The sequence below is a fragment of the Saccopteryx leptura genome, chromosome 9, assembly GCF_036850995.1.
Source record: "Saccopteryx leptura isolate mSacLep1 chromosome 9, mSacLep1_pri_phased_curated, whole genome shotgun sequence".
NCBI classification, from domain to species: Eukaryota; Metazoa; Chordata; class Mammalia; order Chiroptera; family Emballonuridae; genus Saccopteryx; species Saccopteryx leptura.
This window is the reverse complement of record NC_089511.1, coordinates 19091406-19213301: the sequence shown is the minus strand read 5'-3', so window position 1 is coordinate 19213301 and position 121896 is coordinate 19091406. Positions and strand designations below refer to the sequence as shown.

At 44.9% G+C, this 121896-nt stretch overlaps 1 protein-coding gene across 1 annotated transcript; it reads right to left on the bottom strand.

Annotated features, from left to right (window-relative positions):
- Window positions 1–2683: 2683 nt before the first annotated feature.
- Window positions 2684–101732, bottom strand: CDH1 (cadherin 1). Its single transcript, XM_066348131.1, has 16 exons — window positions 101566–101732; window positions 100535–100649; window positions 36235–36506; window positions 28189–28332; window positions 27916–28071; window positions 27015–27159; window positions 24662–24837; window positions 24267–24395; window positions 21454–21633; window positions 20116–20360; window positions 14143–14288; window positions 12912–13136; window positions 12366–12596; window positions 8583–8713; window positions 6438–6581; window positions 2684–4384 (listed from the first exon to the last, which is right to left on the bottom strand). The coding sequence occupies exons 1-16, from the start codon at window positions 101617–101619 to the stop codon at window positions 4175–4177; spliced, it is 2703 nt and encodes a 900-aa protein (XP_066204228.1). The 5' UTR covers window positions 101620–101732; the 3' UTR covers window positions 2684–4174.
- Between the last annotated feature and the right edge of the window lie 20164 nt (window positions 101733–121896).

The window sequence follows — 121896 nt, the reverse complement described above, 5'->3', positions numbered from 1 at the left end:
TCCTTGTCAGAGGGGATCAGATCCTTGTCAGAGGGGAACATTTCTGAGTATGGAGTCCTATGAATTAAACTGACAAAGACAGATTGGCAAGAGAAAAAAACAGATTTTTATTCACATCCTAGAGAATTCAGAGAAAAATGTGACTCAAAGAAGTGGTTAGAATTTGGGGCTTATATGCTGTCTTAACAGGGAACAGGAGAGAGAGAAAGGGCAGTGAAGGGAAAACAAGTGACTTTGAAAGATGAATGGAATGAGCCCCTAGGAGAATGGATGGGAGATAAAATAGTTTTGTGTCAATATTTGTTCAGGTGATTTCTTATCCCAGTGGTGCCAACTTCCAGTCTCTGGTGATAGCAGTCAATCCTCCCTGGTTGTAAAACTCCTGGGGAGATTTACGACTGTTGAGTTCTTTTGGGAGGCTCTGCTTTGGGGCAGATAAAGGGGAGTTCAGGGGAAAAACTTCTTTATTAGTAGCATATTCTGGATCCCTTCATCCTTATTGCACCTCAAACTTCAGAGACTTTTTGCTGTCTCTGGTCCCTTCCCCAGGCCATTTCATCAACCCTGTAAACAGATGCACCTTCACAGAACACCACTTTGGGTCACATAGTTCTGCTCAAAACACTGTTTTTCTTTTTACAGTGACAGAGAGAGTCAGAGAGAGGGATAGATAGGGACAGACAGACAGGAAGGAGAGAGATGAGAAGCATCAATCATCAGTTTTTCGTTGTGACACCTTAGTTGTTCATTGATTGCTCCCTCATATGTGCCTTGACCGCAGGCCCTCAACAGACTGAGTAACCCCCTGCTCGAGTCAGCGGCCTTGGGTCCAAGCTGGTGAACTTTTGCTCAAACCAGAGGAGCCCATGCTCAAGCTGGTGACCTCGGGGTCTTGAACCTGGGTCCTCCGCATCCCAGTCCGACGCTCTATCCACTGTGCCACCGCCTGATCAGGCTAAGATCCATATTTAAATTTCCCCAAAATGTCTTTCATCCATTTTTCATTTTTACTCCAAGATCCAAGGTTTGTACATTGGCAGTTTCTCAAAAAGCCAAACATAGAAATACCGTATGTCCCAGCAATTTCACTCCTCAGAATTGAAAATAGACTCAGAACGGTTTTGAACACCGATGTTCATTGCAGCATTTTTCACAATAGCCAAAAGGTGGAAACAACCCTGTGGATAAACAATTTGTGTAGCTACACACAACCGGAATATTATTAAGCCATAAGAAAGAACGAAGTTCTAATAAATGCCACAATATTGATATACCTTGAAAATATTATGCTAGGTGAAATAAGCCAAATTTAAAAAATATTAAATCATTTTACTTCTATGAAATATCTAGAATAGTCTAATTAATAGAGACAGGAAGTAGAAGTTACCAAGGCCTGGGGAGAAGGAATGGTTATTGCCTATGGGTACAGTATTTGTGTGGGATGATGAAAAAGTTCCAGAGACAGAGGTGATTGTTGTATACTTTCAATGTACTCACTACCACAAAATTGTAAACTTAAAAATGGCTAAAATAAGTCGGTATGAGTTTCAGTGTGGAATGATGGTTGCACAACCATGTTACTGTACCATTTAACACATAAAATAATAAAATGTTATATATATAAATACTTTACAATTTAGAATTTTCTTTTTAAGTGAGAGGAGGGGACATAGTGAGACAGACTCCCACATGCACCCCTGACCAGGATCCACCCCACAACCCCCCTCTGGGGCCTATGCTCAATCAACTGAACTATTTTTAGCACCTGAGGCTGACATGCTTAGACCAACCAAGCTATCCTTAGTGCCCGGGGCCATACTCAAACCAATCAAGCCACTGGCTGCAGGAGGGGAAGAGGGAGAGAAGGGGGCGAGGGAAGGGGAAAAAAGCAGATGGTCACTTTTCTTGTGTGCCCTGACCGGAAATCAAACCCAGGACGTCCATACCCCGGGCCAATGCTTTATCCACTGAACCAACCAGCCAGGGCCTTTTTAAATTTTTTTAATTTATTGATTTTAGAGAGAGGAACATCAGTATGTCCCTGTATGTGCCCTGATGGGGGATCGAACAAACAAGCTATGTGCGTTGATGATGATGCTCTAAACAACTAAGCCATCTGGCCAGGGCTTTAAAATTTTCTTAAGTATTTTTAAAAGTTATACCCCTCCAGCAGAGAAAAGTCGAGGGCCTAAATACCAGGGTTTCTCAGGGGCATTATTGCCATTTGGAGCCTGATAACTCTTTCTTCTTTGTGCCGTCCCATGCATTGTAGGACATTTAACAGCATCCCTGGCCTCAACCTGATATGAGCAGCACCTCCCCAGTCATGATAATAGAACCTGTATCCAGAAAGTGCCCGATTCCCTGGTGAGGAACCACTGGGGTATACTAACCTTGCTGACTGACTGAATGTTGTCTGAAGCTCTGCTTCTGACCCTCAGCTCAGCCCACAGTTGTCTCCCATTGCCAAGGGGATTTTATAGGTTTCACCATATGCACACAGATAGATGTTTTTCAAATTAAGTGACCCTGAAAAGGCAGTTTCTCCCCATTTTGTCCACAGCAGCACAAAGTTCTAGAGACACCATGTGAATATGAAGCTTGTTTCTCCTTGTTTAGACTAAGCCCATCTATCATTTGTCTTGCCTGGAATTATGATATAATCAAATAAAACCAGTTTGACAATGGTTTAACAAAATTCTTTAATAAAATTTATAAAAATGAGTATTTAGAAACATGTTTACCAGCTTGAACTGTTTTCCTTTTCCACCCCCCAAAGAAAAAAGAAATGATCAGCACCCACACACATATACACTCAAAACTATAGTGGCAGTCTACACAGAACCACATTAGAGTAAATGGCTGAAAAAATCAAGACAATTCCAAGAAGTGGTTGCGGGGATGATTTTTTTCCTTTGAAAAACAGTTGACAAGACAATAAAGCAATTTAGATGAACTTCTGTGGTTGTCAGAGGTGTCTTGATGGTCACCTTTCAACTAAAAGAACATCCAAATCGAGGTTCTTCTTACTCCCACCTCCCCTGCTCCTAAGAAAAAAATTAGATTTTCCAATATTCTTAGTGTTCTTGGAATTTGGGGCAAATGTGTCCAGATCAGTATTCTCTGTGAATGAACATCAATCAGCAAAGGCAAGTAGTTGGGGATCCTGGGCCTTGGGTACAAACCATGGTACCAAGATCTTGGTAGGAAGCACATGTTGAGGTTCTTCCATTTTTCCAGAATTTTCAGGACTAGAGGTAGAGCCACCTCAATCATTCTCAGCCTCAGTTTGCTAAATTGCCAGGCTCAGGGACAGTGTCGCTCCTGCCATCTCCAAGCCCCCTTTCATGCTTTGCATCTGCTATGACAAGCCGTCTTCTCTCTTTGGCTGCAACACTTTAGGCACTGTTCTGAGTCTCAACATTTATCACTCTTTTGTTCTAGTGATAAACATTAAAATTAAGTGGCACCTGAAAGCTCATCACCTTTTCTGATCCAGGCTCCTTGTTTGGAGCCACAGTCCCCCATAATGACATTCTCATAACAAGCATTCTCACTCAGAACAAGTAAATGGATGGATGTCCATTTCAAGTTGTATACTCAGGAGATGAAAAAGAAAACTGTTAAAGGTCTTAAGAGTATACAATACCCAGTCACGATGTGACGAGACTAAGACACAGCCTCTTGCCCTAATAGAGCCCAACAGTTTCTGCCTCAGAGAGCTCCTGTTTGGGGCAATATGTAAATTCAAAAGAAATACTAGAGGATATTGGAACATGGGACACCAGTGCAGTGACAGGATAAAAAAAAAGTACACAAGTTAAAAATAAATTTTATATATATATACAAAATAATAGGGCAGTTGATGCCTCCCCTTCCTTTTAAAGATGAGACAAAGCCCTTAAGAAAATTTGCAAGTTGCAAGCTTACAAAGAGTGATAAAGAAGATGAAAGGATTCAAGGAGTAAGTCAAAATCATTCTAACACACACAGATCAGGTCTATAAAGTGGAAATTATAACTATCCTAACTGTATCACTGATCACAGTCACTCTCCCTCAGAAATTCATCTCAAGTGAAGGGAGCTGAAGGACCACCAGAAAAATTATTCCTACATTTCCCATCACACAGAGTATTATTGGGGCCCATCTTTCTCCGCATCTGTCCTGGGTCCCCTAGTCATCCTCGCCACCACCGTACATATCTGCCAGCTTCTTGAAGCGATTGCCCCATTCATTCAGGTAGTCATAGTCCTGGTCTTGGTCTGACTCCGAGGAGTTCAGGGAGCTCAGACTAGCAGCTTCGGAACCACTTCCTTCGTAATCAAACACGAGCAGAGAGTCGTAAGGGGGAGCGGTGGGGTCACTATCAGCAGCCTTCAAGTTCTAAAGGAGAAAAAAGACAACAGGATCTTTCAATGAAAGGAACCACACACCTATCATCTTACACAAGTTGCCTTCTCTTGGTGCCTCAAACAAACTGGACCTCATGACTAAGCTACCACCTTGTAGAGCACCAGGAGCAATCAACACCAACAAGGGACATTTATACAAACTGTCATGGAAAATGGACAGGATGTGTTACTAATGAAAAGAAAGTCATGGGGGGATATGCAGAATATTGCCCCCTAAACCAAATGGTAATTATATGCAGGCAGGGGAGGTAGAAGCACCAACCAATCTGGACAGACAGAGTCTAAATTATATATATATATATATTTAAAATAGCAAGCCATATTCTTTTTGTAATAATAATAATTTTAAAAAGCTACAATCAGCCTGACCAGGCAGTGGCGCATTGGACAGAGCGTCGAACTGGGATGCAGAGGACCCAGGTTCAAGACCCCAAGGTCGCCAGCTTAAGTGCGGGCTCATTGGGTTTGAGCAAAGCTCACCAGCTTGGACCCAAGGTCGCTGGCTCAAGCAAGGGGTCACTCGGTCTACTTGTAGCCCCTGGGTCAAGGCACATATGAGAAAGCAATCAATGAACAACTAAGGAACCTCTATAAAGAATTGATGTTTCTCATCTCTCTCCCTTCCTATCTGTCCCTATCTGTCCCTCTCTCTGACTCTCTCTGCCACACACACACACACACACACACACACACACACACACCCTACAATCAGATGTAATAACATGCAAATTAATGTGAATGGTGGAAAGACCCTCAATCCAGATATATCTAAAAAGGATAGTTAAAAGTGGCCCTTCCTGTTGCCAGTTTCCTCTAAGATCCAGTGGCTAGAATAGATGTGGCTTGGTCACTTCCATCGTTGCTGTGCTTAGTCTTTGGTGACAATTCCCAAAGGAGGCTAAAGCAAAGCTAGACCCTACCAAAGACTTGCCACAGGCCACTGGACCATCAGAGAAGCCCTGAAAATCATTCCATTAACTGAGCAAGTGATCAGGTCCAGGCGTACCCAAACTATGGCCCATGGGCCGCATGTGGCCCCCTGAGGCCATTTATCCGGCCCCCCGCTGCACTTCCGGAAGGGGCACCTCTATCATTGGTAGTCAGTGAGAGGATCATTATATGTGGCAGCCCTTCAATGGTCTGAGGGACAGTGAACTGGCCCCCTGTGTAAAAAGTTTGGGGACCCCTGTGCTAGACTATACCTGTATTAACTTATTTTTTTTGTTTATCTCACCACCACTTCTTTTTCATCTTACCCTACACTAATTAATTTAATGTCTCCATTTCCCATCTTCCCTTGCAGATAGGGCCAATCTTGTGACAGTTCTGGCCACTAACATATAGGATGAGAACCTTTCTTGCACAACAACTAGCTAAAAGAAAGATTTTTGCCCTCTGCTCTGCCCTTCCTACTTCTTTCTGACTGGAATACAGACCCACAGTCTGGAAGTATGGCAGCTATCTTGTGATCATGAGACAACTAACAGGAGAAAAAGGACATACATGTTTGTGCCATGTTGCAGGAAGTTTAGGAAAGGCTGCTGTTCCAGCCTCAACTGCTTACCCCAGCCTTCCAGTTGCAAGAGGTAAATCTACTTCTATCTGCTTAAGCTTCTGATATTTATAGCTGAATGCATTTCTGCCATACAAATACAAATGGTATTTTGCTGGGCCTCAGATAGACTTGTGATACATATTTAACATTGACAAATCATCAGTGGGTCGCAGGGGAATAGAAACCTCTTAATGAAACCAAACTGGCTCTACTTTGAATCTCGTTTCATTTCTAGTTCTACTAAATTCTTTCAAGTAATTTTGCTATATGGACTTTGCAAATTCACCATATCAACATGCGATTAGTTCTAAAATTCAATGAGACACACACACACAAAAAATAGGATTTGGGGATCATGCAAGATGAAAATGTGGTAAAAGACAGAATTTACACTTTCACTTTTGACACAGCTGCTCCTTTTTAAATTTAGAGATGAGTCGTGCCTTGGCTTTTCACTTTGCTTACTTACTTCATCAATAAAGTTTCCAATTTCATCAGGGTTGGCAGGGCGGGGCCGGTACTGGGGCATGCTCAGGAGGGTTGGAGCCACATCATTGCGAGTCACTTCGGGCCGAGCATCCAGGCCCCTGTGCAACTGGCTCAGGTCAAAGTCCTTCGGAGAAAAGGGTAAAAGCATAGCGAAGAGTAAATCAGAAACAGTCATAACCACACGGTTCTATTTGATTTGATTTGGTACTGGATAATGCCTTAAGTGCCAACTGTATGATATTTACAATCATGTACCAACGGAATCTGAAATGATCGTTTTCAACCTAAGAGTGTCCAAAACAGCATTGGAAGGAAATATAGCATAAAAGGATTGTGAGGAACTCTTATGGATACAGATGAAGACAGGTGTACCTTATTTAACCCGATTATTAGATTATTATTCAGCAAATATTCACTCTCTTTCCACCCTATCAGGACTCTGTGATAGGGCCTATGCTACTCTTTCTAAATACAAACTTTCAAAACTTCTCTGGAAAAGTTGAGGGTATAAGGCAAGTAAAGACCATCTCCAAATTAGGAAAAATAAAGAAAGCCTAAAAAGCCCTGGCTGGGGCCCTGGCCGGTTGGCTCTGCGGTAGAGCGTCGGCCTGGCGTGCGGGGGACCCGGGTTCGATTCCCGGCACATAGGAGAAGCGCCCATTTGCTTCTCCACCCCCCCCCCCTTCCTCTCTGTCTCTCTCTTCCCCTCCCGCAGCCAAGGCTCCATTGGAGCAAAGATGGCCCGGGTGCTGGGGATAGCTCCTTGGCCTCTGCCCCAGGTGCTAGAGTGGCTCTGGTCGCGGTAGAGCGTCGCCCCTGGTGGGCGTGCCGGGTGGATCCTGGTCGGGCGCATGCAGGAGTCTGTCTGACTGTCTCTCTTCGTTTCCAGCTCCAGAAAAATACAAAAAAAAAAAAAAGCCCTGGCTGGATAGTTTGGTTGGTTAGAGCATCATCTTGAAGCACAGAGGTTGCCAGTTTGATCCCTGGTCAGGACACATACAAGAGAAGATTGATGTTCCTGTTTCTCTATCCCTCTCTCCCTTTCTTTCTAAAATAAATACAATAAACATTAAAAAAAAAAAAAGTCTAACGAGTTAACATTTACACAAAGCAAAAAACAATTTAGCATAGTTAAAATAACTCAATGGAAGCAAAACATTAAGACAGATTAGTTGCTCCATGTCAAAGATCATTTGAATGAAGTTCATGTCCTGAGACTAGCAATGTGGAAAGTAGGCTCTGAAGTCAGACTACCTGGTGCTGATGCTTCCTATGATTTTGGGCTAACTGCTTAACTGATCTATGCCTCCGTTCACAGTACAGTAAGCAATCAATAAAGGAAAAAGAAGGTTGCATTGATGATGATGGCCGGTGACAATATCTATGTTCTTGGATAAGGCTTTAAAATAATAATATACAAAGTGACACAGGGCTTTTTCAAATGTCTGCCTTCTAATCATTACTTCTTCTAAATAATGAGACTGCCATTAAGATTTTTTTTTTTTTTTTTTTTCCTGAAGTTGAAAACCGGGAGGCAGTCAGACAGACTCCCGCATGCGCCCGACCGGGATCCACCCGGCATACCCACCAGGGGGCGATGCTCTGCCCATCTGGGGCGTTGCTCTGTTGCAACCAGAGCCATTCTAGTGCCTGAGGTAGAGGCCACAGAGCCATCTTCAGCACCAGGGCCAACTTTGCTCCAATGGAGCCTTGGCTGCGGGAGGGGAAGAGAGAGACAGAGAGGAAGGAGAGGGGGAGGGGTGGAGAAGCAGATGGGCGCTTCTCCTGTGTGCCCTGGACGGGAATCGAACCTGGGACTCCTGCATGCCAGGCCGACGCTCTACCACTGAGCCAACCGGCCAGGGCCGCCATTAAGATTTTTACCACAGCCTGACCAGGCGGTGGCGCAGTCGGACTGGATGCGGAAGACCCAGGTTTGAGACCCCGGGGTCGCCAGCTTGAGCGCGGGCTCATCTGGTTTGAGCAAAGGCTCACCAGCTTGAGCCCAAGGAATCTCTCCATTCCTGTCTGTCCCTGTCTGTCCCTCTCTCTGACTCTCTGTCTCTGTAAAAAAAATAATAATAAAATTTAAAAAAAGATTTTTACCACAGTTTTAAAAACCCACCTGGTCCTCTTCTCCACCTCCTTCTTCATCATAGTAATAAACGTTATCCCGGGTGTCATCTTCTGGGGGCAGTAAGGGCTCTTTGACCACTCGTCTCCTCCGAACAAACAGCAGAAGCAGCAGAATCAGGACTGTAAAGCAGGAGAGACAGTGATGAGTGTCAGAGGTCAAGGAGGCCCTAAGCAGCAGCTGTCAGAGAGCACCACTGCCTTGCACACCAGGCAGATGGCTGTTAGACAGCTCATGTGGTAATGCTCACCCCCTCGAAGGTAACATACGCAAGTACAACATACGGACAATTATATGTGAATTCAAGTGTGATCTTGAATTCCTATCTGGATCTTAAACCAATCAGTTATTTTCAAGAGCAGTGGTAATGATATGGGCAAAGGCCATGAGGCAGGATCACGCTTGGTGTGATTAAGGAAGGGGGAGGTCAGCGTGGCTGTAGCAAGGTGAGTGGTGAAAAAGAAGTGCTGAGGAGGGCAGAGGGGTAGCCAGGACATGTGGACCACTGGAATACTTCGGCCTTGGTTCTGAATGAGTTGGTGCCATTGAAGTTCTTTGAGCAGAGTTGGGCCAGCCTAGATGTGATTGATACATGCATATTATCGTTAATCAGTTATCAGGGTGGGGCATAGACTATTGAAAAAAATCACCTGGTATATTTCTTATCTTCTTTTAAGATAAAGTCAAGAAAGTAAGCTTTAAAGACTTTTAATTTCCAAGGTTTTCATCTGATCTTGGGATGGTTCTAAGATATACACAATTAACATTTAATTTTGAAAAAATATTAAACTATTTAATATAAATGAAAAAATATATATAATTCAGTGTTTTCTCTATAGATGCTTGTGTGGCCCATATACCCATATACCTATATATGACACCCTAGTGAAGCATTACTACAGTGAAACAGGAGGTTATATAAACCTGGGGGAATGGTTTCTTAGAAGTACCCAACCTACTGATTGTTTCTGAAATCAGAAAGAGTCCAAGACCTTATCCAGAAGAAGCAACATAACTCCCTTGGCCATAATTCATAAACAAGAATATGGAGCACTTGTCTGACCAGGCAGCTCAGTGGATAGAGCATAGGACTGGGATGCAGAGGGCCCAGATTTGAAACCCCAAGGTTGCTGGCTTGAGCACAGGCTCATCGAGCTTGAGTGCAGGCTCACCAGCCTGAGCCCAAAGGTTGCTGGCCTGAAGCCCAAGGTCACTGGCTTGAACAAGGGGTCACTTGCTCTGCTGTAGCCCCCCCTCCCTGGTCAAGGCACATATGAGAAAGCAATCGATGAACAGCTAAGGAGCTGTGACAAAGAATTGATGCTTCTCATCTCTCTCCCTTCCTGTCTGTCTGTCCCTCTCTCTGTCTCTCTCTCTCTGTCTCTGTCACACACACACAAAATATGGAGTGCTTGCTAGGTGGGCCAAGACCTGTCTCAGCACTGAAGACAATGTAACCTGCAAGCAGTCCCCCACCCACACAGAATTCAGATCCAGTGAAAGCCAGAGGCAGGCTATCGTTTCCAAAAGGTTGCTTCTTATGAAACATTACTTACATGTGACTTAAAGACAAGTAATCAGAATATGGCGTATTGCTAGCACTTCAGGAAGCCTCATCCCTGCTGTACCAACACTCCAGTATCCCCAGTGCCTCACACAAAGCCTGGCACAGAGTAATCAATCAAATACTGATGGACTACATGAAAACTTTCACACACTGGGGCCTCTCTAAACATTCTTTAGAAGTGTGAGTTCTATGTTTGCCCATAAGGAAAGAGAACTTGGAAATCTGAATCTTGGCATTGCTTCTGTTGTAAATGTTGTTTATTCATATCTGAACATTCCACAATGTTGTTCTCAGCCCCTGTGTGTAATGAGATATACCCACAGCAAATTTAGGCAATGCTAACAGAGTATTTTAAATATAATGACAATCTTTAATATTTTCCTGAGAATGAAAGTATTAGTAACTACTGTCCCCAAAGCAGACTGGCTATACAAATGTAATTTGCTAGGCCTTGTGTTACCACGCCCAGAACAACAGAAGAAGGTGAATCAGCTAATTCCATGGTGGCAATAAAGCCAGAAAACTCACTGCATTCTAAATAATGCTCGTCTTCCTTCTCAATTTGAGAGGACACAGGCAGCAGGGGGCAGGAGCAAACAGATATACAGCAAACGTTTCCTAAAGGTAAAAAAATAACCCCTTCTTTTTTTTTCAAATAACCCCTTCTTAAACCTGTTGAAGCAGCAGCAGACAAGATCAATAATGCCTGGGCCGAGTCTAAATTAAAAGCCCCAGCATTGGCCCTGGCCGGTTGGCTCAGTGGCAGAACGTCGGCCGGGCGTGCAGAAGTCCCGGGTTCAATTCCCGGCCAGGGCACACAGGAGAAGCGCCCATCTGCTTCTCCACCCCTCCCCCTCTCCTTCCTCTCTGTCTCTCTCTTCCCCTCCCACAGCCGAGGCTCCATTGGAGCAAAGATGGCCCGGGCGCTGGGGATGGCTCCTTGGCCTCTGCCCCAGGCGCTAGAGTGGCTCTGGTCGCGACAGAGCGACGCCCCGGAGGGGCAGAGCATCGCCCCTGGTGGGCGTGCCAGGTGGATCCCGGTTGGGCGCATGCCGGAGTCTGTCTGACTGTCTCTCCCCGTTTCCAGCTTCAGAAAAATACAAAAAAAAAAAAAAAAAAAGCCCCAGCATTGGTCCAACTGCTCTCTCTAAGAACTTAATTCAACTCCAACCACATTGGCCTCCTCTCTGCCTTACAGAGTGCAGTCAAGCCTTCCTCTCCCTGTGCCTTCCTATGGTGGGAACCCTCACGAATGCCCCTCTGCCTACCCGGATTCTCCCATGCCTGTAGCATGACATCCTTTCTCTGCCACCAACCTTCTTGAGACTTAATTAACAGCCTCCTCTCTGCCTGCAAAGGCATTCATGATCTAAACTACTGAGGGTTTTCTAACTGACTTGTCATCGCTACATTTTTGAAACTGGAAAAGCATTTGTGTCACCCCTAGGTGGGTTCAAGTGATGTAAGTTTAAAGACTATGGAAGAAACTGCCACATTTTTCCTTTTCTCCATCCTTTTTCTCCTTCATCCTTTTAGTCATTGATACTCACTGTTAACTCCACACTCCACCCCCACACTCTAAGGTTTGTTTGTTTTTAAAGATTTTATTTTTTGATTTTACAGAGGGTGGGGGAGGAGAAGTATCAACTAAAGTAGCTTCACTTTAGTTGTTCACTGATTGACTATCTTATGTGCCTTGACCAGGCAAGCCCAAGGCTTGAACTGGTGACATCAATATTCCAGGTCGACGCTCTACACACTGCACCACCATAGGTCAGGCAAAACCTCCCCCATTTTAGAAGTCCAGTCTCAGAGCCCTCTTCCTTTTGGGAGCACACCTGTGCCTTTCCTGTCCTCTACTTTTAACGAGGCCCGATGTCTGTGCTTCCCTCTCCTAAGCTCTAAAATCCCTTCCTCTGCCTCCATAACTTGTTTCCTGAGCCTATGCAACCATCTGGCTCGCTTCTATTACCTCTATGACTTTCTAAATAAACTTTTTATAAAAAAATAAAAAAGAAGAAGTCTAGTCTGGGACCAACACTGACCTCTGAAATGTTCAGCAAGTGCTAAACCTCCACCATTTTATTTATTTATTTTTATGAGGTCAGTTGAGCCCAACCGATGACATATCCCAGGAAGCAAGGTCTCAAATGCTCTAAACCTCCCCTGTTTTAGAAGGCAAAAGTACACTTGTCAGCTGTACTTACTTAGCAAAGCAAGGATGCCTCCAAGAATCCCCAGAATGGCAGGAAGCTGCAATCCTGCTTCGGCATAAGCCATGTTCTTCCTACAGCCAGTGACGGCCCCTTCACAGTCACACACATACACATCCAAGGTGGTCACCTGGTCTTTATTCTGGTTATCTTCGAGCCTGAGATTTATTTTGTGCTCACCCACCTCTAAGGTTTTCCTTGGCTTCAAAATGAGAGATTCACGTTCTAGAGGAAGCAACAAAAATAAGTTTATTGTAGAATAAGATTAGTCAAGAATTAAAAAGACATTCCAAAGCTGAGTAAAGAAAAGAGAGCTGCTTGGGTTGCAGATCACTGGGTTGTATGCTACAGGGTCATTCAGCAAAGAAAAGGGACATTTGGTGGAATGCCTCAAATGTAGCGGGGACAAGGAAACAAACACCAAACAAAAGGGGTGGCATCTGCAAATTGAGATGGAAATTGCAGAAAAGGAGGTGAGGCGGGGGCAGGGGAAGCACGCAAGTCAGAGCCAAGTTTCTGAAATAAGACTCAAGTTCCCACCTTGGTCGTTGTACTCAATGGTCCAGTTGACACTTGCCCCATGTGTCAGTTCTGCTGTGAAGGGAGATGTGTTGGGGGGGAGATCTGGATCAATGATGTTGATGATGTGAGGCTGGGGATTCCTCTGGCAGAAGTCCATACTCCGAGGTTCTGGTACGGGGGCATTGTCATTCACGTCGGACAAGATCAGGAGAAGGGTTCCCGTTCCAGTAGCAACTGGAGAACCTAAGAGGAAGTACACAGGATATATACCACAGCTTGGGGACACTGACGAATCCTGAGAGCCTCCCATCAGACCGAACCCAAGGCTTGTCCTGGCTCTTCAGGGGTCACCTGCCTAAGGAGCCTCCTGTCTTGCCATTTTCAGGACATCTTCTCTCCGGGTTGGGCAGGTCTCTGACATACTTATTCCCCATTTTGATAACAGCTGTTCAAATTATTCTTCATACCAAGGGCACCCTTCTACTTCTTCTTTACCTATCTTTATCCATCCATTATATTTCTACTACCCAAGGAGTCTTCATTGCCCCCCACCAGTTCTCCCTTTTATGAACATCTATGGCTTTAAGGTCATTATCCAAGGGTTGAACCTTTTAAAATAGCTCCAAGTTTTCAAAATAGATTTGGAAGTTCATACACCTTTCTGTTTGTGTTCTTTTGCATCCTGAGGCAGCACCTAGCATATGGGACCTGGGACGCTGATGAGCGAGAATAAGGAAGGGAGGAGGCCAGTGGCTTTGGGGCTTGAACCTAGGACCTCAGCATCCCAGGTCAATACCTTTTCCACTGCACCACCACTGGTCAGGCAAAATAAATTAAAAAAAAATAATGACAGTCCTTACGGAGCACATACTATGTAGCAGGCACTGTTTAGACACTTTTTACACTAATTCATTGAACTCTAATGGGATATTGTCATTTTGTCAGATAATAGAATTGAGGGATATAGAAATTAGGTAGGAAGTCCAAGGTCACACAGGTATGAGCTTTGGTCCTAGAATCTACACCCCAGGCAGCCCGTCTGCTGTGAGGAAGGAGAGGGGTTCAGGTATAGAGGGAGTGGTGAAAAGGAACTCCTACTTGACCTAAATTATTTGCATTTTTGACAATGAGAATGCTTCTGTTCAAGACTAAAAGAAAAAGAATGAACTCAGGCCTCCAAAAGGAGGGTAGGGATCCAGGAAGCAAGCTAGGTGAGGCAGCAAAGGCCAAAAGGGAAGGGTGTCCTTACCATTGTCAGTAGCTATAATGAGGGCCGTGTACGTGCTGTTCTTCACATGCTCAAAGTGCTCTCTGTCCATCTCAGCCCGAGTGAAAATAGCACCGGTCTCCGGATTAATGTCCAGCCAGTTGGCAGCATCCCTCCAAATTCGATACCTGAAAAGGCACAAGCTCTGGCTTAGAATGGGAACAGCAAACAGCATGTAGCTGACGAACTCTACAGCTCCTCTTTGTTGATCAGTTCCAACTTCTCTACATTTTTTGCTTCCACATTTAAAAAAAATCATACCTATATAGAAGTTGCCAGAAAAGCATGATGACTATGCATGTATCCTTTTTCTAGATTCACTCACTTTTACCATTTTGCTGTATGCAAAAGCTGTTACACGTATACATAATGCCTTGCTTTGTTGAACCATGAGAATAAGGTGCAGACATGATGTTCCTTTACTCATAAATACTTCTATGAGTTATCTCCAAAGAACAAAGGCATTCTCTTACATAACCAACAATTCAATTTTCAATTTCAGAAAATATAACTGATAAAATATGATTGATAAATATATGGTACATATTCAAATTGTCAATTTTCCTAAAACTGTTCCACATTACATCTCTGCCCTGAGTCAGGACCCAATCCAGCATCATGCATAGCACTTGAGTTGTCATGTTTCTTTAGTTCCCACTAATTTGGAACTGATTCTTAGTTTTTTTTTCTTTTAAAATATGCAGGTTGGTTGTTTTGTAGAAAGCCCCTCAGTTTGGATTGGTTTGATTGTTCCCCCATAATTAAATTAAACTATACATTTGGGGGGCAGGAGCAAGAATATCCCAAAGGTGATGTGTCCTTGGTGCATCTCATTAGGAGGCAGATATATAACATCCTTTCACTGATGTTCACTTGGATGGAGGGGCCATCAAACTTCTTCACAGTAAAGGTACTTTTCCCCCTCTTTGCAATTAACGTATAATCTGAAGAGAGATGATTTGCTTACCAAATAACTTTAATCCCATAGATTTACCATCAATAATTCTTGCCTAAATAATGAATACTATGATCCTTATGTATTTTTAAAGGCAAACTCTTTCAGAACAGCGCCCTAGAGGATACAGGAGTTCTCAAATGATGGTGACTACTCAACACCCCAACATTCCTATTTGGAGATTTGGGTTGACACAGTGACTTGGGGATGGGCTGCTGCATTGGCAATTGATGGTTGGTACGTATAAGACAGGTTAAAGCTCCTTATGGCCTTGCAAGCGAAAAAATATTTTATGCAAAACGCCAAGAGAGTTATTTCCACCATCTTTCTGTAGCACCATGATGGTGTACATGAATGTGCTGTGCTGATGCTCTCAGAATCAACAAAAATGGGAGGCACACACCAGGTTTTTATTAGGCCATGCTCCAAAGTTATATTCTGGTTTCTAACTGTGATGATGAAGCAAGGTTACATTGGCAAATTGGAAATTACCGATAATCAAAGAGCTGAGGAAATTATTGTGAACCTGCGGGCTGGTTAAACAAGCGTAGAGTGATCAGCCCCAGATTTGATGTGCAACACAAAGGTCCTGCTCCCATCCTATCAGTTTGGTGTCATTGTCCTGACAACCTCAGCAGGCATCATGGACCATGAAGAAGCAAGACAAACACAAAGGAGGAAAATCTGGGATCCTTTTTCTAGAGAGGTATTATATATATGCAAATAAAATACCTCTATGGACAAAAAAAAAAAGAAAAGCCAAAAAGAATCCTATTAAACACCTTATTAGGAGTACCACAAACAACACTCTATCAGAAGAAACAAAGGCATAAAAAAAAAAACAAATACACTGCTCAGTTATTCACTGGAGTCATAGAAAGGCTCAGAAAGGGCAGCAAAGAAATCTAAGGGCCTTGGATACCTGTGGGTTTTTCCTCACCTTCCTTAGAAGTACAAAACAATGGACGAGTGGTCTTTATCAATGAACTTGTCCCTGAACTTGACCAAAGAGAGGCTTTGAACTACCTATTTCACTACTGTAAGCTACAATATCAACCCAGACTGGAAACCATTTTTTTTTTTTTTGTATTTTTCTAAAGTTGGAAACGGGGAGGCAGTCAGACAGACTCCTGCATGTGCCCGACCGGGATCCACCCAGCATGCCCACCAGGGGGCGATGCTCTGCCCATCTGGGGCGTCGCTCTGTTGCAACCAGAGCCATTCTAGCGCCTGAGGCAGAGGCCACAGAGCCATCCTCAGCGCCTGGGCCAACTTTGCTCCAATGGAGCCCTAGCTGCAGGAGGAAGAGAGAGACAGAGAGGAAGGAGAGGGGGAGGGGTGGAGAAGCAGATGGGCACCTCTCCTGTGTGCCCTGGCTGGGAATCAAACCCAGGACTCCTGCACGCCAGGCCGGCACTCTATTACTGAGCCAACCAGCCAGGGCTTGTCTTTGGTTCTTTACTATCCTTTTGAACTTTGATTAAAAACATCTTATCAGCCCTTATAGTTGGGACTACCTAGACAAATTCTTGGAATTATGAGCAGTGCATTGACCACATGTACAGAATTACAGCATTTTAAAGCAAATCTCAAACATCAGAAGACTTCTGTAAACACTTTAGCATATATCTTATATAGATAAGATTTTTAAAAAATACATAATCACAATGGCACAAACACACCCAACAAAAACAATAATAATTACTTAATGTCATCTAATGTCAAGTCTATGTTCAAATTTCTCTAATTGCCTCAAAGGTATCTTTTATAGTAGGACTGTTGAATCTATATTCAAGCACAGTCTACACATTCAAATTAGTTGATTAGTTTCTTAATACTTTTTAATCTATAGCAGTCACCCTCACTATTTGCCATTTAATTTGTTGATGAAAATGTCACTTGTCACATGGCCTGTGGTGGTGCAGTAGATAAAGTGTCGGCCTGGAACACTGAGGTCACTGGTTCAAAACCCTGTGCTTGCCTGGTCAAGGAACATATGGGAGTTGATACTTCCTACCCCTTCTCTCTCTCTTTCTCTCTCTCCTCTAAAATGAATTAAAAAAAATGTCACTTGTTGCCTGACCAGGTGGTGATGCAGTGGATAGAGAGTTGGACTGGGATGCGGAGGACCCAGGTTTGAAACCCCGAGATTGCCAGCTTGAGCATGGGCTCATCTGGTTTGAACAAGGCTCACTAGCTTGAGCCGAAGGTTGCTGGCCTGAGTAAGGGGTCACTCCGTCTGCTATAGCCCCCCCCATCAAGCCACATATGAGAAAGCAATCAGTGAACAACTAAGGTGCCACAAGGAAGAATTGATGCTTCTCATCTCTCTCCCTTCCTGTCTGTCCCTTGTCCCTATCTGTCTCTGTCACACACACAAAAAAGAAAATGTCACTTGTCATATAATTCCCATATTCTGTATTTAGCTGACCACTTTCTCATGACATTTGACTGGTTTCTTCATTCCCTGTAATTCTTCAAAATCAGATCCTAACACTTGATTAGAATCTGTTTCAATTTTGTTTTCTCCAAAAAAGATTTCTTCAGTGGTGCTGTGCACATGCTATTCAATTGAATCAAGTGGCACAAGTCGAGTTATCCTTGCTTTTTAAGTAAATGTTATAATTAATCAGAAGATTTGAGTGTTATCAACCTCGTTTCTCCATTTTAAAACTCCCTATCACCCTTGACCTAATGATGCTAGCAGCCCCTAAGAAAGACCACTTTAACTGGACCCTTTACACAGCTAATCCTGTGCAGTGCACACATGGTTTAAAGGTGTGCCCTTTCATTCAGAATAAAACTAACACTTCCAGAATAACCTCAGAAGTTGAAGTCACACTTAAGCTCTTTTCGTCTGTTTAAGTTTCATAAGTCACAGACACTAAAGCTAAAACACAAACATCATGCACAACAAGAACACACTTAATTACCAAGCAGATTCTACTCTGGATTTATACAACATTTTTATAAATAGTTCAGAGTGTTCTGACAGATTCCTCTATAGGAGATATTAACAGGTAGGAATCTCTCTCTCTGAGAAGAGGGAGTACAACAGAGGAAGGCCTCTATTGTCCCTGGAAACCACACTATTACTAACAACACATGTGTCATACCAGAAAGGTATGGGGCCGCATACCGAGAAGGACGTTTCATCCTCGGCTCCTGCACAGCCAGGTGCAGAAGCTGAGGATAAAACATTTGCTGTAGCCTGACCAGGCGGTGGCGCAGTGGAGGAGCATTGGACTGGGATGCAGAAGACCCAGGTTCGAGACCCCAAGGTCGCCAGCTTGAGCGGGGGGTGGGGGGGGGGGTGGAGGGCGCTCATCTGGTTTGAGCAAGGCTCACCAGCTTGAGCCCAAGGTCGCTGGCTTGAGCAAGGGCTTACTCGGTCTGCTGAAGGCCCGTGGTCAAGGCACGTATGAGAAGGCAATCAATGAACAATTAAGGTGTTGCAATGTGCAACGAGAAACTAATGATTGATGCTTCTCATCTCTCCGTTCCTGTCTGTCTGTCACTGTCTATCCTTCTCTCTGACTCTGTAAAAAAACAACAACAAAAAAAAACCCCCAAACATTTGCTGTAGTGTAGACACTCTGTGCCAGAGATCTGTAAGCCAAAACAACAGAACTCCGGCACAGAGCATCTAGTTCTGGGACTTCCGGTTAGGCCGTTAGGGGATCTTTGACCTCACTTCTGGCCGGCGGAGCAGGGAGCAGTGGAATGCCATGGGGGACGCATCTCTGGGGGCCCTGTAATCATCATTACCAGCAACCACATAACCACAGCAACCATCATCCAATCTACTGTTCTGGGGTGTCGTGGATTTCTAACTGACCACTGAGATAAGTGAGGGGGAGGCTGGGAGAGGTGAGGGCCTGTGCTATGGGTGCCGTTTCCCGCCATTAGAAATAGCAGCAGCCATTTTAATTTACAGAAGATGCAACTTGCAAAATTTAAAGACAGCATCTGGGCTCAGTTGTTTGTCAACTTGAGGTCAAAGCTTGAGAATCTGGAAAGGTGCCACTTGGAGAATCAAGAGGAATGCCACTATGACCAGGAAATTTGGAGTGCCTGGAACTGATTACCAGATACTTTTAGCACCCTGAAAAATATAGCTTGGCTTTACTCACAATTTTTCCCTCTACGTACTTTTGTGAGACCTTATTCTCAGCGTTAAATAATATCAAAACCAACAAAACAAACAGATTGACAGATCTGTAGCGCTTGCTTGGGCTTGAAGTGTACAAAATACCAACCTTCAATTGAAGATTTAGCTAATAAAATCCAGCAACAAAAAAGTCACTAATAGGCAGGTTAGTTAAAGAATCCCCCCCCCCTCTTATCTTAGTTCACGGCACCCCACACAAGTTAAATAATATCAAGATCAACAAAAGAAACCGACTGACAGATGAACAAAGAAGTCACTAAGCAGGTAAGTTAAATAATTAGTTTTGGGTTTATTCAATACAGTTATATATTACAATTATACATTTTTTTGTTATTTAAACTATAAATATTGTGAAATTATGGCATTTTTCTTGAAGTAACACACCACCTGAGTTATGCTCGGTTTTTTGGTGAATTTTGACACACCAAGCTCAAAAGATTGCCCATCACTGTCCTAGTCAAATCCAGCTCTCAAAAAGTCTAAGAAGATTGTTGCCATTGGTTTCTATGTGTTCTCAGTATCTGTGGCTGTAACTTACACTATAGAGGTGTCTTCAAGTCTGAAGAGAACAGACTACTTACAAACAATACCAGGTATGTAAATTAAAACCATATTCTTTACTACATGAACTTAAAAAGAAGCAGCACAGAAAACCCATGGCTGGCTATGGAAGGAATGGAAAGTATAGGGAATGGGGATAAAAAGGAATTTTTTTAAAAGCCAATTAAGAGAAAGGTCTCGCACAGACCCAATGATAACATGCTATAAACTAAATATTTTATATACACACACCCATTAGCTGCAAGTCAGTTGAAAAACACACACTTACGTTATCGTCTGGTCCATGAATGTGTCTGGCTCCTGGGCAGTGTAGGAAGTGATTTCCTGTCCCACAGGAAAGTCTTCGGGCACCTCCACTCTCTTTTGGAGAGGCACGAAGATGGGGGCTTCGTTCACATCCAGCACATCCACGGTGACGGTGGCTGTGGACGTGGCCAGAGCAACCTCGAAAGGGGCTACGTTCGTCACTGCCACATACAGAATGTACTGCTGCTTGGCCTCAAAATCTAAGCCCTAAACAGCAGAAGAAATGAGTTTAAAAATTTTATGTTAAAAAAAAAAATTTATGTTAGCAGAAAAAAAATTAAATCCTTAACTGTTTTGTTTTGGTTAACAATGCAACAGGGATCCTCAAACCTGGCAGCATTAGATTTGAGAACCCCAGAAGAAGAGAAATGAACTCAGCAAGGTTCAGTTAGCAAACACTAGCACGTTAAGTCAAGAACAGCAAAAATGTTCACACCCTGTGTGACATGCGGTCCATGTGATAGCCACTGGACAGAAGACCCTGCATGTCCCCCTCACTAACCCAGGGAAATTCAGTGGCAACAACGTGGAGTACAGAACCAGTCAGCAGCCAGGTCAAATCCCAGCTGGGCCATTTCCTGGCTGTGTGATTCGGGCAACTTAACCTCTGGGTCTGTTTCTATACATAAGTAAGTAGAAAGAGGAACTCCCTCACAGAGGTGCTGTAAGAAATAAACTGGGAATTTTATTAAAACCTTATGTATAGTAGGAACTCCAATTACTGGATTCTTATTATTGTTGATAGAATAATAATGGAAAATGCTGACACCAGTATTCAGTGGGAGATAAGATTATATACTAAGCAATTTGGAAACGAAGGGTGTGCTTATCTGCACAAGAGGAAGTCAAAGTTCTGAGGCTAATCCAGGGATCTGTTAACTCTTAACTTCACCACCACCACCAAAAGTCACGCAACTTCTTAGTTTCCAAGACATCTTTCAAACACCATCATATATGACCCACTTCTAAAATAATCCAGCAAAATAGCAAAGACCAGTAAACCATTTATGCTCTCACTTGCAAAATGGAGATGGTGGTAGGCAATTGTTTCAGGGAAAGAGCCTATTAAAACAGATGGTACTTCCTCTTATTTTAGGATGCTGGGTAGGACCTTCCTGACTTTTCATAGGAGCCTGAAGAGTTACTGCAAACCCCAAATGGCCCACAGAATCTGGAAAGACCAACTGCCCCTACCTACCCTGACAATGCCATGCTAATCTACTGAGAAGACACCAAGAACGAAGGAGTAGGCAGCTAGCTGGGCTGTCAGTTTCTGCATCTTGCCAGGCACCATACAAACCTTAGCTGTTTTCAAAATGCCATCGTTGGTTACTGGGTCTGTAGTGACAATAAATTGGTTCTCGTCATTTAACACAGTGTACACAGCCTCCCACGCTGGGGTATGGGGGACGTCGGCATCAGTCACTTTGAGCGTGGTGATTACGACGTCAGCCTCATTCTCAGGAACCTGCCCCTGGTACTGCAGAGCCAAGGAGAAAATGGGTCATGTTTGACATCCTGAGACACAATAGCGAAACCAGGTCTCAGGGGCTAAGGGAATGCTTTCTGAGTCCCGGTTTAGAGGAGAAGAGTCTCAGAAATGATCACTCAATTAGCAGGGCCCGGCATCCTCCTTTTTGAGTACCTGAAGTAGCTTCCCAAAGTCCTGGCTTCCTGAGCCCCTCAGCCTACTCTGGCCCAGATGCTGACTAGGTTAAGAATTTTAATATTTGCCCTGGCTGGGTATCTCATTTGGTTAGTGTTGTCCCAAAACACTAAGGTTGTAGGTTTGATCCCCAATTAGGGCACATACAAGAATCAGCCAATAGGTTGATAAGAGCATAAATAAATGAAACAGCAAATCAATGTCCCTATCTCTCTCCCTCCCTTCATTCCTCTTTCTCCAAAATCAATTTTTAAAAAAAAATTATTGTATGCAACATCTTGTTAGAAAAAAGAATCCGTATTACCATGAGTATGATGTTTGTTCTCTCTTGCTTTTCATAATAAAGCATTTTAATTGCCATTTTATTATCTTAGATTTGGTTACCACATAATAGCAAAGAAATAATGCTACTATTCTTCTATTTTTTAAAGATTTTTTTTTAATTTATTGGTTTTACAGAGAAAAGAGAGAGAGGGTATGGGGAATGAGAAGCATCGACTTATAGTTGCTTTAGTTATTCATTGATTGCTCGTCAGTATGTGCCTTGACTGGGTAAGCCCAGGACTTAGAACCAGTGACGTCAGCATTCCAGGTCAACACTTTATCCACTGCTCCAACACAGGCCAGGCACTACAGTTCTTAAGATTAAGTTCTCCCTCTCTCTCTCAAAAAACAAACACACACAAAAAAAACCCCAGCCCAACCAGGAGGTGGCACAGCAGATAGAGCATTGACCTGGAATGCTGAGGACCCAGGTTTGAAATCCCAAGGTTGCCAACTTGAGCACAGGCTCACCAGCTTGAGCGCAGGATTGCCAGCTTGAGTGTGAGATCATAGACATGACCCCATGGCCGCTGCCTTGAAGCCCAAAATCTCTGGCTTGAGCAAGGGATCACTAGCTCAGGCAGAGCCTCCCAGTCAAGGCATGTATGAGAAGCAATCAGTGAACAACTCAAGTGCTGCAACTAAAGTTGATGCTTCTCATCTCTCTCCCTTCCTGTCTATTTGTGTATCTCTCTCTCTCTCTCGCTTAAAAAAATAATTAAGTTTAACTCATGTTATATTTGAGAAGTGATAGTACATAAAAATTTATTCAACTCCATCCCTCTCCCATTTAAAAAATTAAAATTAAAAAAAAAAAATCTAAAGCTCTTAACTCAGTCTGCAGGACCCAACCTCACTTGGTTCACTATACTGTTTTACAGTTCTCACTCTGCCTCAAGCTTCCTCTTGATTCAGGGCATTTTGCATATGCTGATCCTGTCCCACACTTGCCAACTTCCTTTCAAGTCTTACTATGAATTTTACTCACTGTCACAATGCCTCGGTTAGGATGGCAGACACTACTAATTACCTACTGAATATCCATTCTCCCCTCTTCACTCTGTATTGTTGGTGACAGCAACGCCCCAAACAAAAGTACTGTACTTCCAGTCTTCCTTTGCAGACAGCAGTTGTTAATGAAATGTAAACAAAATTTATGGGAAGGGTCTTCCCAGAAGTAAGAGGACTTAGCAGCTATGCCTTTTGCACCTTTTGTGCTTGCCTCCTTTCTGAAGGAAGCACAGGCTGATTTCTCACTAATACAATAAGGTTTAAGGTTCTTTCATATGGCTTAGACCAGGGGTCTCAAACTCAACTCAGCATGTGGGCCGCAGAGCAAGATCACAGCCGTTTGGCGGGCCGCACTAGGTCTACAAAAGGCAACTGTTACGCAACACTTTTCAGTGTCACAAAATGACCAGAAACTGTAGTTCGTGAATTAGTCTGCGGGCCACACAAAATTGTTCGGTGGGCCGCGAGTTTGAGACCTCTGGCTTAGACCCTTCTCCTGGACTGCATTTGAAATAATTGCACACAATAATTCGTTTAAGTTGTCTAACATCTCCCTAGCTAGACTATAAACTTGAAGGAGAATGGCATCTTTTTCTGCCTTATTTGTGACAATATCTCTAGTGTCTAACACAGTGCCTGCTATAAACTCAGAAAATATTTGTTCATTGCATAAATAGAACCTGGTGCGACTTGCTACTAAGATGCACAATACAAAGACATGGATTCAGAAGGTGCTTTTTGCAACTTCAAAAAAGTTTTCCAATAAGCACCAGAGACAACTGCCACCCCAATCTGCTTACTTCTCAAAGTTCACTAGTTTGAGGCCCTGGCTGGTTAGCTCATTGGGTTAGTGTTGTCCTGAAACAATAAGGTTGTGGGTTTGATCCCCAGTCGGGGCACATACAGGAAGCAATCAATAAATGCACAACTAAGTGGAACAACAAATGAATGCTTCCCTCTCCATTTCTCTCTCAGTTTCTCTAAAATCAATCAATAAAAAAAAATATTTTTAAGTTTTAGTCTGGGGAAAGTTTTCACAGGTTTCACTCAGGAGCAGCTGTAAAGCAACAAAGGACCTTCTTTGGAAACCATCCAAGGAGTAGCAGAATTACCATGGTCGGGTTGAAGATGGGAGGGTTGTCATTGATGTCAGTGACCGTGATCACAGCTTTTGCAGTTGTGCTTAAGCCTTCACCTTGAAGGTCAGCAGCCTGAATCACCAGGGTATACGTGGGAAAATTCTGCAGAGAGTTCAAACACACCCACGTTAGGACCAACAGCCACATCAGTTGAGCTCATAAGACAGAAACAGAATATTTTATCATCTGCTTAATGCCAGTCTAGCAGCCTATCTGCTAGGCACAAAACCTCCAAATAGATGTTTAGGTGCAAAGTTCAGACCATGACTATACAAGTGGTAACTGGTCTCAGCAGAGTTTTGCTTTGTCCATGGATTTAGCTAACGTGCATTTGCCCACAACACCCTCTGGATCTCTTTCCCCCTGACCTCACGGTCCAGCCCAGTGGTAAGCACGCTGATGACTCCTGTGTCCTTGTTGATAGTGAACATTTGGTCATAAGGCTCCTCCGGATCTTGGCTCACGATACTGTAACCGATGGCGGCGTTGTAGGTGTTCACTTCGTCATCTGCGTCTGTGGCCGAGACTTCCATCACAGAGGTTCCTGGAAGCATCGAAGGAAAGGAAGATTCAGTCAAGCTGCACCTCAGGGTCTGGCCAATACTCCTCAACTCAACTGTGTTCAGAGTGTTCAAGGCGGGGCCCAGGGGCTAATACCACATAATGGCTCCTCTGACCGCTAATTTCCTAAATTCTTACTGAAGTGCTACAGGAGGGAGAAAGTCTGCCACCAGATGAGTGGTGTTCCAAGAACTCAGCTGTTCCAGTAGATATTTTGGCTGGGGATGGAGGTGACGAGGAAGTAGGGAATAAATAACCTTAAACTAAAACATTTTGCTATGTTTCTTACACTGAGTAAATAGCCTGAAAAATAGGAAAAATCCCAAGAGTTCCACAATTCTCAGCCACAGCTTCACCTGAGAGAATGGGTCACTTGAGATCATTGCCTTCAAGGCAGAATAAAATATTTATTAACACATGTGACTGACCAAGGACTAATTCATAGAACATTTAAATAACTCTTAAGATGGAAAAAAAGCAAATAACCCAAGAGAATTAAAGGGCAAAAGACTTGAATAGGCAAGTCGTAAAAAAAAACAAACTCAAATTGCCAACAAGCACATGATAAGATGTTTAGTAGCTTAGTTGGTTAGAGCATTGTCTCGATACACCAAGGTTGTGGGTTCAATCACCAGTCACAGCCTATGCAAGAATCAACCAATGAATGCATAAATAAGTAGAACAACAAACCAATTTCTCTTTCTCTCTCTCCCCCTCACTCTTAAATCAAAAAATAAAAATAAAAAATAATCACAGAAATGCAATTTTAAATTTTATTGAGATATAATTATACATTGACAAAATATATAGTTCCAGAATATACACTGTTGATGGGAATGTAAATTGGTTCGACCACTTTGAAAAAACAGGTTGTTGCCCTGGCCGGTTGACTCAGCAGTAGAGCGTCAGCCAGGTATGTGTAAGTCCTGGGCTTGATTCCCGGCCAGGACACACAGGAGAAGTGCCCATCTGCTTCTCCACCCTTCCCCCTCTCTCTCCTCCCTATCTCTATCTTCCTCTCCAGCAGCCAGGGCTCCACTGGAGCGAAGTTGGCCCGGGTGCTGAGGATGGCTCCATGGCCTCCGTCTCAGGCACTAAATGGCTCCAGCAGCAGCGGAGCAATACCCCAGATGGACACAGCATCGCCCCCTGGTGGGCATGCTGAGTGGATCTTGGTTGGGCGCATACAGGAGTCTGTTTGACTGACTCCCCTCTTCTAACTTGGGAAAAATACAAAAATAACAACAACAAAAACCAGTTTGTTACCACATAGAAAAGTAAACAATCCCTGCCTGGTGGTGCAGGAGATAGAGCATCATCCTAGAGAGCTGAGGTTGCCAGTTTGATCCTATGATCACTGGCTTGACCCCAAAGTTGCCAGTTGGAGCCCCAGTCAGGGCACGTATGAGAAGCAATCAGTGGATGCAAAACTAAGTGGAACAATGAGTTGATGCTTCTTTCTCTCTTCCTCTCCCTCTTTCTTAAATCAATGGGGGGGGGGGGGAAGGAAGAAAGAAAAAAAAAACTAGGCAAAAATAACAAGTTATCATCTAGGGGTAAATACACACATGGTAGAAAATAAGTAAAAAAACAAGGGAATAATTACCACAAAGGGCAGGGCAGTGTCTGCCACTATGGGAAAGAGAAAAAACATTATCAGAAAAATTGCATGAAGGGCTTTAGCTACTGGAAAGTACATGTTTAATCAGGACAGATTGTTTTTTTCTGTTGTTGTTGTTGTTTTCAGTGAGAGACAAACAGAGAGAGAAACAGACTGGAGAGAGGTGAACAGTTGCGTCACTTTAGTTGTCATTGATTGCTTCTCATACATGCCTTGACCCTTTGCTCAAGCTGGTAACCTCAGGGTTTTGAACCTGGGTCCTCAGCATCCCAGGCCAATGTTCTATCCAATGTGTCACCACCAGTCAGGTAGAGATAGTTGTTTATAAACTCCTATTTTATCCATCTTTTTACAGGTAGAGCGTTATGTGCTCATGCGTGTGCATACACACACACACACACACACACACACGCATGCACACACAGGCTACCAAAAAAGCTCTGTCCACATGAAGGGCCTGACTCCAAACACCAGCCTCAACACTTTGTGGTCCAAAGAATTTAAGTAAGTGTCTTTCTGGTTATTTGACTCCTCATTACCTGGAAGAGCGCCTTCCATGACAGACCCCTCAAACACCTGCTGGATGAACTCGGGCTTGTTGTCATTCTGATCTGTCACTGTGATCACAATCTCCATCGGGTCCTCAATTGCTTCCCCATTCGAAGACACAGCATGAGAGAAGAGCTGCAAGAGGCAAGCGAGGGTTACTTGGACCCCGAGGAGGAAAGATGTGGGAGAAAGGGTCTGAACAGAGGCGAGGGGGTTCCACCTAGTTTCCCCCTCCTTCCCGCTCTCTGAGAGCCAAGTGTCTGGACACCCACAGGAGTGGCCTTTCTCACACATGTGCAGCTGCCTCCATGAGGTCATGACACTGGTTGAGACCATGACATGCAAAGACCCATAGGCTGGAGAACACACCCAGCAGGTCAGAGCTCCCATTTCCCACACAAGGGCTGGGAGGCAGGCCTAGGGGAGATGATGGAAGCCTAAAACTCTGACTTATTCCAGGCAGGGTAGAAAACACTCCGGCCTAGTGTTTTCCCCAGATCTTTCTGCATTTGGCATCAATGTATTACATCCCAGCTTCCCAATGCTCACAACTACCAAGAACCACAAATGGATTTTATTCCCCAACATCTTCACTGGCCTCTTCCTTTGGATCAGGGACCTTTAGCTCCAAAAGAATAGGTTAATATCTTGGGTCTAAACTTATGCACGATGCGTAAGAATTCTGTTTATTTCTAACAAAAATAAAAATTTTAACAGCCTCTATATCCTGGTTCTCCTGTCATTTCTCCTTATCAGTATGTCTCAAGGTGTCAAATTAAGCTCTTCATATGTCCAGAGCATCATATCTGGGGGATCCAACATGAGTTAACCAAAAAATTTTGGAAGGATAGAACCCCATCATGAATGAATAAATTTCTAAGAGATACTCACTGTGTACCGGGCAATTGCTTCCCTATCCAGAGGCTGCGTAACTTTTAGCCATCCTGTTTCTCTTTCAATAATAAACACACCAACAGGGGGGGCATCAGCTCCTTGGCCAGTGATACTGTAGAAAACCTGTGTTTCTTTGTCCCTGTTAGATTTGATCTGAAGACAGAACAGAAACAGAATTAGCAAGGCAGGATCCTTACACTGGGTCTTTCTCCTTTCTCTCTTTGATCCTTCTCTGCCAAATTCTCCCAAACAGAGAACATCCTTTTCTACCTGAACCAGATTCTTAGGAAATGGGCCTTTCTCATTTTCTGGGCAGCTGATGGGAGGAATAACCCAGTCTCTCTTCTGTCTTCTGAGACCATGATGGGAGTCAGGGAATGTGAGCACTTCTGCCTGGACTCCAGGGAGAGTGTCCTAAAAGGAAAAGAGATAAAGAACAATATGAAATAATTCAGGAAAGATAATACAGGCCTAAGAGTCCAATCTATCCAGTCAGCATCTCCATCTTTCTGGGGGCACTGTGTGGTTTTAAGTTAGTAACAAAATTAACAGCCAAAACAAAACCCAATGAACCCCTTTGTCATTATAAAGAAGGTGCTCTCTTGTTATCTTTCTTAGTGTCCAGAGTTCAAGTAATCATTATGCATGCATGATTAGAGATTTGTGGGTTTGATATTATTTTACAAGTTATTTTAAGCCTACAATATATCATACCTATCATGTTTATTTAATTTTATTTTTCAATTAGTTTATGTTCAATATTATTTTGCATTAGTTTCAGGTATACAGAATAGTGGTTAGACAGTCATATACTTTACAAATTACACCTGTCATTTTTTTAGCACCTTTTTCTTTTTAGCGAGGGTGGAGAGAGGGACAGACAGAAAGGAAGGGAGAGAGATGAGAAGCATCAACTCATAGTTGCGGCACTTTAGTTGTTCATTGATCGCTCTCTCATATGTGCCTTGACCAGGGGACTCAAGCTGAGCCAGTGACCCCTTGTTCAAGCCAGTGACCTTAGGCTCAAGCCAAAAACCTTGGCCTTCGAGCCAGTGACCTTAGGCTCAAGCCAATAACCTTGGCCTTCAAGCCAGTGACCTTTGGGCTCAAGCCATAGACCATGGGATTATGTCTATGATCCCACACTCAACCTGGCAACCCCTGCTCAAGCTGGATGAGCCCACGCTCAAGCCAGCAACCTCAGGGTTTCGAACCTGGGTCTTCAGCATCCCACCCAATCTGATGCTCTATCCACTGTGCCACTGCCTGGTTAGGCTACACATTGTCATTTTTAATAGAACACTACACTCCAATGATTTCATATCAAAGCTATTTCAACACTGGAGATTCTGGTGTCTTCATTTCTTTTCCTTTATGTTTTTTCTTAGGGTTATATGTCCTCAAAGTGGAATTATCAGTCAAAATAAGTAAGTTTTGAGAACTGGTATTCAAAACTACTTTATGATCAATACAAATCTCTTAATCTTATGATGTCATTATATCTATATGATTTCCATTTGTTCTAACAGAAGTTGTTAGGGTGAGAACCAAAAACACCCTTTGAGACTCCTATTGAACAGTTTTCATGTGTGATAATAACTTTATGCATACACAAGGAAATAAGATAGTTGAAGATGGAAAAGAAATGTTACAAATTGTTTAAGTGTTTTAAAGTGATTAATGGTAACACAGTAAAGGTTCCAGAGGACAATTCCATCTCCTAGCCCCTACACAATCACTGATCACTGTTTGCCAAGTGTGATTCAAGCCCTATTTTCTGGCTTTTAAAATTTGACTCAAAATGCACAACAGACACGAGATGTGACCAAATATCATCCCAAAATCCTTCCCAAAATTCTGCATACTGGACAGACAGACAGACACACACACACACACACACACACACACACACCATCTGCACCCTCACATTCATCTCCTAGAGAAGTGACCCTGCCTAGGCCAAGAGCAGGCTCTGGAGCCAGGCTTCTGGGCTTTGAATCCTCACTATGGCACCTTCACCTCCTGGGCAGATTATTGAACTTCACTGTCACAAAGTTTCCTAATGTCTAAAATGGGGATAATATTAGGACCTATACCTCATAGGGTTTTTTGAAGGATTTAATGAGATGCTAGTATTACAAATAATGCCTGAAACATAGTAAGTGCTCAATAAATGACAATAATGGAGATGATGGTTGGAAAACACTGATTTATGGTTTTAATGAAGTCAAGTTTGGGACTCGACCCCAGCACAGAAACAAGTATTAAACTGACTGTCAGTACTATACCCTTAACCTAAAACCAACCATCTTGCACAGCCATGGTGGCAAACAGGCATTGATAAATGAATACAGATTCATCTGCTCCATGGAAGAGGAAGACAAAGACCGTGCCTTGTTGACATCAGGATTACAGAACATTTTCAGAGCATGATAATAAACAATGATGGAACGCTGTGCTGGCAAAACATAACATTAATGTTTTTATGTGTAAAATTAAAGGGAATTATGCCTAAGCCTACTGAACATGGAATTTATCTCTCAGAAAAAATACACCAGATTAAGAAAACCCACACAAACAAAGAGAAAAACTGGAAAGTTAGATCTATTCTTTTTTTTTTTAATAATTTTTATTTATTTATTATTATTATTATTTTTTACAGAGACAGAGAGAGAGTCAGAAAGAGGGATAGACAGGGACAGACAGACAGGAATGGAGAGATGAGAAGCATCAGTCATTAGTTTTTCATTGCGCCTTGCGACACCTTAGTTGTTCATTGATCGCTTTCTCATATGTGCCTTGACCGCGGGCCTTCAGCAAACTGAGTAGCCCCTTGCTTGACTCAGCGACCTTGGGTCCAGGCTGATGAGCTTTTGCTCAAGCCAGATGAGCTCAGGCTCAAGCTGGCGACCTCGGGGTCTCGAACCTGGGTCCTTCCGCATCCCAGTTCGACGCTCTATCCATTGCGCCACTGCCTAGTCAGGCTCTTTTTTTTTTTTTTTAAGTGAGAGGAGAGGAGATAATGAGACTGACTCCTGCATACGTCCTGACAGGGACCCACCCAGCAACACCATCTGGGGCCAATGCTCGAGTACCAAGCTATTTTTTGTGCCTGAGGCTGATGTGTTTGGACCAATCCTCAGTACCGGGGGCAAATTGAGGCACTGGCTGAGGGAGGGGAAGATGGAGAGAAGGGGGAGAGGGAAGGGGAAAAAAGCAGATGGTTGCTTCTCCCGTGTACCCTGACAGGAAATCAAACCCAGGATGTCCATATGCCAGTCCAACACTCTATCCACTGAGCCACTGGCCAGGGCCAGATCTATACTTATGTTTTCTCCACCTTCATTTAGGTATAAACGACTAATAAAAATTGTATATATTTAGAGTACACAATGTAATGTTTTAGTATACAAATTAAAACTTATAAAAATCTATTCTTGGCCCTGGCCGGTTGGCTTAGTGGTAGAGTGTCGGCCTGGCGTGCAGAAGTCCTGGGTTCGATTTCCGGCCAGGGCACACAGGAGAAGCGCCCATCTGCTTCTCCACCCCTCCCCCTCTCCTTCCTCTCTGTCTCTCTCTTCCCCTCCAGCAGCGAGGCTCCATTGGAGCAAAGATGGCCCGGGCGCTGGGGATGGCTCCTTGGCCTCTGCCCCAGGCGCTAGAGTGGCTCTGGTCCCGACAGAGTGATGCCCCGGAGAGGCAGAGCATCGCCCCCTGGTGGGCAGAGCGTCACCCCCTGGTGGGCGTGCCGGGTGGATCCCGGTCGGGCACATGCGGGAGTCTGTCTGACTGTCTCTCCCCGTTTCCAGCTTCAGAAAAATACAAAAAAAAAATTCTATTCTTACATGAATTAAGAGGAGTAAAATGGTTATTCCTTCTCCTAATGCAGGACCACCTGGCTCTACCAAGTTCCTTTGAACTCGAGACAAAGCAAAGTGAACCTCAAACCAGCTATGGCAGACTAGCCACCTACCACTCACTCAGTATCTGCTCTTCCTCTCCTCCCCCACCGGGCACGTTTCTCCCTTTCTCCTAAGCGCCCCTTCTTCTGCCTCTGTAGCTTGTTTCCTAAAGCCAATTTCTTCTACCTCTGTGATGTTTTTCTTTTAGATTTTATTTATTGATTTTAGAGAGACAATAGAGAGAGAAGGTGGGGGAAGGAGTTGGAAGCATCAACTCATAGTAGTTGCTTCTCATATGTGCCTTGACCAGGTAAGCCCAGAGTTTCAAACCAGGGACCTCGGCATTCCAGGTTGCTGCTTTATCCACTCTGCCACCTCAGGTCAGGCCTCTTTGATGTTCTAAATAAACTTTCCTTTATTTAAAAAAACAATAACAAAAAAAACTTCTTTATGTCTCTCTCCATATATATGTATTTTTGTATCCAGCAATATACCCAAGTAAAGTACTACTATTTTTCCTTTAGTACACTTGCAGCTATGGGTGGCCATGAAGCCAACTTGTAGCAAATGATATAAGCAGAAGTGTTGCTTGAGAATTCCACAATGGCTTCTTAACTCTTTGAGTAGTGAGTTTTGTTCATGCTCGCTGACCCCTGGGAGTGAGTTTTTTTTTTCTTCAAAAAATGAAATTAGTTCCAGTTCCAGTTTTATTAACTTAAAATCATGTTTGTATGATAACCAATTTATGGAAACAAGAAGAACATACATTTGCCTTTTATTAATGTTGCCTTCCACATTTTAAATTTTAGCTCAAGGTACAAGGACATACAACTCAAAGGGTTAAAAAGAAAGCTGGACAATTAAGCGATACATTTTTGTGCTTCTAACCTTTCTCCTTCTTGTCACCTAGAATAAAGTTGTGATTGCTGGAGCTTTAACAGTCATCTTGGATCGTGGGTAGCCTTGAGGACTGAAACCATGCACTGAGGGTGACAGGACAGAACGGAGGAAACTGGGCTCCGGCTGACTCTGGGGTCTCCATTCTGGCCACAACTTCCCCTTAACTTAAATGTCCTTAATTTTGCATAAACCACTACGATTTGTGTTTTTCAATATAATGTATTTGAACCTAATCACAACTCAGTAGACATGGAGGCAGAGAGGCAAAGTTGATGGAGGGAGCTAGGGACGGTTTGAAACATCAAGTTCAAAACTGTCTTTGGGCCTGACCTGTGGTGGCACAGTGGATAAAGCGTCGACCTGGAAATGCTGAGGTTGCCGGTTCGAAACCCTGGGCTTGCCTGGTCAAGGCACATATGGGAGTTGATGCTTCCAGCTCCTCCCCCCTTCTCTCTCTCTGTCTCTCCTCTCTCTCTCTCTCTCTCTCCCTCTCCTCTCTAAAATGAATAAATAAATAAAAATTAAAAAAATATATTAAAAAAAAAATGTCTTTGGACTGACCTGTGGTGGCGCAGTGGATAAAGCATAGACCTGGAAAGCTGAGGTTGCCAGTTTGAAACCCTGGGCTTGCCTGGTCAAGGCACATATGGGATTTGATGCTTCCTGCTCCTCCCCCCCCTAAAAATTAATAAATAAAATCTAAAAAAAACAACTGTTTTTGGTCATAAGAGGCTTTCATAGCTGCCCAGCAAAAACTCATCATGCTGAATTTACATAAATGACAAAATCAATGGAATATTTGAGTCAGGGAGCTAGCTATGTTAATATAATTCCACTAAGTTCCTGATTTTTCTGGTCTGTCCAGTTATACCAGGAAGAAAAATTTCAATCTATCAGAACCATTAAGTTCCCAGAATCTCAGGACTTCTGGGGGAGAAAAACAGGAGCCAGCCTGAAAGGCCTTGGTACTTAGAACCCAGTCCATACTTCCAAGGCAGTAGCAGGATGCAACCAGAATGGCTCCCCAGAGTGACATTTTGGTAGGAAGCACCCTGGGAACAGTTTAGTAACTGGCGAAGGCATCTGGCTTTGGGTAACAATACTCAGAAAAAATCTAGCCAAGGACCTGGGCAGGCATACATCCTTCCAGTCATGGCCAGTTCACCTGTTTGTCCACTGAATATTTACTGGCCTCCTAGCGTGTGCCAGACCAAGGGCCAGGCACTGCAACAGAATGGGGAAGGACCCTGTATTGATTACAGTCCAATGGGGCAAAAGCTTTCACTGATTCCTCCCCTTCTTTGCCAAGACACTCTCCACTAGAAACACAAGAAACAAAACGATCAGAGAACTGACCTCTTATTCATTCTTCCTCCAGGAAGGGAATGATAAGAACAGTTAACAATCACTGAGTACTTATTATAGGACTAGTGTGGTTTCAGCATTTCTCATGTATTAATTCTTGCAGTCATTGTAATCTCCATTTTACAGATAAGGAAATTCAAGCATGGACAGATTAAATAACTCCCCCATGGTTACTCAGGTAGTAAACGGCAGGGCTGGGATTCCATCCCAAACAGAGTCCATGCCCGTACCCACTGTTCTACACTACCTACAGAAATAAAGGTAATGACATCTTGTCATCATTCCACCTGCTCCCTCTCCCCCCAACAGCAACAAAAAATTCCCAGCCAAAATTAGTTCAGTTAGACCAGGGGTCTCCAAACTACTGCCCATGGGCTGCTTGTGGCCCCCTGAGGCCATTTATCTGGCCCCTGCTGCACTTCCGGAAGGGGCACCTCTTTCATTGGTGCTCCTGGAGTACTGCATGTGGCAGTGCCGCAAAGCGCGGCATCGCTCACTTCCGGTGATGCGGGACGCACCCATCACAGCTCCAGAAGCACGTCATATCACTTGTTACGGCTAGCAGTGACAAATATGAAACCGGACAATGACCATCTCATTAGCCAAAAGCAGACCCATAGTTCTCATTGAAATACTGGTCAGTTTGTTGATTTAAATTTACTTGTTCTTTATTTTAAATATTGTATTTGTTCCCGTTTTGGTATTTTTACTTTAAAATAAGATATGTGTAGTGTGCATAAGGATTTGTTCATAGTTTTTTTTATAGTCCAGCCCTCTAACGGTCTGAGGGACAGAGAACTGGCCCCCTGTGTAAAAAGTTTGGGGCCTGACCTGTGGTGGCGCAGTGGATAAAGCGTCGACCTGGAAATGCTGAGGTTGCCGGTTCGAAACCCTGGGCTTGCCTGGTCAAGGCACATATGGGAGTTGATGCTTCCAGCTCCTCCCCTCCCCTTCTCTCTCTCTGTATCTCCTCTCTCCCTCTCCTCTCTAAAAAATGAATAAATTAAAAAAAAAAAAAAAAAAGTTTGGGGACCCCTGAGTTAGACCAGTCATTCTTAGTTGGAGACATTAGCAGTCTCTGGAGACATCTTTTTTTTTAATTTTTTATTTATTTACTTTTTTAGATTTTATTTATTCATTTTTATTAGAGAGAGAGAGAGATGGAGAGATAGAGAGAGAACAGGTGGAGGAGCAGGAAGCATCAACTCCCATATGTGCCTTGACCAGAGAAGCCCAGGGTTTTGAACCGGCGACCTCAGCATTCCAGGTCGACGCTTTATCCACTGCGCCACCACAGGTCAGGCCTCTGGAGACTTTTTTTTTTTTTTTTGTATTTTTCTGAAGCTGGAAATGGGGAGAGACAGTCAGACAGACTCCTGCATGTGCCCGACCGGGATCCACCCGGCACACCCACCAGGGGCTACGCTCTGCCCACCAGGGGGCAATGCTCTGCCCCTCCGGGGCGTCGCTCTGCTGCGACCAGAGCCACTCTAGCGCCTGGGGCAAAGGCCAAGGAGCCATCCCCAGCGCCCGGGCCATCTTTGCTCCAATGGAGCCTTGGCTGTGGGAGGGGAAGAGAAAGACAGAGAGGAAGGAGGGGCGGGGGTGGAGAAGCAAATGGGCGCTTCTCCTATGTGCCCTGGCCGGGAATCGAACCCGGGTCCCCCGCACGCCAGGCCGATGCTCTACCGCTGAGCCAACCGGCCAGGGCCGACATTTTTGATTGTCACAACTGGGGGAGTGCAACTAGCATCTAGTGAGTTAAGACCAGATGCTGCCACACAGCACAGAGTGCGAGGGATAGCCCCACAACAAAAAATCCTCTCGCCCCAAGTCTGAACGGTGCCAAGTAGAGAAACCTGGATTAGGAAGCAGACTAAAATAATAATCTGCCCTGGCCAGGTAAACTCAGTTGGTTAGAGCATCATCCTGATGTTCCAAGGTGTGGGTTCGATCCCTGGTCAGGACACATACAAGAATCAACCAATATATGCACAAGTAAGTGGAACAACAAATTAATGTTTCTCTCTCTCACTCGCTCTCTCTCTCTCTCTGCTTCCATTCCTTCCTCCCTCTCTCCAAATATCAATCAATCAATAACATTTGAAAATAAAATAATAATGAACTTTCAAGAAACACTTCAACATACATGCTGCTGGTGGTGGTGGTTGTGTTGTGGTTGGTGGTGGTCTTGGTGGTGGTGGTGGTCCTGGTGGTTGCGAACTGCTGCTGCCCTCAGAGTCACTTTGGTGGAAAGCTTCCTGCGGGTGGAGTCCCAGGCGTGAACAAGGAAACTCATCTCTGGATTATGAAGGTGTAAAGGCCGTTTGACCATAAGTACACCGTCCGTGCCCACTCTGAATCTGGTGTCACCCGAAACATAGACAGTCCTTGGTTGACCGGTGCATCCTTCAAAACTCACTGCAAGACATAAATAACAGCGATTAAGAAATTGGGCAGATTAAAAACAAGCACATTCCCTCTCTAAAAAGCAAACTGGACTCACCTACCAAAAACCTGTGCTTCAGTCTACCTATCCATAGGAGGACGGTAACAATAACAACTACTACACTAAGGTGTTTTTTGTTTGTTTGTTTTTAGAGATATACAGAACAGTGTCTGGCACAGAAATACTATATTAAAGTTTGTTTAAAAAAATTATAAACAAACGTAGCTTTGGCTAATAATTTATTCAACCCTTGTGAGTATTCCATAAAAGACATCAATAACTAGATATTTACTGGGTGCCAATTATATGCTTATTATCTGAGACATAGAGAGGTATTTCCTCCTTGCAGGAGGCACAGAGGAGAAACTGATCACTGTCAGTTAGGGGAGACAATGGAGGCCTCATAGAACTCTTCAACCTGATTATACAGGGAGGCAAGTCAAAGGCAAAAGGCAGAGAAAACTACTTGGATAAAGGAACTTATGACTAAAGTTAAAAACAAAACTCATTTTAAAAACTTTAGTTAGCCCTGGTTGGATAGCTTGCTCAGTTGCTTAGAGCATCGTCCTAAAGCACAGAGGTGGCGGTTCAATCCCCTGTCAGGGCACACACAGGAACAGATGGATGTTCCTGTCTCTCTCTTGCTCTCTCACCTCCTCCTTCTAAAATCAATAAAATCAATATTTTTTTTAATTTTTAATAAAAATAAAACTTTAGTTATTAAAGTATTAAAACTTAAAAAAAGTATTGGCCCTGGCAGGTTGGCTCAGCGGTAGAACGTCGGCCTGGCGTGCGGGGGACCCGGGTTCGATTCCCGGCCAGGGTACACAGGAGAAGCGCCCATTGGCTTCTCCACCCCCCCCCCCTCCTTCCTCTCTGTCTCTCTCTTCCCCTCCCGCAGCCAAGGCTCCATTGGAGCAAAGATGGCCCGGGCGCTGGGGATGGCTCCTTGGCCTCTGCCCCAGGCGCCAGAGTGGCTCTGGTCACGACAGAGTGATGCCCCGGAGGGGTAGAGCATCGCCCCCTGGTGGGCAGAGCTTCGCCCCTGGTGGGCGTGCCCGGTGGATCCCGGTAGGGCGCATGCGGGAGTCTGTCTGACTGTCTCTCCCCGTTTCCAGCTTCAGAAAAATAAAAAAATTAAATTAAATTAAATTAAAACTTAAAAAAGTATTAATACCCAAAGCTGGAGAAGCTGTGATGAAAAGTGTCTGCACTAAACATCAGTTCCAAAGGACTCATTCAACAGGTTTCCACCATGCTACGTGCCAGAAGACGCTGGACATTGAGGAAGAAACTGGGAACAAGATAGACTAGACACACGCTCTCACTGAGCTTATACTATTGTGGAAGAGATGGACAAATAGAAAACCAAAAACTGCTGATGGTTATCAATGTTAGTGGCTATAAAGGAATTAAAGGGGATACTACAAGAATGACAGGAAGGCAGACAGGTTTGGGAGAAGTGTAACTTATATTGGGTGGGAGCGCAGGCCTCTCTGAGATGGGGCGTCTGAGCTGAGACCTAAAGGAGCCAGCCTGGAACCACAGATAAAACCGTTCATTTAGGGAAATGAGAGATCTCAAGTTGGCCGTTTTCCTCCCTTTCAAATAATTGCCCCTCTTTCCTCCAGTGGAATTTCTATTTTGTAAGTAATCTTTTGTTTTATTATTATTGATTTTAGAGAGAGGAAAGGAGAGACAGAAACACTGACCTGTTTCTGTATGTGCCCTGATTAGGGATGTAATCTTTTATAAAATTCCTGCTCTTGTGCCTATTTTTACATAGCTAAACACCTCTACATTCATGAGGATCAGGTCTCCCAAAAAGCCCTGAGCTGCAGTTTTCATGTCTTCCACCAGGGGCCACCCTCGTAGTAAATGTTTTCTGAAGTCAACAGCCCCATCCTTCAGAGAAAATAAAGCCATGTTTCAAGGTAGAAGAATAAGTACCACATATACCCCCCATTTTGAAGATGAAAAAACTGAGGCTCAGAAGTTAAAAAATTTGCCTGACATCCTATAACTATTAATGTGAGTTACTTAGTCTCATAATTGGCATTCCCTCACCCTGGAAAGAACTTTTTTGTTCAAAGCTTGGCTATTTTTTTTTTCATTTATTTATTGATTTCAGAGAAAAGAGAGATATCAATTTATTGTTCCACCCATGTATGCATTCATTGATTGATTCTTGTATGTGCCCTGATCGGGGCTTGAATCTACAACCTGGGCTCAAACCTACAACCTGGGCATGTTGGGATGATGCTCTAACCAACTGAACTTCCCAGCCAGGACCCTTGGCTATTTTTTTTTTTTTTTTTTTTTTTTTTTTGCATTTTTCTGAAGCTGGAAACGGGGAGAGACAGTCAGACAGACTCCCGCATGCGCCCGACCGGGATCCACCTGGCACGCCCACCAGGGGAGACGCTCTGCCCACCAGGGGGCGATGCTCTGCCCCTCCGGGGCGTCTCTCTGCTGCGACCAGAGCCACTCCAGCGCCCAGGGCAGAGGCCAAGGAGCCATGCCCAGCGCCTGGGCCATCCTTGCTCCAATGGAGCCTTGGCTGCGGGAGGGGAAGAGGGAGACAGAGAGGAAGGAGGGGTGGGGGTGGAGAAGCAAATGGGCGCTTCTCCTACGTGCCCTGGCCGGGAATCGAACCCGGGTCCCCCGCACACCAGGCCGACGCTCTACCGCTGAGCCAACCGGGCAGGGCCCCTTGGCTATTTTTAAAGGATGATTTTGCCTCCTAGCTAGAATCCAGGATGGTAGAAATCTGAGGCCACCTCATGCAGTAGTTGGGAATCTGCTACCTGGCAAGTAAACTAATCAGCTGGGAGCTGGATCCTTTGACTCACTCACCCACCTCTCCCTTTTAGTTTGTTTTTAAAATTTTTTTCAAAACCAAGCCCCCCACTCTGACCCCTCACCATTTAGGCAGGTTCTAAAACTCACTTCCCAAACTCAAGGGGGTGGGAGTGAGGTGAGCAGTGGAAGGCTGGAGTAAATGACAGGAAATGGGCAACAGGAAGAAAGGGCTGGTCTGAGTCTGTGACTGAATTATAAACCTAGATTCTGCCATGTTCTTGCTGAGTGGCCTTCGCAAAATGCTTCACCTCTCTGGGCCTCAGCTTTCTCTACTGGCACATGAGAGTTACCACCACCGATCAAGCCTACCTCTTTAGGGTTTTGTGAAGATTAGCTATGGCAGTGAGTGTGAATCACATTTTGAAAGCAGAAGAACAAAACAAGTCAAAGGAGATTAGTATTTCTTTGCATGCAAGCTAGGAGTCAGGTATTTGCGAAATGAATAGATGAATCCTAAAATGATGACAGAAGCCAAGAAGAAATGCAGAGTCTTTAAAAGGATGGGCAGGCGCCACCCTGTAAGTCTAAAAGAGAAATTTCTTTTCAAACTAGGAAACAAGGTGTTTTTCAAATAACCCTCCCCCGGTATACTCCAACAGAAGTAATGGGGCAACTGGACCATTTGGGGGCTTGTCACATAAGCAGAGAACAAGAGCTGTCCTCATTCATCACGCTGCATTCCTCTCCCCAGCCAGCCCAGATCTGAGCAGGGAAAGTCGGGACAAGCATGATCGGACTTGCCAAGGGTGGCGGCCTGAAAAAATGAAAATGGTTTTGTACATAACTTGATGCAAGGTGTTTAACCTGCTTTGGGGCATCTCATCTTGATGGTGGCTGAGCCCCACCCTTTGAAAAGTGACAGAAGACGTGTGGCCAACAGGCAGCCCCAACCTGAATTTCTAGGTGCTCATTAAGGCTCATTATCTTTCCCAGCAACCTGATCCCCTGGGCTGATAAACCAGAAATTATAAGCCAGGCTGAGGGGATCTCCAGCTCTGGGGAGGCTCTGGCAAACTTACTTGGAACCTGGCAGGGGCTGGCCAGCCACTAAGGGCCATAGTGAAGCCTAACTTAGCCAGCATGCAGGAGAGTAAACAAGAATGGCAAACTGTTGAAACTAGAGGACCAGGAATTGGGTATATTTGAACATTTTCACAATAAAAAAGTTAAACAAAATTAAAGCCAGCAAGGGTCTAAGTATTCTTAAGTCAGCAGGTGCTTCTTCTCTCTTAAACATGTCATTTGGTCCCTTTGACCCAAAACCAAATCCCAATGACAAGAGCCAAGAACCCAATGGCAATCTCACTTTCTTTGCCCTAAATTATACGCTGGTGAGTGAAGGGCCTGGGTTGTCTTCACCACTGTTCCCATATGCAAAACAGGGATATGCTTTCCAGCAATAATAAAAAGGAATATTTTTTAGCAAGACAGAGAGACAGAAATGGAGATGAGAAGAATCAAGTCATAGTTGCGGCTCTGTAGTTGTTCATTGATTGCTTCTGATTTGTGCCTTGTCCAGGGGTGTTCCAGATGAGGCAGTGACCATGGGATCACGTCTATGATCCCACACTCAAGCCAGCAACCCCGCAATCAAGCTGGCGAGCTCAAGCTCAAGCCAGTGACCTCAGGGCTTGAACCTGGGACCTCAGCATCCCAGGTTGACACCTTATTCACTGTGCCACCATTGATCAGATAGACTATATAAGGGGAAAAAACAACAACGCCCTGGCAGGATAGCTCAGTTGGTTAGAGTATCATCCTGAAGCACAGAGGTTGACGGTTCGATCCCTGGTGAGGGCACATACAGGAACAGATGTTCCTGTCTGTCTTCTGCTCTCTCCCTTTCTCTAAAATTAATAAAATAAACATTTAAAAAAGAAAAAAATTTCCCAGACAATATGTAATTCTACACACCAGAAAGTTAACAGTAATTTGCATGAAGGTAGGTGGGGAGAAGACTGAAAGAAGTGTGGCTGAAAGAAGGGTAGGGCGCAGTTCTTTTTTTAAAAGACTTTATTTAGCCTGACCAGGCAGTGGCGCAGTGGATAAAGTGTTGGACTAGGATGCGGAGGACCCAGGTTTGAGACCCTGAGGTTGCCAGCTTGAGCACGGGCTCATCTGGTTTGAACAAAGCTCACCAGCTTGGACCCAAGGTCGCTGGCTTGAGCAAGGGGTTACTTGGTCTGCTGTAGCCCCACGGTCAAGGCACATATGAGAAAACAATCAATAAACAACTAAAGTGCCACACAAAAAACTGATGATTGATGCTTCTCATCTCTCTTCATTCCTGTCTGCCTATCCCTCTCTCTGACTCTCTCTCTGTCTCTGTAAAAAAAAAAAAAAAAAAAAAAGTTAAAAGACTTTATTTATTCATTTTAGAGAGAAGAGAGAGGCAGAGGGGGAGAGAGAAGAGGAGGGGGAGGAGCAGGAAGTATCAACTCCCATATGTGCCCTGACCAGGCAAGCCCAGGGTTTTGAACTGGCGACCTCAGCATTCCAGGTTGACGCTTTATCCACTGTGCCACCACAGGTCAGGCAGGATGCAGTTCTTTTTATCAAACATAGATTCTGTATACATCTTTGTATTTTATTGCATGTCACAATACCATGAATTACTTATTTTTTTAAGTGAGAGGAGGGGATAGAGAAAGACAGCTCCCACATGTACCCTGACCAGGATCCACCGGGCAACACCCATCTGGGACTGATGCTCAAATCAACCAAGCTATATCCTCAGCGTCTGAGGCTGACACTCAAACTAGTCTAGCCACTGGCTGCAAGAGGGGAAGAGAGTGAAAAGGGATAGAGGGAGAGGAAGAGAAGCAGATGGTTGCTTCTCATGTGTGCCCTGACCAAGGATCAAACTTGGGATATCAGCACGCTGGGCTCTATCCACTGAGCCAACTGGCCAGGGCCATGAATTACTTTTTAAAACAACAAAAATTAAAGTGACATTTAAAAATAATCCTTAATACATTGTGATTTTGTGTGACATTCATCCCACAAATGCCCCATTTTCTAGCTTATTTGGCAGAAGCAGTAGCTTTCATCAGAGGGCCCTGGAAGACGGATGACTGAAGTTCAAAGACAAATTAAACTCATGAAAAGCTTTGGGTCCTGGGGCAGGCTCTGAGCACTCAGCAGCATTCTTTGCTTAGAATTGCCATCATGCCACAGAACAGCCAGCCTGAAGGTTCTTCTCCCACCCCTGCCCAGCCCCACAACTGGAATGTGAATGGGTAGAAACAAGACTGTGAAAAGCCTCTATTCCCTAGAGATGTTGAGATTTAAGGACAAGGGGCCGCTATCAAAGCCAGCTAACTATAATTGAGTTACATGGTAACTAGTGGGATAACCCAGTCTCTCAGAGGCAACGACTGGAAAGCAGTGTTTCCCCGCACCACACACAAAGGCGTGCATTCTGGATTGTTTCTCTCTCATCAGAACACATTTCCCACAGCTACTACCAGAGAACACAGCATTTAGCTCTATTTCAAGGATCACTTGAACTTGAGCGCTCAGCCTCAGGAAGAGAAAGTCACACACACAACTCGAGGGCTAGATCAGAGAGCCCTCTGAGGCTCCTGGTGGCGAGGTCACACTGCCAACTGCGCATGCCCAAACCCAGACCTTCGATTTCGAACTTAAATAGTGAAGATAAAAGACAAGAAGTTTAAGGTGATGGATGAAAGGAATCCTGGGAAGACAGATATGCATCACTTAGCTGGACAAGAGTTTTGGGGTGTTTTTTTTTGCTGGTTAGGAACGGTGTTTCAAACTCCAACCACAAAGCCATAATTCTCCATAGCGGCTACTGCCTCTTAACATTTCTTTCTACATTCCATTTTCTTTGATGGCACCGGGTGATTCTGCAATGTCTTCCTTTTATGAGTATCCCTGAAATGACTAAACATTATGGGTTTATCCATGCTAAGCAGAAAATGTAATTTTATCTTTTAAAAGTGTTCAGTTTGTCCACCCTTGGGGACATGGAGGAGATTCAAGTTGCACCAGGAAGACTATCTTTTTAGTCCCAATTAAGTTTTAACTTGTATTGTTATTGAGAACTATGAATAGAACACAACCCTACCGCCTTACTAGATACAGCAGCCCTAGGCAGTAGGAATTTAGCAGCCCTAACTGACCAGTGAGGAAACTGAGGCTCAGGGAAGTCTCACTGAAGAGATCTGGCCAGGCCACACAGCCACCATGTGGCAGAGCCTGCGGTCTGACCCTACCGTGAGCCACTATCAGCACTTAGTTACCAGGCAGCCTCTCGGTATTGATAAGCCATTCTGCAAGGTAATTTCTACGGGCACGGACTTAGTGCTCACAGAGAGTAGGACAGGTGGAGAGTAGCTGGCACAGCAGCAGTTTCCAGGCCCCCTCTCCCCCTTACACACACGCACTCCCTCTCTCCTTGAATGAGGACTGCTGTGCCTTGGAAATTCGCTTCCAAGCCTCAGAAAACATAAATGACAGGCAGAAGCCAAATGAAGGAGAAGGTTTTAAACTTCAGATTTAGGAATGTTCTCCTTTGGCCCTGGCTGGGTAGCTCAGTTGGTTAGAGCGTAGTTCTAATAGGCCAAGATTGTGGGTTCAATTCCCGGTCAGGGCACATACAAGAAATTAAACAATGAATACATAAATAAATGGGAAAACAAATCAATGTGGGGGTTTTTTCCCCTCTCTCCTCATCCTTCCTTACTCTCTAAAAATCAATCAAATAAAATAAGAATATTTTCCTTTAAGTCACCATGGTACATTAGCTAAAATCAGTCAGAATTTCTCTAATCAGCTAGCCTTAAACCCCAAACATTTTTCTGGGAAAGATAAGCAGCTTGGAATATCAAGTTGCCCAAGCACTGCTCAAGGCATGTACAGTGATGGGCTCTAGAGATGTCATCACCTGGGGCACCCACGCGAGGTCGCACCCACGGGAGGTCAGGCCTCTCTTATTGACAGGTGGCTCCCAGGGGACCCTAAGGATAGGACATTCACTCTTATGAAGCCTATTGAGTTCTTTCTCCCAGCCTCTCAACATGTCCTTGCCCAGAACAAATTTAACAGATTTTAAGTAGTCTGTCTTCACTTAATGTGCACCCAAATAACATGTCAACAATGAACGTTGCCCGGGTAGGAAACAAGGAGAAAAGTCCCCTTAGCTTCTGTTTCCATCAAAACAGACTAAGGTGGAGGGCAGGGCAGAGAGAAAACTGAGGTCACAGATAAAGGAAAATTAGCCCAGGCCCCTGCGAAGGGGAGCCCACAAGGACAAAGGGTGATGCATCGCCCCTGTGTTATAAGGTGACTGATTCACGACACCGTCTGGGTCTAACAGTGTATTTCTGCTTCCCAATCACGCTTCTGCTTGGGCTAATGCCGGTTTAGTTCTTGAACAGCAAACACTATAGATGTTGATCAGTCTGCCCAGTAAAAAATGTCATAAATGGCACTTGTGGTGTTGGTTAAAAGACAGTGCAAACACTTTTATAGTTTTACATTTGTGTCAATGGGGTCAACCCAATTTGCACTCAAATCACAGCTGTAGGCAAGTTATTTTGACTTCTCTTGAGCATCAGTTTCTCCATTTTTTCATCTCCCTTAAGGGGTTGCTTCAGGAATTGTTTCTTCAACAGAATATTGACTCAGCCCTTTCCCTTCCCCCGGCATCATTCTAAGGCCTGGGAAATACAGCAGTGAACAAAGCAATGTCCCTGCCCTCACAGGACTCATTTATTCCAGTGGGGAGGAAACAACAAATTAATTGTCAGGAATGAAAAGTGTTAACAGAGAAAAATAAGCATTGTAAGGGGGTTCCAAAGTTCTAGGCAGCAGCTGGGGTGGAGGGGACAATCTAATTTAGGACACTTAGGGAAAGCCTCAGAAAGGGGCATTTGAAGAGACAGTCTGCTTCTGGCTGCATGCTGAGTGAGGGAGGGAGGGAGCCATGTTGCAGCATGGGGGGAAGTTCAAGGGCCTACGCAATCAGTGCTCACCTACTGCAGTGCTCACCTACTGCAGTGCTCACCTACTGCAGTGTTCACCTACTGCCGTGCTCACCTACTGCCGTGCTCACCCACTGCCGTGCTCACCCACTGCGGTGCTCACCCACTGCGGTGCTCACCCACTGCGATGCTCACCTACTGCAGTGTTCACCTACTGCAGTGTTCACCTACTGCAGTGCTCACCTACTGCAGTGCTCACCTACTGCAGTGTTCACCTACTGCGATGTTCACCTACTGCGATGCTCACCTACTGCAGTGCTCACCTACTGCAGTGCTCACCTACTGCAGTGTTCACCTACTGCCGTGCTCACCTACTACCGTGCTCACCTACTGCCGTGCTCACCTACTGCAGTGCTCACCTACTGCAGTGCTCACCTACTGCAATGTTCACCTACTGCAGTGTTCACCTACTGCAGTGTTCACCTACTGCGATGTTCACCTACTGCGATGCTCACCTACTGCAGTGCTCACCTACTGCAGTGCTCACCTACTGCAGTGCTCACCTACTGCGATGCTCACCTACTGCAGTGCTCACCTACTGCAGTGCTCACCTACTGCGGGCTGGGTCTGTTCTAGTACTGAAGCCCCAGGTGTGAACACAGCAGGTACTGATCCCTGACCCCTGAGGCTGACACTCCCATGCAGTGAAAGCAGCCTTAGCACAGGGCACCCAAGCCTGTGAATGGTGAAAGCTGCTCCCCGGTCTAGCAGGGCCTGGCCTCCCCCTTCCCTTCTTCAAATCAAGGCCAGAAATGAACTGTTTTAGGTCATTTTCTGTTCCAGGCCTCTCCTGGCCAAGTCAGAAACAGACCAGTGCCCAGTGATAAAACCTCACCTCAAATGATGACAATATTCCTGCCTGGATGGGGCTCCAGTGGCTCAGCTCGGGCTGCTTCTCTGCTCAAGTCTGAGACCAAGGGCTTGGCTTTAGTTCTTCCAGGTGGACACTAACTGCCAAGCAATCTCATCTCAATTTGTTCAAAAAAGGGAAGCGGGGGGGGAAGCGATGGAACTCCACACCAACAGGGAGTTGGCATCTGGCCTGCTGCAGAGGTAGGGGGGGACTTCTCCCCTGTCATAGCAAGGAAAACTTGTCTGGTTTCGTCAAAAAGAACAAAGAGAAGGGGGAGGCCCTTTGGCTTCCACACTAAATTGGCATTTCATTGTCCCAGCTTCTGGCTGCACATTAAATACACAAACACCTAATCTGCCTGCCTAAATATGGAGGCAATAATTGATCATTCCCATGGCCTGCAACCCAGGAAACATTCCTGTGGCCAGGTTGGGCAACTCCAGGAACTGTTTGCTTATTGATTAGAAAGGAAAGGCTCCAGCTTACACCACAGTACCTGCGCACTTTTCCTTTCTGTTGCGTTTCTCAAGGCCAGGGAGGGCCATATTCTGAAATTCCAAAGCAACTGAATCCCTCCTCCTTCCAGCTCCGGCTGAGCCCTCAGAGGAGGGACAGCTGGCAGGCCTGGGCTAGGGGACAGGTTCTAGGCCCTAACGGGAGGGCTCTTGGTTGCTCACTTGTGAAATAAAGACCAATATACCTGTAACATCATTTCCAATCCACTGACTAATGTGCCCTGTACAGACTCTCCTGGGATGCTTTTGAAAAATACACAGGCCTGGGCCCTGCCTGGCCTAACTAAATTTGATCTTTAGGGCTAGTAGAGCCCAGGCAAGGGTAGATTTTAAACTTCCCCCAGGTGTTGGGAGTACACAATGCTGTGGAGAATAGCTTTGTAAAGGTGCCCTTAGGAGAAGCAAGAAGTATAACAAGCACTTTGCATAATCACAACACCAGTAAGGGAGGCATGCTCTTCCAGTTTATCAGTAAAGGCTCAGAGATGTTAAGCAACTCTCCCAAGGTTATAATGCACTGAGTGGCCTGAGGTAGGATTCAAACCCGGGTCTGGTATAGTCTTAAACCCTGAATAGTCTAATAATATCCATAGCCTGATCTTCTGAGTTTTGAGGCCTCCTTCTTCCCCACCTCTGTCTCTTTGACAGTAGGATGTGATACCCAGTGACTTCCCTTCCACTGACTCTGGGCTGTTGGATAACACGATGGTAAAAACACACACAGCTCACATTCCTTGGTTACTGTTTACTCAGGGTGCTATTTCCCCCCTCGAATCTTAAGTTTTGTTTTTGTCTTTATTGAGCAGTGTAAAGCCAGCAGCCAGGGCCAGAGCCACTATCACAGCTGCCACCTGGCTCATGCAGGTTCGCATTGGATTCGGACAGTCGGTAAAGAAACCATGGAGCCAAAAACTGGTGGGCCATAGCCTTTAATCCTACCTTGCACCCGGCGGGCAAGTAAAAATACACACTGGGCTCCAAAACCCAGTCACACTCAGTGCTCACAAAGCCACTGACTTATCCGAGTTTCCTAGAATCAAAGGTTTCTAGCTCACCAGCCTTCTTCTCCTCAGTTCCCCATCTCCTTCCTTATCCCAGATACAAACTCTACACAAACTGGCATCTCACTCAGCACTCCGCCATCTTGGCTGCTTCTCCTGGCCTCCTCCACGTGGCTTTTCTCTGTTCTCCTCTGCTCTCTCTTGCTAATCTCAGGAACCAAGGGGACAAACTCCCGCTCCGTTCCCATTTTATAGTGTAGCTTCACAACCTTTAATCCAATATACCTAACAGGGAAGTCTCTAATACAAAGTCACTTCTCTGAGGCATGATAGGATTGTACCACCTCATACCAAAAAGGGTGGGACAGGCTTAATCCCAAAACCAAGGCTACAAGGATTCTGCTTGCCCCTAGCCCACCCCAACACACATTAATATCACCTGGGCGACTGCCTCCTCGTGTTATCTTTAACAAAGTGAGCATAATACATTTTATCCGCCCAACAAGCAGATAAAATATATTATGCTCACTTTGTTATAAAGATGGTGCTGCCCATGTGGAAGCCTGTCGCCCAGGTGATTGCTTGGGATGGGCGTGATTATGTTAATATGTGTTGGGGAGGGCTTTCACACGGAAAGGTTTTAAAAGGAAGAGAGATCACGTTGTTCCTGGAGAAGAGTGATTACGTTCTAGGAGAAGGCTATGCTGGAGGAGAACAGAAAAAGGCCACGTGGAGGAGCCAGGAGAAGCAGCCAAGATGGTGGAGTGCTGAGGGAGAAGCCAGTTTGTGCAGAGAGAAGATGGGAAACAGATGAATGGGGCTGGTAAGCTAGAAACCTTTGATTCTAGGAAACTCGGATAAGTCAGTGGCTTTGGGAGCCCTGAATGGAAAGAGAAGTGTTTTCCCACTGTGTGTATTTCTTGCCCACCGGGTGCAAGCTAGGATTAAAGCTAATGGCCCACTAGTTCTTTGCTCCGTTGTTTCATTACCGTCTGTCCAAATCTAATGCAAACCTGCATGGGCCAGGCGGCTGTGATGGTGGCCGTGGCTGACTTTATAGTCTTTAATTCCAACAGTAGTACCTTGTGTTAGAGGGGAAAAGTGACAAAACATAGATGACATAGTGACATTATTCATAAGAGGCAAAAAGTGAAAACAACCCAAGTGTTCATCAACTGATGAACGGATAAAAAGTGGTACATCCATATGATAGAATATTACATATTCAGCAGTAAAAAGAAATAAAGTACTGAAACACAGATGGGCCTTGTAAACATTATACTAAAAGAAGTTGTTGGTCACAAAAGACCATGTATATTTATGTGGTTCAATTTATATGAAATGTCCAGAATAGGGAAATCTATAGACCACAAGTAAACTAATGGTTGCATAGGTCTGGAGGGTGGATCGTGGGGTTCAAGGAGTGGTAGCTACAGGGTAAGGGATTTCTTTTGGGGGATAATGAAAATGCTTTCAAATTGTTTGTGATCGCACAACTCTGTGAATACACTTAAGGGCTACTGACTTTAAATGGATTTAATATATAATGTATAAATTATATCTCAATAAAGTTGTTACCCCCCAAAATTATAAAAGAGCCTGACCAGGCGGTAGCGCAATGGATAGAGCATCAGACTAGGACACAGAGGACCCAGGTTTGAAACCCCAAGGTTTAGGCATAGGGTGGCTAGCTTGAACATGGGATCATAGACATGACCCCATAGTCACTGGCTTGAAGCCCAAGGTTGCTGGCTTGAGCAAGGGATTACTTGGTCTGCTGCAGCCCCCCAGTCAAGGCACATATAAGAAAGCAATCAATGAAAAACTAAGGAGACTAAGGAGCCACAACAAAAATTGATGCTTCTCCTCTCTCTCCCTTCCTGTCTGTCTGTCCCTATTTGTCCCTCTTCTTTCTGTCCTTCTCTGTTGCTGTCATACACACAAAAATTTTTTTGAAAGACTCATAGTCTCATCCAAGAAGAGAAGGCACTTTTTTTGTGGGGATTTTTTTTTTTTTTACAGATACAGAGAGAGAGTCAGAGAGAAGGATAGATAGGGACAGACAGACAAACAGAAACAAGAAGAGATGAGAAGCATCAATCATCAGTTTTTCTTTGCGACACCTTAGTTGTTCATTGATTGCTTTCTCATATGTGCATTGACCGCAGGGCTACAGCAGACCGAGTAACCCCTTGCTCAAGCCAACGACCTTGGGTCCAAGCTGGTGAGCTTTGCTCAAACCAGATGAGCCTGTGCTCAAGCTGGTGACCTCGGGGTCTCGAACCTGGGTCCTCTGCATCCTAGTTCGATGCTCTATCCACTGTGCCACCACCTGGTCAGGCGAGAAGGCCCTGTTAATGCTTCTTATATGTCCTTCAGATTCTGGCCTACAGCCCTTTCCTAATTCACTTACTTCCTGTCTAGTATCCCTTGATATCCTGTTTTTCTAAAATTACGTTATGGGTACTACTATTATTTTTAAGGTCCTTCTTCCCCAACTTCCTTCTTTCTCCCCAATTTGCCAATTAAAAAACAAAAACAAAAAATCAACCTAGATTGTTATTAGAATGGATAGAGTAAAAGTAACCACAATAGCACAGATGAGCCTGAAAGCATCATGCTAAGTGAAAGAAAAAGACAAGAGACTACAAAAGACTACCAGTCCAGGAGATCAGATTTAGTTAGTCTGGGGTAAGGCCCAAGCCTGGGTATTTTTTAGAAGTGCACAAAAGATTACATATTTCATTTATATGAAAACCAAGACAGATAACAGATCAGTGGTTGCTTGGAGCTAGGGGTGGGTGTGGGCCCGGTTGCCAATAGGCACGAGGGAACTTGTGGGATCATAAAAGTATTCTAAAACTGGATGTGGTGATAGTCAGACAGCTGTGCACATTTATAAAAATTATCTCACTGTACACTTACAGTGGGTAATTTGTATGGTATGTATGTTACATTTCAGTGAACCTGTAACAAAAATAGTTACTAAGATCTCCTTTGAGGAGGACCCCATGAGTCAAAGTCCCACGGTTCAAAAAACATGACCCATGCACCCAATAATGCCAAGGGCAGAGTTATGAAAAAAGTGGGAGAGGAAAAAAGATATAAATAATTCTTAATTAACAATAATTAGAGGAGTAAATAAATGTTCCATGTAATAATAGTCATTACGTGCAGGCACTGTGCTGAGCTCTCCAAACACTGACTCCTAAACTGCTGAGAACAGTTTGATACTGATAAGCCTGCCACTCAAAAAAGGCTTCATTCATTTGCACAAGGTCACAGAACCAGTCTCTAAAGTAGGATTCCCACCCAGAACCGGCCAGTGCTGGCTTAGCCACTAGGTTAGAACTGCTCTGCCTTGGGGAGGGAGAAAAGCTCCACGGGTAGTTACGAGCAACATGAGATAGGAAAACATTCATGCTGGGCACACAAAGATAGTTTGCTTAAAACCACAGACTTCTCTATAAAGAACACAACCCAGATAGAAATACGTGCCGATCGGAGGGCAGCGTTTCATAAGTGCTAGCGCACACAGAAATATGCTTACACTGTGGAAATATGAAAAGCTGTCATGGAGTTCAGAATTTGGGAGCATTCAGTAACAACGCTTTGTGTTGCTTCCTGCAACACAAAGAACGAGTGTGAGGCTTGCACCTTTTCCAAATGTGGGTTGTGTTAGAAAAGCTTGGGCCCTCTGCCTTTAACATTTGGAACACAACTCCTAAAACAGCCCAAGAGAACAGCTGGAAGCCGAAGCTTCAGAAGTTAGGCATTTCCCAGAGTCTCCAGGTCACATGCATTTGCAGATGACTCCAAAACAAGTGCTCATTTGTCCAATAGAGTTTACAAGAGGAGGCTTTCTCTAAGCATCATTTTTCATTATCAAGAACAAATAAGCATTGATGTGAAAGGCAGCTGCTTTGAAGAGTGTTTGCTAAATCGGTTCAACTGACTCAAAAGGTAATTATTGCTCAGCCCCCACGTGCACCTTCACTCAGGCTCCTGAGAAATAAACCCCCATAACCAATCCCACATCCGACTGAGTCCAGAAAAAAGCAGAAATATCTCAGACTGAGGTTTCTCACTCCAAAAATTCCAAGTAGGTGAAAAAAGAAAAATTTTAAGAAGGATATAAAGCCCTAGCCAGTAGTCGGTTGATTTAAGAGCCTCATCCTGATATGTCAAGGTTGTAGGTTTGACCCCTGGGTCTGGGCAAAAACAAGAACCAACCAATGAATGCATAATAAATGGACCAACACATCAATGTCTCTCTTTTTCTCTCTCAAATCAATCAATAAATATTTTTTTAAAAAATTTAAACCCTAAGATTAAAAAATATTACTAATAAAGAAAAGAAATTACATGAAGACCAACCCATGGTTCTAGACATCGACTGTGGCATATGCTTGGTACAGCCACTGGCCACATGGCTAACTCCTGCAAGATGTCATGATATGGTTGCTGCCATCATAAGGACCTGTGGCACCTGTCCCAGCAGTGGTTTCCAAACTTTTAATTTTCCTGGTCACAGCCCTTAAAGCAGTGGTCCCAAACCCCCGGGCCACGGACCAGTACCGGTCTGTGGGCCATTTGGTACCAGTCCGCAGACAAAGAATAAATAACTTACATTATTCCCGTTTTATTTATATTTAAGTCTGAACGATGTTTTATTTTTAAAAAATGACCAGATTCCCTCTGTTACATCTGTCTAAGACTCACTCTTGACGCTTGTCTCGGTCACGTGATACATTTATCCGTCCCACCCTAAAGGCCTGTCTGTGAAAATATTTTCTGACATTAAACCAGCCCGTGGCCCAAAAAAGGTTGGGGACGACTGCCTTACAGGACCCTATGGTTCTTGTGGACAAAAAAGGGGCCATACACTAAATATGACAAGTGCAGGGAAGGCCTGCGTGATGGGCCTTAGCTAAAATAACCACACAGGGTGGTCTGAAATAAGTTATTGTGTTTTAGAGAGAGAGGAAGAGGGACAGAGGGACAGGGGGAGGGAGTTAGAGGAGGGAGAGAAAGAGGGAGAGAGAGAGAAAGGGAGAGAGGGAGGACAGAGAGAGGGAGAGAGTGTGTGAGGGAGAGAAAGAGAAACATCCTCTTTTTCCCCTCATTTATGCACAGTCTGAAGTTAAAACTTCCTAAAAGCAAATCATAGTGGTCTTGTCCAAGGCCAGTTATCTTCCTTGATAAGCGTCAATCCTTATCCTTACTGAGCCTGCCTATTGTCTCTTTGCATCTTTGCTAACAAACCTTTGGAATATGAGAGTAATTTTCTTTTTCCTGCAGACCCCTCGGGACATAGTCACTGCACCAGAGTACAGACCATAGAACCCTCAACATTATTGTTAACTATCAACTATTCTACACCCACCACTGTGAAGGAGTATGTGTCTACTCATTTTACTTTTTATTCAGTCCCAGAGATGCTACCCCCCCCCAGGACCCACCTCTGCTGTCTCCCACCTCCCTAACCTCCCACCAGTATATGCCATGTAACCCCCTTAGATTTCATGGTGCAGAACTGCCATTCTCCGGAGCATTTTCTCAATATGTTGAGATTTTGCTTCCTATCAACTGTTACCAGTTTGGCTCAAATAAATGCATAAAAATTCTTATAGGGTTGGATGTTTCTTTTTTTTTTTTCTGAAGTTAGAAGTGGGGAGGCAGTCAGACAGACTCCCACATGTGCCCGATGGGGTTTCCCCCCAGCATGCCTGCCAGGGGGTGATGCTCTGTCCATCTGGGGTATTGCTCCGTTGTGGCCAGAGCCATACTAGCACCTGAGGCGGAGGCCATGGAGCCATCCTCAGCGCCTGGGCCAACTTTGCTCCAATGAAGTCTTGGCTGCGGGAGGGGATGAGAGAGACAGAGAGGAAGGAGGGGGGGAGGGGTGGAAAAGTAGATGGGCTCTTCTCCTGTGTGCCCCGGCCGGGAATTGAAGCCCGGACTTCCACATGCCGGGCCTATGCTCCACCGCTGAGCCAACCGGCCAGGGCCTGGATGTTTCTTATGGTGACAGTCTCTTTACCTGGTCCCTTCCCATTTTCTAATGTGATCAAAAATTGATAACTTGCACATAGGCAAAGTGATATGTACCCGGTTATTCACTAAGGCATTGCTTGCAGCAGCCAAACAGGAGAAACAAACGAAAGATCCATCCATAGAGGATTAGTTAAATAAACCATGGAACTTCCTCACCATGAAATACTGTGTGGCTTTATATAAAACAAGTGGGAATGTTCTTTATACATTGCTGTGGAATGAACATATAGTTGTTAGGTCATAAAAGCAGGCTGGTTAAATATACAATGGGTACTCAATAGAAAATAGTGCAGAATTAAAAAGAACAAGGTAGCTGTTTTTAAAAAATAATTCAAATAACCCCAATAAATTTAATTTTTAAAAAGAATAAAATAAATCTATACATAATAATATGGAAGGCAGTTGCCTTATTTTTTTTATTTTATTTATTGATTTTTAGAGAGAGAGGAGTGAGAAAGAAAGAGAAGGAGAGAGAGAGAGAGAGAAGGGGGAGGAGCAGGAAGCATCAACTCCCCTATGTGACCAGGCAAGCCCAAGGTTTTGAACCGGCAACCTCAGTGTTCCAGGTCGATGCCTTATTCTACTGTGCTACCACAGGTCAGGCCGAAGGCAGTTGCCTTTAAAGAAAGCAAAATGGCAGAGGGAATGTGCTTAGAATTATTTCAGGATACAGAATCTGCTAACACTGGTTGTTGCAGGTGGTGAACTGCAGATGGACGGAGTAACAGGAGGGAGGGAGACCTGCTTTTGTATTCTTTTGCACCATTTGAATTGGTTCATGTTTGCTTTCCTATCTTCATATAAAGTTTTTGTTTTCTTTCGTTTTTTTAAATGGTTTTCTTTAAGGAGCGAGTTGAACTGAAGGAGGGCTAGTGTTGAGTTGACTAACTTCAACCGGTAGGCCCTGCATTTGGGCTTCCAAAACCGCTAACGCAGACTTCAGTTGCATTATCAGAAATAAGACACTCAGATACGGGAGGCTACATGGTCTTGTTCTGTCTGATTCTATTTGTGGTTTGATAAGTACATTCTCAGGGTTATAATATAATGATATAAATGATGAATGCTGTTTTTCTTCCCAAGGGTCATGCTTTAAGAGGAATGCTGACCTGTGGAACTGGTCCAGAGGCAACGGGGCAAGGATGATCACGCTGCCCTCTGCGGAGTGAGGGACAGGCTGGAGAAGAGACAGACTAGTAGTTTACTCCTCAAAATGTATGAGGCTGACTCCCTCTAGAAGGGTCAGTGTCAATGGCATTAGAGGGCAAGATAGGGACCAGCGAAGAGTAGAAACAGCAAGACAGCCTGAGAAAAGGAGGAAATGTCTTCTGTTCAGAGCTGACCCCAAACAGAACCTGGCTGGCTGGCTGCCCAGCCTCCAGAATGGCCCTCACTCAGGCTCAAATGGCTGCATCAGGTGCTGCTTCCGTGCGGCACTGAGGTTCAATGTGTGAGCCTGGAATCCAGGTAGATCTAGATTTTTATCTCACCTGTGCCTCTAGCTGTGTGACTTCAGGAAAATAACCCCTGTTCTCAGTTTCCCCTTTCTACAACAGGGGAAGATAACAGTTTTTTTTCAAGTGCTCAACCTCGATATGTGGTTAACCGGCTTTGCGGAACTGGAAACTTTCCCGCAGGTGCCTGAGGCCACCCTGCAGAGGAAGCAGAGCCTCCAAGGGCCCCCTCTGTACATTAAAATCCTGCCTGACCTATGGTGGCACAGTAGATCAAGCGTCGACCTGGAATGCTGAGGTCGCCGGTTCAAAACCCTGGGCTTGCCTGGTCAAGGCACATATGAGAGTTGATGCTTCCTGCTCCTCCCCCCTTCTCTCTCTCTCTCTCTCTCTCTTCTCTAAAATGAATAAATAAATAATAATTTTTAAAAATCCTATCAGTGCCTCATCCACACACCCCCATGATCTGCCACTCCTTTTGGGTGTGGTGCCCTAGCCTATGTGTAAACTCTTATCTTGGAGAAGTCAATTCTCTCTACCTCTCCTGATCAGAGTTTTGCTACCTTTTCAGACCATCTGGAAGCCTCTTCTATGGCCATGAAAAGAAGTTTCCCATGTTACTGTTCTGCTTTGCCCAACTCTCTCCCTGAGGTCTTAGCAATGTTACCTCTGAATTGAGCCAAGTTTCTGGGATCTGTGAATGGGAAGGGGTGCGCCCCTTGGAATTATGAGTAAAGATGTGGACACCTGTAGAGGCTCCATGGCATTTGATACTTTCTCAAGGGGGTCTGAGATCCCAAAAGAGGAGCTCTGGACTAGAGGGCACTTAGGGCTTAAACTGATGTTGAGGGTGTTAGGAGGGAGGATGAAGGGGCTCAGCTGAGGCCACAGGGACTGGTTGTTTCTGATGCCTCCCCAGCCCCAACCCCTGAGCACCAGCAGAAAAATTACTCCAAGCTACCTACTAGCATGTTTTGAGTGCTGTGAATAAAAACAAAGCATGGGTGAGGCAACCAATGAGTGAGTGCACAACTGAATGGAACTAAGTGGAATAGCAAGTTGCTGTTTCTCTTTCCCTCCCCCCACCTCAAATCAATGAAAAACAATTTTTTTTTTTTTTTAATTTTTAAAAAGTGGCAGGTCAGGCTTGACCTGTGGTGGCGCAGTGGATAAAGCGTCGACCTGGAAATGCTGAGGTCGCCGGTTCGAAACCCTGGGCTTGCCTGGTCAAGGCACATATGGGAGTTGATGCTTCCTGCTCCTCCCCCCTTCTCTCTCTCTCCTCTCTCTCTCCCTCTCTCTCTCCTGTCTAAAATGAATAAATAAAATAAAATAATTTTTAAAAAGTGGCAGGTCAGAGAAGCACATGGAGTAGGCCAAGCATCCGACCCCACCCCCACCCCCTCTGACCTAACTCATCTCTTGATGCCTGGACCACTGCAGCAGCCTCCTAAGTCTTCCCCATTCTGGCCCTGATCCCTACAGGCTCTTGTCTACACAGTGGACCTGGAGAGACTGTTACAACTGCAGAAGGCAGCTCCTGATGTGCCTCTGCGTAACTCACAACCCTTCTGAGGTCCCTATTTCCCTCACAATAAAAACATGACTCTCGTGGTCAGGCCCCCGCTGCTTTTCTGACTGGATGCCCAGTACCTGCGCCTCATTTACTCTGCTCTAGCCAACACGCTGGTTGTACTCCTGCCCAAGTCATTTGTATATGCTGTTCCCTCTGCTCAGGGGACCTCACTCTTCCCCAGATAACCTCCTCTCTTATCCCCAGATTTTCCTTCCTTTTCTTCAAATTCAAAGGTAACCAACCCTCCATGCAAGTGACCTAAACATTGTACTTCAAATAGCATCCCCTGCCTCTAGCACTCCATCCTTAGCCTTCTGTCCTGCTTTACTTTTTCTCTATAGCACTTGGCACATCATATTTTACTATGCTTGTTCAGTTAGTATTACGTGCTCCCCTTCCAGCTGAACCTAAGTCCCATGAGGGCAGGAGCTTTGCTACATGTTGTAGTCATGACTGTATCTACAGCGCCTACACCAGTGCTGAGCACTTAATAAGTACTCAATAAATATTTGTTGAATGAATAAATAAATTATTTTTTTTTCCTCCACCAAACATCTGGCCAAGGAGGCCCTAAATGGCCCCAAAGTCGGTCCAACAGCAGGTCCTTCATGCAAACCCTGAAGATGAGAGCCAGCAGAAGTGGGCACACTTTCCAGAGGCTATGGTGGGGCCTGAGAATGGCCAAGAACTGGGGGCACTGGAATCCCCAATTTAGACCCTCCAGGTATGCTTATGAGCCTACAAGAGGGCTGGGGCTGCTAGTCATCCTAGTGATTTCATGCCTGTAGTAACCAGTAAGTGATCAAGTGTTAATTAACCTGATGAGAAGCACCGTTCAGAATCTCAGTTAATCCCCAAAACAACCTGGGAGGTAGGTACAGCAGTCCCATTTTACAAGGGAAAAAACCAAGACTCACGGAGGTGAAGTAACCTGCTGACACAAAGCCTTAACCTCCGCTTTGCCCTGCCCCTCTGCCCTGTCAGCGTTTCCTCGCTTCCTGGTTCTCTCCGCCTTTTCCCCAGCACAAAGTCACCAAATGGGAGCATAGGGTTCCAGGTGAGATGGCCCTGGGGCATCTCATTAAGAAACCACACTGCAGGTGGAAGGCTAAAGTGCTGATGGGGCAGGCAGTGTGTTGACATCTGATAAGGCCAATGCAGATAGGTCTTTGGGGGAATTTCAGCATCACAGGGACTGGCTGGATGAGCTGTAAATAAAGTTGGTTCAACACCTTGATTCCTTGGTTGGTAATGGGGCTCACTGGCCCGGGCAAAACCCGATAGGCCACCTGCCATCCCCAAAGGCCTTCATTTGCTTAAAGAAGAAGGCAAACTTTGAGGATTAATTTCTGGAGAATTTCCTGCTTTCTGACATCAAGGGGGCATGCCAGGAAAGCCAGGAAGAGGGGAACTAACCTCCCAACCTTAATCAATTCTGTGGGAGAACTGTGCATAAACTAAACCCTGTAAGACAGGGAAAAGCCATATCATTGATGCCAGCTTTAAATACTTCTCATTCTTAATGTGCCATTTCTGCTGACTGGGCAGGAGCTCAGACCAGTCAGGCTACAGCTTTCTCTTTTAAACACCCTTTTAAGCCATTAGCTTAGGCTCGTCTCAAAAGCCTGCCTGCCTGCCTATGAATTACACAATACATCAAACTTTATTTCGGGTGTCCATTTTCTTCGGCAGGTAGGTGGCTGTGGTTTCCCAGAATCCCTTGTTTATAGGAAGCCTGCAAACCAAGGTTCTTCAGAGGGCAGGGCCCTGCAGAATCTCCGCACAGTTTGAGGTTGTTTACTAAAAGCTCAGCAGGAGCTCTGTTACCAGGAGCAGGAACTATTTTGCTAATGATCTTATTTTATGCCCCATTGCATTTTTAAAAAATGAGATGTAATTCACATAACATAAAATTCACCAATTCAAATTGTACAATTTTTGTGGGTGTTAGTTATTTGCTATGTTGTGCAACCATCATCACTCTCTAATTCCAGAACATTCCCTTGACATCCTAAAAAAACCATGTACCCACCTGACCAGGAGATGGCGCAGTGGATGGAGTGTCGGACTGGGATGCGGAAGGACCCAGGTTCGAGACCCCGAGGTCGCCAGCTTGAGCGCGGGCTCATCTGGCTTGAGCAAAAAGCTCACTAGCTTGGACCCAAGGTCGCTGGCTCCAGCAAGGAGTTAACTCGGTCTGCTGAGGCCCCCAGTCAAGGCACATGTGAGAAAGCAATCAATGAACAACTAAGGTGTCGCAACAAAAAACTGAAAATTGATGCTTCTCTTCTCTCTCCATTCCTATCTGTCTATCCCTATCTATCCCTCTCTCTGACTCTCTCTCTGTCCCTGTAAAAAAAACAAAACAAAACAAAACCATGTACCCATCAGCAGTCAGCCCCAATGCCTGTCCTCTTCCCTCAGCCCCTGTGGCAACGACAGGATGTGCCTCCTTTGGATACTTCATATAAATGTAATGACACAGTCGGTAGCCTTTGTATCTGGCTTCTTTCACTTAGGATATTTCAAGTTCCTCCATGTTGTTTCAAGAATCATTAGTATGATATAAAAAGGGATGAAAAAATAGTTTATCTCTTTTTATTGCTGAATTATATTTTTATACCTGAATACACCACATCAGTTGATAAACATATCCATTTACCAGTTGATAAACATTTAGGTTATTTTCACTTTTTGCCTACTCCGAATAGTGCTATGAACATATGTCTTCAAGTCTCTTGGGCATATACTGAAGAGTGGAATTGCCGGGTCATGTGGTAATCATGTTCAACCATGAGGAACTGTCAGACTGTCTTCCACAGCGGCTGCACAATTTTATTCTCACCAGCAGTATATGAAGATTCTAATTCCTCCACAACCTCACCAGCACTATGTGATGGTTCTAATTCCTCCACATCCTCACCAGCACTTGTCATTTTCTCTTTGTTTTTAAATTACAGTGGTACCTTGAGATACGAACAGACCAACATATGAATTTTTTTAAGATACAAGCTGTGACTTGGTTCGTATTTTTGTAAGAGATCTGAGCAAAATTCCGAGATACGAGTCGTGATTCGGGAAGCTGCCACTAGTTGGCACATTGGCGCATGGGTCCAGTATGGGCAGTTTGACATACGAGTTGACTGACTTATGAGCTCAGTTACAGAACAAATTAAATTCGTATCTCAAGGTACCAGTGTGAAGTATTATTTTGTGTGTGGTTTTGCTAATTATCTTTTAAGGAGACACGTCACCTCCCCTAGAACATCACCATCTCACAAACACTGCTGCTTTGAAGGCAACCCTCGCTAAAGCCTTTGGTGCGGTTGGTAATAACAGTAATAATGATGATGATGATGATGATGATGATGATAGCAACAACTACTACGATTACTACTGACACTTTCTATATAGCACATACTGTGGGCAAGGCTCATTATATTAGACATTAAATCTTCACAATAACTATGAAGTAAGTGCTATTATTATCTCCATTTGACAGATGGAAAAACTGAGGTGCAGAGGGGTTGAGTAACTTGCTTGAGGTCACACAGTATATAAGTTACTGGTATAAAACTAGAATTAGAGTTCTTGACTAATGTGCTTCATGGCTGGCTTCCTGGCCTATCAGTTTGTTAAGAGCCTTACCGGGTGGTGGTGTAGTGGATAGAGCGTCGGACTGGGATGCCGAGGACCCAGGTTCGAGATCCCAGGGTCGCCAGCATGAGTGCAGGCTCATCTAGTTTGAGCAAAGGCTCACGAGCTTGGACCTAGGGTTGCTGGCTCGAGCAAGGGGTTACTCAGTCTGCTGAAGGCCCGTGTTCAAGGCACATATGAGAGGGCAATCAATGAACAGCTGAGGTGTTGCAATGCGCAACGAAAAACTGATGATTGATGCTTCTCATCTCTCTGTTCCTGTCTGTCTGTCCCTGTCTATCTCTCTTTCTGACTCTCTCTCTGTCTCTGTAAAAAAAAACAAAAAACACAAAACCACAAACAAAACAAAACTAAGAAAAAAAAAAGTTTGTTAAGAAAGCCTGGAGGTAGCACAGGAAGGAAGCACAAGGTCAACATACCTGACCACTTTAAACCAGCTCAAGATATAGGGCTTATATATATCAACATCACATCTTTTTTCCTTTTCAAAAGAGCTCATTTTAATGCAAAGTTCATGTGCTGCAATGTTCATGTAAATTAGAGGCAAATGATGCATCAGTTTGATTCAGGGCATTCAGAATAAAAGACATTTTTGTGGAGAAGAAAGATGTTGAGTCTGAAGACATTATGTCAGGGATGAAGTGGCATATGTCAGGAAAACAGCTACTAGGAAGACTATGCAACTAAAGACAATGCAATGTAAGCACACACGTTCCAGGCCCTTCCCTGGAGACTCTGATTCACTGGGTGGGGTCTGGACATCTGGATTTCTTTTCAAGTTCCCCTCATGATTCTGCTGCACAGTAAAGCTAGGAATCCACTGCAAAGGGCTGAAGCTCTAGATTTACTGAGAAAAGATGTGCCTGTCGGTCTTGGAGTTTATGCACAGTAAACACACTAGACAGTGACTGACACAGTGTGTGGCAGGCCTCATGCTAAGCATTTAATCTATCGTTCATGCTCAAGGAGTGGTGAGCATGATTATTTGAAATAGCAAAAGTATACAAAATTGTTACCTACTACTACATTTAAAAATCTAAAATAGTAGCCCAGGCTGGTTGGCTCAGTGGTAGAGTGTTGGCCCGGCATGTGAAAGTCCTGGGTTCAATTCCCGGCCAGGGCACACAGGAGAAGCACCCATCTGCTTCTTCACCCTTCCCCTTCTCCTTCCTCTCTGTCTCTCTCTTCCCCTCCCACAGCCAAGGCTCCACTGGAACAAAGTTGGCCTGAGCGCTGAGGATGGCTTCATACCCTCTGCCTCAGGTGCTAGAATGGCTCCAGTTGCAATGGAGCAACAGCCCAGATGGGCAGAGCATTACCCCCTGGTGGGCATGCCAGGTGGATACCAGTCGGGCGCATGCAGGAGTCTATCTGACTGCCTCCCCACTTCTCACTTCAGAAAAAAAATTTTTTTAAATTTAAAATAGCTAAAAAATATATCTGAAATAGCTATATTTGGGGACTTTTTATGACTTTCACAATTAAATTCCCCCCTTTGGCGGGTCTGTGGAAGATGGATGAAAAGCAGAAAGGGCAAAGTTTAGCTAAAGCTGAACACCCAAGCATCATGCGTGAGTGCTCTGGGAAACGATTCTACCTGAGCTTACACCATCTTGACCTTGAGGTCTAATTTCAGGGTCTATGAAATCATAACCTTTTGCTCCTTTTGAAAGTAACATGCTGACACCATGAGCTCTTTACCTTAGAAGCTTCGGATCTAGAAATTCCAGCTATGCTTTATTACAGGGGAGGAAATATAATGTCTTTTTAAATTACAAACTTGAATTCCATGTGTGGCTGGTGTGTACATGGATATATAGAGCTTTCATGAACTTCATGCTATTATAGACACAACAGATGCTTCCAGTTCTATCCCCAGAGCAGGAGAACAAAGAGAGGCCAGCGGACTCTGCCTGGGAGAAAAGAATGCCATCTTTTCTTTTCACGTTCCTTACTGTGTACACAGGGGCAGTCATGATCGGGGAGCCAACAGTTTAAGTGGCTTGCATGTAAGATTCTGTAATAAATAAAAGACATTCTTGGGGTAGCAGGGAATGTTTGAATATGGAGATGTTAGATAATGTTGTAAATTTTCTTATTTGTGCTAATGGTTATTATGGTTCAAAAGGGAAATGTCCTTATTCTTAGGAGATACCAACTGAAGTATTTAGTGGTGAAATGTCCGCAACCTGCCTTCCAATGGCTCATGAAGCACATATGCACGCAGACAAGGCAAATATGACAGCGATGATGATAGAATGAGGGTATTCAGGTGTTCACTGTACTCCATCTCCACTTTAATGTGGTTTTTTGTTTGTTTGTTTCTGTGACAGAGACAGGGAGAGACAGAGAAAGGAACAGACAGACAGGAAGGGAGAGAGATGAGAAGCATCAACTCTTCGTTGCGACACCTTAGTTGTTCATTGATTGCTTTCTCATATGTGCCTTGACTTGGGGGCTACAGCAGACCGAGTGACCCCTTGCTCAAGCCAGCGACCTTGGGCTCAAGCCAGTGACCATGGGTACAAGCTGGTGAGCCTTGCTCAAACCAGATGAGCCTGTGCTCAAACTGGCGACCTCGGGGTTTCGAACTTGGGTCCTCCACATCCCAGTCCGATGTTCTATCCACTGTGCCACAGCCTTGTCAGGCTTTAATGTATTTTTTAAGTTTCTCATAATTAAAAGTTCTTGGGGTGGGAGTAAAATTCTATAGTAAGATCTAACCTAGCCTGACAGTGGCGCAGTGGATAAAGCATCGACCCAAAACACTGAGGTCGCTGGCTCTGAGCGCAGGCTCATAGCACCCGGTTGCTGGCCTGAGCAAGGGCACACTGGCACAGCCCAGTCACGGTACATCCAAGAAGCTCAATGTACAACTAAAACTGAAAGGAACTACAAGTTGATGTTTCTCACCCTCTCTCACCTTTTATCCTCTCTCTCCTTTCCCATCTCACTTCCTCTCTCAAAAATAAAAAATAAAATATCTTACCTAATAAGAACTAAACAACAAATTAATCAACCAAGTATTTATTAAGGATGAAAAAGTGACAAAACTGAAGCATCCTACCCCAGGCAGGCACATCATGAGAAGGCAGGAGGCAGCAGAAAGAAGAGACCAAGCATAAGATGGACGGAATCCATAAAAGAAGCCATCGGCATAAGTCTATAGGAGCTGGGCAGGACACATTACTCATTCAGTCACCAGGAGTCGGAGCCGATGCAAGGGCAGGTATCACACGGAATCAGAACCGATACCCGCTAGTAGGCACAGACAGAGCTGTACCAATGGTTGAAATATTGAAATTTCCCTGGTCAGCTGGTGAGCAGCCCCTGCCCTGAGCCTCCTGGGGGCTTCACCTTTGCCCGTGCTCCAGCTGCGGCTCAGGACCCCAGGACCCGTTTGAGCACCAAATGCCAGGTGTGCACTACGATTGTACAGGGTCCATGCTGTACTGGTGGTCTTTATTAAACATTCTCCACAGACCACTCTTTCTCATTAGTAAGGCTCCATAAACCCTGTGCCATTGAGGTTAAGTGCTCAGGCTGACTGGAGTTCAAACCCCAGCTCTGCCATCTCCCTGCTGCATAACCCTGCGCCAGTCACTTTACTTCCCTGCAAAACAGACCTAACCCAGTCAGTTCTTCTACAGTACTTTGAAAACGCAAATTTGTTCCAACATGAATGATTTATTAGGGGGCAGTCTGAGCATAACTCCACTGTCAAGTTTGCTCATGTGTTATGATCTTGTCTGTGAGAAACACCAGGTGAACGCTGAACAGTATACTCAGCTGAAGCACAGGAATGCACCACACACACCCCTTCCAGCTACCTCAGTTCAGGACTTGTCATGCACCACACCCGTCCACACCTGCTGTTACAACTTTCTCTCTGAGTCCAGATTACCTTCCTTACACAGCTCACAAGACGCCACCCTACTGAGACCGACTCCCATACTCAAACTTCCTTTTTTTAAGGTATCGTGAAGTTTGAGCACTGTTCCCCTAGCCACTTCCCCAGAAGCCCTGTGGTTTTTCTTGGGTGATTTTTAGGAAGGCCTATGTCACTTAAGAGCAGAACTGACTGTGTAGTTCCTACCTCCTGGAGTATGGTGAACCATACAAGACATGCACAGGGAGAGGCTAGCCTAGTGCTGGGCCCACCGTAAGTACTCAGTCAGTGTTGACTATCGCTGGCTTCTCACGCTGAAAGCAGACTAAGCCTGGACATAAAATATGCCCAGTGAACATTTACTGAACATTTATTACTTGAAAGGTCTATGGCTTATTAGTCTTAGTGCACTAACTAAAGAGATTTATCCTTTTCTCCCAAGAGGTCAGGAGGGATAACAATTGTCAAAACCGTAAATTAGAAATGAGGCTTTACCTGACCAGGCAGTGCAGTGGATAGAGTGTCGGCCTGGAATGCCAACAATCCAGGTTCGAAATCCTGAGGTCGCTGGCTAGACTGCAGGCTTGAGCCCAAAGGTCGCTGGCTTGAACAAAGGGTCACTTGCTCTGTTGGAGCCCCTCGGTCAAGGCACATATGTGAAAGCAATCAATGAACAACTAAGGTGCTGCAACAAAGAATTGATGCTTCTCATCTCTCTCCCTTCCTATCTGTCCCTCTCTCTCTCTTACTAAAAAAAAATTTTTAAATAAAAAAGAAATGAGGCTTCAAAGCTCCTTACATGCCTGGCACAAGAAGACTAAGAGTCATGAAAGGCAGTGACTCTGTCTACAGAACTTAAGGACATAAACTGGCCATCACACAGCAATATGGGGTCAATTTTGAGACAAGTAGTCTAGACTCTGAGTTCTTAACTTAGGGCCACAATATATTAGTAAGTGTTTAAGAGCCCAGGTGAGAGGTCGTATGACCCAATTTCAAACCCCAGTTCCCCCATTTACCAAGTATGCCATCCCAAGCACAGAACTTCACCTTCTCCTGCCTCACTTTCCCCTCTGTAGAACAGAGACCATGAGGGTATAGCCAAAGAGGATTGGATGACTAAACAGGTTAATCCATGTAAAGCCCTTAGCACAGTGTCGGGCACAGAAGGAAAGTTCGGTGAGCACTAGCTGCTATCCTAGAACTAGAAAAAAAAAGGTTACCGTATTTTTTGCTCCATAAGATGTAGTTTTTTTCCCCAAAAGTGGAGGGGGAAATGCCCGTGCATCTTATGGAGCGAATATTCTTTTTTTTTTTTTGGCTGCTGCAGGTTCCAGGACAACTAGAAGAGTATTTGAACATTAAAGTCACTTCTCATGTGTTAATAACAGTGCTAATGGTTGTTAATTGTGATGTTGAGTTTATATGGTTGAAATATTATTGTGGTATATTTTATTAAATATTTTAACACACCATTTGGTTCAGAATATTTTTTTTCTTATTTTCCTCCTTAAAACCCGAGGTGCATTCTATGGTCAGGTGTGTCTTATGGAGCGAAAAATACGGTAGATGCTGCCAGAAACAGAGCTGGAGCCGAAACCGTATGTGTGCCCAGCAGTGGCAAGGGAGCTCTGGCTTATCTGGAACTGAAAGACAGGATACTGCAGGCAAGAACTAATTTTTATCAACCATTGTAAAACCAGTAGCCACGGCCACCATCACAGCCGCCTGGCCCGTGCAGGTTCGCATTAGTTTCAGACAGATGGTAATGAAACAATGGAGCCAAAAACTGGTGGGCCATCAGCTTTAATCCTAGCTTGCACCCGGTGGGCATGCAATCACACAGTGGGAATACACTTCTCTTTCCATTCAGGGCTCCCAAAGCCATGAACTTATCCGAGTTTTCTAGAATCAAAGGTTTCTAGCTCACCAGCCTTATTCACTTCTGTTTCCCATCTCCTTCTCTCTACACAAACAGGCTTCTCCTTCAGCACCCTGCCATCTTGGCTGCTTCACTTCTCCTCCATGTGGCCTTTCTCTGCTCTCCTCCTAGAACGTAATCCCTCTCCCTCCCCCCCCCCAACAACTTCCTTTTAAAATGTTTTGGGGCTCGAAAGCCCTCCCCCAACACATATTAACATAATCACGCCCATTCCAAGCAAGAAGGGCAAGTAATATTATCGCCTGGGCCACGGGCTTCCACATGGGCAACGCCATCTTTAGCAAAGTGAGCATAATATATTTTATCTGCCCAACAACTATCCACCCAAATCTTTTCTAACACAGAGCCCACACTTAGCTGTCTGGTCACTGAACAAACTTAATGTTCTGGTCTCCTGCACATCAGTTCCAAAAGACATAGACAGAGGCCCCTCCAGCTGAGGGCAAAGACTTCCCTACAAAACCAGAAGGATGAATCTGCCGAATGGACTGACTCGCCTCACTTCATCTGGGGGAAGGCAACGCAGAGAGGCCGTCGAAACCAGAGAGAAGATCCAGTCTCTGCCTACCCCTCCAATGCCACCTCCTACCTGTTAGCCCACCCTGCCCACCCGGCCCCCTGTCACCCAGCCTCTTCCTCCTACAACACACTGCACCCTCTCCTGCCTCAGGCCCTTGGTCCTTGCTGTTTCCTCTGCTTAGGATTCTCTTCCTCCATTTATTTTCATGGCATCCTCCTTCCCAGCTCCACACACAATACATACTTCTTCCTAATGACTTGCCTGATCCATCCTTGGCTAGGGCCGGCTCCCTGCCCCTTGCCTCTGCTTTATTTCCTTCATGAAATGAAATCCTATTTATTTACATGTTAATGTCTAGTTAAGACACTAGAACTCAGGTTCCCTGAAGGCACAGGCCTAGTGTGTCACCCACTCTATAGTACCGCTGGTGCCTGGACCAGGGCCTGGCACGTGGAAGGCCCTCAATAAACATGGATGGACTGATGCCCACGTGGAGGTGAACGTGGAGTTATTCATCCATCCATATATATTCCTCTAGGGCTTCCTAAGTGCCGGGTGGGACAGAAAAGAGACCCAAGTCCTTACCTCTGAGGTCCTTCCAGCCCAGGGGGAAGATGTGTTAGAGGGGGCCTGGATGGGGGTGGTGTCCGTGGGAAGCAGGATTGAGTCAGGAAGGTGGCAGTTTTAGAATGGGTGACAGAGCTCTGTGGAGCACACACAGGGTAGTGGAAAGCAAGGCTCTCAGACTGGCAAGAAGGAAACTTGACTATCTAGGCCAGAGAAAAGGCTAGAACAAGTGGCCCACAAGAGCCCTTCTAACTCTGCAACTATGCCTCCAAACAAAGGTGAAGAAAACATAACAAGTAGCCAAGACAGGACACAGAACTGACTGGGAGGAAAGATGTCCAAGAGGGACTATTACCTGAAAAAAGCCAGCTGCACAAAAGGCTTCCCTGCAGAAATCAGGAAGCAACCAATAGATGTTAAAGTAGGTAGAGCACAGCCAGATCATGGTCCTGAACTCTACATACCTACATAGGGCCATAAAAAAAACACAGGGTATGGGGGCTATGGTGACAGGTACAGGTGCGCACTGTGCACACTGCAGATTCTGATGCGGGTGAAAATGGAGCTGTGACCTACATGAAGTTAAGGAAGAGAGCCATGAGGATACCTGCAGGAAGGGTGTCCCAGACTCAGGAAACAGCAGGCACAATTGGCCCTGAGGCAGCAGAGTGCTGTGGAATTATATACATTAGTAAACTCCCTGTTACATATTATTGCTACAATATGCATTCATATTATCTATATATTATAGTCTACAAGATATAGTCATAGACACCTTACTTCTAGGAGAATGTATCCCAAAATGTTTCCCCATGGTGATATCTAGGTAGTGAGAGTAAGCATAATTTAAATCTTTTTTTTTCTCTTAACTGTCTACATTTTCTAATGTTTTTCCCATCACAAACGTGTATTAGTTTTATAATAAATATAACCACAAATGGGAAGTCTGAGGTATAAGAGGCGTTGCCAGCCTTGTGGGAGGGCAGGAACTCTCTGCCTCTGGGTTCCTCACTAAAGTACTGATTTACGCTTAACACAGAAGCCCAGTCATGCAACTGATCTCTTTGTTTTGACTAGTAGGAAGCTCAGTCAAATTTGTGGTCTGCTTTCAGCGGGGATCCAGACTTTGTGGCAAGCATCTGGCTACTCAGCCCTCCTCTGTCCTTGCCTTTTAGCCTTACGTTTTCCTTTACCCATTTCCCTATTTCTATTTGAGATACAGATAGTATGTATTTCGGTCACCCACAGCTTTGAGTTCTTCATTGGAGTGACATGGGAATGAACAAAGTGAAGAAACAAAACAGAGAAAAGAAGTTCTCAATGAAGTCTTGAAAAAGGAATGCTGTTACAGAAAGTCCTGGCACCGTGGGAACAAAAATGCCCATCTCTGGAGGATCCCGACCTTCCCATTATTGGAACGTCATTGTTTACAATGGAGTTGGGATGACCCAGTACATCAGGAGAGGACAAAATACCCTTAAGACCTAAATAGCAGATCTTCATGTCGTGATGGACCATAAGCTAAATGAATCTCTCTGGGCCTCAATTTCCTCATCTGAAAATGGAGTCTAGAACCTACTACTCCTGCAGACTGATTGGTGGAATAGTATGTTACTATGCAAATGCTCAGGGCGATCCCTGGCATATAATAAGAGCTGTATCAGTGTTAGCAATAATGTAGCCTAACCAGGCAGTGGCACAGTGAATAGAGCATCAGACTGGGATGTGGAGGACCCAGGTTTGAAACCCCGAGGTCGCAGGCTTGAGCGCAGGTTCATCTGGTTTGAGCAAGGCTCACCAGCCTGAGCCCATTCGGTCTGCTGTAGCCCCCCGTCAAGGCACATATGAGGAAGCAATCAATGAAAAACTAAGGTGCTGCAGTGAAGAACTGATGCTTCTCATCTCTCTTCCTTACTGTCTGTCTGTCCCTATTTGTCCCTCTCTCTGTCTCTGTCACACACCCCCACACAAAAAGAACAATAGCCTGACCAGGCGGTGGTGCAATGGATAGAGCATTGGACTGGGATGCGGAGGACCCAGGTTCGAGACTCCGAGGTTACCAGCTTGAGCGCGGGCTCATCTGGCTTAAGCAAAAAAGCTCACCAACTTGGACCCAAGGTCGCTGGCTCTAGCAAGGGGTTATTCGGTGTGCTGAAGGCCTGCAGTCAAGGCACATATGAGAAAGCAATCAATGAACAACTAAGGTGTCGCAATGACAAACTGATGATTGATGCTTCTCATCTCTCTCCGTTCCTGTCTGCCTGTCCCTATCTATCCCTCTTTCTGACTCTCATTCTGTCCCTGTTAAAAAAAAAAAAAAAAAGAAGAACAATAATGTATATTTTATAATGATTGGGAATAGTAATAACAGCTACTATCTGAGTGCCCAGTGCATGCCTGACATTCTATGTTCATCTCATTTAACTTCTCCAATAACTTTATAAAGTAGATACTACTAACCTGGTTTTACAAAGGACAAAAGTTAACAGGAAGACTGGATGTCCTCAAAAGGAATCTAGTGCCTGACCGTGGTGGCGCAGTGGATAAAGCATCGACTTGGAACGCTGAGGTCGCTTGTTCAAAACCCTGGGCTTGCCTGGTCAAGGCACATATGGGAGTTGATGCTTCCTGTTCCTCCCTTCTCTCTCTCTTTCTTTCTCTCTCTCCTCTCTAAAATGAATAAATAAAGTCTTTAAATTAAAAAAAAAAAAGGAATCTAGTGTTGGACCCTGAGTGCTTGGACAACTTTATTCAGTTGTCTCAAGGAAGGGTGCTGTATAGCCCATCAGTTCATGCAAACTATAAATCTTTGACCTGTCACTAAGTAGCCAAGGGGCCCTTCCTGAGCCTCAGTCTCCCCATTTATAAAATGGAAATAATTATAATCAGGTTGGTGTGGCATAAATAAGCTCACATATAAAACCAAATGCACATGTCCAATACTGAAGGGTTCTTGATAATGACCATTAATTATTTGACACATATCGAGAAGGGTTAGCTGAGAACAAGGCACAAGATGTAATGAGAAAGCAAATCCAACTGCAACAGAGAACTTTCCTATATGAGAAAAATAAATGTCTAAAAAGTGTTGTTAAATATCTGAAAGTCAGCCTGACCTGTGGTGGTGCAGTGGATAAAGCATCGACCTGGAAATGCTGAGGTTGCCGGTTCGAGACCCTGGGCTTGCCTAGTCAAGGCACATATGGGAGTTGATGCTTCCAGCTCCTCCCCCCTTCTCTCTCTCTGTCTCTCTCTCCCTCTCTCTCCCTCTCTGTCTCTCTCCTCTCTAAAAATGAATAAATAAATAAAAAAAATCTGAAAGTCATGACATATACAGAAATACTTTAAAAAAAGAAAAGGAGATAAATCACCTAAGGGCATACCTGTTTAATAACAGGCAAAGTCCTCAGGTTCATGATTAATTGCCCTCTCTAAATTTTTGGGAGTGTATTTGGAATCAAATTTTTGAAATGCCTTACACATTTGTTATTACACTCTAGATGAATTAATCATAAACCAAATCTCCCCTCCCCCCCCAAGAAAAAAAACCCAAAACAGAAAAGTAACTTTACTCCCTGTCCACAGCAAGGAAAGTCCCTAAAATTCTTACTTGGCCCAACTTAAAACCTAAATGACAGTTGCCTTATCTCCACACTCTGCTTGAGTTTCAAGCCGGCTTCTCCAGAACAGCAGAAGGGTTTGGCCATACAATTTAATATCGGGCTGGGCAACTCATAAATTAGGGAATTATGTTTGCAGACTCATAAATGACACCTCAGTTCAAAACCAAGTAAGTTAGTTAACTTGTCAAATCACCCACTATTTAGAATTATCTAGGTTGCCTCCCCTGCTCTAGCAGCCTGGATGGCTGAGAGTATTAGGTACAGCAGGTGCCTCAAGACTATCTGAGTGAAAGGATGAACGATAGGTGGATGAATGAATGGAAGGACGACGGGAAGAAGGGAGGGAGGGAGGAAGGGAGGAAAGGAAGAAGGGAGGGAGGAGAAGAGGGAGGGAGGGAGGAGAAGAGGGAGGGAGGGAAGGAGGAAGGGAGAGAGGGAAGGAGGAAGGGAGAGAGGGAGGAAGAGAGGGAGGGAGGGAGGAAGAGAGGGAGGGAGGGAGGAAGAGAAGAAGGGAGGATGAATAAACTCCTTCGCCATTCAAGCTCTGCTCTCCAAATACACTGGAACTCTTCCTCCACCACATAGTTTCAGCAATTTGTCACATGGCTTGAGGAGTTTGCAACCTTCAACTTAATTTCCCTTCACCTCTGAACTGATGGACACTGAGGTTGGTTCCCAGACCGATAGGAACAAATCCTTCTGCACAGAGCCAAGCCTTGAACACTTCTTGGGAGGTGGGGGCCTTGGATGCCTCAAAGACTGATGAAAGTTGTGGACCCTCTGAACCCAAAAAAGGCTCACATATGCTCATGCACACACATTCATCTTGCCTATAATTTTGGGTGCATTCACAGATTCCCTCCCCTCCCCTACCCCCAAGTCCGTCAAGAATCACCTGAGGGCCTGGCCCAGTAGCTCCACTGGGTAGAGCGTCATCCTGACACACCAAGGTTGTGAGCTTGAGCTCATTCCCTGGTCAGGGCACATACAATAGTCAACCAATGAATGCATAAATAAGTGGAACAACAAATCAATGTTTTTCTCTCTTCCTTCCTCTCTCTCTAAAATCAATAAATTTTTTAAAAATATAAAGAATCAGTTACAGGATGTTTTAAAAAATTCCTCAGTTCCCCTCAGACCTCTTGACTTCAAATTTCTGGAGGGGAAGCCCCTCAAAGTCTGCACTGTTAAGCTGTCCAGGTAAAGCACACTCTAACCCAGGTTTGGGAGGCAATGTTTGGGAGTCCAGCTTTTTTTTTTTTTTTTTACAGTAACAGGGAGAAAATCAGAGAGAGGGATAGATAGGGACAGACAGACAGGGATGCAGAGAGATGAGAAGCATCAATCATTAATTTTTCATTATGACACCTTAGTTGTTCATTGATTGCTTTCTCATATGTGCCTTGACTGTGGGGCTGCAGCAGACCAAGTAAACCCTTGCTCAAGCCAGCGACCTTGGGTCCAAGTTGGTGAACTTTTGCTCAAACCAGATGAGCCTGCTCAAGCTGGCGACCTTGAGGTCTCGAACCTGGGTCCTCCGCATCCCAGTCCGACGCTCTATCCACTGCGCCACCGCCTGTCAGGCAGTCCAGTTTTTCTTTTAAGGGCAATCCCACAACCTCCAGCAGCTCAAGCAGAGTGGGCTTATTTAATAATGCAGATTCCTGGACCTTACCCAGATTTATAAATCGGAATGTGAGGGAGTGGGCCCAGCAGTCTGCATTTTTAATTAGCTACCCTAGTAGTTTTGAAGCTTCTTAAAGATTGAGAAAGATTTCCCAGAATTACCTGTTAAAACCTTAGAGCCTGTAAACAATTGCTAATGAACTAATCAGCATTTCAAATGGCAGAGCTTTTGGAGTGTCCACATTCCAAGGAGTGGGGAGAGGAGCATGTGGTTACCCCCTTCCCACCCTCGCTTTCAGGTCCCACAACCTCTTCCACTTCTCACTGCACTTGCCTCTCTCTGCCACCCACTTCTCAGAAATGCCAGCTGTTGTTCCCTTTCTGAACCGCAATCGCGGGGTTACAGGTGCAACCCCCATCCTGTTTCACTCAGCCATTCCCGCCGGCAAGCACCAACCACCTTCTCACATTCTACTCATTCTGTTTGCTGTCCCTCCCCCTTCTAGAATCGAAACTCCACAGAGTGGGGGGTGGTCGGTGCTTCTCAGGCCCTGTCTGAATGCCTGGCACAGGATACGCTCTGTAGGCTGAAGAGTGAGATAAAGATTTGGGTCCAGTGCCTAGCTGAGGCTAAACACAAAAAAGGAGTAGCTATCACAATTTCCCTTGAACATTAAGAAGCAGAAGCAGAGGAACTGAACATCTTAAATTAAGATGCTTTTTACGATTGATTTATTTCTGGAAGCAAATAGCCACGGGGAGGGTGATACAATTTTTTAAAGCTGCCATTATTATTGAAAAGCGTGGCCAGTGAGTTCACACTGGACTCCCAGAGTTCCCAATAGATGGAGATAGGTCACCCCCCATCCCCAGGGACAGTGAAGCCAGTTCTCCCTGGGGAATAGCCCCTCAAACAGCTCCTCATTGAGTGCCAACTATTCTAAGTGCCATCGTGGGGACACCTCAGGAAGCACCCAGCCTGGTGGGGAGAGAGGAGGACTCAGGGGATCCTAACCTGAGAGGAAGATGGGGGAAGAGACAGACGTCCTGACCCACACGTGGGGGTGGAAGGTCCGGGACTACATCCTGGAGGAAGCATCCATTGCGCTGACAGGGAGAGATGAGTCAGCTACGCAAGGAACACAGGCAAGTGTGCTAGTGGAGAGGACAGAGAGCCCGGCCACTCTGGAAATGGACTGGCATCACCATTAGAGATACGAATCCACAGGCCTCACCCTGAACCTAGTGAATCAGAAGCCTGGGAGAGGCCCCAGGCCTCGGTGCTCAGCTCCAGAGCCTGAGCAGTCAGGGGCCAGGGGCCATGCTGTTAACCACCAGCCCAGTTCTCCCCCTGTAAGAGCCCCGCCCAAACAACCACCGATTGAGTATTCTGCTGCCTAGAACGGAGGGGTGGGGACGAGATGTGGTAAGGAGAACTGGCTGAAGTGGTGTAGTGGGTGGATCTGGACTGAACAGGAGAGAGGAGCCAGGAGCTAAAGACAAAGTCCTTATAAGGCCCTCTGCACTGGGCCATTTCCCTCTGCTCTTCTCGCCTCACCCGCTGCCCCTCAGTCACTCAAATCCTTGTACTCTGTCCTCTTCCTCTCCCGCTCTGCCTCAGGGCCTCTGTCCTTGCTGTTCCTCAGTCTAGAACACCCTTCATCTGACCCTTCACCTCTCTTGGGTCTTTGTTTAAATGGCCCCCTCCACTGAGGCCATTTCAGACCACCCCACTGCTTCCCAGGAATTCCTCACTCAGATTCATTTGTCCTAAATATTTGCTGCCAGCCGATACCCTAAATGTTTTACATATTTATTATGCATCTTGCCTGTTCCCACCAGCACAGTAGAATACAAACTCTACAAGGGTGGAAAATTCGTGTGTCTGGTTCTCTGCTACAACAGTGCTTGGCACAGAACAGCTCTCAATCATTACTTACTGAATGAACAAACAAGGGAGTGAATGATGGACAAATGGATGGACAGAATGGGTGTGCCATTTGCTAAGATCACACCTGGAGGCAATGCTGGGGATGGAGGAGATTTGGGGTAAGTACTTGGGATGGCCGCAGGACAGCCAGGGGGGGGTGTCCCCAGGTCTGACAAACCGGGCCAGACCACGCTGGCCTCTGAGGGCCCTGGATGGCGCGCTCATTTCCTGCTCTCTGTGGCCCACTCCAGACAGATTGCTCCAGCAAAACCTGGGACGGACTAGGTCCACTGGCCTCAAGGCAGGCACAGGGAGAACCTGCTGCTCCTGTTCTCCCAGCTTGCCAAGGGTCTGCCAACAAGGCCCTACCCAGCCAGGCAGCCACATTACTGTCCTTCTGTGACCCTGTTAGGCCCTGTCAGCCTCAGAGGCCAGGCTAGAAGTGCCAAAGGAGAGTTTCCTCACAGCCCCTCACCCTCCTGGTATGGCTCCAGGTCAGGAAGCTGAGTTTCACCTCAGCTAGGAGTCACCATCCAAACATTCCTTTGTCATATTCCTAGCCTCCAGAATCTGTATGGGAGGTCCCTCCCCACCCACCCCAGCCAACAAGAGACACCTCTTTCCCTCCTCCCTGCCCACATGCCACCCAACACCTCAGGCCCACCCCACACTCCCCTGCAGCTTCAACAGCTGCTTCAGCCCACACAGGTCTAACCCACCTGGTTTCTGAATACATCCATTGTCTGATAACTTGGCATCTCAGCGTTTTCCAATGCTCCTCCACTGGTCTCCAAACCCCTCAGGACAGAAGCCTCGTGACCGACACCGAGCATACAGTAAGCACTCAAACACTGTACTCAGGGCAACTTAGCCAGCTGCTCTGTATTAAAAACACCTTCCTGGCCTGATCGGTGATGACACAGTAGGAAGAGCATTGACCTGGGATGCTGAGATCCCAGGTTCAAAACCCTAAGGTCGCTGGCTTGAGCACAGGCTCATCTGACCTGAGCATGGGCTCACCAGCTTGAGCATGGGGGCACCAGCTTGAGCATGGCATCTTCGACATGATCTCATGGTTGCTAGCTTGAGCCCAAACATTCCTGGCTTAAAGCCCAAGGTCACTGGCTTGAGCAAGGTGTCACAGGCTCAGCTGGAGTCCCCTGGTCAAGGTATATACATGAAGTAATCAGTGAACAACTAAAGTACTGCAAAACAAGTTGATGCTTCTCATCTCTCTCCCTTCCTCCCTTCCTGTCTCTCTTTCTCTCTCACTAAAAACAAAACAAAACAAACAAACAAAAAACCCAACCTCCTCAGGTTAAAGAGAATGGGGGGTGGGGGGTTATGGACTGACATGCAACATTTTCCAGGGCATCTTAGAGGGGTGGGAGACAGTTACATTTTGCAGAACAATTCATATTTTCATTCCTAGAACACCCCATTTTAAAAAACACCACCACAAATACAGGCACACACATTCTATAAATGCTTAGAAAAATGTATATACACCAAATTGATTTTGAAGAGAGAAAAGGAAAGAGAGAGGGAGAGAGCGAGATATCAATTTGCTGTTCCACTTATTTATGCATTCATTGGTTGTTTCTTGTATGTATCCTGACTGGGGATCAAACCCACAACCTTGGTGTATCGGGACAATGCTCTAACCAACTGAGCTATCAGGCAAGTGTAAACACCAAACTGTTAACATCAGCCACTGAGAAGGGGAGGTCTGTTCTAGAGGGTGTTTGAATTTTCTATTACAGATCATTATTCAGGCTTTCCTTGAAGAACTTGTTCAAATTTTATAATGAAGAATTTTAAACATAATCAAAAGTAGATAAAATAGTATAATGGGCCCCACATATCCAGTCCCATAACATCTAACTCAGGACAGTCTTATGGCATCTTCACCTCCTGCTCTTTACCCGCCCCCAACACCTATTTTTCCACCTGCAAATATGTCAAAGTATATCTCTAACACTCTCCCCTCTTTTTTTTAACACAACTGCAATCCATTACTACTATGTTGTTTTTTAAACAAAATACTTGCCCTCTCATCCTGCTTGGTAGGGACATCAAGGAAACTGGCAGTCAGAGTTAACTGGTTTACCCTCCACCCCGCCCTCAAAGTGATTAGAAAGAAACTTTAAGTAGTACTTTAGAAAAGGAAATATTAATAATAATTAAAGGAGTCTATGAAGTTCTGAAATGGTTTGCAAACTCATCTCTTGATACACTTCATCATTCGGATTTGAAATTGAGCCCAAATTTACCCAAAGGCTGAAACTAGTAAAGGACCTTAAGTAGACCTTGTGGTTCCTCTCTATGTCAAAGTGAAGAATCTACATAGAATTCAGAAGTTCGCAAAAACGAGCTGCGGAGCACCTGGGAGTAAAAGCAGGCCAGGCTGGGAGACACGCCTTCTCTCTATCCCAGGCCACCAGCTGTGTGACCCTGTTTGGTGACAACCTCCAGAGACTTCTGTTTTGTTATTTGAAAATGGAACTGTCACAGTACCCCACCTCAAATGTTGGTGCAAGAATTTTTTTAAAAAAATTTTTAATTTATTTATTCATTTTACAGAAGAGAGACAGAGAGAGAGAGAGAGAGAGAGAAAGGGGGAGAAGCAGAAAGCATCAACTCCCATATGTGCCTTGACCCAGCAAGCCCAGGGTTTTGAACCGGCGACCTCCAGTATTCCAGATCAACACTTGATCCACTGCACCACCACAAGTCAGGCAGGTGCAAGGATTTTAAAATGAGATTCTACATGAACAGTTGAGGATAGTCAATGGACAGTGCAATGAACATTATGATTCTTGTTTAACAACAATGTTATTATTCTAATTTTGATACATATCAGCTATGTGACTTTTTTTCTTTTTTCTTTTTTTTTCTTTTTTTTTTTTACAGAGACAGAGAGAGTCAGAGAGAAGGATAGACAGGGACAGACAGGAACGGAGAGAGATGAGAAGCATCAATCATTAGTTTTTCGTTGCGCATTGTGACACCTTAGCTGTTCATTGATTACTTTCTCATATGTGCCTTGACCATGGGCCTTCAGCAGACCGAGTAACCCCTTGCTCGAGCCAGCGACCTTAGGTCCAAGCTGGTGAGCTTTTGCTCAAACCAGATGAGCCTGTGGTCAAGCTGGCGACCTCCAGGTCTCGAACCTGGGTCCTCTGCATCCCAGTCGGATGCTCTATTCACTATGCCACCACCTGGTCAGGCCTTTTTCCATTTTTTTTTTTTTTAAGATTTTAATGACTTTTGGAGAGAGGGGCAAGCCCAGGGATTCGAACCAGTGACCTCAGTGTTCCAGGTTTATCCACTGCACCACCACAGGTCAGGCAGCTGTGTAACTTTGGTCCAGTCACCTAACTGCACTGAACAGCCAATTTCATGTATAAACTAAGGAACTACATGGCTCTTTTAAGGCTCCTTCTAACTTTGCCCCCAATAAATGGATTTATTTATTTATTTGTTTGTTTGTTTGTTTTCATTTGTATTCAGTGAGAGGTGGAGATGCAGAGAGGCAGAGAGACAGACTTCCCCATGCACTCTGACAGGGATCTACCTGACAAACCCACTAGGGGGCAATGCTCTGCCCATCTGGGGCCACTGCTCTGTTGCTTCGACTGGAGCTATTTCAGTGCCTGGGGTGAGGCCATGGAGACATCCTTACCAGCTGGGCAGGGGGAGGGAGAAAGAGAGAGAGAAGGGAAGGGTGGAGAAGCAGATAGGCGCTTCTCCTATGTGCCCTGACCAGGAATCAAACCTGGGACATCCACACGCTGGGCCAATGCTCTACTGCTGACACAACTGGCCAGGGCCAATATAAATGGATTTTTAAAAACATACTCTTTTGCCCTGGCCAGATAGCTCAGAGCAGTGATTTTCAAACTTTTTTTTTCATGGCACAAACACACACTAATTACTAAGGTCATTGCCCCTGACTAAATACAACCATTTTCATCTCATGGCACAAATAAATTAGTTACTAAAGAAGAAGAGGTCAGGGCCCCTTTTTCTGTAGTAATTAGTTTATGAGTGCGTGAGAAACAAAGGTTGAAAATCACTGGGTTAGAGCATCATCCCATAGCACAGAGGTTGCTGGTTCGATCCCTGGCCAGGGCAAATACAGGAACAGATCAATGTTCCTGTCTCTGTTTCTCTCTCTCTCTCTTCCTCTCTCGCTAAAATCAATCAATAAAATAATAACACATACTCTTTCTCTCTGAGTTTAATCCTATAGAGGAAGGTCCGTGAAGGTTACAGACCCTGGAATTTTCTGTCTGGAACAGGGCTCCAGCAGCGAGAGCTTGAGGGAGACAAGCAGGATGAGCCTGGTGTGCCCACAGGTGTGTCAGGTGGCACTATTGGAAAAGGAGCTGGCAGTATTTGGAACATGTGGTTCCAGTGCTTCAAACCAATCTCAGTAGTCTTACCCAAGTCCCTCCTGCTGCATTTCTGCTCCATTTCTTTTTATTCCATTCTCCATGGAGCCCCATGGAGGACACCCTTTGCAAGTATTTGAAAGCAGATTAATTGGTTTTCAGTTTTCTCAAAAGGCCAGCAGCAAAGGCTCAGGTAGTCAGTCATCCATAAAACTCCCCACCCAGGGTGGCTTAAGGATCCTGGGGCCTGGGGAAAGAACAGCATTTTTGCACTATTGATGGGCGCAGTGGGAGGCTGGGGAGGGACCCCTGCAAGAATAAACTCATCAGTTTTGGTGAGAGAAGCTGCCCAAGGCTCCATACTAATGCTGACACTATTTCATTCATCAACAGAAAACCCTTAGAACCTAATACCTCTTTAATGCTCAGGACTGGCCGATAGGGGAATCTGATTCCTGTAATCGGTAAACATTCCAGAGGCCAAAAACCTTCCTATTGCAGGCTCGCCTGCACAAAGCATCTAAAATGCCCTTGACATTGCTTTAATTGTAAAAGACAAGAAACAGTCAGTATTCGCCATTAGGGGACTACACTACTATAAATCAATTAAAAATGAGGACAATCTGTAAGATATATCAAGTAAACAAGGTGCAGAACAGTGTGTATAATATGTTATCATTTGTGTTAAGTGGTGGGGGTTGGGGGAATAAGTATCTAAACATACCTAATTCAAGAAACACTGAGAAATAATATATGTACTTTAAATGGCTACGACAAGGGACCTAAGCTGTTCAGAGTTCGCAGAAAAGCTCCAGTCAAGTACAGATACATATGTGGTGGCATTAGCTTTGATGTCAAGTAGACTGGGGTTCAAATACCTGCCTGCCATTTCCTGGCTTTGTGACTGTGGGTCAAATAAGCTTGCAAATATGATATACAGTGGCACCTTGAGATACGAGTTTAATCCGTTCTGTAACCGAGCTCGTAAGTCAGTCAACTCATACATCAAACAAATTTCTCCCATTTAAAATAACTGAAATAGATTTAATCCGTTCCAGCCCTGTGAAACATCCCAAACCATCCTAAATTATGAAAAAGACATGTTTTTAATTAAGAAAGACACATGTATACTTTACCAATGCATAACAAAATATATGAAATAAAAGAAAAAAATGTTATTTAGTACTGTATTCTTACCTTTGAGACAGATGAGTGCCGCTAAAGGTGAATGGTGGAGGAGGAGGGAGGGAGGAAAGCATGCAGGCACTGTAGACATGTAAACTAAAACTGTACTTTCTTAACACTAAATGTAAACTAAAACTGCATTTTCTTTACTTTAAACAAAACTAAAAATGCACTTAGTTTACTTAAAATGAAACCACAAAATCTTAATTGTAAAAAAATACACTTTCTTAACTTTAAACTTAACCTAAGCTTAACATTATGTATTTTTCATTTAATCATCACCTGTTTTTGCCTTTTTGGCTGCACTTTTGGCACTTTCATTTGCAGGACTTTTGAATAAAAATCTATCCAAAGAGGTTTGCTTTTGCCTGCCTTTTAAAATGTTACGAAATGTGACAAACAAGTGTCATTAAAAAGTGCTGAAGCACGACCAGTTGTAACTTTTTCTTGGTGTTTCTTTTCCATGAAACTTGAAAGCTTCTCCCACATTGCCAGCATGTCTTTAATTTCACTTGTAGAAATCACTTCCTCCGACTCTACCTCCTCCTCACTACTAATCTCTTGCAGAAGCTCCGACTCTACCTCCTCCTCACTACTAATCTCTTGCAGAAGCTCCGTATGTTGCATCATCTGTAGCTCCTTCAACTCCTCAGTTGAGAGTTCCTCCTCATGTTCCTCAACGAGCTCGTTTCAGTCACCCTCATCTACCTTCAGACCCATCAACTTTCTGAGGGACACGACACAATCTCCTCCAACGTTTCTACCTCGGTCTCTGGTTCAAATTCTTCGAAGTCCCTGTCTGCAACAATATCAGACCATAACTTTTTCCATGCCAAGTTCAAGGTTCTTCTTATAACCTCTTGTCATGCCAAGTCAATAATGCATAAACATATCACAATGTTGTAGTGATCTTTCCAAAACTCTCGAAAGGTTAGAATTGTATTCTCAGTCACCTCAAAGCAGCGGCAGATCAAGTGCTTTGTGTAAAGCTTTTTAAAGTTGGAAATGACCTGCTGATCCATAGGTGGCAAGACTGAGGTCGTGTTGGGTGGGAGGTAGAGGACTTTCATGAATTTGAAGTCATCGAGAATGTCATCTTCAAGACCAGGTGGATGGGCTGGAGCATTATCAAGGATTAGTAATGCTTTCATTGGGAGTTTATTTTCTTGAAGATATTTCTTCACTGCAGGACCAAAGATGAGATTTACCCATTCAATAAAAAACTGCCACATAACCCATGCCCTAGCATTGGCACGCCACATAACCTGTAGTTTTTCTTTAAGAATCTTGTGAGTCTTGCCTGACCTGTGGTGGCCCAGTGGATAAAGCGTTGACCTGAAAATGCTGAGGTCGCCGGTTCGAAACCCTAGGCTTGCCTGGTCAAGGCACATATGGGAGTTGATGCTTCCAGCTCCTCCCTCCTTCTCTCTCTCTGTCTCTCTCTTCTCTCTTTCTCTGTCTCTTTCTCTCCCTCTCTCTCTCATCTCTAAAAATGAATAAATAAAAAAAAATTAAAAAAAAAAAAAGAATCTTGTGAGTCTTAAAGGCTCGAGGATTTTCGGAATGATAAACTAGCAGTGGCTTTACTTTACAGTCACCGCTAGCATTTGCACACGATGCAAGGGTTAGACGGTACTTCACGGGTTTATGGCCTGGCAGCTTCTTTTCCTCTGTGGTGATGAAAGTCTTCTGGGCCATTTTTTTCCAGAAACAATCCTGTTTCATCACAGTTGAACACTTGTTGGGGGATGTAGCCTTCCTTTGCAATAAGCACAGCAAAACGTGCGATGTACTCCTCAGCTACCTTAACGTCAGCACTTGCAGCTTCACCATGCCTCACCACTGAGTGGATGCCAGATCTCTTCTTGAAATTTTCAAACCAGCTATGACTTGCCTTAAATGTATCTTCTGCTGCCTCTTTTGAGGTTGATGGTTCTTTCTTCTTCAAGTCGCCATAAATAATATGTGCCTTTTCGCATATTACAGTCTCCGTCACTGTATCTCCTGCCAGCTCTTTCTCTTCCACCCACACCAGCAGAAGCTTCTCTATTTCTTCATGGATATTTGTCCTTAATTGGGACAGAATTGTAGTTCCTTTCGCTGGATTTGTGCTTTTGATGGCATCCTTTTGTTTAAGGATGGTACAAATTGTAGATGTATTGCAGTCATACAGCCTTGCCAGTTCAATCACTCATATACCATGCTCATGTTTTTCTGTTATTTCTTGTTTTATTCCTATTGACATCATTCTCTTCTTCTTCTCACCACTGTCCTCTACACTCACTTTCTTCGGCCCCATGATAACACACAAAAAGTTAGTAAGGCCCTGGCCGGTTGGCTCAGCGGTAGAGCGTCGGCCTGGTGTGTGGGGGACCCGGGTTCGATTCCCGGCCAGGGCACATAGGAGAAGCGCCCATTTGCTTCTCCACCCCCACCCCCTCCTTCCTCTCTGTCTCTCTCTTCCCCTCCCGCAGCCAAGGCTCCATTGGAGCAAAGATGGCCCGGGCACTGGGGATGGCTCCTTGGCCTCTGCCCCAGGCGCCAGAGTGGCTCTGGTCACGGCAGAGCGATGCCCCAGAGGGGCAGAGCATCGCCCCCTGGTAGGCAGAGTGTTGCCCCTGGTGGGCGTGCCGGGTGGATCCCGGTCGGGCCCATGCGGGAGTCTGTCTGGCTGTCTCTCCCCGTTTCCAGCTTCAGAAAAATACAAAAAAAAAAAAAAAGTTAGTAAAAAGTGCAAAAATGATGCAAGAACAAGTACAGTGCATGAGATTCAACTTGATTCTGCAGGTAACACATGAGAAAGAACAAGATGCTGGTGTTGTGCTCCTGATACTGGACCCATGCGCCAACGCGCCAACAAGCAGCAGCTTCCCAAATCATGACTCGTATCTCAGAATTTAGCTCAGATCTCGAACAAAAATATGGATGGAGTTGCAGCTCATATCTTAAAAAAAATTGTATATTGGTCTGCTCGTATCTCAAAGTACCACTGTATATGTTTGCTCACTTATAAGTTTGCACTGGGTGTGGGGGACAGGCTATAAACAGGCAGGGTCCTTATAGCCTAAAGCTTAGTTTTAAGACTAAGCCTTTCCCACCCTTTTAATCTTAAAATCTTCTCAACACTAAGCTTTTCCCCACACCCTTGGCTGTTGCATGATGTGGGTGGTGCACTCTTATGAGGAATCCCATTATTCCTCAGATAAATGACTTTGTATCAGAGACTTCCTTATTTGTATATTGGTTTAAAGGTTTTGCTTTCTACACTATAAAATGGGGCAGACCAGGAGCTCTCAAGCTCAGTTTCTGAAATTAGCATTGGAAAGGAGAGGCAGCCAAGATGGTGGAGTGCTGAAGGAGAAGCCAGTTTGTGCAGAGAGAAGAAGATGGGGAACAGAAGTGAATAAGGTTTGTGAAGTAGAAACCTTTGATTCTAGGAAACTTGGATGAGTCAGTGGCTTTGGGAACCCTGAATGGAAAGGGAAGTGTTTTCCCACTGTGTGTATTTCTCACTCGCCAGGTGCAAGCTAGTATTAAATATAATGGCCCACCACTTCTTGGCTTCATTGTTTTATTACCGTCTGTCCGAATTAAATGCGACCTGCATGGGCCAGGTGGCCGTGATGGTGGCCGTGGCTACTGGCCATACAGCGGCTTTAGACAAGTCACTAATTCTCTCTGAGTTAAAATGGAGACAATACCAGAATCAAGTTTATAGTATGATTGAACCAAATAGAAGTGACTATAAATTAGCAGAGTTGTTTCATGATGGTCTGTCTGCCTGATGGGCAGCAAACAATTTGCAAAATTGGCGGTGGGTCAAGAGCAATGTCTTAGATTTGGGAAGGACAAGGAGCAAAAAGACAAGGGGATGTCACCCTTCCTCATCCTGATCCTCCCTGGCTCTTTTGGCCTTTAGCATTTATACAATTTTTTTCACCTCCTTGATGCAATTCTAAAGCAGAAACATCTAATGAAAACTAAATACTTAAGAATGTTAGCCACTTGCCAGGCAATGGAAGCACTTTGTATATGTTAATTCATTGAATGCTCACTCAACCCTGTGAAGTGGGGACTAGGATTTTACAGGTGATGGTGTGAGGTACAGAAAAATTAAGTAACTTGCACAAGGTCACATGGCAAATAAGAATCAAGACAGGATTTGAAACCATGGAATCCTGCCTCTCCTTACCACACTCTCATCGTTTATCTTCACTCTCAGATGGGGGCTCAGGGAAACTTGTCCTTTGTTTCACAGATTTAAAGAGAAGTAAATGCTGAAGATTAAAGTCACGGCCTTGACCTCAAATCTCTGTTGAAATGAGAAGTAAAGCCTCACACCTGGTAAGAGAAGTACAGTTTCTTGGGGTGAACAGCCTCCCAAGTATTTAATTCCCAAAGTCTTAAGTATGCCCCTAGTTCAGGTGGGAAGATTAGCAGAAAGGAGGAAGAAAAATAAAAAGGAAGAAGTTATGACTAATTCCAAAGTCCGAAGAAAAATCAGCGCAATTTATGTGGACATTTCAAAATCAAAGATTCAAATGACAAGCTCTGAAGCACCCATCACCAGACACAGGACAGCCCTTCCTGAATGCAGACTTGAGAAGGCAAAGAGTTCACCCACAAACTACAGTTTCACTGGAAAGTTTACTCATGATCACAAGCCCAAGATTTGGTGTGGTAATGAAATCGGACACATAGATTTCACCAAGCAACTGCTGAACACAGTCATTTCTGAGGCTGGCTAAGAATGAAGGGATGCAGGGCCAGTATCTCCCAGGATTTATGAGTCAGAGCAGGCACCTAAAGTACCTGTTACTATGAGAGGGTGATGTCACTGTTGATTCAGCCTCTGATACCGGATAACCTCACCAGGAGAGGCCTCTCAATGTCCGTGAGTCAGAGTCTCACCCTACCTGCCAATAAGTGCCCAGGACATTGTCCCACAGCTGACTCAGTGGGTGGCGTTTTCAATAGGAAAGCCACAGCTTTCCCCACAAACCCGAGTTGGTCATCTGGTTCCCTTTTCAAACACTCCCACACAATGGGGATGAAGAATTTGTGGGGGAGGAAGTTTGCAGTCTTTGAAAATCCTCGTACTGAATCCAGGCTTTATTCTAACGAGTGGGTCCTGTGACACTAGTATACAAGCACCACCACTACCACCCCCCGAAAAAAAAAAAATCATGCCCAAGAAGTCATGATGCCTATTTATTCTCAGCCCTCCACCATGAGGAAGTTAAGAAAACTAGACTAGAAACATATTCCTCTAGGGGCAACATGCCAATGGGTGAGAGTGGCTTGGAAAGAGCATTAGACCCTGGTTTGAATCCGATACCCTTTAAAGGAGATGTGGTGACAATTAGCCCTCGGGATTATTCCTGTAGCAAAATGCCTGCTCTGAGAACAGTCTTTTTAAATGGCACCAATATAAAGTGAAAGAATGTGGGCAGTCCACCTCCTTCAAAACAAGGCTCAATTCTAACATCTATTGAGCACCTCACTTCTTCAGGTCTTTTCACAAATGCCACTTTTCTTAGTGATGACCCCCTCAAATCTCTCCACACCAACACACATAGTTTTTATCACCCTTTTCTCATGAAGTTTTCCTTCCATAGATCACCATCTATCTGCCTCTTGTCTCCTCCAATAAGAAGAACAGTCCATAACGGTGGGGTTTTGTTTTGTCCCATTATATCCTCGAAGCCTAGCGCAGAGCTAGTACTGGCCGGTACTCAACATAAATTTGTTCAGTGAATGCACAAATGATTGCTCTGTCAACCAGAAGGACTTCTCTCTCTTGGAGACCTTCAGAGCAGGAATTATCTATCCCTTTCACCTGGCTGCTCACAGTCTGTCTGATAAGTTGCCTTTTTCTGCTGTAAAGAGCAGAGACTTTGGCCTGCCCAGGTGGTAGTGCAGTGGATAGAGCATCAGCCTGGGGTGCAGAGGACCCAGGTTCAAAATCCCAAGGTCGCTGGCTTGAGTACGAGCTCACCAAGCTTGAGTGCAGGGTCGCCAGCTTGAGCACAGGATCATAGACATGACCCCATGATTGCTGGCCTGAGCCCATGGTTGCTGGCTGGAGTGAGGGGTAACTGGCTCAGCTGGAGCCTTCTGGTCAAGGCACATATGGGAAAGCAATCAATAAACAATAAAGGTGCCACAACAAAGATGCTTCTCATCTCCCTCTCCCTTCCTGTCTGTCTGTCTCTCATTTAAAAAAAAAACAAAAAACACAAAAGAGCAAAGACATAGGCTTGGGAGTCCAACAGCCACCAGGAACAAGTGGCCAGTCTTTCTAACTTCCTTTCTGCATGACACACCCTATCTCACATAGCCTCTCAGGGCAACAACTCTCACTTCTCACTGGTTGTTGTGAGGTTTAAAGGAGAGAGGCAGCATATGCCTTACTGTACACATACTAAGTACATAATAAGTACTAGTCAACACAATGTCACTTATAATAAAAATAAGAGGATGGGCCTGACCAGGTAGTGGTGCTTTTGATAGAGCATCAGACTGGGACGCAGAGGACCGAGGTAGTCGGTTTGAGCGCAGGCTCATTCGGCTTGAGTGCGGGGTCACCAGCTTGCACACCGGATAGCTGACTTGACCGTGGGATCATAGACATGACCCCATGGTGACTATTTTGAGCACAAAGGTTGCTGGCTTGAAGCCCAAGGTCACTGGCTTGAGTAAGGGGTCACTTGCTCTGCTGGAGCCCCCCAGTCAAGGCACATTGAGAAAGCAATCAATGAACAACTAAGGAGCCACATTAAGAATTGATGCTTCTCATCTCTCTCCCTTCCTGTCGGTCTGTCCCTATCTATCACTCTCTCTGTCTCTCTGTCTCTCACTGTCACACACACACACACACACACACACACACACACACACACACACAAATAGAGGATGGGCTCTGGCCGATTGGCTCAGTGGTAGAGCGTCAGCCCAGCGTGTGATGTCCCAGGTTTGATTCCCAAGCAGGGCACACAAGAGTAGCGACCATCTGCTTCTCCACCCTTCCTCCTCTCCCTTCTCTCTCTTTCTCTTCCCCTCCCACAGCCAAGGCTCCCCTGGAGTAAGTTGGCCCAGGTACTGAGGATGGCACCATAGCCTCGCCTCAGGCACTAAAATGGCTCTGGTTGCAATGGAGCAGGGGCCCCAGATGGGCAGAGCATCGCCCCCTAGTGGGTTTGCCAGGTGGATCCAGGTCAGGCGCATGTGGGAGTCTATCTCTCTGCCTCCCCACTTCCCACTTAAAAAAAATACAAAAAAAAATACAAAAAAAAAAAAAAAAAAAAAAGGATGAACCCCGGCCAGGTCACTCAGTTGGTTAGAATTGATACTCCTTGCTACCTGCCCCTGTAAAAAAATATTTTATTTACTGATTTTACAGAGCGAGAGGAGGGGACAAGAAATATAGGTGCTTCACTTTAGTTGTTCACTGCTTGCTTGTTGTATGTGCCTTGACCAGATAAGCCCAGGGTTTTGAAGTGGTGACCTCAGTGTTCAGGTTGATGGTCTATCCATTGTACCACCACAGGCCATGCCAAAAAAAAAAAGTGTATATATACATATGTATGTATAAAATATTGCACTATAATACTCTCTCAATGAATATCAATCAATCCGATGAATTTTGGAGCTGTGAGATTTTTATCTTGGACACGAGCTGGTTGACTTAGCTTTAAATTATTGTCTTCCAAATTTTTTGCTCCTTCCAGGCTCCTGTGCATTGCCAAAAACTAGAAGAGTGGACACCAGGTCTTGAACAATTAATGGGCCTGAAGGATACTGCAGATACTCAGGAGAAAGGTGTTGGGTGTATTGGGAGCCTTACTCAAGGAAGGTGTTACCCAGACAATAGGAAACCAAACAGATGGCCCTGGCGGGCTCAGATCTCTGTTTAGATTTTGATCTGGTGCTTCCTTACACCAAGGCAGAAATGGCTCGTCTGACCTTTAGACTCTAGACTGCAAGCTGTTTTGTGACAAGACAATTAGGTAAGGTTACATCAGGGGTGTGCAGCGCTCAAAGAAACTGGGGAGTGCCAAGCAAAGACACATGCCCTGAAATCATTCCCTCCTCTTTGTGTTTTTAATGTGATTCATACTGAAAAAGTTCCCTCTTTCCTTTTAAAACAACAGGTACAGTTACACCAGAAATTACTTCTATATGTGAATTACATCTCAATTATTTTTTTTAAAAAAGCAGCCTGACCAGGCAGTGGCGCAGTGGATAGAGCATCAAACTGGGATGCGGAGGACCCAGGACCCAGGTTCAAGACCCTGAGGTCGCCAGCTTGAGCACGGGCTCATCTGGTTTGAGCAAAGCTCACCAGCTTGGACCCAAGGTCGCTGGCTCAAGCAAGGGGTTACTCAGTCTGCTGCAGCCCCACGGTCAAGGCACATATGAGAAAACAATCAATGAACAACTAAGGTGTCGCAACGAAAAACTGATGATTGATACTTCTCATCTCTCTCCGTTCCTGTCTGTCTGTCCCTATCTATCCCTCTGACTCTCTGTCTCTGTTAAAAAAAAAAAAGTACAGTGGAATAGCTTCCAAAAGCAAAAGATATATATACACCTATTTATATATTTTGATACCTCATTCATTCATTCATTCATCAAATACTTATTGAGTGCCTATTATGTGCCAGGCACTGTTCTAGATGCAATACAACCTATGAACTAAGAAAGACAAAAATCCCTGGCTTCTTGGAGCTTATGTTCTGGTAGAAGGAAACAGTGGACATAGGGTGTTATATGATGAATGGTGATTGGTTGGATGGCTCAGTTGTTTAGAGCATGAACTCGAAGTACAGAGGTTGACGGTTCAATCCCCAATCAGGGCACATACAGGAACAGATTGATGTTCCTGTCTCTCTTGCTCTTTCCCTTCCTCTCTCACTGAAATCAATTAAAAAAAATTTTTTTTTAAAGAAAGAAAAGTGCTATGGAGGATAATAAAACAAAGAAGGGGAAAGTAGAGTATTGGGGGAAGGTGGTACTTTATCAAATAGGGGATTCGAGAAAGGCCTCACCAAGAGGGTGACATTTGAGCAAAGACTTGAGGACATAAATGAGTGAGCTAAGCAGCTGTCAGGGGACAATATTATAAACAGTGATAATAGCCAGTGCAAAGAACCTGAGGTAGAAGTGTGCCGATGGGTCCCAAGTACAATCAGGAAGAAATGAAAGCAAGAGGTAAGGGGGTGATGAGGCGGCAGATCATAGAAACCTTATAGTCATAGAAAGGACGTTGCCTTTTAGTCTGTGCTGTGTAAAATGAGAACCTCTGGATAGATTGAATGAGGTTGATATTTTCTAACTTCTATTTTGAAAACCATCACTCCAGCTGCTGGGTAGAGAAAGGCTGTGTTGGGGGAGGCGAAGGGGAAGCAGAGTGACCAGAAAAAAGTCTAGATGAGGACCCTCTCAAACTTCTTTTGGGAAAACTCTTCTGGGAACAGACAAGGTATATCAGCATATTTGAATGCCAAACCACAGGAACAGGTGTTCTTGGCCTTCAACTTGCCCAGGTATCATATAACTGAAAGGTTTTCAGCTTGTTACAAGCTCTCCTAATTACAAAGCCCACTAATTATTATCTCGGCCTTGGCCAATTATCCCACAGGGTCCTGTGCTGGCTATCATTTATGACTTTGGGGAACAGGTTCAACCCTTCCAGGCAGGCCCCATTAAGTCCTAGCAGTAACATCAGAGCTCACGCTAGGGGCAGGGCACGTTCGCCCTTTTCTGGGGAAAGATGCATACCCAGGTCTCTGCCTGGCTCCTACAGTTGGAACATGAGTTTGTTTAGGACAGTTTTCTTCCCACTCCTCAAAGCTTGAATGCCACAGTATTTGCAGCCTCAGGGACCCAGAAAGTTGAAAAGACAGACAGAAAGAAAAATAAATTCTGTTCACCTAGCATTTCTGTGGAAAGTAAAGATAAAAAGGGAAAGAGGCTGCATGACCTGTGGTGGCGCAGTGGATAAAGCATCGACCTGGAACGCAGAGGTCACCGGTTTGAAACCCTGGGCTTGCCCGGTCAAGGCACATATGGGAGTTGATGCTTCCTGTTCCTCCCCCCTTCTTTCTCTCTCTACTCTGTCTAAAATGAATAAATAAAATCTTTAAAAAAAAAAAAAAAAAGGAAAGAGGCTAAAAATTGCCTAAAAGGGAAAGACAAAAAGAGATTCTTCAAAGACAAAAGATTCCAGCCACACAATTAAAATTAGTGAGATGTAGCCTGACCAGGTGGTGGCGCAGTGGATAGAGCATCAGCCTGGGACACTGAGGACCCGGGTTTATACCCCAAGGTTGCTGGCTTGAGTGCAAGCTAACCAGCATAAGTATGAGGTCACTGGCTTGAGTGTGGGATCATATACATGACCCTATGGTCACTGGCTTGAACCCAAAAGTTGCTGGCTTGAGCAAGGGGTCACTGGCTTGGCTGGAGCCCTCTGGTCAAGGCACATATGAGAAAGCAATCAGTGAACAACTAAGGGGCCGCAACTATGAGTTGATGCATCTCATCTCTCTCCCTTCCAATCTGTCTGTCACTGTCTGTATGTCTCTCTCTCTCTAAAATAATAATAATAACAGTGAGATGTAAAGGTATAAATAAAGACATATATTCCAAAGGGAAGGAGGGACCTTTTCCATCTCATGGCACACATAAACTAATTACTAAAATTCTGCAGCACACCAAAAATATATTATTTTGTTGATCTAACAAAAAAGATAAGTATAATTTTGATTCATTCACATTGGACGGCTATGTGTTGACCGTTGTCTTTTTTTTTTTTTTTTTTTAATTTGAAAATCTAAGGGAAAAGGTCAGTGCCCCTGACTAATAGTCAGGTATTTCATGTTTTAAAAATTCTTGCGGCATGCCTGACCTGTGGTGGTGCAGTGGATAAAGCATCGACCTGGAACACTAAGGTCGCCTGTTTGAAACCCCAGGCTTGCCGGGTCAAGACACATGTGGGAGTTGATACTTCTTGCTCCTCCTCCCTTCTCTCGCTCTGTATCTCTCTCTCTCTCTTAAACAAATAAATAAATTTTAAAAGGAAGGTGAATTAAGTTCCAGGAAATGCAGGTTGGCAACAAGGCACAGAGGGGCATGGATGAGAGCTCAGGTTATGAAAGACAGTGTAGCCCCACTTCTGCCACTACCCGGCTAAGTGCCCTTGGGCACGTTGTCCAACCTCCCTGAGACTGTTTTCTTTTGTAGAGTGGGGGATACCGACAGTTCCTGCCTCAGGCTACTGTAAGGCTTATCTAAACTCTCAAGTCTCCAAGGTCCAGATGCACTCATAACATTGGGTAGAAATATTTATTCATATTTTTACTTGTTGGCCACCTCCAAATAAATGCTCTCAGGATAGCCCTTCTAACATTTTATGCTCCAGTTTGATTAAGGAAAAACACTGTTTTCCCACCCAAATTCATATATATATATATACACACACACACACACAATATATATATATATTGTGTGTGTGTGTGTGACAGAGACAGAGAGAGAGAGAGAGGGACAGATAGGGACAGACAAAGGAAGGGAGAGAGATGAGAAGCTTCTTCCTAGTGGCTCCTTAGTTGTTCATTGATTGCTTTCTCACATGTGCCTTGACAGAGGGGCTACAGCAGAGCAAGTGACCCCTTCCTCAAGCTGGTGACATTGGTCTCAAGCCAGAGATCTTGGGCTTCAAGTCAGCGACCTTTGGGCTTAAGCCAGCACCCATGGGGTCCTGTCTATGATCCCACCCATGCTCAAGCCAGCGACCATGGGGTCATGTTAATGATCCCACACTCAAGCCAGCGACCATGGGGTCATGTCAATGATCCCACGCTCAAGCCAGCAACCCCACACTCAAGCTAGTGAGCCTGTGCTCAAGCCAGCAGCCTCAGGGTTTCGAACCTGGGTCCTCTGCATCCCAGTCCAATGCTCTCTTCACTGTGCCACTGCCTGAGCAAGGGCTCATCTGGTTTGAGCAAGGCTCACCAGCTTGAGCCCAAGGTCGCTGGCTTGAGCAAGGGGTCACTTGGTCTGCTGTAGCCCCCAGGTCAAGGCACATTTGAGAAAGCAGTCAATGTACAACTAAGGAGCCGCAACGAAGAATTGATGCTTCTCATCTCTCTCCCTTCCTGTCTGTCTGTCCCTATCTATCACTCTCTCTCTCTCTGTCTCTGCCAAGAAAAGGAAAAAAAAAAAAGATTTTGTCTTCAGGGAGGCAGCCTCCCAATACCTTTTGCTTAAACCCCCCCCCCCACACTGGAACAGTGGGAAACAGGTTGTCTCTAGATGTTGGTAGCATAGCAAAAATTGATACAGCCCTGAGAAGGGCAGTATCTGTCAAAATTACAAATGCACATGCCCTGAACTGGCAGACCATCTGTGGAAATTTATCTTCTGCATACACCAGAACAGGTGCAAAAGGATACATATACGTTACTCCCTGGAGTGCTAAGTTCTGAAAGATAAGACACAACCCCACACTCAAGCTGGTCTCTCCCAGTGTCTAACAGGGGCAGGTTAAACAGACTACAGCACATCTGTGCCAAGCAGCTATAACTAAAGTAAAAGAATGTGGATGTTCTACATATATTAAAAGAGAGAACACACAAATATACTGTTGGACAAAAAAGAAGATACAAAACAGTGCTATTCCTATTCTATCTTTGTGTAAAAAGATTATTAAACTTACATTTGCATAGAGAAATTACTCTTTTTTGCCTGGCCTATGGTGCACAATGGGTACAGCATCAGCCTGGAACGCTGAAATCACTGGTTCAAAGCCCTAGGCTTGCCCGGTCAAGGCACATATGACAAGCAATCAGTGAACAACTAAAGTGAAGCAACTCTGAGTAGATACTTCTTGTTCCTCCTCCTGCCCCCAGTAAAATCAATAAAAATTTTTAAAAAGACTCTTTTTGTATTTCCATGAGAAAACCCTGTAAAAGATATACAAGAGACCAACAAAATCAATTACCTGTGAGGAACTAATTGGTTACCTGTGTCCTGGGGCAGAAGTGGGTAAAGAGTAGAATGCGGTGGAAAAGGAGACTTTTTCACTTATTACCCAAGTGCATGACTTTTAAGGATAGAAAACACCCTCTATTGCCTCTAGACTGAAGTCTAAGGCCTGGCCCTAGCCAATCTAGGTAGCCTTGTCCTGGGACCCTCTCCTCCCATAAGCCACCCTCCCCATTCGGGAAGGCACAGAGCCAGCCTGACTCCGCTATGCCCTGCTACACTATTGGGCACCCCGTTTCCTCTTCCTGGAAAGTTCTGTCTCCTTCTCTGTCTGGCTGATTAGACACGCTCTCATTCACCAGGGCCTAGCAGGTAAAACCACTCCTCCCTGCATCCTTTGAACATGCCCCCCCCCCCCATGGATATTCTCAGAGTGTACCGGAATCACCCACTGGGCCCTTTCTCTCAGATTTTCTGGACTCTCCCTGAGGGCAGGGGCTGGATCTTACGTCAGCAGGGAGAGGTTAGTGTACTGGCTATTTCATTTCCATCCCATTGACCCTACTTTGTAGCTACAGAGCCCTCCCTCACCAGCATGGCAGAATGACCAGCCTTACCCCTCCCTGATCAAGGGCACCCTTAGATCCCTGGCCTCAGGCTGACAACCAGAAGCCCACACCCTGGCTGGCACCAGTTATTTACTCAAATAGTCATGACCTAGCTGCTGAAGTTGTCTAGTGCCATGTTCAGAACCCCACCCGCAGGGACTGTAGCTCAGGGAACTAGCAGGACAGCAAATCTGTGTTTTTGAAGTGCTCCAGGTGATCTGATGCTTAGCCATGTGGGTGATCGAACCAGTCTAAGGGGCTGGAGCAGAGCATTTATGGCAATGGGAAAACAGACTGGTATCCTTAAGCATATGTATCATGAAATACTTTTAAATTAAGCAAAAGCTGCAACATTTATGACTTCCCCACCCTCAGTTGCTCCTTGCCCCACTCCTCCCACCCCAATTCTAAACAATATTCCTTAGCAGGTCAACAGGCAAACCTACGTCAGCCCACTCCAAGCACACTGCACAGTGGCAAGCGCAGTATCAGACCTTCCTTTCCCAGCAAAGGGCACTTTAGTCTAGTCACTGTTTGCAGAGTAGTGTTTGCTTTAACACAGAAGCAGAGAGACTGAGGAAACTGGTTTGGCTGGTTTGCTGAGCAGGAGGGAGCCCAGGGAAACACTTGAACCGAAGGTAAAACCTGGGAGGCAGTGTCTCAAACAGAAGGCACCAAATACTCCGGCGGCTTTAATATTTAATATTCATTGAACACCTGACACACCCTATGACTTGGGTACTATTTTGCCTTGCCCGTTTTACAGATGAGAAAACAGAGGCTTAGAAAGCCCTTGGCCAATGTCCCTCAGCTGGCAAGGGGAATTACCTGGATTTCAATCCAGGCAATATGATCAAGAATCTTCAAAATGTTGGGAAGATACCAGCTGGGCCTTGAGGGGAAAGTGGAGGACTGGAAGCAGATTAAGAGGAAGGTAAGGGGCCTGGCCAAGTAGCTCAGGTGCTTAGAGAGTCGTCCCAACACTCCAAAGTTGCAGGCTTGATCCCCAGTCAGGGCACAAGAATCAACAAATGAATGTATAAATAAGTAAATCAGCAAATCGATGTCTCTCTCTCTTTCCCTCTCTCTCTAAAATCAATTTTTTTAAAAAATTTTTAAAGAGAAAAGTAAGAGAAGAGGAAAAGTGCAAAAAAAAAAAAAAGATCTCAAGCTCTACCAGGCCAAGCTGAGGTATACATGAATGGGAAACAAATTAGAGAGGAGAGAAACAAAGAGAGGGAGGAAGAAAGGCCACCTCGAATTTCTTTTTAATTGACCAAAAAACTAAACAATGACTAACTGCTCTTCCTTTTCCAAATTCAAATTCAGGTTTGAGGTCTCCCTCCTCTGCCCTCCGAAACTGTCAGAGGAAGCTCTCACTACATCGCATCGGGGACACACTTATCCCAAAGCTTCAAGAGCCACAGACCCAACACTTCCCAGCATATTTACAGTCAACATCTAAGGCTGGCCTGAGGCTACAGGCTTTTTTTTTTTAATTTTTATTTATTTTTTATTTATTCATCTTAGAGAGAGAGGAGAGACAGAGAGAGAGAAGGGGGGAGGAGCTAGAAGCATCAACTCCCATATGTGCCTTGACCAGGCAAGCCCAGGGTTTCGAACCGGCAACCTCAGCATTTCCAGGTTGACGCTCTATCCACTGCGCCACCACAGGTCAGGCGGCTACAGGCTTTAAGATCAAAAAGATAAGTCAAGGTATGAGGACTAGTACATACTCATTCACTCATTTATTCACTTGTTCAAAATAATATTTGAGCCTGACCTATGGTAGCGCAGTGGGATAAAGCGTCGACCTGGAACACTGAGGTCGCCGGTTCAGAAACCTTGCCTGGTCAAGGCACATATGGGAGTTGATGCTTCTTGCTCCTCCCCCTTCTCTCTCTCTCTCCCCTCTTTCTAAAAATCAATAAATAAAATATTTTAAAAATAATAATATTTGAAAGAAAAATGATATCTGAATGCCTAGTCTGTCCCTAAGAAATGTAAGCCACCATCTCATGATTCTTTCTTATTTCCTTTTTGTCCTATTTGCCATTATGTTCAGCCCACATCTGCTTGATCTGTACTCCTAGGGTCTAGCCCAGTGCTGGCACTCAATAGGCACTCCTCGATTTGCTGACTAAACAAATGAATGAATATGCACATTTAATTTTCACGACATGCCCTGGCTGGTTGGCTCAGTGGTAGAGCGTTGGCCTGGCGTGCAGGAGTCCCGGGTTCGATTCCCGGCCATGGCACAAAGGAGAAGCGCCCATCTGCTTCTGCACCCCTCCCCCTCTCCTTCCTCTCTGTCTCTCTTCTCCTCCCACAGCCAAGGCTCCACTGGAGCAAAGTTGGCCCCGGGGGCTCAGGATGGCTCTGTGGCCTCTGCCTCAGGTGCTAGAATGGCTCTGGTTGCAACAGAGCAACGCCCAAGATGGGCGGAGCATCGCCCCCTGGTGGGCATGCCGGGTGGATCCGCTAGTGCTCATGCAGGAGTCTGTCTGACTGCCTCTCCGTTTCCAACTTCAGAAAAATACAAAAAAATAAAAAAGAAAAATAATAATAATTTTCACGACAAACCTGTACTATTGCCTCCCATTTTACACATGGGGAAACTGAGGCTCATAGAAGTAAATGGATTTACCCAAGGTCACACAGCTAATAACTGAAATTCAATCCTGGATCTTTCAGGTACAGTTGTCTCTCTACGTATCGCGGATTTTTAAATTGTATATATCTAATTTTGTATTGCAGATTTTTCGCTATATCGCAAGATTTTGCGGTATACAGGTATTCTTATATATTTATTATTTTAATTAATTTTGCAGTAAAATAAGCATTTTCTAGCCTTAAAGAAAATTGAAAATGTTTATAAAAAGTGTGGGGTTTATAAAGCCTTAAATATATATATATATAAATAATAAAAACAACATAAGGTTGCTACTTCGCATATTTTCGCCTGTCACAGGGGGTTCTGAAACCTAACTCCTGGGATAGACGAGGGACCACCGTACTTACAGAGCTGTCCAGACAAGCCATACTGATTTCACTCATCTCCTTGAAAGTCTAAAGCCCTCAGAGGAGATGAGAGTTGAGGCAGAGTAGAAACCCAGAACTCTGGATTGTGACAGGTGCCTCTCGGGGACTTTAGGGTTTTGGCACCTTCTGAGAGATGAGAGAGCTGATTGCTTCAGCGTCTGGCTTATCTGGGGCTACGCTTGGAAGGGAATGTGTAACAGACACCAAGGTGAGCATTTCGGAAGAAAAGGCTCGCTCAATAACAAGCCCGGGAGAGCAAACAGGGATTTCCATGACCACCTGGCAGAGAGGAAGGGCTGGAGCAGCAGCCAGCCTTCCTTAAATGGCCTTGCAGGACCTTGGGCATCCACTCCTACTGAGACACAAAGGGGAGGGCAGGAGGATGACCCATTAGTCTCCTTCCCCAGTGAGCCCTGCATAACCCTTGTCACAGATGTGAGTAATAGAGGAAGTGATGGTTAGGAGTTTGAGCAGAGGAGGAGGAGGGATCTGTTGATGATGTAAGATCATCCCAAGGCTGGTTTCCCTATCTGTTTTTTAAAAGCCTATTTAATTAGGGGCCCTCATACCGTTCCCACGACCTTTCAGCACATCTTTTAGAAAGAAGGGGATATGGGTGTACTTAATCCACACAGGTGGGTGTCTATGAGCTAGGTCAACCCCCCTTCAAGCAGCCAGAGCTCAGACCCAAAACATAAACCTTATTTGCCCAAGGCCAGGTGGCAGAGAAAGCAAAGCAAGGAAACTAGAGTTTAAATGCCTGCTGCCTTCCTTCCCCTGACCTCCAGTCAACTTAAAGCTGAATGCACTAGGGGAATACTTCTTTATTTTAATTGAATTTATTGGGGTAACACGAGGGTAATACTTCTGACATCCGAAAACCAATTTGTGCTAAGACAAAGGAAAATAATCAGGAACTAAAGAACCAATTTACAGCTGTTTGGTGTTTTGTTTGTTTTTTTTAACATTCTCTATTCTAGAACATGGAGAGAAACCAATGGAATAAATACAAGGATCTCATGGAGCATAGGAAGGACCCCAACAAACCACCCCAAGGTCCTGAGTTTAGCCAAATCCTATTTGTGGCACTCTATGGTCATTGATGGACAAAAAGTGACAGGATCCTTATTTTCAAACTCCCATGCAGAAAATCCTCCATGGAACCCATGTCTAAACTTGGTGCTAGTGTGGCATCCCTCCATTTTCTCCACTGCCAAAAGAGAGGGAGCCACCTCCCTAAACCCTGGCAGCTTTTTTAAATCACAAAGACAGTTTCCTGAGGTCCCATGTGCAATTTTATCAGAAGGGCACTTCTGTCTTGGGGCAATTCCACATTGGATTGAAGGAAGGGGTCTCCAAAGTCCAAAAAGCTCCCCAAAAGTGAAATGTCAGGAAATCTGTTGAGTAGCTGTGGATATATGAACATAAAGGGAACTAGAACCAGCCACACAAGCAGCTTGTGGAGACCGTCTCTCTCTCCAAGACCACCGGTGCCCTGGCTAGATAGCTCAGAGCATCGTCCCGATATGCCAAGTTTGCCAGTTCAGTCCCTGGTCAGGGCACATACACGAATCAATCAATGATGTCCTGGCAGGATAGCTTGTTTAGTTAGAGCATCGTCCTGATATGCGAAAGTTGCTGGTTCAATTCCCCAGTCAGGGAATATACAGAAACAGATCAATATTTCTCTCTCTCTCCTTTCCTCTCTCTCTAAAGTCAATTTTAAAACTATAATTAGAAAAAAAAAGACCACCAGATGCAGGCCTCCTCTACCTCCCACCCAGTCTAAACCATCTCTATCACCACCACCTCCTCTAGGAACTGCCCTGTCAACACCTCTGCTCTTCTAGGCACACAAAGAGGAAGAAGTCTACTTCACAGTGGACACTAATTCCCCAAGCACCCTCGTTCCTCCCCCCCTTTCCTTTCTGAGGTTACTAAGAAGAGAAGGGGAGAGGGCAGGAGAAAGACCAGCTGTGAAACCCTGAGCTGACAACTAAATAATTGCTTTATGCTTCAGTTTTCTCATGTACAAAACAGAAAGAACAATGGTGCCCACCCTCACAAGATTCTTACGAAAATTAAATAAGGTAAAACATGTGGGGCACTTGCCCCAGAGTCTAGTAAAAGCAAAAAAAAAAAAAAAAAAAAAAAAAGGCAATTATATTATTAATATGTAATAATAATGTTATTGGTCAGACACAAGAACTTGGGGCAGGGGGAGGATATAAAAACCAGACTAACCCACCCCTGGAATTGCCAAATGTCTTGATAAAGGAAAACAAAGTGACCAGCACTTGTACAGGGACACCTCATACACACATGCGCACACACTCCTGTTTCTAACCCCCGACCCATTCTCCAAGGCTGAGTCAACTTTGCCTGGTCCCAGAAGCCAATCCTCACTGCCCACTGATACCCTTCAAAACATTTCAGGCACCTAAATACCCATGTCCCACCATGTTCTCTAAGTGGGTCCTAGGACATTCTTAGCAACCCTCCGGAATATGCAGTACCCAGGGCAGGGCTGGAGTGTCCCTATATCTCAGTTCATTCCCAGGTGCCCAGCACCGGGAGTGGGGGAAGAACATCAAGCGGAAACTGGCCAAGCAGTGGCAGACCCATGGCAAAAATCAGGCAAACTCTTTCTGACCTAACAGAAAGCTCTGCACAACACACACAGGCCTCAGAAAAGCAAATATGTTTTAATCAATCGAGCTGCAGTTTCTGTTAAAAAAAATGCCGCCCACTGTTGGAACAACTTCCAAAGTCCAAAATTTTTTTTTCAAACAACAGTGTGATTGCTGTATATTTTTCACGTGGCCAAAGACTGGAAGAATAAACAATGAATTCCCTCGGGGAATTGTGGGTGATGTCTTGTTTCAAAAAGTGTTTCATTTACTGTTATGATAACGCGCCCAATCAACTAAAATCAAGAGGGAGAAGAAAGTTGTTTGGAAAGAAAAAAGCACCTGGGAATCAGTGAAACCAGAAGAGAAACCAACCTTCCCTTGCTTTCGCCCCTGGGCAACAGTGAAGAGAAACAAAGCAAACTCTAGAATTCTGATTATCACAGTGATAATAAGGCCCAGAAGTACATTTGTGCATTTTCATTCCCTGAGTCAGAGCTACCAGACTTTAAAAAAAGAAGGAAAAAAAACCACACATTATTCCTTGGGGGAATAACACCTGTATCCAAATGTTTTCATCTCTATGAGCAAAAACCACAGCCTGATAACTGATAGGGCTCCTCAGTCATTCAGAAATGGTGCAGAATGAGGCCTGGGAGCAAGATGCTAATTCAAATTCCCATTCTAGAGACCCAAGTGGCTCCACCCTCTGAGCCTTCCTTTGCTCATCTGTGAATCGGGAATTACCACTTCCCTCCCGCCCTTGCCACATATTAGATTTTTGCAGTATGAAATGACAGACTGTCTCTAAAGTGGTCAGGACAATGGGAGGCACACTGAAAGCCTCCAACAAGTGACATAATTAAATATACCAGGATAGCCTTCTCAATCACCAGTGCTCAATCATAGCAAAATTTAGATCCCTACATCTGTGTAAATTCCAAAGGGGTGTCATTTGAGCCAAGAAGGAGGGACTTCCCCAGTCCAGCCCCTGGACATGGGAGCGTACTTTCTCGACCCTTCCCACTCCCACCCACCCATTCAAGGACCCGGGCTGCGCGCCCTCACCTTTGCCCAGGACTCGGCCTCTTTCCAAATGCCGCCGGGGCACAGTGAACGTGTAGCTTTCGGCGCCAAAGCCAGGACGACAGGGCTCCAGCTCTTGGCAGAGCCACGAAGAGACCTGGTTAGGGGAAAGGTATGGAACCGGGGTGACTTGGGGGGTCCTCTCTAGCCCACACCGAAACCAGCAGCGCCACCCTCTCCCTCGCTTCGGGCGTCGGGATTGTGGGAGGGACCCACCCACCGCCACCCCCACCCCAGGGAGGGACCCACCCACCGCCACCCCCACCCCACCCCCGGGGCCGAATTCATTCCGAGACCCGCAGCCACCAAGCCTCCAGGAATGCCGGAGAGAGGAGTTGCTGGGTCACCTCCTCCCGACCTGGCTGGCGCCCCTTTTCCGCCTGTCTCCTTTTTAGTTTCATTGGAGGCACCTTTACTCTTCCCAACTCCACTTTCCTTATACCAGGAACGCTCCCATTCCTAAGTCTAGTTCCTCATACCGAGGGCGCTCTAACAACTTTTGACCCCACTTTCTTATCCCGGGGTCGCCCCGTACCTATCTACCACTACCCTTTCTTTACCCGGCAGGTGCTTTTATTTCTATTGAGTCCCCTTTCGTTACCTCAGGGATCGCCCCCACTGCTCCTGGCTGCCCCCGGACTTGCACCGGGGCTGCCCTTTCAACAGCCTGACCCCCACTCTGCTCCACGCCTCCTTCCGCCCTTAGCCGGTTCCGCAGCCGAATCCGAGTCCCCAGAGCCTGCGGCGAGGCGCACCCCCCACCTCGGGCTCCGAGGAGGCGGTGGGCAAAGCCGCGCTCGCGCCCGACCGGCTCCCGATCCCTCCTCCGCCGAGAACAGAGCGCCACGCAGCTTAGGCCGCCCAGGGCCTTTGGACCCAAACTTTCTTTAAAGAAGAGGAAGCAGGGACGACAGGAGAGAGGAAAGAACGACAAGAGAGGAAGGGACTGGGGGGCAGGGGCGCGGAGATGGGACTGGAAGGTGTCCCCCGCAAAGCCAGGGGACCCGACGTACCTGCAGCATTAGCAGCAGCAGGAGCGCGGAGAGGCTGCGGCACGGAGGGCCCATGGCGCGCCGGGCGAGGGTCGGGTCGGGTCGGGTCCGGCTGGGCTAGAGTCTGGCAGGACTTCCAGGAACTCACAGGTGCTCTAAGGCTCCCAATGCCACTGAGTAGGGCAACTCCGCAGCCGCCAGGTGAGCCTCGAAGGCCCCGCCCTCGGCGTGACTGATTGGCTGAGGATGCACCTGCCGGCCACAGCCAATGAGCGGCGCGGCGCGGCCCCAGCTTCCTCCTCCGTTAAGGGGACGATGACCCGCCCCACCCGGTCCGCCCCCCTGCCTCACGCTGACCCGCTGGCCCGCTGGCCTGTGGTTGGTAGAGGGTTGGGTGGAGGGGATCCAGAATTCCTATTACCAAGTCGGAACCCAGGCTCGCAGTGGGTGGCTCATTAACACCTGCGCTTTACCCTTTATCTCCTTCTGTCCTTTTAACTACAAGTCTCCACCGGCTCGTGTCAGCAAAATCAGTTCACTGGGCAGGACCTACCTTTCTAAACCTGTTTCTTCACCTTCCAAATGGGAATAATAATCACAAACGTCTTCCTATGTTGTGAGGTTGCCATACAATTAATGAGACCAATATTTCCTGCACCATAAAAATTCTGTACAGATACGAGTGATAATAATAGTAACAGTAGGTGCTGGGCTTTGGAAGTTATTGTGCCAGGCTCTGTGTTAAGTAAGCATTTGATGTTGACCATCTCACTCTCATCTCAAAACAACTCAAAAGCTGTGTTATTATTCCCATTTGATAGGCAACTGAGGCATAGGGTATTTGAGGCCTGCCCTGGCCGGATTTATCATTGGAGCATTGTTATAATAAGTAAAGGTTGCTGGTTCAATCCTCAGGCAGGGCACATACAGGAACAGATTGATGTTTCTGTCTGTCTATCTCTCTCTCTTTATCTCCCTTCCTCTCTCTAAAATCAATAAATAAAAAGTTTAAAAATAAAAAAGAAGTTGAGGCCAGTAGGAGATGGCAGAGGACGAACCCACCTTCCTGTTATTCCAGGGCCCTTTCTTCTGTTAGCTTTACCTCATGTGGCCCTCCATAGCCTTCCAGCTGGAGCTGCAGTTTTCAATCTGTCCTTTAATGTTGACCTTGAAGAGACCGTTATTTTTTTTTCTATTTATTTAGTAAGAGGAGGGGAGGCAGAGAGACAGACTACCACATGCACCCCCACAGGGATCCAGCCCACAAGCCCACTAGGGGGCGAGGCTCTGCCCATCTGGGGCGTTGCTCCATTGCTCAGCCACCAAGCTCTTCTTAGTGCCTGAGGCGGAAGCCATAGAGCCATCCTCAGTGCCCAGGGCCAACTCGCTCCAGTCGAGCCATGACTGCAGGAAAGGAAGACAGAGAGAAAGAGAGTGAGAGTGAGAGAGAGAGTGAGAAGCGAGAGGGGGAGGGGTGGAGAGCAGATGGTCACTTCTCCTGTGTTCCCTGACCGGGAATCGAATCCAGGACATCCACATGCTGGGCCAATACTCTGTCACTGAGCAAACCAGCCAGGGCCTGGAATAGACCCTTTTAGAGATTATTCAAACCTGTTATTTGCAAATAACTTGTAATGGCCCATAGCAAATCAATGTGAAAGCTAAGACTACAACCTGAGATCTCCTGATCCTCAGGCTGGGGCTCTTAATACCACACCATAGCCACCATACCTTCTCTAGAGAATTTTGTCCCCAGTAAAATAATTTTAGGCTCAAAAAAAAAATAATAGACATCCCTGGCTGGGTAGCTCAGTTGATAGGAGCATTATCCCAATGTGCCAAGGTTGCAGGTTCAATCCCCAGTCAGGGCATATATGGGAATCAACCAATTAGTGCATGAATAGGTAGAAAAACAAGTTGATATTTCTCTCTCTCTCTTCCTCTTTCTCTCTAAAATTAATTTATTTTTTTAAAAAAGAAAGAATAGACATGCAAATGTTAGGTCAGACATCTTCCCTGACTGCCAGGGGCAGCAACATCTGCATGGTTTGGCTGCCCAGACAAGGACACCATCTTTCCCTTCACCCTCCAAGCATGGTCAGAACTACAGAACAGTGTGTAGAGTCAGCTGCTCACTAATTGTGTGGGCTTGGCAAGTCTGTGTTGTCATCTGTACAAATGGGTTGATAGGAGCTAATGCAAGAAAATACTAAGCAGAGTACTTGGCTCCTAGTAACAACTGCTCAGTAAATGTTTGGTGTGGAAGTTATTCTTTGGAAAGAACCACCCTTTTTCCCTCTTCCTCATGGGGAAGGCCATGTTTAGAATATTTCACCCAGAGTTTAAAAGTAAATCTGAGCCCATTGAAGCTACTTTTCAACACCAGAGGAGAGGTGATGTCTCAAAGCAAGACACTGTTTAGGGTCAGCTCAGGCCCCCTCAACCTGTCTGTCCCCTTAGCTTTAATGGGTTTCCCCAGCTGCCCCTCAGTTTTAATGGGTTTCTGAGCACACGCCCAGGCCATTTGGATTTCTGCATCTTGGCTCTCTCTGCCTCTTAACCCACCAGGAGGCTCGGAGGGAAAAGGCTCCAGTATTCCTTTCCCACTGAGGCTCTTGCCGGACTGTGCATTAAACAAGATAATGGAAATACAGAAAGAGGCGTTTCCCCCATGGGGCGGCCTTGTCCGTTTATTTTTTTTCTCCCAGTTATGTAAAAATACATATTTTATACCCTCACTCGACCCAGGGAGTGTTAGGGCTTTGTTTTCCTCCGCTCAGCAAGCCCTGGCCTTGTAACTCTGCAGTGACTCTCATCGACTCTTCCATTACACCCTGATAATTCAATAAAAAGGATTTTAGAAAACAATTAGGGGCAATGTGGACTTCTCAGCAAGTCCTTCTCTAAGCTCCAGGGAGTTGATTGTGAAGAGCTGCCCTCTCTCAGCTGTCCAGAGTGAGAAGGGGATACACAGGAGTACCCCATGGAGGCAGGACATTTTGTGACTGCGGCCCTCCGTGAATTGCCTCGGTTTCCTCTTCCATTGAGAAAGGATCCCCATTCTAAGGATCAAATGAACAGGTGAAGGTGAGCTTGTGCCACTGATGGTAGTTGGTCTCAGGCTGATGGAGGGTTCAAATTCTTGTTCTGCCACTAGCTGGGTAGCATGTCACTTGACCTCATCTGGAAAATGGGGATGTTGATAGCATTTAATTCACAAGGTTCTTGTAAGTACCCTAAGCTGTTAGTACTCATGGCTGAGGACATTCCTTCACAGTTCTAGGCAAAATTTTGAGCTTTCATGAAACCTCCCTACCCCCAGCCTCTCCTTTCCCCACCCCCCACCAGTAAGTCTCTTAGACTATCTATAGTCTCTGCTTGGAGAAACTTTCACACTGACTGGTTAGTCTTTTCAACTTTCCCAGGGTCATTTGCATTATAAGAGGGCTCTGCAGAGTGCTTCTTTCAAAGAATAAAAACTCAGAAGCCATTAAGTTCCACCAGGGTTCTTAACCTGGTGTCTGTGGATGGACTGGGGGTAAGGGTTCCTGGAACCCTGAGATTGTATGAAAACCTGTCAGTGCCGGTGTTAAGTTCCATTGCTTTCATTAGCTTCTCAAAAGGAGGGTAGAAAAATCAAAATCTTGGAGCTGAGATTTGTTTGAGGGCCTGTTCAATGTTAATGGTGGAATTTCAGGCATCAACAGGGAAAAGAAATGATGACCAGCGGCCTTGCCAGTGCCCTTCAGTACTGCTAGTGCTAACCAGCACCCATCTAGCCTTGGGATGACAAACTCCAGGTTACCTTATTTCAGGTGGTGTGTCTTTTTTTTTTCTCTTTATTTTATTTATTTATTTTTAATTTATTTTATTTATTCATTTTTAGAGAGGAGAGAGAGAGGGAGAGAGAGAGAGACAGAGAGAAGGGGGGAGGAACTGGAAGCATCAACTCCCATATGTGCCTTGACCAGGCAAGCCCAGGGTTTCAAACTGGTGACCTCAGCATTCCCAGGCCGACGTTTTATCCACTGCACCACCACAGGTCAGGCGGTGGTGTGTCTTTGATGAACTTTTACTTCCTGGGTGTCGTGGGTGACTGGTCAGCCAGAGGCTGATGATTAATCCTTTTATCTGACAAAAGGTGGTAATATTGGTTCTCAGACTGGGCGGGGGGGGGGGCACTCTTGCCCCAGGCTCTGCTGAGAGCAGCCCAGACCCCCACCACCCCCTCCACCCACCCCCTGTGGCTAGGGAGAAATCCTAGGGAAATTGGAATTGCTAGGGATTGCAGCCTGATTAGGCTACAGTGGTGTGGGGAAAGGAGGATTCGTTCTAATCCCTCCTGGAGGCCCCAGTCACCTTTTCTGGGCCCACCAAGGGAAGAAACTGGATATCTGATTCCACCTTCAACTAAAATGATGGTAACAGACAGGGGTGCCACCCTTTACAGCTCAGCCGCTCATGTCTGCAAAAAGAAATTTTATTTCAAACACAAACTAAATAGTAAAATGTATAGCATGTATAGTATAATTATATAATGAAACACCATGTATCTATCATCTAGTTTCAACAATTATTCATTGTAATTTTTTTAATTTATAGACTTTATAATTGTACCAAATCTAGTTTCATCTTTTCACCCCTGTATTTTAATTTTTTTTCTTTTTTTACTTATCGATTTGAGAGAGAGAGTGGAAAGAAATATTGATTTGTTTTTCCACTTATTCATGCCTTCATTGGTTGATTCTTGTACCTGCCCTGACTGGGATTGAACTTGCAACCTTGGCTTATCCAGACAATGTTCTGACCAACTGAGCTACCCCGCCAGAGACTTCACCCCTGCATTTAAATAAATTAAGACTTGCCTGACCAGGCAGTGTATAGAGTGTCAACCTGGGATGCTGAAGACCCAGGTTTGAAACCTTGTGGTCACTGGTTTGAGCATGGGCTCATCCCACTTGAGTGCAGGTTCTCCAACTTGAGTGTGGGATCATAGACATCACTGGCTTGGAGCCCAAAAATTGCTGGCATGAGCAAGGGGTCATTGGCTCAGCTGGAGCCCCCCTCCTCCCCACTGGTCAAGGCACATATGAGAAAGCAATCAATAAACAACTAAGGTGCCCCAACTATGATTTGATGCTTCTCATCTCTCTCCCTGTCTGTCTGTCCCTGTCTCTCTCTTGCAAAAAAAAAAAAAAAAAAGAAGAAGGAGAAGAAGAAGCAGGCTTAGCCCTGGCCAGATAGCTCAGTTGGTTAGAGCATCATTCCAAAGTGCAGAGGTTGCCTGTTTGATCCCAGGTCAGAGCACATACAGGTACAGATCGATGTTCCTGTCCTTCTTGCTCTTTCTCTGTCCCTTCCTTTCTCACTAAAATCAACTTTTTATTTTTATTTTATTTATTTATTTATTTATTTATTTTTGCATTTTTCCGAAGCTGGAAACGGGGAGGCAGTCAGACAGACTCCCGCATGCGCCCTACTGGGATCCACCTGGCATGCCCACCAGGAGGTGATGCTCTGCCCCTCTGGGGCGTCGCTCTGTTGCATCCAGAGCCATTCTAGTGCCTGAGGCAGAGGCCACAGAGCCGTCCTCAGCGCCCGGGCCATCTTTGCTCCAATGGAGCCTTGGCTGCGGGAGGGGAAGAGAGAGACGGAGAGGAAGGCGAGGGGAAGGGGTGGAGAAGCAGATGGGCACTTCTCCTGTGTGCCCTGGCCGGGAATCGAACCCAGGACTCCTGCACGCCAGGCCGATGCTCTACCACTGAGCCAACCGGCCAGGGCCTAAAATCAATTTTTTAAAGGGAAAAAAATGTCTTTTTTTTTTTTTTTTTTTTACAGAGGCAGAGATAGATAGGGACAGACAGATAGGAATGGAGAGAGATGAGAAGCATCAATCATCAGTTTCTCGTTGCGCGTTGCGACTTCTTAGTTGTTCATTGATTGCTTTCTCACATGTGCCTTGACCGCGGGCCTTTTTTTTTTTAATTTTTAATTTATTTATTCATTTTTAGAGAGGACAGAGAGAGGGAGAGAGAGAGACAGAGAGAGAGAGAGAAGGGGGGAGGAGCTGGAAGCATCAACTCCCATATGTGCCTTGACCAGGCAAGCCCAGTGTTTCGAACCGGTGACCTCAGCATTTTCAGGTCGACGTTTTATCCACTGCGCCACCACAGGTCAGGCCAAAAAAAATGTCTTTTATTGATGGGACATATGTGAAGAAAAAGAAGGAAGTAAACTAAAATTTTTATTGAGCATCTACTGGAAGTACATCTCATGAATTTTGCAAATCAATCATAAAAAAACTTATTTCTGTTTTACAAATAATACAATTTAAAGAGAAGTGAAGACATATCTTAAAATGTATCTTAAACATATCATAGATTAAAATTAATTAAAATACAGTTCTGCTACAAATCTCTCAGTTCTTCTGACCATGCTGCTTTTATATGAACATGTAGAAAATATTCATAAGTTCTAAATACTTAATGTTATTTTAAATTTATAATTTAGTTCGATTTTTAATTTTTTGAGGAATCTCCACACTGTTTTCCACAGTGGCTGCACCAGTCTGCATTACCACCAGCAGTGCAGAAGGGTTCCCTTTTCTCCACATCCTCGCCAGCACTTATTCTGTGTTGTTTTGTTGATGAGCGCCACTCTGACCGGTGTGAGGTGATATCTCATTGTGGTTTTAATTATGCATTTCTCTAATGATTAGTGATGCCAGCTATCCCACTTTTAGGAATATACCCCAAGAACACCATAGCACTGTTTCAAAAGGAGAAATGCACCTCCATGTTTATGGCAGCATTGTTCATAATAGCGAAGATCTGGAAACAGCCCAAGTGTCCATCAGTGGACGAGTGGATTAAAAAGCTTTGGTACATATATACTATGGAATACCACTCAGCCATAAGAAACAATGACATTGGATTATTTACAACAACATGGATGGACTTTGATAACACTACACTGAGTGAAATAAGTAAATCAGAAAAAAAACAAGAATTACATGATTCCATATATAAGTGGGACACAAAAATGAGACTCAAAGACATGGACAAGAAGGTGGTGGCCACAGGGGGAGGCGGGTAGGGGCATAAAGAAAACCAGACAGAAGGTGACGGAAGACAATTTGACCTTGGGTGATGGTTATCCAAAATAAATGTCAAAATAACCTGGAGATGTTTTCTCTGAACATATGTACCCTGATTTATCAATGTTACCCCATTAAAATTAATAATAAAAAATTTATAATTCAAAACAAGTACTTCTTTATGACATAGAAATGACTATATAAATTAGTAATTGGAATTGCTATACAGTATTTGTAATACAAGTGTTATATTTACCCTATATCTATATATTATTTCATAAGAATCTGATGTTAGAATTAGAACACATATCCCTATCTTGAAATTAAAGTATTTTCCTAATATTTCTTGCTACTAAAATGTTTTTATAAAAATCATTGTAAAGTTTTTTTAGACAGATTACATCATTAGTCAGAAGAGTTTTTAAATAAATACAAAATTTAAAGAAATTTGAGAGTATATGAATGCTCCATTAATCCTAGAATATATTGAGCCAACTCTCAACAGCATAAATTAAAAGCTATTGTAGTAAGAGAAACTTCCCAAAATCTTTTTTTTTTTTTTTTTACAGAAACAGAGAGAGAGTCAGAGAGATGGATAGGGACAGACAGACAGGATAGGGAGAGAGATGAGAAGCATCAATCATTAGTTTTTCATTGCAACACCTTAGTTGTTCATTGATTGCTTTCTCATATGTGCCTTGACTACCGACCTTCAGCAGACCGAGTAACCCCTTGCTTGAGCCAGTGACCTTGGGTCCAAGCGCTGGTGAGCCTCGCTCAAGCCAGATGAGCCTGTGCTCAAGCTGGCAACCTCTTGAACCTGGGTCCTTCGCATCCCAGTCCGACACTCTATCCACTGCACCACTGCCTGGTCAGGCCCAAAACCTTGATGTATATATTAACCTTAAATTGTATTTTTTATTTTTTGATGAGATAAAACATTATAACTTTCTATTAAATTTATATTTCACTATATTTTATAGTAGTTTGCATTATTTGTGCAAGTTATTGATGCATCTTGCTATAAAATCTGTTTATTTAAATCGTTTTGAAGGGAAAACTGTCCTTCCCAAACATTGACCTTAGGCTTACCATGTGTCTTGCTTTGCCCAATGGAATGGAAACTTTTCACATAGTAGTTTGCTGTCGTCATTTCCCCTTTGACTTCAGAATAGCAAGTGTCTTAGATGGCTTCTAGATAGTGATTGCTTCTTTACTTTGGGTTTAAATTTGATTTGTGTCACTTAAATTTTCTGAATTTCAGTCTCTCCTCAAAGTCCACCTTCTCTTCATAAGGGCCATTTTCCTGTGGTAGCACAGTAAGTAGATCAAGTGTTGACCTGGAACGCTGAGTTTGCCGGTTTAAAACCCCAGGCTTGCCTGGTCATGGCACATATGTGAATTGATGCTCTCTGCTCCTCCCTTCTTCTCTCTCTCTCTCTCTCTCTTTCTCCTTTCTCTAAAATGAATAAATAAAATCTTTGTTCCCCATCTCCTTCCTTCTCCCTGCACAAACTCTGCACAAACTGGCTTCTCACTCAGCACTCCGCCATCTTGGCTGCTTCTCCTGGCCTCCTCCACGTGGCCTCTCTCTGCTCTCCTCTCTGCTCTGCTCTAATGCTAATCTCAGGAACCGAGTAAAATCAATTTTTTAAAAAAGTAAAAAAGCCTGACCAGGCAGTGGCGCAGTGGATAGAGCGTCAGACTGGGATGCAGAAGACCCAGGTTCGAAACCCCGAGATCGCCAGCTTGAGCGTGGGCTCATCTGGTTTGAGCAAAAAAAATTCACCAGCTTGGACCCAAGGTCGCTGGCTCAAGCAAGGAAGCAAGGGGTTATTCGGTCTGCTGAAGGTCTATGGTCAAAACACATATGAGAAAGCAATCAATGAACAACTAAGGTGTCGCAATGCGCAACGAAAAACTAATGATTGATGCTTTTCATCTCTCCATTCCTGTCTGTCTGTCCCTGTCTATCCCTCACTCTGACTCTCTCTCTGTCTCTGCAAAAAAATAAAATAAATAAATAAATAAATAAATAAATAAATAAATAAATAAATAAAGTTAAAAACAAAACAAAACAGAAAACTAGCATTAGGTGCCACCTATGGTGGCACAGTGGATAGAGTGTTGACCTGAAACCCTGAGGTCACTGATTCAAAACTCAAAATCCTAGGCTTGCCAGGTCAAGTCACATATGACAAGCAATCAGTGAACAACTAAAAGTAAAGCAACTATGAGTTAATACTTCTTGTTACCCCCTATTCCTGTTCTGTAAAATCAATAAATAAAATCTTTTTCTCTCTCTCTTTTTCTTTTAAAGATTTTATTGATTTTAGAGAGAGAGAGAAACGTGTTTAGTAGGGTGGGTGGAGAAGCAGGAAGCAGCAACTCATAGTTGCTTCTCACGTGTGCCTTGACGGGGGCCTTGAACTGGCAACCTCAGCATTCCAGGATGATGCTTTATCCACTGTACCACCACAGTTCAGGCTTCCTCCTTGTCTTTTCATGACTTGTTAGCTGATTTTGTTTTAATGCTGCATAATATTCCATTGTCTGAATGTACCACAAAGTGTTTATTTATTGCCTGACCAGGCGGTGGTGCAGTGGATAGAGCATTGGACTGGGACGTGGAGGACCCAGGTTCAAGACCCCGAGGTCGCCAGCTTGAGCACGGGCTCATCTAGCTTGAGCAAAAGCTCACCAGCTTGGACCCAAGGTCACTGGCTTGAGCAAGGGGTCATTCAGTCTGCTGTAGCGACCCGGCCAAGGCACATATGAGAAATCAATCAATGAACAACTACTAAGGAACTGCTACGGAGAATTGATGTTTCTCATCTCTCTCCCTTTCTGTCTGCCTGTCCCTATCTGTCCCTTTCTCTGACTCTCTCTGTCTCTGCCACAAAAAAACAAAACAAAACAAAAAAAAAAACGTAAATAAGAAAATTGTTTATTTATCCATTCACCTACTAAAGGACATCTTGGTTGCTTCCAAAATTGGGCAATTATGAATAAAGCTGCTATAAACATTCTGTGTGGATGTATGCTTTCAATTCCTTTGGGTAAATACCAAGAAGCATGGTTGCTGGATTGTATGGTAAGGGTATGTCTGGTTTTGAATAAATTGCCACTGTCTTCCAAAGTGGCTGTACCATTTTGTGTTCCCATCAACAATAAATGAGTTTCCATTGCTCCACATACTCGGCAGCATTAAGTGTTGTCAGTGTTTGGGATTTGTGACATTTTAATAGGTGTATAACACCACATTTTTTTTTATTTATTATTTAAAAAATTTATTCGTTTCGCCTGACCTGTGGTGGCGCAGTGGATAAAGCATCAACCTGGAAATGCTGAGGTCGCCGGTTCGAAACCCTGGGCTTGCCTGGTCAAGGCACATATGGGAGTTGATGCTTCCAGCTCCTCCCCCCTTCTCTCTCTGTCTCTCCTCTCTCTCTGTCTCTCCCTCTCCTCTCTAAAAAAATGGATAAAAAAAAAATTAAAAAAAAAATTTATTTGTTTCATAAAATTTTTTAAATTATTTTGAATTTTAGAGAGAGAGGAATGGAGAGACTGACTGACAGACAGAAATATTAATTTGTTCCTGTACGTGCCCTGACAGGGGACTTAACCTGCAATCTTGGCATATGGGGACGATGCTCTAACCAACTGAACAATCTGAACAGGGCCACATTTTTTTTTAATTTAATTTTTTTTTTTTCAGAGACAGAGAGAGAGTCAGAGAGAGGGATAGACAGGGACAGATAGGAACGGAGAGAGATGAGAAGCATCAATCATTAGTTTTTCGTTGCAACACTTTAGTTGTTCATTGATTGCTTTCTCATATGTGCCTTGACCATGGGGCTACAGCAGACCGAGTAACCCCTTGCTCGAGCCAGCGACCTTGGGTCCAAGCTGGTGAGCTTTGCTCACACCAGATGAGCCCGCGCTCAAGCTGGTGACCTCGGGGTCTCTAACCTGGGTCCTTTGCATCCCAGTCCGACGCTCTATCCACTGCGTCACCGCCTGGTCAGGCCACATCTTTATTTTTGCAGAACATTTTATTTTATTTTATTTTTTAGATTTTATTTATTGATTTTAGAGAGAGGAGACAGAGAGACACAGAAACAGAGAGAGAGAAAAGGGGAGGAGCAGAAAGCATCAACTCCCATATGTGCCTTGACTAGGCAAGCCCAGGGTTTTGAACCGGTGACCTCAGCATTCTAGGTCAACACTTTACCCACCGTGCCACCACAGGTCAGGCTTGCAGAACTTTTTAAAGCAAGTCCCAGATAATATGTAATTTCCCCTGTAAATATTTCAATCCACATCTCTGACAAAGACATTTTAAAAACTCAACCAGTATTCTATTAGCAATAATACCTAATAAAATTCAGAATAATTCCTCAATATCATCCAATGGCTAGGCGATATTTAGAAAAAAAGTTTCTTTTATAATTAGTTTGTTTGAATTAGGATCCAAGCAAGAGCCACATTGGCCTATTATGTCCATTAAGTCTTTTTATCTCTATAATGGCCTACCCATCCCTTTTTGTTCAGCTGTTTTTTGTTTTTGTTTTTTTTTAGCAAGAGGTGGAGGGCAGACACGGAAAAACAGGCAGAAAGGGAGAAAGATGAGAAGCATCAACTCATAGTTGTGGCACCTTAGTTGTTCATTGATTGCTTTCTCATATGTGCCTTGACCAGGGCCTCCAGCTGAGCCAGTGACTCCTTGCTCATGCCAGCGAACTTGGGCTCATGCCAGAGATCTTGGGCTTCAAGCCTGAGACCTTTGGGCTTAAGACAGCAACCATGGGGTCATGTCTATGTTCCCACACTCAAGCCAGTGACCATGGGGTCATGTTTATGTTCCCACACTCAAGCTGGATGAGCCCGTGCTTAAGCCAGCAACCTCAGTGTTCTAACCTGGGTCCTCAGCATCCCAGGCTGATGCTCTATCCACTGTGCCACTACCTGGTGAGGCTGCTTATTATTATTATTATTTTTTTTTATAAAGATGGTTTTCTTTATTTTTTAAAAGATTTTATTTATTGATTTTAGAGAAAATGAGAGAGAGAAGACTGAGGGAGGAACAAGAAGCATCAACTCCTAGTAGTTGCTTCTCATTTGTGCCTTGATCCAGAAAGCCTGGGGTTTCAAACCAGCAACCTCAGCTCACCAAGTGGATGCTTTATTTACTATGCCACCACAGGTCAGGCTAATTTTTTTTAATTTATTGATTTTAGAGAAACAGACAGACAGACTGACAGGAACATTAATCCATTCCAGCATGTACCCTGACCAGTGATTGAACAGGCAACCGCTGTGCCTGAGGACGAGGCTCCAACCAATGGAGCCATCCAGCCACGGCTATTCAGCTTTTTTGAGTTATAATTGATAGTATATATTTATTGGGTTTTTTTTAAGACTTTTTTTTTTTTTTGTATTTTTCTGAAGCTGGAAACGGGGAGAGACAGTCAGACAGACTCCCGCATGCACCCGACCGGGATCCACCCGGCACGCCCACCAGGGGCGACGCTCTGCCCACCAGGGGGCGATGCTCTGCCCCTCCGGGGCGTCGCTGTGCCGCGACCAGAGCCACTCTAGCGCCTAGGGCAGAGGCCAAGGAGCCATCCCCAGCGCCCGGTCTATCTTTGCTCCAATGGAGCCTTGGCAGAGGGAGGGGAAGAGAGAGACAGAGAGGAAGGCGTGGCAGAGGGGTGGAGAAGCAAATGGGCGCTTCTCCTATGTGCCCTGGCCGGGAATCGAACCCGGGTCCTCCTCACGCTAGGCCGACGCTCTACCGCTGAGCCAACCGGCCAGAGCCTTTTTTTAAGACTTTAATTAATTTTCAGAGAGGAGAGAGGGAAAGAAGGAGAGAGAGAGAAGGGGGAGGAGCAGGAAGCATCAACTCCCATATATGCCTTGACCAGGTAAGCCTGGGGTTTCGAACCGGTGACCTCAGTGTTCCAAATCTATGCTTTATCCCACTGCGCCACCACAGGTCAGGCAGACAGTATATATTTAAAGTAAACAATTTAAGTTTTGGCATATGCATACACTATGAAACCATCAGCACAATCAAGATAATAAACAGATCCCTTTTTTTGCTTGTTTCTATTTCCAGACTTAGAGGGGTATTTTTTGTTTGTTTGTTTTAAGATAAGAGATATTTTTGCCTGACCTGTGGTGGCACAGTGGATAAAGTATCGACAAGAAATGCTGGTTGGAAACCCTGGGCTTGCCTGGTCAAGATACATATGGGAGTTGATGCTTCCTGCTTCTCCCCCCCCCCCCCACTTCTTTCCCTCTCTCTCTCTCTCTCCTTCTCTAAAATGAATAAATAAAATCTTTTTAAAAAAAGATACCAGATTTTTTGAATTGCATTTTGTATTTGCTCAAATGCATCCTCATGATATCATTTAGCAACTCCCTCTATCCCGTATATCATATAAACTGGTACTCAGATCGAGAGGCTTGATTTGATTCAGATTCCATTTTTCAGGCAAAAATATTTCACACTAAGGACTGTCCACAGCATCTATCAGGAAGCCAGGAATTGTCTGGTTGACTCTATGAGAATAAGAGTCAGCTGGTATCAGCTGATCCTTCCTTTTTTTTTTTTTTTTCCATTTTTCTGAAGCTGGAAACAGGGAGAGACAGTCAGACAGACTCCCGCATGCGCCCGACCGGGATCCACCCGGCACGCCCACCAGGGGCGACGCTCTGCCCACCAGGGGGCGATGCTCTGCCCATCCTGGGCGTCGCCATATTGCGACCAGAGTCACTCTAGCGCCTGAGGCAGAGGCCACAGAGCCATCCCCAGCGCCCGGGCCATCTTTGCTCCAATGGAGCCTTGGCTGCGGGAGGGGAAGAGAGAGACAGAGAGGAAAGCGCGGCGGAGGGGTGGAGAAGCAAATGGACGCTTCTCCTGTGTGCCCTGGCCGGGAATCGAACCCGGAGCTGATCCTTCCATTATCAAGTTCTTCATCAGCCTTTCACCCTGTGGTATCGGCACCATGGATGATGGCTGTCCAGATCCACTAGCTTATTAGGGCAAACAATAAACATTTATTAGGCATCCCTATATGCCACGCACTCTGCTTAACACTAGGGACATAGAAATAAACAAAATATGGTCTCTGCCCTTAAGAAGCTCATAGGTGATGAGGAATTCAGAGGGGTAAACATTCATCCATTTATTTATTACTTATTAGTGAATGCTATGTACCAAGCATTGTGCTAAATGCTGGTAATTGCACTATACCGTGTAATAAAAATGATAGCTAGCGGCCCTGGCCGGTTGGCTCAGTGGTAGAGCGTCGGCCTGGCATGCAGAAGTCCCGGGTTTGATTCCCGGCCAGGGCACACAGGAGAAGCGCCCATCTGCTTCTCCACCCCTCCCCCTCTCCTTCCTCTCTGTCTCTCTCTTCCCCTCCCGCAGCCGAGGCTCCATTGGAGCAAAGATGGCCCGGGTGCTGGGGATGGCTCCTTGGCCTCTGCCCCAGGCGCTAGAGTGGCTCTGGTCGCGGCAGAGCGACGCCCCCTGGTGGGCGTGCCGGGTGGATCCCGGTCGGGCGCATGCGGGAGTCTGTCTGACTGTCTCTCCCCGTTTCTAGCTTCAGAAAGAAAAAAAAAATGATAGCTAGCAAGTACTGGAGCTCACCATAGTATATAAGACTTCGCTCGCCAGTCCTCATAAACCCTTTGGTTGCTTTCACTACATCCATTTTATAGATTTGGAAGCAGAGGCTCTGAGAGGTAAAGAGACACACAGTAACTGGTAGAACTGGAATTTGAACCCAAGGCCGCAGGTCTGCAAAAATTCTGAATCTTCATGTTGTACTGCTAAAGTCAGGGCAGGCTTTATTTTCAGGTGCCATCTGAACTGAGAGGCAAACCTCGCTTAATTTAGCAAGAAATGGTGTGTCGGGTTGACCTGAAATTCCAGACTCAGGGCAGCTGAGAGAAGATGGCAAGGGCATAGCCTGAGCTGCCGAGAGCTGGGCCAGACTGGAGCTTCCAGTATGTCAAGGGGTGGGGTGACGATGAGAACTGATAGCAGAGGGGCAGGCCCTGGCCAGACTGTTCGGTTCTCCAACCTGCCTGCAGAGCAAAAGGTACTTTCCCCATTTTTTGGAGGAGGAGACTGAGGCTCAAAGAGATAAACAGCCAGGTCGTGGCAAAGTTAGGTTTGAGGCTGGCACTCAGCTGTAAGATCAAATAGCAAAATGGTTCCCAGCACTCACGCTCACTTCCTGGGTCTGAATCCTGCTCTTCCACCTGCTAGTTATAAGCATCTGGATGAGCCGCTTAAACTCTCTTTCGACCTCAATTTCCTCATTTGTACAAATGGGGATAATAATAGCACCTACGTTCTTGGGTGGTTGCCAGAATTAGGTGGAATAACCTACGTAAATGTGATGAACATGAAGTACTAAATAAACATTAATTATTGTTATTTTCACATTCTTCAATGCTCAGGAGTTGGGGCTTTCCCTGAACAGAAACTAACTCCATCCAGCCTAACTCTCACCTCTCCTAAGCCCAAGAGTGGGGGAGCCTGCGGCAATGGAGCTCCACGGCTGGCTGGGTGCTCTCTCTTTGCACAGATACCTTTGTACCTGGTGACTCAAGAAAGATAAGGTGTTACAGAATAGCTCTCAGGGCCCCACAGACCTGTTGCTTCCTGTCTCCCACCTGCAAGCAGAAAAGGTCCCACCCCTGCTCTCGGAGCCAAGGGCCCTGTCCAGGTGGGATGGAGACATAAAGCTTACTTCCAAGTTTGACAAGGCCAACCTTCTACAGGCTCAGCAGCCAATGAAATCACTCCCTGAACCCAAGTCACAGACACCTGGAGACAAAGGGCTTTTAATTTTGGGGGCGATGCTTTCACTTTTTGCAATTAAAATATTTTTTTGTTTGTTTAAATTTACTTATTGATTTTTGAGAGAGAGGATGGGAGAGAGAGACAGACAGAAACACCGATCTTTTCCTGTTAGGTGCCCTGGCCCGGGATTGAAACTGCAACCTTGGCCCATTAGGACGATGTTCCAACCAACCAAGCTATCCAGCCAGGGCAATATTTTATTTTCTTAATTTATGCTCTTGAATATTTACTGTAAAACTCAAAAAAATTTTTTAAGAAAGAGTATTTATTTATTTTGTGTGTGTGTGTGGCAGAGACAGAGAGAGAGTCTGACAGAGGGACAGATAGACAGGAAGGAAGGGAGACGAGGAACATCAATTCTTCATTGTGATTCCTTAGTTGTTCATTGATTGCTTTCTCATAAGTACCTTGACCGTGAGGCTACAGCAGACCAAGTGATCCCTTGCTTGAGCCAACGACCTTGGGCTCAAGCTGGTGAGCCTTGCTCAAACCAGATGAGCCTGAACTCAAGCTGGCAACCTTGGGGTCTTGAACATGGGTCCTTCCGCATCCCAGTCTGACGGTCTATCCACTGCACCACCACCTAGTCAGGTTCATAATTTTTTTTTTAGATTTTTTTTTTTTTTTTTTTTTACAGAGACAGAGAGAGAGTCAGAGAGAGGGATAGACAGGGACAGACAGACAGGAACGGAGAGATAAGAAGCATCAATCATTAGTTTTTCGTTGCACATTGTGACACCTTAGCTGTTCATTGATTGCTTTCTCATATGTGCCTTGACCGCAGGCCTTTAGCAGACCGAGTAACCCCTTGCTCGAGCCAGCGACCTTGGGTCCAAGCTGGTGAGCTTTTGCTCAAACCAGATGAGCCCGCGCTCAAGCTGGCGACCTCGGGGTCTCGAACCTGGGTCCTCGGCATCCCAGTCTGATGCTCTATCCATTGTGCCACCACCTGGTCAGACTTTTTTTTAGATTTTTATTTATTGATGTTTAGGGAAAGGGGAGAGAGAGAGAGAAAAAAAAAAAGCGGGGGAGAAGTGGGAAGCATCAACTCGTAGTAGTTGCTTCCTGTATGTGCCTTGACCGGGCAAGCCCCAGATTCTAAACCGGCAATCTCAGCATTCCAGGTCAATGCTTTATCCACTGAGCCACTGCAGGTCAAGCGAAGCTCTCATAATTTAATTTACCTTAATTTTTAAAGATTTATTTATTTATTTATTTATTTATTTATTCATTTTAGAGAGAGAGAATTGAGAAAGAGAGAGAGAGAAGGGAGTGAGGAGCAGGAAGCATCAACTCCCATATGTGCCTTGACCAGGCAAACCCAGGGTTTTGAACCAGCAGCCTCAGCGTTAATTTACCTTTAAAATGGAACTTTGTGGCCCTGGCTGGGTAGCTCAGTTGATTAGAGCATCATCCCTGTATGCCAAGATTACAGGTTGGATCCCCAGTCAAGGCACATATGTATACAAGTCAACTAATAAATGCATGAATAGGTGGATCAGCAGGTCGATGTTTCTATCTCTCAAATCAATCAACAATTTTTAAAAAAAATAATAAATGGGAACCTTGTAGGTAACACAATTTATTTATCAAATTGCAGGAGATGGCTAGAACACAGTAGGGGTCTTTGATTTGTAGCAAAATCTCTTTCCTTTCCTAACTCTCAGTCTTCTACCTATAAAATCACTCTGTTGGCCTGGGAGGAACCCTTTCATTTTCTTCTGCTGCTAAAACTCTTACTTTGAGCTTTTATTTATTTATTTATTTATTTATTTATTTATTTACAGAGACAGAGAGTCAGAGAGAGGGATAGACAGGGACAGACAGACAGGAACGGAGAGAGATGAGAAGCATCAATCATCAGTTTTTCGTTGTGACATCTTAGTTGTTCATTGATTGCTTTTTCATATGTGCCTTGACTGTGGGCCTTCAGCAGACTGAGTAACCCCTTGCTCGAGCCAGCGACCCCGGGTCCAAGCTGGTGAGCTTTTGTTCAAACCAGATGAGCCCGCGCTCAAGCTGGCGACCTTGGGGTCTCGAACCTGGATCTTCTGCATCCCAGTTCGAAGCTCTATCCACTGTGCCTCCGCCTGGTCAGGCTTACTTTGAACTTTTAGAGATTGGGAACTATGTCACCAGCCAGGTTCACATCTCCTTCTCTTCTGGGACAGGAGTTCTCACATGAGTGATATTTATGGAATCATGATGCTGTTTATTAGTTTTTAGACTCAAACTCCAGACAATGCACAAAATACCAAAGTATAGTCTAAGAACAAAATGGAAATATTATGAATAATATATAACTTTTAAAAATTGGAAATTGCTTTGAGAGGGGAAACTGAGAAGCTTGATAAGGACATTACATCCGCCTCATCTTCCAACAGTTATTTCTCTGGAGAGGGAAATTTAGGTTAAGTAGTGTGTTCTCTATTATTTGTTATATTATTATGCTTTGTAACTTACATTGTGATATATTTATTCTCTTTTTATTTTAAATATTATCTCTTCAGAAGATAAAGAAAAATCAATAAAGCCCTAGCTGGTTGGCTCAGTGGTAGAACGTGGGCCCGGTGTGTGGAAGTCCCGGGTTTGATTCCTGGCCAGGGCACACAGGAGAAGTGCCCATCTGCTTCTCTACCCTTTCCCCTCTCCTTTCTGTCTCTCTCTTCCCCTCCTGCAGCAAAGGCTCCATGAGAGCAAAAGTTGGCCTGGATGCTGAGGATGCCTCCACGGCCTCTGCCTCAAGGGCTAGAATGGCTCCATTTGCAATGAAGCAACACCCCAGATGGGCAGAGCATCACCCCGTAGTGGGCATGCCAGGTAGATCCTGGTTGGGCTCATGGGGGAGTCTGTCTCTCTGCCTCCCTGCTTCTCACTTCAGAAAAAATACCAAAAAGAAAGAAAAAGTAATAAGGGCAAAAGAAAATTTAAGAGATAAATTAAGACATAGGAGTAAGATAAAATAAATAGATATAGCAAAAAAAAAAAATTTATTTGGTCTCATCCTCCACAAGTGCACACTTGTTCTGACAGGGGTGAGCACTGAACCCTTTCTGGATATATCTAACATGGATTGAAGGGGAAAGGGTGGGGTTGGCAATGAAAGGAATCAAGTTCCTATACATGCTACAACATGGATGAACCTTGAAAACATTAGGCTAAGTGAAAGAAGCTCGTCACATATTAAATGATCCCATTTTTATGAAATACCCAGAAAAGTCAAATCTATAGAGACAAAAAACAGATTAGTATTGCCTTGGGCAGGGCAGAACTGGGGGGTTGGAGGGAAATTTGGAGTGACTGCTAATGGGGATGGGACTTCTTTTTAGAAAGGGATGAATCTGTTCTAAACAGATTGTGGTAATGATTGTGCAACCTTGTGAATGTACTAAAAAATATTGAATTGAATGCTTTAAATGGGTGAATTGTGTGGTTTATGAATTTTATCAAAATAAAACTGTTTTCTTTTTTAAGTGGAGAGGGAGTGTCTTGCTAAGAGCAGCCTTAGGCCTGACCAGGTGGTGGCACAGTTGATAGAGCTTCGGACTGGGATGTGGAAGGACCTAGGTTCGAGAACTTGAGGTCGCCAGTTTAAGCGTGGGCTCATCTGGCTTGAGCAAAAAGCTCACCAGCTTGGACCCAAGGTCGCTGGCTTGAGCAAGGGGTTACTCGGTCTGCTGCAGCCCCACGGTCAAGGCACATATGAGAAAGCAATCAATGAACAATTAAAGTGCCACAATGAAAAACTGATGATTGATGCTTCTCATCTCTCTCCATTCCTGTCTGTCTGTCCCTATCTCTGACTCTCTCTCTGTCCCTGTAAAAAAAAATAAAAATAAAAAAAATAATAATAAAAAAGAGCAGTCTTAGTAGAGGGGTGATTTTTTCAGCCCTTTATACCCCCTACTAGTTTTGTTTCACATGTGCAAACATCTAGAAACCTGTTTTCCATGCACATATATAATTACAACAACAATAATAATGGTTCTCATTTATACAACACTCACTATGTTTCAGGTGCTTGTTTAAAGCACCTTCCCTTTTATTAGCACATGCACCTCTATGGGGAAGACACTTTCCTATCCCCACTTGAGGAAACCCAGAGGGAAAGTGATCTTCCACAGCTAGGAAATGGAGGAACTGTGACAAACCTGGCATGCGCCAAGCCTGGTGCTCAGCACTGGCAACACAGAAGTCCACCCTGAAAGCCACCACACCCTCCACTGTCCATGAAGGATGGCCCAACCAACCCAGTGCTAGGGTGACAAATCATCCCTGTTTGCCAGGGTTCCTGGAATACAGGATTTTCAGTTCTAAAAACAGGAAAGTCCTGGGTAAACCGGAGTGAGTTAGTCTCCCTACCACCATAAGT

What these genes read in the sequence shown, in the direction of transcription:
- CDH1 (XM_066348131.1), bottom strand. Translation starts at nt 101,619, where the DNA reads ATGGGCCCTCCGTGCCGCAGCCTCTCCGCGCTCCTGCTGCTGCTAATG. An exon ending in ACCACCACCACCAGCAGCAT is followed by an intron (nt 28,333 to 36,234) that starts GTATGTTGAAGT and finishes TTTTCCTTTTAG; the next exon opens with GACACTCTCCCTGGAGTCCA. An exon ending in CATTATAGCTACTGACAATG is followed by an intron (nt 13,137 to 14,142) that starts GTAAGGACACCC and finishes ACTTCCTCTTAG; the next exon opens with GTTCTCCAGTTGCTACTGGA.